Genomic DNA, 121,896 nt, shown 5'->3' on the forward strand with positions numbered 1-121,896 from the left:
TGAAGCAACTTAGCACGCACATACACATGACTGGTATATAGCCTTGTGAAACCGTCACCATAATCAGGAAGGTTAAGGCCTCTATCACCTGGAGTTTTCTTCTACTTCATTGCCATCCCTCCCACCGCACCCCCATCTCTCTCTCCCCAAACACCATGACTAGATGTTACTATAGATGAATCTGCCTTTTCTATGATTTTTTATGAAGGGAATCATCCCATATGCATACTTTCTCATACAGCTTTCTTCCCCCATCATGATGCATTTGAGGCTCGTTCATGGTATTGATTGTCCCTTTTTATTACTGAGCACTATTCATTCAGTTTGTTTCTTTTTCTTTTGGCCACACTGCGTGGCATGTGAGATCTTAGCTCCCCTATCAGGGAGCACACCCAAGCCCCCTGCATCAGAAGCATGGAGTCTTAACCACTGCACCACCAGGGAAGGCCCCAATCACCTTTTGATGGAAATTTGTTTGTTGTTTCCAGTTTGAGGTTATTATTTAAAAGCTGCTATGAACATTCATGTGCATGTCTTTGTGTGGACACATATTTTAATTTGTCTTGGACAAATACCTAAGAGTGGAATGTCTAGGTTATACAGTAATTTTTAAACAAACTGCCAAACTCTCTTAACTTTACTTTTTAAGAAACTGCCAAACTGTCTTCCAAAGTGGCTGCACCATTTTATATTCCCACCTGCCATGTATGAGAGTTCCAGCTACTCCGTGTTCTGGCTAACACTTAGTGTGGTCGGTCTCCTTAATTTTAGTCCTCTAGAGGGTGTGAAGTGGTATCTTTCCACCATTTACCTGATGGCCAAGGATGTTGAGCATCTTCCGATCTCTATGCCATCCTGTATATTCTTTACGGCGAAATGTCCACCCAAATCCTTTGCTCCTTTTTAAGTTGAGTGGTTTCCTTGTCAGTGAGGCTTAAGAATTCTTCATATATGCAGGATCCACTCCTGTTATCAGATGTGTGATTTTCAAAGATTTTTTCCTAGTCTGTGGCTTGACTTGCATTAACTGGGTTTTGCACAGACTCTTAGCTGCAAATCCCAACCATTAATCCCATTGATCATCCAGCCTATTTTGAAGAGTAGTGATAGCCATCATCCTTTCTCCCAAGCAGCAAACAGGCTTAGAGAAGGGGAAGCCCAATGACCTGCAAATGGCACAGTGAGGATTAAACCTAAGTCTACCTAATCCCTACAGACTTCACCCACTGCCTCCATCTCCCCCTGGTGACTAAGGGCTACCGTGAGCTTCATTCTCCTAGAAACTCCATGTGTCTCTAAGTTCACACACTCCCGTTGTGCCCTGAGGCCAAAAGAGCAAGAAGGAATCAGACAAGCCATCAGGATTCTTTCACAACAAATTTATTTGCTGACCCTTCACACTGAGCCTTGATAGACATGCAAGGGGAGGAATTTGGGGGCCCTACAGCCTCAGGACCCACCAAGCTCCCGGGCGTCACCAGATCAAGGCACTTTCCCAATAATTGGGCGAAACCTGGGACCCCAACAACCCAAGGCCTATGTGACACAGCCATAGGCTGATGCCCTGAGCATGCCCTGAGCACCCACATGCAAAGAACAGTCCCAAGCTGGCCAATTCTGGGCCCAAATCCCACCTGAGACTGGCCATGCCCAACCTACCTACCCCTCTCAAATACCCTGGTGACCTAGGCTGAGGTGAGGGTGGCCAGGAGGGGCGCTCAGCTCCCATCCTCCTTGCTCACCTGAATCAAGTTCCCAGCCCGTCCAGTAGCAGCACAAGGTTTGGCACATAGTAGGCAAGTGTTTGTTGAATGACTGAGCGAGCGGCAATGAAGGATGCCAGCACTGAGGGAGGTCTCATGGAGCTTCTGGAGTCTGACACTGAGGGCTTGAAGCCCCTGGAGTGGAGCCAGATCTTGGCACCCCCACCCGGCCAGCTGCATTTCTTTGGTTTAGGGGGCAACCTGAAGCCAAGGATCAGAACAAGCCTCCCCCACCCCTCCAGGCTCTCCAGTCTGGCCTAGACACATCTACTGAAGGCCTCCTTTGTTCCAGGTAACTTGTGGGGTTCTCCAAGCCACAAACACAAAAGATCTAAACCGCAAAACTGTTTTTTAAGCATGATGAACACCCATCAAGGCCTCACCTCCTGACTGTGTTGTGCTTCTGAGCTTACAAAGCTGGTTTGTCAGGTCCAGCCTCACAGCAGCCCTTGTATACAGAATGGGGTGAGGGGCCGTTATACTGATGGGCATGCAGGGCTCAGAGCAGGTGGCAGCTTGCCCAGGGATGCCCAGGAGAAGTTGACAGGAAGAGACGTGGAAATCACAGCAGCTACCTCACAGCAGACAGTAAACATCCATCAGATGGATGAGCGTCAACATGGCTTGAAATTCTTTCGGAGTCAAGGTGTCATTTTAGAGAGGGAGCAACAAGACCAAGAACATAACTGCCAAGGTTTCTGGTTGGAGCGATTGCTGGGATTCTGTGGACCGCTCCCCCAAAGCTGTAACTCTATGGGGACCTGGCAGAAGGAGAAAGGGACCCCTCCATTCCTACAAATGCCCTTCACCCCCCATATCTCATTTAACCCCCCACATCAGCCCTGGAGGGTGGGCTGATGGCCCATTTGCAGACAGGGAAGCAGAGGCCTGGAGAGGGGAGAACGGAGCCCAGGTCCTGGGCCTGGGTCCTCTCCCTGGTGCCCTGAAGACCCCCTGGGCTGCCCCCTAATCTGCCTTCTTGGTCTTCTTCTTCCTGGAGCCCTCACTCAGCTCCTCCTTGGACTTGGTGGGCAGGGGTGAGTGTGGGGAGCCAGGCCCGCTGCCACCCTGGGATCCACCATGGTTGTTATGGTGATGGTCGCCCCCGGAGGCCGACCCAAACAGCACAGGACAGACGTAGGCTTCCAGGACATCAAAAGGGGAACTGTGGGAGTGGGTGGCCGTCAGGAACACCTGAGGTGGGATGAAAGAGGTACAGGAGACAGCAAGAGAGCCAGCGGGAGGATGAGGCAGAAGCAGATTGGGGCGGGGGGAGGGGAGATAGAGAGAGAAGGTCAAAAGGTCAAGGGCAGAGGGAGCCTAGACTTAGATTTCTGGCGGCATGCACCCCCAAGAAGGTGATCAACTATCCTGCCTTTTCCAGGATGCAAAGATTTTGGTGCTTAAAATCCCAGCCACACCGAATCAGTTGGTTGCCTTTTCCCCAGGAATATCCCCACCCACCACACGCACACCTGGGATCAGAGGAGCTATGCTTGGTCTGGGGTCACTCACTCCCTTCCTCTGTTCAGTGTGGTCCCCTCCTAGGGAGCCAGCAATGAAGTTCCCCAGCTCCACGGGGCAGGGAAGGGTGTGTGGCCCTGAAAGACCTTTCCTGAGTAGGAAGTGACTCCAACTCACACCATTCCTGGTCCAGCCCACTCTCCATGCCCAAGGCACAGGCCCCCATACTCCAAACAGACTCCATACTCTCCTGCTCCCATCTTGGCCTTATGGGACCCTCTGCCTGGGAGACCTTGTTCTGCTCACTCTCACCCCCACCTCCTGGACCCTGATCTTCTCATACCCTGCTCTCAGGCATGAACCTGCTGACAATTCCTCCCCCCCAACACCTCGAAAGGACCTGGGCTGTCCTTTCCCCAGACCCCCCAAGGCTATCAGCCTAAGTTTTCCATCCTCAGCCCAGGAAGCATGGGTCAGCTTTAGCCAGGACAGGAGGACTTACCTTACACGATACCATGAACATGGTGAAGATGAAGATGAGGCTGGCTTTGGACACTGGGAGCCAGCGGGTCTGCTGGAGGGTGAAGAGGATGGCTCCATACAGGCTGGCCTTGGTGGGGCTGCACGGGGTGGCTCTGGTTATCCGGAGGGTCTACATGGCTCAGGGCTTTGTTCCTCTGGCCCAGAGCCCCTTCTCCACCCGCCCCTGGTGTGCCCAGCTCCCACCCCAGCTTCTCCGGGGTACACGGTGGGAAGATGCCCATGTGACACGGACGAGACGGCGCCTCCCTGGGCAGTAAAGAGGTAACTTGGTGCAAAGAAAGCTCTCTCCTCTGGCCTGCTCCTGAGAGGTACCCACTAAGTTCTGCCTGATCAGAATGTCTTTGTTCACCTGGGGACTCTGGGTCACACCAGATGATAACGATGTGATTTAGGGTGGGGTCTAGGGCCACATGGTATCAGCTGAATCTCTGGAGGGACTGGAGACTGAGGCTGGCCATCCAGGGTCAGTTAGGTCCATGTGACCAAGCTCCAGGAAAACCCCTGAACACCAGGGCTTGAGGGAACACTACTGGTGGGCAATCTTAAATACACACAGTCACACATGGATACTGGGAGCAGCAGGTGCTATCCACACAGCTCCTCGGAGAGGGGACAATTGGAAGCTTGCACCTGGTCTCTCCTTGGATGCTATCCCTCGTGCCTTTTGCCTTTGCCAGTTTTAATCTCTTCCCTTTTACTCTAATAAACTATAACCCTAAGTATAACAGCTTGGCCAAGTTCTATGCCTCTTCCTAGCAAATCATCACACCTGAGAGTGGTCTTGGGGACTCCTGAACAATGCACTCCCCTGGAATGTGGGATTATAACACACAATTTTTATTGATTTTCCTTTTCTTCTTTGAAGAATAGGCTTCCGATATTTTGACTTGCCCATGAGCTGAGTGTGTGAACACATCTCTCATGAGGATAAAATGAGATCATGTCATGTTCTGCAACATACGACATGGGAGGTAGTTTTCACTGGCATATGTTGTTGATGTTCAGTTGCTAAATTGTGTCCAATTCTTTGCAATCCCATGGACTGCCGCAGCATGTCAGGCTCCTCTGTGCTTCACTATCTCCCGGAGTTTGCTCAAACTCATGTCCATTGAGTCAGTGATGCCATCCAACCATCTCGTCCTCTGTCATCCCCTTCTCCTCCTGCCTTCAATCTTTCCCAGCATCAAGGTCTTTCCAATGAGTCAGCTCTTCACATTAGGTGGCCAAAGTATGGAGCTTCAGCTTCAGCATCAGTCCTTCCAGTGAATATTCAGGGTTGATTTCCTTTCTGATTTAGGACTGGTTTGATCTCCCTGAAGTCCAAGGGATTCTCAAGAGTGTTCTCCAGCACCACAGTTCAAAAGCATCATTGGCATATGGGTGAGTCTTTTAATGTTGTCATATTTTAATGGCAACAGCTTTATGGAAGAAAATTTAACTGCCTGATCCTTTCAGGTCTAATGTATTAGACTTAATGCCTCATGGGGTCCTGGGTTGAGTCCTGTATATGACCATCTGGTCTTACCCTTTGTTTTCCACCTAACCCCAGCCACACTCCCCACCACACCCTCACTTCCCACCCAAAATCTGTACCCTGGCCCTGAAAAACCAGGTATAATCTTTTCTGACTTGATAGTTGGCAAAAGCACTGGCCTCTGTCCAGAGTCTCCTTCTTTGCCAGAAAACTCCTACTCAATCTTCAAAACCCATTTCATGGGAGATAAAGGAGTGTCTTATCTCCCTGAAGCTCTGCCTACCCCCTGAGTAGTATCAAGGCTCTGCCTCTGAGGTTCCCCAGCCATGGCCTCTGGAAGCTTCTGGAAGGAGAATTAGGGGACCAAGGCTCCTAAGTTACCAAAGTATCCAACCCAGGGTCAGGCCCAGGGGGTGGGGAGGATGGGATACTCACAAGGACATGTGCAGAATCTCGTTGGTCTCTGGCTTCCAGACCCCTCGGAGCAGCTGCTCAAGGTTGGACATGAGGGTGACCCCAGAGCCTATGGGACAGGGTACTTCTGAACAAGCCTGCCACCCCCAGCTTCCCATTCTTCTTGGCTGAATTCCCAAGCAAGAAGTTTCTGGAGTCTTCTCCAGAGGAATATTGAGCCTAAAGTGTTGCAGGTGGGGAAACTGAGGCCAAGAAGGGACAGTCTTCCCAAGGATCACAAGGCATATTCAGAGCAAAACCAGCATGAAGTAAGGGGGGTCATATCCCACCTGCAAGATATGTCTTGATCAAATCTGGATTGTCTGCCCTGATGTTTTCAATCCAGGACCTTGAACTGTGCAAGAGGCTTCCAGAGGGCTCCCCACCCCCAGCCTCTCTCCCACCTTGGGTTCTGAGCTTTCAACCTTTCTTGAGCCACTTGCCCTCTGGAAGGCATGTTATACCCCTGGGGACCTTTCTCTTTAGTACAGGCTTCCTAGAGAGACAATAAGGAGACCCATATCAAGATTTTTGGTTGAATTTCTAGAAGAATCTTCCCATTTACTCCAAATGTATTGGCTAAAGAGGCTTAGACACTCACTGAAGGAGTGGTTGTGCCAACTGGGGTGCCCAATATGTACCACTGGCCCAGGAGTTTGCTTCTGGGGTGTCTTTGCCCCAAAGAGACATTTGGCAATATTTGTAGACATTTTTTATTTCACCACTGGGGAGGGAGCTGCTACTGGCAACCAGTGGGTTGGAGCCAGAGATGCTGCTCAACATCCTGTAACACACAGGACAGCCCCCACCAGAGCGTGATCCAGCCCTAAGCATCAAAGGTGCCTCAGGACACTGGCTCCCTGGAGGGTACTCCCAGGCATTTGGGAGTACCCACTTTGGTTGGCAGGAAACAGGAATACAGAGCTTAGTGGTATTCAGCACCTGCTCAAGCCTTCTCTTCCTGCCTTCTCGTCACTCCCTGGTTCACCTCTGCAACTAACACTGTTGAATTGTCTGTTTCTCCTTTAACTTCTCTCGGTTTTTGCTTTACGTGTTTTGGTGCTCTGTTTTTAGGTGCATATATGTTTTAAATGGTTATATCGTCCTAGTGGACTGACCCACCATTATAAACTGTCCCTATGTAATTTTAGTTACTTTTTGTTTTGGTCGTAATGTCTATCTTGGTCTGCCTATTAGCACAGATAGAGGAGGGGGAAAAGCAGGGCTTCAAACTAGTTACAAATGTGAATGTTGCATTCAGAGGACATGGCCTCAAACCCCATCTGTGCCCCCACAGCCACATGACCTTGGGGAAGTCATTTCATTCCCCTCCTCAGTAGAAAGGGGTGATGTTAACTTTCTGCTAAAGAAGGTCAAGTAAGAGGCACAATGAGCTCAACTCAAAACTTACCCTGGTTTAGGGATCTTAACCTAGAGTCTAGGAACCCAGAGAGGAAACAGAATTACATTTTCATTTTCACATCCTTCACTGAAACACAGCCTTTCCTTTTATCATGAAGGGAGGCAATTACCTCGGCAGGATTTGCAAGTCTATGACTGTCATCAACAGAACTCATGGATTTTTTTATTTTCACATTCTCATTGTTGTAGATGATTTCAAATACCATTTGTGCTCAACACTGCTCCAAGAGCATGAGACTTATTAGAAGTCAGTTGAAAGTCTGCTATTTAATCAATAGTAAATATGCATAAAGGGCTTCCCACGTGGCTCAGTGGTAAAGAATCCACCAGCCAATGCAGGAGACACAAGTTTGATCCCTAGATTGGGAGGATCCCCTGGAGAATGAAACGGCAACCTACTCCAGTACTCTTGCCTGGGGAATCCCATGGACAGAGGAGCCTGGTGGGTTATGGTCTGTGGGATCAAAAAAGGGTCGGACACGACTGAGCGACTAAACAACAAACAGCAATAACAAATAGGCATAAAACTACTCAAGCCTATTTTAAAGCACTTTATAACTACTTTAAAAGAATAGGTTTCCTTTATTCTCCTATATATGTTATGCATGTAAGAAAACATAAAAAGGTCTGTAGGCTTTAGTGGGCTGACAAAAGGGCCATAGTCCACAAAGCTTAACAGGGGTGTGATTTCCTCTCTGTGAGGCACTTGACAACATCTGGAGACATTTCCGGTTGTTGCACTGGTGGTAGGTGCTACAGGCATCGAGTGGGTGGAGGCCAGGGGTGTGCTCAACACCCCACAACGCAAGGACGGCCTCCACACACAGAAGGGTCCAGCCCCACGTGTGAGTAGGGCGCAGCTGAGAAAGCTTTCTCCAGAGGCATTAGCTATCAATGTTTCATTGTCCTACTTACTTAAAAAAAAAAATCTCCTCTGAATTTGTTACAATACTGCTTCTGCTGTTTAAGTTCTGGTTTTTGGTCCCAAGGCATATGGGGTCTTAGCTCCCACATGGGATCGGATAAGATGGCTGAGAGAAGGGGTTCTCAGTGGGGTGGCTTCCCTTTGCTCTGGTCATGGTCCTGTTTACCTTTGACCCACCCAGTGGCGATCATGACGAACCACCCGTGGTGGTAGTGGTGATGGGCGTGATGGATGCCCACGGCGATCTTGCGAACTCTCACCACCTCCTTCATAGCCACAAAGATGAGTTTCACTGGCAGGAAGCAGACACACTTGTAAAAGAGGTCCAGGGGGCAGAAGAAAATCAAGTACCTTTGGGGAGAGAATGCCAAGCATCAGGGGGGAGCTAGACCCTGGGGACCCCTGGAGACGAGGTTGTGTCCAGACTCAGGACAGCTGGGCGGAGAGGGTGGTGAGTCAGGGCTAACTGTGGAGGTTTGGCTGGCGGGTCCTAGTTCCTCCCACCTCCCGGGTGGTGGGATTGCCCTGCCCACCTGCTCTGCTCTCCCACATCCCGCCAGACCCGTGACGCTCACCAGACCGCTGAGGCCAGCAGGATGCTGGAGTTGTTGCTGAAGTAGTCGATCACAGGCTCCCCAAGGAGCAGATCAGCCAGGATGTAACTCCCAAAGCAATGCAGCATGGCACACAGCCAGGATGCCATGGGGTGGTGCCGGGACAGCTCAACTGCTCCTGAGAGGTACGGGGGTGTCCCCACCATCACCAGGGCGCTGAGGGCATGCTTCACCATCATGCCCTCTGACCAGCCCATCCTAATTCAGCCGCCTTTTCAGAGTGTCCACCCAAAGCCTTGCAGTTTGTCTATTTACAGTGGAAGAACCAAGGCTCAGAGAGACTGTACATGTGTCTGAGATCACACAGAGAGAAGGCAGAACCAGGTTGGGGCTCTTTCCTCTGAGCTCAGAGAGGATGATAATTAAAACAAATCATATTTAGCAGGTCTTCCCTGATAGCTCAGTTGGTAAAGAATCCACCTACAATGCGGGTTTGATCCCTGGGTTAGGAAGATCCCCTGGAGAAGGGAAAGGCTACCCACTCCAATATTCTGGCCTGGAGAATTCCATAGACTGTAAAGTCCATAGGGTTGCAAAGAGTCGGACACGACTGAGAGACCTTCACTTTCACTTTCATATTTAGCAAGCATTCCTGGGTCAGAGGTGGTGATGGTGGTGGTTTACTCATTAAGTTGTGTCCGACTCTTGTGATCCCACAGACTGTAGCCCATCAGGCTCCTCTGTCCATGGGATTTTTCCAGTCAAGAATACTAGAGTGGGCTGCCATTTTCTTCAACAAGGGATGTTTCTAACCCAGGGATCAAACCCAGGTCTCCTGCATCACAGGCAGATTCTTTACCACTGAGCTATCAGGGGAGCCCTCTCAGACACTGGGTTTTAGTGTTTATAGGAAGGACTCATTAAATCCTCATTGATGACTGCAGCCAAGCGATCACTGTTATTATCCTGCCCAAGGAGACTGAAACTTGTTTTGTTTCACTTGGCCATGCCTCTCAGCTCATGAGATCTTAGTTCCCTGACCAGGGATTGAACCCGTGCCCCCTACAGTGGAAGCGTGGAGTCTTAACCACTGGACCACCAAGGAATTATGAGGAGACTAAAGCTTGAAGAGGGCAACATGCAGCTGAGAACGTCTGATGCAGCCTTGGGCGGATACACCTGTACCTTTGGTCTTTCCTTATTTAAAAGAAAAAAAAAGTGGGTGTGGTAAAATATACATAAAATGTGTCACTTTAACCATTTTAAGGGTATGGTTCAATAGCATTAAGCACACCTATGTTATTGCACAACCATCCCCATCATTCATATTGATAGCTTTTTCACCTCGCAAAACTGAAACTCTGGCCCATCAAACATTAACTCTCCATTCCCCCTTCATTCCAGCCCCTGACGCCCACCACTCTTCTTTCCATCTCTGTGAACTTGACTATTCTAGAGACCTCAAGTAAGTGGAATCATACAGCATTTTTGTGACTGGATCCTTTCATTTTGCATAAAATCCTCAAGGGTCATCCACGTCATAGGATGTGTCCGAGTTTTCTTCCTTTTTAAGAATGAGTAATATTTCCTCGAGTGCGTCTACCACATTCTGCATATCCATTCATCTGTCAGTGGACATTTGGGTTGCTTACATCCTTTAGCTATTATGAATATGGCAGCTAAGAACAAGAGCATACGAATATCTGTGAGTTCCTGTTTTCAATTCTTTGGGGTATAATTCCAGATGTGGATTTGCCAGATCAAAGGTTAATTCCATTTTTAACTTTTTGAGAAACTTTCCCACTGTTTTCCACATCAACCACCCCATTTTACATTCCCACCAGCAACGCACAAGGGTTCCAACTTCACCTCCTGGGTCACACTGTTTTGTTTTTTAGGAATAGCTAACTTGATGGGTGGGAGGTGGTATCTCATTGTGGTTTTGATTTGCATTTCCCTAATGACTGGTGATACTGAGTTCTTTTTTCAAATGCTTATTGGTCTTTTTTTATTTTTCTCTGCACCACCATTGTTTTAAATATTTTAACTTATTTATTTGGCTGTACTGCATCTTAGTTGCGGCGTGTGGCTCTAGCTCCCTTACCAGGGATTGAATCCAGACCCCTTGCATTGGGAGCATGGAGTCTTAGCCACTGGACCACCAGGGAAGGTCCTTATTGGTCATTACAATATCTTCTTTGCAGAAATGTCTATTCAAGTCTTTTGTGCATTTTTGAAAAAACTGGGTTGTCCCTCTGTTGTTGAGTTGTGCTCTTATGGAGAATGTTTACTTGCTTTGACTGGCCCCAGATAGGAAGGTACAGAAGAAATTTGAAAGGAGAATCTGAAGTCCTGCTTCCAAGTCTTGTCTTATTGGGAGAGTGCCATCAGGGCAGAGGGAAGTCACCAGATACTGGTACCAAGACGGACAGTGCAGACAGTCCCATGTGTGTGGAAGGGTGCAGAAAGAGCATTGAGCAAAGCTGGATAAGGGAGTCCTTGAATATACAATTATACCGACAGAGTGGGGAGGGAGAGAGAGCAACCCTATTAGCAGCATAGGAGGGACAAAGACACAAAGCAAAACAGGCCAAGCACAAATGCCACTTCCTCCAGGAAGGCTTCCTGGCTCTATGGAGCCAGTCACTCCTGAGGACTTCCACTCCCCTGTGGACTCCACGCTATTGGTACTTTATGCAATTTTTTCACATCGAATAAGAGAAAGTAGCTTAGTGGTTGCTTAGGGATGGAGGGGACGGGAGGTGGGAAGGTAAGAACTCAAGGATCTGGATTTCTTTGAGAGGTGACGGTTGCACAATTCTGTGAATATGCTCAAAACCAGTGAATGGGATGGTTTAAATGGGTGGTACAAGAATTATACCTCCATAAAGCTGTTAAAAAAATAAAAGGCCAGCAAAGAAAAGATGCACTATATTTCACAGTTTCTGCAACTGAAGATTGTTGCTTTGTTGTTTGGTCGCTCAGTCGCCTCCAGTTCTTTTTGTGATCCCAGGGACCGTAAGCCCACCAGGCTCCTCTGTCCATGGGATTTCCCAGGCAAGAATACTGGAGTGGGTTGCCATTTCCTTCTCCGAGGGATCTTCCTGACTTAGGGATCAAACCCGCGTCTCCTGCATTGCAGGTGGATTCTTTACCACTGAGCCACTAGGGAAGCCCACAGCTGAAGATACATACACACACAAATGATACTAATTGAGTCTTCTTATTCAACCCAAGAAAGAAAATGTGAAACAATGGACTTACTTAGCAAATAGAAATAGGGACCCCATCCTTAAGGAAGATGGCTCAGTGTGTTAGTTTCCACCTTGACTATACATCAGGATTACCTGGGGACTTTACAAACACCTGATCCCTCTGCCCCAGCCAAGTGTCTTGGTTGGTGATTCTGGGGTGTGGCTGGGCTTGTGGATTTTTTAACGCTCTTGAGTGATTACTCTGTGCAACATAGTCGAGCACACAGAGATAGGGGAATGAGCTGGTCCATGTCCTGACATCCTGCAGCCCTGATAACCCAAAACCTTCCATCCATGGCTGAGAAGTTGGGCTCCCAAGAGCAATGCTTTTCAAACTGTGTTCCTGGGAACCCTGAGGGTTTGCAGGAGCAAAAGAGAAATCAGGTGGGTATGCTGGAGTTAAAATGGAGCACAATTCCATTTACTGCTTCATCTCAGACTCTGGCATAAGATTTTGTTTGAAAAGGAGAATCTGGTATTCACATAGTCATGCATACAAATGTTCATGCAGTTTTTATTTGTAAACAACTTAAATGGCTTTAATGGGTGAATGGATAAACAAACCCTGGTATATCTGTACCATGGAATACTATTCAATAATGAAACAGGAATGAGCCAGGGACGCAAAAACTATCTGAACAGATCTCAAGAGTATAATGCTGCCTTCCTGCCTGCCTGCCTGCCGCGCCCGCACGCTTCGAGGCATGGGGCAGAGCCTCCGGCCCGCCCTCGCCACCTGAGGATCCCGGAAGCCGCCCCCGCCATGGAAGAGGACCAGGAGCTGGAGAAAAAAAATGTCTGGAGTGAAGACCTCACTGGCTGAAGGCAAGAGGAAGACAGCCCTGGAGATGGTCCAGGCAGCTGGGACAGATAGACACTGTGTGACATTTGTGTTGCACGAGGAGGACCATACCCTAGGAAATTCTCTTCGGTACATGATCATGAAGAACCCGGAAGTGGAATTCCGTGGTTACACTGCAACCCATCCTTCAGAGAGCAAAATTAACTTGCGCATACAGACCCGAGGTGCCCTCCCCGCGGTCGAGCCCTTTCAGAGAGGCCTGACTGACCTCATGAATGTCTGCCAGCATGTGCTTGACAAGTTCGAGGCCAGCATAAAGGAATATAAAGATCAAAAGGCCAGCAGAAACGAAGCCACATTCTAGTCCCTTACGCACCATACAGGGAGAACTGACCTCTAGGATATTCTGTATGTGCTCTTGGCAAAAGAAGTAAAAGATTTTGGTGACAGCAGGAAGTGACCTGCAGAAAGGCCTGCTTCTAGTTCATAACTCATCTTAGCTGTTGGAGTCCCTGCGAGAAACTGTATTCTTCTAATAAATTCCCTCTTGTACTCAAAAAAAAAAAAAAAAAAGAGTATAATGCTCAGTGAAAACCGCCAATCTCAGGTTACTGTATGATTCCATTTATATAACATTCTCCATGGGATAAAACCATAGTGATGAGTGGCAGAGAGCAGATCAGTGGTTACCTGGGGTTAAGCTTCTAAAGAAGATCTAACTATAGACGGCTTCCCTGATAGCTCAGTTGGTAAACTGAGTCCTGGAGTGCTGGAGACCCTGGTTTGATTCCTGGGTCGGGAAGATCTGCTGCAGAAGGGATAGGCTACCCACTGCAGTCTTCTTGGTCTTCCCTTGTGGCCCAGCTGATAAAGAATCTACCCATGATGCGGCAGACCTGAGTTTGATCCCTGGGTTGGGAAGATCCCTTGGAGAAGGGAAAGGCTACCCAATCCAGTATTCTAGCCTTGAGACACAACTGAGCGACTTTCACTTTCTTTTCACAAGGGAGTTTCCCTGGGGTGTCAGAACCATTCTATATCCTGACCGTGGTGGTGGTTACTCAAATCCACACATGTGATAAAATTTCAAAGGACTATATATTTTTTAAGTGCAAGGAAAAACAGCTGAATAAAGTCTATAGTAGGTGTTAATAGTATAATACTGGTGTCAATCTCCAGTTTTTTTATTTTTTAATATGTATTTGGTTGTGTCTGATCATAGTTGTGTACACAGGATCTTTCATTGTGGTTAGCCAGTGGGGTTAGCTGTGGGGCACAGCCTTAATTGCCCTGTGGCATGTAGGACCTTAGTTCCCTGACCCAGGATTGAACCTGCATGCTCTGCATAGGAAGACAGATTCTTAACCACTGGACCATCAGGGAAGTCCCAATTTTCAGGTTTTTTTTTTTTTTTTTTTTTTCCATAATGAGCTATCATTAGGTAAGATGTTGTCATTGGATGAAGCTGGGGAAGCTGGAAACTCTTTGCTTCATTTTTGCAACTTCTGGAAATTCCCTGGTGGTACAGCAGTTAGGGGGGCTTCCCAGGTGGCGCTAGTGGTAAAGAACCCACCTACTGGTGCAGGAGACCTGGGTTTGATCCTTGGGTCGGGGAGATCCCCTGGAGGAGGGCACAGCAACCCACTCCAGTATTCTTGCCTGGAGAATCCCATGGTCAGAGGAGCCTGGTGGGCTATGGTCCATAGGGTCGTAAAGAGTCAGACACAGCTGAAGCGACTCAGCACAGAACAGCATAGAGGTTGGACTTGGTTGGTGCTTTCACTATGGAGAGTTCAATCCCTGGTAGGGGAACTAAGATCCTGCAAGCTGTGTGGCATAGGCACAATAAATAAATTACTTATGAGTCTTGAGCATTTTCAAGATAAAAGCTATTTTAAGATCCCAAATTAAAATGAAGGTGTGTGTGTGGGGGGGTTCTAGTTCTTTAAAAACATGTTTACAAAACCACTAGAGGTACAAGACTGATGTCTGTTAGTCAAAAGTCTCGCAAATCTTTTGAAATAGTTCAGTTCTATCTTTATACTGTTATTTTCATAATCTTCCAGTTACCACCCCCCCCAACTTGGAACTCGGGTGTCTTCTGGTATGACAACTTAGTTCATCATCTTGATTCCTTCCCTCCCCCACTAGCTTCATCTTCCAGAGAATGAATTTAGAATGAAGTTGTAAGACACAGTTACTTAGCTCTCATAGCCAGAGGTGGTACCAATGACTGTCTTTATTATTTATTTTGTAAATTCTATTTTTAAATTTATCAAAGTATAGTTGATTTATAAGGTGGTGTTAATTTCTGCTGTACAGCAAAGTGATTCAGTTATGCATACACATACAGTCCTTTTCATATCTGTTCCCATTATGGTTTGTCATAGGATACTGAATAGAGCTGCCTGTGCTGTATGGTAGGACCTTGTTGTTTATCCATCGTGTATATGTATATATACATACACACACACATTCATCCTCCTATGGTTTGCATCTGTTTATCCCAAATTCCCATTCCTTCCCTCCCCCACCACCCCAGCAACCACAAGTCTGTTCTCTATGGGTGTCTTTTTCTGTTTTGTAGCTAAGTTTATCTGTGTCATATTTTAGATTCCATGTATAAGTGATATCATATGGTATTTGTTTTTTTCATTCTGACTTACTTCACTTAGTATGATAATCTCTAGGTCCATCAATATTGCTGAAAATGGCATGATTTCGTTCTTTTTTATGGCTGAGTAGTATTCCCCCAGTAGCTCTCTTTAAATAGTTTACTTAAATCCAATGAAAACTCCATTCAATGTGGATGTGAGATAACAAGGTTACAATATATGATCTGTTAATCAGGAGACTAATCAAAAGATATAATCAGTCCAGCTCTGGGGATTTTGAAGGGAAAGTTTCTCTTTATATCTAGAGATTAGATGACTTTTGTCTCTAAATTGTCAAATCTAGGACTTCCCTGGTGGTCCAGTGGTTAAGAATCTGTCTTCCAGTACAGGGGATGAGGGTTCAATCCCCGGTCAGGGAACTAAGGTCCCACATGCCTTGAAGCAACTAAGCCTGTGTGTTGCGACTGCTGAGCCTGCGGGTCACAACTAGAGAGAAGCCCATGTGCTGCCACTAGAGAGGCCTGCATGCTACAATGAAGACCAGTGCAGCCAAAGAAACAAAAATAAATAAAAATTTTAAACTGTCAAATCTGAAGGCCTGACCTCTTTAGGCCATGTACTAAGTGTGAAGCTATTGATATAAATAACTATATACTGTTGATACACTCAACAAGTTGCATGCATGCATGCTAAGTTACTCAGTCATGTCCAACTTTGTGTAACTCTACGGACTGTAGCCCACCAGGCTTCTCTGTCCATAGAATTCTCCAGGCAAGAATACCGGAATGGGTTGCCATGCCCTCCTCCAGGGATTCTTCCCAACCCAGGGATTGAACTCATATCTCTTATATCTCCTGCATTGGCAGGCAGGTTCTTTACCACTAGCGCCACCTGGGAAGCACCCCCATCAAGTTGACTTGATCTTAATCCTTCGGTGAGTACAAGGACCTTATCCATCTTATCTGCTGCGAAACCCTCCATCCCAGCCTCCTCCCTTCCTCCATGCTGGGCACTGTCCTGATACATGGTAGCTAATAATAATTGTTACATTCTAGCAAATGTGGACTGAACACTCTTAAGCATTGCAGTTATGTTGGGCACTTTTAGTTACATTATAACAACAACCTCCCCTGCTCTCTTTACTTACTGAGTTCCTTGTTTTAATTTAGTTACTATTGTATCCTGCTGTTGCTAAGTGGCTCCAGTCCTGTCCAACTCTGTGCAACCCCATAGAGGGCAGCCCACCAGGCTCCCCTGTCCCTACTATTGTATCCTAGGCAACTACATACCTTCATAGCATCCTCAAGGCTTCAGCCTCACACCCCAGGCTTTCCACCCCAAGTAACATAGGGATTGATATCCCTACCTACAGTGAGTTACAGGAGGGACCAGTACTCCCCTCCCCCCTCAAGTTCATGTCCATCAGAACCTCAGAAAGTGACCTCATTTGAAATAGGGTCTTTGCAGATGTGATTAAGGTAAGGGTCTCAAGATGAGATCATACTGGAGCATCTGGGTTTGTCCTGAATCCAATGAGTGTTCTTGTAAAAGGCAGAAAAGGAGACGTAGACACAGATAAGAAGGTGTTAGGAGTTAAACTCACAAAGAGATATGTTTAAGTCCTAATGCCTGGTATCTGTGAATGGGGCCTTATTTGGAAATACGGTCTTTGCAGATGTAATTAATTTAAGATGAAATCATTATGTGGGCCTTAATACAGTGTCTGGTGTTCCTGATAAGAGGAGATGGATCACAGAGGAGAAGGCTGTATAAACAAGGAGGCAGAGACTGCAGTGATGGAGCTGTAAGTCATGGAACTTCAAGGATGCTACCATCTCCGGAAGCTTTTCCTAAGCTTCCTTCCTAGAACCATCAGAGAGAGGATGACCCTGCTGACACCCTGATTTTGGATTTCCAGCTTCCAGAATTGTGAGACAATACATTTCTGTTGTAAGCCACCCAGTTTGTGGTACTTTGGCAGCCAAAGGAAATTTATACAAAAAGCCAGATGAGGGGGATTCCCTGATGGTCTAGTGGTTAAAACTCCATGCTTCCAATGCACGGGGTGCAGGTTTGATCCTTGGTCAGGAAACCAAGATCCTATATGCCACATGACCAAAAACTAAATAAAATAAGAATAATAAAATAATTTTTTAAAAAGCCATATGAGGTCAGAGGCAAAGATTGGAGTGATTTGTGTATAAGCCAATGAATGCCAAGGATGGCTGGAAGACACCAGAAACCAGGAGAGAAGCATGAATGGTTCCTCTCCTGAAGTGTCTAGAAGGACCCAGACACCTTGACTTTGGACTCTAGCCTTCAGAACACGGAAAGAATAGATGTCTGTTGTTTCAAGCCCTCTGGTTTGTGGTCATTCATTATGGCAGCCCTAGGAGACTAACATAGCACTGGACAGAAGAGGCAACAGATCTTGAGTGGCTTTCTCTAGATCGCCGAGGCTTCAGTGAGGATTTATGAGTTCTGACCATGTGCCAGGCTCTTGCTGGGCACCAGAGAAGCAGCTATAGCAAGAGCTGGTTCAGGGGTTACCTTTGTGGGGTCCGTAGTCTGGTAGGGAGGCAAAATGGTTAAATAATTCCACAAATGGAGGTTAAAAGTCATAAAGGAGAGGCACATGGTGCTTTGAAGGGTTTAATTCAGCAACTGTCTTAACTGAGGAGGTCAGACTTAGCAGCAGCAGCAGCAGCTTAACCTGAGATCTGAACAATGAGCAAGGATTTCCTAGAGGATGAGGGGTGGAAGAGAGAACATGATCCAGGCAAAGAGAGTGCATGGGAGAAGGTCAGAAGGGGAGAAAGAGCTAAGGGACACTCAGCACAAGATACAGTGTTCAGGGAACTTCCCTGGGGGTCCAGTGGGTAAGACTTCTCCTTCCAATGCAGGGGGTGGGGGTTCGATCTCTGGTCAGAATCTAAGATCCCACATGCCTCTCAGCCAAAAACCAAAGCATAAAAAACAGAAGCAATATTGTCACAAGTTCAATAAAGACTTAAAAATTGGTCCACATCAAAAACATCTTAGAAACAAAGAAACACACACACCCACACACACAAAACCAGAACAATACACTGTCAGCATCCAAGCCTCTTTCCCGGGTCCTGTGTCCAGTGTTCTAAGCTCGTGTTGGGGAAAGAAACACGGAATTCACTTTACTCTATAGAAGGAGCTGCCTTCTTTTCAGATCAGTCAACCTCAGAGAGAAGGTTGGGGAGGGGAATATTGGCCCCTCCTCCAGAGGAAAAAAGCCCGTTTCCCTTGCAGGTACACAGTTGGGAGGATCAATAGGCAGAACCAGCTGAGGGGCAATTTGGCAACACTGAGGAAATGAGTCACCTGTGAGTCACTTGGCCCCAGCAATTCCATTCCTCACTATTTGCCCAAGAGAGAAACTCATGCAGGTGAACAAAGAGACATGGGGGTGGGGGCGCATTTCACTGCCGCACTGTGGCAGCAGGAGAAAAGCAGAGTCTACTGATTCTTGGTAAGGGCTGCGTCACACAAAGGGCATCCCAGGCGGTGCTAGTGGTAAAGAATCCACCTGCCAATGCAGGAGGCACAAGAGATGTGGGCTTGATCCCTGGGTCAGGAAGATCCCCCTCTCCCCAGAGTAGGAAATGGCAACCCATTCCAGTATTCTTGCCTGGCAGATCCCAAGGACAGAGGAGCCCGGTGGGCTACAGTCCATGGGGCAGCAAAGAGTCAGACACGACTGAGTGAGTGAACACAGAGTCATACAAAATGGAGTACCACAGAGTAGTTATTTTTAAGTGAACTAGGAGCTTCCCTGGTGGTCCAGTTGTTAAGAATTCGCCTGCCAATGCAGGGGCAAGGGTTCGATCCCTGGTCTGAGAAGCTTCCACATGCCACAGGGGGACTAAGCCTGTGTGCCCCAGCTACGGAGCCTGCACACCTCGAGCCTGGGTCCTGCAACAAGAGAAGCCCCACAGTGAGAAGCCCAACACCTCAATGAAGGGTAGCCTCCCTGCTCACTGCAACTAGAGAAAGCTCGCCTGCAGCAACAAAGAGTCAGTGCAGCCAAAAATAGACAAATAAATAAACCTTAAGAACAAAAATGAACCAGAGTTAGGGAATTCCCTGGTGGTTCAGTAGGTTAGGACTCCAATCCCAAGCTGGGAAACTAAGATCCTGCAAGCCATGTGACGTGGCCAAAACAAACACTAGCAACACACTAGATCCAGATCTGCGCTCCTCAGCCTCAGCGTTGCTGATGTGTGAGGTTGGATCACTCTCTGCTGTGGTGGGGCCCCTCCACAGGATGTAGGATGGCCCGGGATGCTCCTTGTAGGATGTCAAGGAGCATCCTGGGCCTTGTCTCGTTGGATGCTAATAGCCCACCCCCAGTCTGAAGAAGGAGATGGCAACCCACTCCAGTATCCTTGCCTGGGAAATCCCATGGACAGAGGAGCCTGGCGGGCTATAATCTATAGGGTCACAAAGAGTCAAGACACTTGTAGTGTGGTGGGCATAAACCACCACCTCACCCTGGTTGTGACAACCAAAAATGTTTCCAGATATTGCCAAACATCCCCAGAGGACAGATCTTCTGGCTGAGAACCCCTACTCCAGAGGCATCAACACTGATAAATCCCATAAGGCTGCTGCTGAATAAAAAAGTTCAGTTGCAAAATGATATGTTTATGTATATTCTATGTATAATACATATGTAAAACAACACAAACTGCTCCATGCAGTTCATAGACATATGTACATTGGTGAAGGTATGCACACAGGCATGGGAATAATATAGGCTGATTTTAGGGCAGTGATCATATCTAGAAGACTCCTGAGAGTCCCTTGGACAGCAAGATCAAACCACTGAATCCTAAAGGAAATCAACCCTGAATATTGATTGGAAGGACTGATGCTGAAGTTGAAGCTCCAATCCTTTGGCCACCTGATGTGAACAGCTGACTCACTGGAAAAGACCCTGATGCTGGAAAAGATGGAAGGCAAGAGGAGAAGCGAGTGGATCAGAGGATGAGATGGTTGGATAGCATCACTGACTGAATGGACAAGAATTTGAGCAAATTCCAGGAGATGGTGAAGGACGGGGAAGCCTGGCTTGCTGCAATCCATGGGGTCACAAAGAATCAGACACGACTTGGAGACTGAACAACAACAACATATCTAGAGAGGGAAAGAGGGGAAGGGAGGGACTGGCTTTGTCACTATTTCTTAAAAAAAAAAGAAAGATCTGAAGCAAATCTATGTTTACATCTGGTAAGTGTGTAGCGAACACAGAGGTATCTGTGTCATGCATATTCTGTATGTTTGAAATATTTCATCACTGCCTGCCCCTCCCCAATGTTTATGAACGGGGATCCGTGCTCTTCTGCCTTATCACACCAAGCCCCCTGGGGGGCCCCCACTGCCTGACCCTCCCCAATGGTTGTGAATGGGGATCGATGCTCTCCTGCCTTATCACACCAAGCCCCCTGGGGGGCCCCCACTACCTGCCCCCTCCCCAGTGGTTGTGAACAGGGACCCAGGAACAGGAGGTCTCACAGCCTAGGGTGGGGCAGCATACGGTTTTATGCACAACAACCCACCAATAGGTTCTAGAAGACTCTTAAAAGGTCATGTTCACAGAAGCACCATTCACAATTGTCAAAAGGTGAAAGCCACCCAAATGTTCATCAGCAGATGAACGAACAAACTAAATGTGGTCCATCCACATAACGGAGTACTATTCAGCCCTGAAAAGAAATGAAGCACTGACAGGTGCTACAACAGGGGTGAATTCTGAAAACACGCCACGTGAAAGAAGCCAGGCACAGCACGATGCACATTGTGTGACCCTGCTAACGTGGAATATCCAGGAAAGGAAAAGCCATGGAGACAGAACGCAGGGACTGAGGAGGGGGGTGGGGAGCGACTGCTAATGGGGACCGGAGTTTCCTTTTCAAGTGATGAAGGTGGTTCTTGAACTTATACATCCCATATGCGTGCATGCTCCGTCACTTCAGTCGTGTCCAACTCTTTGCAGCCCCATGGACTGTAGCCCGCCAGACTCCTTGTCCATGGGATTCTCCAGACAAGAATACTAGAGTGGATTGTCATTCCCTTCTCCTGGGGATTTTCCCAACCCAGGTATCGAACTCAAGTCTCCTGCACTGCAGGTGGATTCTTTACCACCGAGCCACCAGGGAAGGCCCACATTCCATACAGATGGGCTCATATAATACGGCCCTTTGCATCTGGCTTCTTTCACTGAGCTCAGTATTTTCAAGGGGACTATTCATTTCCACTGCTGTACTATATGCCATCATAGGAACAGATCACAAGTTATTTATCCATTTTCTGGCATATACTAATACATACTATAATCAGAAACCTGCCTTATAAAAGTCGTTTCAGATTAAATCAGCAACACTCTTCCCTTTCTCTTTACACCCTCATTGACTAACCACATGTTCTTGGACAAACCATCTTTTTTTCCCCCATCTCTTTCCTTCTGTCAGGTGGGAACCCTAATCCCTTCTTTGCCTAACTCCTATCAGGGGTTGGAATCAAATTTTCCCTCCTCCATCTCACCCTGAAGTCAGAAGCCCAAAGTATATCCTCTCTGCATCTACTAAGCTCCTCCATTATGAAGCCCAGTGCCCTCTTCTCTCCTCCGGGCATCTATTTAAAACGCTGCCAGCTGAGAGTTAATCCTTGAGAGCAGCTGGTGGGTCCTATAGGGGCCGGGTCAGGTGAGGCCCCCATGTTTTGCAGAAATGGATACCTCTGCAACTAAAAATAACCCCCAGAGGTTGAATTCTTTCCAGGATCTTTCCTTTGCCTGCTAGGACGAAAAGGTGGAGTGGGGGTGTGGGGAGCTTGGGTTTTGCAGGAACTCCGTAGGCTCCTCACTATGGGGGAAGCCTGGTAGAAAAGCCACACGTCTGGTGTTTGGCTCTGCGGCTCACTCTGCAGTGGCTTTGGGCAGATGACCACCACCACCCCCTCTCACCTCCAGCCTGTTTCCTCTTTTGTCAAAGGGAGAATGAGAGCATTCCCTTAACTGAGTTATCCTGATGATTCAATGCTGTTTATTACCATAAAGGGCATTCCCTTGGCAGTCCAGTGGTTAGGATCCTGTGCTTTTGCTACCAAGGGCCTAGATCAGGGAACTAAGATCTTATGAGCCATGTAGTGTGGCCAAAAAAATAATAAATAAAATTGAACTGTAGGATCTTGATTTACAATATATGTTAATTTCAGATATATAGCAAAGTGATTCAGCTATACATATATAAATACATACTTTTTCAGATTCTTTTCCATTATAGATTATTATTAGATATTGAATATAGTTCCCTGTGCTATACAGCAAAGCTTTGTTGTTTATCTATTTTATATATAGCAATATGTATCTGTGGCTTCCCTGGTGACTCAGTAGTAAAGAATCTGCCTGCCAATGCAGGAGATGCAAGAGACAAGGGTTCGATCTCTGGGTGGGGAAGATCACCTCGAGAAGGAAATGGCAACCCATTCCAGTATTCTTGCCTAAGAACTCTCATGGACAGAGGAGCATGGAGGCCTACAGTCCACAGGGTCGCCAAAGAGTCAGACGTGACTTAGTGACTAAACCACCACAACAATGTGTATCCTTGCTCCCATACCCGTATTTTATACTTCCCCTTTCTGCTTGGGCAATCACAATTTTGTTTTCTATGTCTGTGAGCTTTTTAATCATTATCACTACTCTCCCAGCAACCCTAGAAAGACAGGATGAGTCTCCCCATCACCACATGAGAAGACTGGGGCTGGCGGGGACAGTCTGCCCTGAGGATCCACAGCAAGGCAGTGGTGGAGAAACTGTCCCCCTGGCTCTTTCCCTTTGCCATGCTTCATTCTGATTTCTTTTGCTGGGTCTTAGAGCAGCGCCAGGAAGCAGAAGAATGCGGGTTTCAATTCCAGGTTTGCCACCAAAGCACTCCCCTCTCAATGGGTGAGCTCTGGTGGCTCACTCCCCATCTGGGCCTCGACTTAGTCATCTGTAGAATGGGGATGCTGTCTAGAGCAACCAACTGTCGCTGTTTGCTTGGGCTGAGTGGTTTCTGGGGCTTTGGATGTCTGTCTAGGGCAAACCTGGGTGAGGTGGTCACCCAGGGCTTTTACTCATTTCAAAGGGCTATTATTCATTTCGTCTGTGAAAGATGAAAAGAAATGAAGCTTAGTGCTTAGCAATTATGTGAGGGTTATTTCTGGAACTGGGCTGAAATGGAAAGTACCTGTGGGTGGAGATTTTAGCGGATGGACTGATAATAAAAATCGGATCTGCCTAAGGAAGAAGCACTGATGCTGACCCTATTTCTGATCTGTGATGGGCTCCACACATTCCCTCTCTGGGGGTTAGTGTCCTGTCTGTGGATGGCTGGGGAGTGCTAGAAGATCCCCCGGTGTACTTTTTTTTTTTTGCTGTACCAGGTCTTAGCATGCAGGATCTAGTTCCTGGACCAGGGACTGAATCCAGGCCACCTGCATTGGTAGTGAGGAGTCTTAACCACTGGATCACCAAGGGAGTCCCCACAGGGCACTCTGAGCACTGCCGCCTTTCTGTGCTGTTTAGTGTGAGGTCCGAACATGGGAGGTGTGCTCAGAGTTTCTCTAAGTCTCCCTCCCCCAAGCCTTTGTGCTCAGCTTTCTTCCTCACTTGTGGTTCTCTTGAGCTCCCCCAGTAAATGCTCAAACTGCAACGAAGATGTCCTTCAATAGGTGAATAATTAAACCATGGAACGGTCATGCCATGGAGTATTATTCAGCACTAAAAAGAAATGGGCTATCAAGCCACAGAAAGACACAGAGGAGCTTTAAATGCATATTGCTAAGTGAAAGAAGCCAGTCTGAAAAGGCTACATAGGGTACAACTGCAACACTGTGACATTCTGGGAAAGGCAGCAGTATAGAGACAGTAAAAAGATGAGAGGCTGTCAGGGACTTGGGGAGAAGAGGCAGGAGAGATGAATAGGCAGAGGTGTGGGAGTTCCAGGTTAGTGAGGCATTTCTGTGCAATACTACAATGATGCATGTTGTTGTTGTTTTAGTCGCAGAAAGTATTGTTTGACTCTTTCCAACGCCATGAACTGTGGCCTGCCAGGCTCCTCTGTCCATGGGATTTTACAGGCAAGAATACTGGAGTGGGTGGCTATTTCCTTCCCAGGGGATCTTCCTGACCCAGGCATCGAACCCACTTCTCCTGCATTGGCAGGCAGATTCTTTACCACTGAGCCAGCAGGGAGGCCCCATAATGATGCATACATGTCACTTTATAAAAAATCCATAAAATGTACAACACAAAGGAACCCTTATGTCAACTACAGACCAGTTGATAATGATGTTGATAATGCAACACAATAATGCTAATGGGACAATAATGATGTTGACAATAATGTTTGTTCATCAACTATAACAAACGCTCCCCTCTGGTGAACAACCTTAATGGTAGGGGTGGATGTATGTAGAGGAGGTAGTCAGCCTATATGGAAAACTACTTTCATTTTCATTTCTTTGCTCTGGATCTAAAACTGCTCTAAAAAAAATTGTCTATGAATTAAAAAAAAAAAAGAATGAAGATATTCAAACAGCCAACATATAAACATAGGAAGCTGCAAATCACATTTCTAGCTTCCCTTGAAAAATTAGTTCTGCTAGTTCCAGCCCCAATCACGTGGCGATGCACGTGGCTGGATCTCACCTGGGGACTGTCCTCACCTGGCTGTCTTACTGCTTTCTATATGTGACCTGCCAGGCCCTTGGAAGCATGAGAGTTTAAGACTCAGTCTAGATTTACGATTCTTAACTGGAGGTAGCTGTGCCCCCCTGAAGGGACACTGGCAATGTCTAGGGACATTTTTGGTTGTCACAATTGGGGTGTGCTGCTGGCTTCCAGTGGGTCAGGCTAGGGATGCTGTGAAACGTCCTGAAACTCACAGGATGGCCCCACCACAGAAGATGATCTGGCTCTGTCACTAGTGTTGAGGTTGGGAAACACTGGTGCAGAAAGCTGGATCTCATCTGGGGAACTTACAATATTGATGCTGGTACCATCCCCTGCAATTCTGATTTTCATGATGAAGGGGTACTCCCTGGACAACAAGAATCTTCAAAGCTCTCCAGGTGACTCTAATGTGTAGTCATACTTGAGAACCACTAGTCTGGAAGGCTCTTTGCATGGATCAGGTCTTAAGGTAGCCATTGATTGTCGTTCAATCATTCATCCACTCATTCCTTCAATCACGCAGCCAGCATCCACAACTTCTTCCTCTCTTCTTGCATAGAGCTAGGGGTCTTAGAGGTGAGTCAGATTTGGCCCTCCCTGCCCTATTGAAGAGCTCCAGCTTCTTTTAGTCCATCATTTCTCAAATGTTAGTACGCTTGCAGGGATCCTGTTCAAATGCAGAGCCTGTTTCAGTAGGTCTGAGTGGGGAGTCTGGCATTCTGCATTTCTTAAACCAGGGGTCACAGATGCTGTTCACCTGAGGACCACACGTTGTGCTTCATCCTCATTCAGGATTCTCATGAAAGCCTGACCCAGAAAATGCCTGCAGCCCAGGAAACACATTGCCCCATGCCTTACAAATCATTCTACTACCTCTCACAAGTGCCTTAGACCTGACTACTGACCAAATTCTCTACAGATCTTCACAAGAGAAAGGTAAGGGAACCCAGATTATTGTACCAATGAGCCCATTTCACAGATGAGCAAACTGATGCTCATGTAAGCAAAACAATCTGCCTGGTGTTTACTCACTGCTAAAGGCAGAACTGACTTTCAGTTTGAAGATTATTCCTTAAGCCAGATTGGCTCTCAGGTTCACGAAATTCCTAGGGGCCCATGCATTCTCTAGCTGTCCCTGCAAACAGCACACAGACTCTGAGAAGAAACCTTTACAGAGGCTTAGCAGGAACACCAAACTGGGGGGCTAACAGCTAAGCCCAATGCCTCCCTTTTCTAAGGGTAGGCAAGTCCTCCAGAACAACTGTAGTCATTCTTGGGGTCCAGCAGACCTGGGTTGGAATCCCAAGGCTGTCATCTACCAGTTATGGGACCACAGGTTCATTGCGTATGTAAATTAGCTTAGCCTCTATTTCCTCAGCATCCCTAGGGGAGGAGAGCTTGAAAGAGGAGCATGCCAGGTCACTATCCCAGACTTTCTGATTCAACTGGCCTGGAGAATCCCAGGGACAGAGGAGCCTAGTGGGCTGCCGGTTTTGGGGTCGCACAGAGTCGGACACGACTGAAGCGACTTAGCAGCAGCAGCAGCAGCAGAGATGAGATAGGGGAAGGAGGGCCCCTGGGAGCCTCTAAGGACCCTCTCAACCTCCAAGAACCTTCAGGCTCCAGCACTTGAAGTCCAGAAGATTTACTCTGTGACTCCAGCAGGAATGTCTCAACCTCTACTGCATGCTCCCAGCCAGCCCAGAGACCGCTTTCCTTCCAGACACTTGTGTCCTACATCACTACCAGGCTCCTGCCCTCCACAATTTTAGATTCCCCAATGTGTGCTAGGCTCTGTACTTGCCCAAGAGACCTGGTATGAGCCACCAGCAATTCATTTGTAGACAGGAAGTACAGCCCTGTGTTCGGGCTAAGACAACACAAAGCTTATTTTGCTTTGCAAAGTAACTGCTTTCCAAAAGCCCTTATAAAGAAATAGGCTCTGGCATGTGGACGAGCTAAAATAAAACAGAACAGAAACACTCCGCAGGCAGAGTATGATCCTATTTGCATAAGACTGCGCATTTACATCCATAACTACAGGGGTAAAAATGCAGAAAAGTGAGGTCTGGAAGGCGGCCACAGCATCGACTGTAATTATCTCTTTTTTCCTTTAGGCTTTTCAATTTGATTTTTCTCTTTAATGTACACTAGCACCTATCTTTATCATCTTAAAAAAAAAAAAGAAAGAAAAGCTATTTCTGAGAGGATACAGGAGTAATTTACATCTAAGTGGGAGAAAAGATCACAAAGTTTCAGGTGATTGGTCTTTTTTCTAAAGCTAAAATTCTATTGTCCCTTTAGTTTGCTGTTGTGCTAGAGTTATTAAAATAGGAGGAGATGAATAAGAAACACTCCCTAAGCCTTGTATAAAAATAGGCTGCATTCTAAGGAGGCCATTTACCGTTACTGGAAAAAAAAAAAAAAAAATCCAAGACTCTGGGTCTTCCCCCAGCGATTCTCCAAAAGGGTTTGGAGCTGGTGGGAGGCGGCTGACCCCAAATTACCATGCCCTAGGGCCGGTCCTGCTCAATAAGTGGAAAGGATCCTGGCCAGAGCTGGAAGAATTCCCGCTGGGCTCCGAGATCCAGCACAGCCTCGACCCAGGCAAAGGGAGAAGAGGTTGCCCCAGAGCCACAGCAGGGAAGAGACATCGGTGTCACTTTCTCTGAACCTGATCACAGCCCCCAGCACTGTCGGCCCTTATATAGACACTCAGCTGCGGCTTTGGCTCCCGGCGCCAAGGGCAAGGAGAGAGGTCAGGGCTGCAGGCAGCCAGGACTTGTGACCTGGCCAGCAGAGCCGACCCCCGCCTGCGCCCTCACCACGACCTAGCCCCTCGCCCAAGTTCATGCGACCCTCTCCTGCCAGGATCCCTGACCTTCTCTCTCCCCGCATCCTCCCCAGCACCTATTCCCCACTCCTCTGAACAATCACGTTCCTCTCCTGCATCTGCTTCCCCTCCCCCAGCCCCAGAATCCCAGGGGCTTCTCTCCTTGCCCTCGCTCACATCTGTCCCTTCTGCCCGCCCCCACGATACCAGAACCTGCCGGCGTCCCCGAACCGACCCCTGGGACTGTTTCCCCACGATCCAGGCCTTTCCCCTCCTCCAGACCTCTGGGTTTCCTCCCGTCTCCCGCCCCGTAATGCCAGCCCTCTTCAGCACCCCGGCCCTGGCTCACCTGGCTCATACTTGAGGTAGAGGATGGAGACGATGAAGTAGCTAAGGTCGAAAACAGGGAAGAGGGGCACCCGCGAGAAGCTGAGCGCAAGCTCGCCCAGGCTTAGCGCCGAGAGCAGCTCCATGGCGCCCACCGGGTCCCACCCCAGCCCCCGGCCCGGTGCGTCCAGTCGCTGGCAACTGCGCCCCCGCCGCTGGACCCGCCCCCGCCCTCCAGGCGCCGCCCCAACCCGGCCCCCGCGGGAGAGGAGGAGCGACCGGTGGCCTCCCGGTGGGTCGTGGGACCGTCCTGTCCCATGGAGCTCGGTCGGTCCAGCATCCCACACTCTGTCTCTCGAGCCATCATGACCCGATACAGCCCAGCCCGGGGGAGTGGGGTGGGTGGATGATGCCGGGTGCGGGGTCGCTGTGGAGTGTAAGTTGGACACGGAATCTATCCTTGGAGGGGGGCGATATCCGTTCCTCAAGGAGCCCACTCAGGCAGGACGGATCATTCAGGACCCCACTCCTGCGGGGCTCGGTTAGGACCCACGTCCTCTGTGGAGCCCTTGGATCGAGACCTCCATCCCCCCGTGGGACCGGATCACTTGTGAACCCCATACTCCCGTGCCCCATAGGGTCTTTTCGGTCAGATTCCTCGTCCTCTATCGATCTGTCATGATTCCAGCTCTCTCTAAGTCATAACTTATGTCCCCCGCGAGGAATCACGTCCTCCGAGGGAACCGCTCAGTGGGAACCCCCGCCCCCGACAGCGCCCCCGGCTAGTGGGGATCTTGCCTTCCGTGGGGCCCAAGAGGAGGCCCTTTTGGAACCCAAAGTCGGGATGTACATGTTAGGGAGAGCCCACTGCGTCGGGATCATTCCCTTATGCAGTTTAATGATAAAAAAATCCCGTTTTTCCAAAGGCCGCATCCTTTGAGATCCTAGCTCAGCAGAAGGAAAAGCTGCTGCGCTAGTGGTGTGGAGCGCTGGTCACTCACACATGGGCGATAGGCTTCCAATCCGTGACCCAATCCTGCCCTCATATGGTTCCTTCCCGTTGGATGACGTCTGGTTCTCGCCCCGCCCTTTCTTGGTTACGTTCAAGGCCTGGGGGCTCAGATGGTGAAGAATATGCCTGCAATGCGGGAGATGTGGGTTCGAGCCCTGGGTTGGAAAGATTCCCGCAAGAAGGGAATGGCAACCCACTCCAGTATTCTTGCCTGGAGAAGTCCATGGACAGAGAAGCCTGAGGGGTTACAGTCCATGGGGTCGCAAAGAGTGGGACACGACTGAGCGACTAACACTTTAACTAACACTTTTCAAGCAAGGAGCGGCGCTGGCTCTTCCTTTAAGGGGCTTGGCCTGTAGAAGGCGGGACCCTGCCCGCCTTGGTCTTTGATTGGCTCAGCTCTCGCCAGAGCTGCTTCTAGATTGGTTGGCTCATGTGTCTCTCCCCTCCCTCCCCGAGGTTTCCGCTTCCTGTTCTCACAGACGCTCCGGCCGTAACGATGATCGGGGACATCCTGCTGTTTGGGTAATTAGGGGGACCAGAAGCTGGGACATGACGGCCCTGTACGGTGGGGGGCGGTCTAAGTAACCGTATTCTTCCTCTGCAGGACGCTGCTGATGAACGCCGGGGCGGTGCTCAACTTTAAGCTGTGAGTAGGCCGCGTTGGACCGTGGCTCCATCCGGGGGAACTGTAGCCCCGCCCCTGCGGGCGTGAGCCTGCCCTAGAACCCCGGCCCCGCCCCCAAGTCCCGGCCTCTAGTTCCGCCTCCATTCCGGTCCGTCCTTCTACGATCCTCTGCGCCAGCGCAACTTGATATCCGGACTCTTAGTTCCCCCAGTATCCCTCAGCTCGCACCCATGAGAGCCTCAGGCCCATCCCCCGAGCATCTCTTAGCTCTAACGTGTATCCTTAGCCCCACATCTGGCACCCTCGGACCACCGCCTCCACCCCGTCGATGGCTGTAGTCATAGCTATGATTGGCGGGGCAAGTGGTGGTCCAGGGAGGATCACTGAACTGCTCGAAGTCACAGCAAACTAGCGGTAGGGCTAGAACTCTCTTCTGAGCTGGGGATCAGGGCCTGGGGACCAAGTGATGTGTTTGTCCTATTGAAAGTGGACGCTGTCTGCTTCTCTTTGTAGGAAAAAGAAGGACACGCAGGGCTTTGGGGAGGAGTCGAGGGAGCCCAGCACAGGTAAGGCCTCCTATCAGGACTCTGAAATTGGTACATTTCAGAGAGGACAGTTTTTTTTCATCAGTTTTAAGTGTGTGTGGTGGGGGGTGGCCTGAGTTTGTGTTGTTCCTTCTACCCACCTTTGTCATCCACTTGTTTCTCTTACCAGGCCTCCTTGCGTAGGTCAGCACTCATATCACTTTTTACAATTATAATTTTCTTCTGTCTGCGCTATCATCTGGCTAATATCTGCTTCTCACACTTGATCTTAAGCTCCAGAAAAGAGGCTCCAGCTTGTTTTGGCTTCCTTGTGTCCTTGAAGTTCCAACATTCCAGTGTGAATGAGTGAATAGCCTCACAAATAGGTATTACCTTCAGAATGCTGTTGTTATTGTTCAGTTGTTCAGCTGTGTTCAGCTCTTTGCAACCTCATGAACCAGAGCCCCAACAGGGCCCCCACAGGCTTCTCTTTTCGTGGGATTCTCCAGGCAAGAATATTGGAGTGGGTTCAGAATGCTGTAGACCTGTTTAATTTTCAATTAGATTAATTTAATTTTCAATTAGATTAGCTTTCAAATAAGCCAGGAGATATCATATAAAAATTCAAATGTAAATCAGAACATTCTACAATTTGGAGATCAAGAGACCTTTTGGCATCTGTTGAATGGGAGTTGAGAAGCAGGACCCCATCGAAGTGGGGCCTGTGGACTCTAGCTTATCCCAGCCTCCGCCCCTTATCTTTATAGCATTTTACCCTCCTGGCCCCTGCTGGCCCTTAAATGTATACTTGCAGCTAAATTGACTCATATAACTATTTGGAGTCTAATGGGACCTGTACCTGACTATTATATCCATTCATCCATTCATTCACCTAGCATTTATTGAGCTCCTGTTATATACTAGCTACTGTGCTGGATGGCAGAAAGTGAACTAAAAAGCCTCTTGATGAAAGTGAAAGTGGAGAATGAAAAAGTTGGCTTAAAGCTCAACATTCAGAAAACGAAGATCATGGCATCCGGTCCCATCACTTCATGGGAAATAGATGGGGAAACAGTGAAAACAGTGGCAGACTTTATTTTGGGGGGCTCCAAAATCACTACAGATGGTGACTGCAGCCATGAAATTAAAAGACGCTTACTCCTTGGAAGGAAAGTTATGACCAACCTAGATAGCATATTCAAAAGCAGAGACATTACTTTGCCAACAAAGGTTCATCTAGTCAAGGCTGTGGTTTTTCCTGTGGTCATGCATGGATGTGAGAGTTGGACTGTGAAGAAGGCTGAGCGCTGAAGAATTGATGCTTTTGAACTGTGGTGTTGGAGAAGACTCTTGAGAGTCCCTTGGACTGCAAGGAGATCCAACCAGTCCATTCTAAAGGAGATCAGCCCTGGGATTTCTTTGGAAGGAATGATGCTAAAGCTGAAACTCTAGTCCTTTGGCCCCCTCACGAGAAGAGTTGACTCATTGGAAAAGACTCTGATGCTGGGAGGGATTGGGAGCAGGAGGAGAAGGGGACGACAGAGGATGAGATGGCTGGATGGCATCACTGACTCGATGGACGTGAGTCTGAGTGAACTCCGGGAGTTGATGATGGACAGGGAGGCCTGGTGTGCTGCGATTCATGGGGTCGCAAAGAGTTGGACACGACTGAGCGACTGATCTGATCTGTGCTGGATGCTGGGAACACAGCAGGGAACAAGACAGAGGTAATTCCTGCCTTTGGGTTGTGGTCACACAGAGTGGGACAAACAGTTCCTCAACAAAGAACAGACAGTAAAGGAGAAGATGTCGGATAGCAATGGGGTTGCTGGTCCAGCTTCCTTGTGTGGAGGGAAGGCCCTCTGAGGAGGTGGCATTGCAGCCAAGGTTATGGGTGCTATGATGGAGCATTGCATGGGGACAACAGGAACCCTGAGGAGCTGTGAATCTGAACAGACAGTCTGACAGCTCTCCTTTATCGGGGGCTTGCCTGGTGGTGGCTGCCTTGTTCGGTTCTTCCTACAGGTATTTCATTCCACCTCTGTTTCTAAAAGGTAAGGAGCATTTCCTGTGTTACAGATGAGGAAACTGAGGCTCAGAAGTGTAGCTCAACTTTTTTGTGGCTACCCAGCAAATCAGTGACAGCATAAGGATTTGAGCCTGGGTTTTTCTGTCTCCAGACATTGTCCTCTCAGTCACTAGACCATCCATCTGTTCAGTCATTCATACATGCATGCATTCATTCAGCAGTTGTGTATGTTGCTCACCCACTATGTGGAAGGGACTATTCTAGCTTGGAGGTAGCAGGAGCATTGATGACAAGGATGGTCAGAACAGCGACTTTCCTCTGACTGGGGGCTTCTTGCAAGGCTCCTTCAAGCTAGGACTCTGTGTGGGCTGTTGCCCCCACAGAGAATGCTCCTCTCTCTCCATCGTCTGCTTGGTTGACCCCTGATATCATAGTGACTGCATTTATCAGGAGCATGCTATATAATGGGCACTGTGCAGCGGCCTTCCCAGTCCCCCATCACCCCTATTTACACCTGAAGAAACTGGGGCATACATAGGCCCAAGTCACCTGTGCGGAAGGGCAGTAAACTTCTGCCCATATTTAACATCCGAGCCTCTACACTTTCTCAGTGAGACTTGTGACCCCACCCCCATCCTGACGCATGCCAGGTTGGGTAGCCCATTATAGCTCCACAGCACTCATAGTGAATTATCAGTTATGTGGTTACTTGTTTAGTATTTGTCCTCCCTGTGAGCTCCTTGGGGCGGGGATACCCGTCTCATTCCTCCCTGTACCCCCTAGACTAGTGGCCTTTAATCAGCCTTTGTTGAGAGGGAGAGAGGCCATTTTTGTGATCCTGGGCTCAGAGAAGGGCCTCACCAAGCAGTGCCTTGCAGACATCCTGGGGATGGACCTGTCTCTGACATTTGCAGTCCGTGCTGGGACTCAACACTATGGAGGGTGTGTTACATGTCACTAACCCCGTGACTTGGACAACACTGTTGTTTAGTCACTCAGTTGGGTCCGACTCTTTGCAACCCCATGGACTGCAACCCACCAGGCTCCTCTGTTCATGGGATTTTCCAGGCAAGGATACTGGAATGAGTTGCCATGCCCTCCTCCAGGGGATCTTCCCCACCCAGGGATCAAACCTACGTCTCCTGCGGCTCCTGCATTGCAGGTAGGTCCTTTACCACTGAGCCACCAGGGAAGCCCCTTTGGACGGTGCTGGACTTGTCTAAACTATGTTGAGCAAGCCCTTGTGCTGCTTCTGTGCTTGGATGGTGCAGCAGCGCCAAGTGGCCATCATGTTGGGTTGCTCTGGAAGTTTCCGAGCTCCTGCCTGGTATTCCATACTTCCCAGACAGCCCTGATCTGTGGATGGCACTTGGGGTGCCACCCTTGTGGAACACCCAAACCCCAGAGGAAGGTTCTGGAATCCAGATCTCTGGAATCTTTTTTTCCCCTTAATATTTATGTTTTGTAGTTGTGTCAGATCTTAGCTGTGGCACGCAAGATCTTCACTGTGGCATGTGGGATCTTTCGTTGTGCGCAGGCTTCTCTCTAGTGTGCTGTATGGGCTCAGTAGTTGCAGCACGGCCTCTGTTGCCCTGAGGCATGTGGGATCTTCTTGCCCCAACCAGGGATCTAAGCTGCATCTCCTGTATTGGAAGGCAGATTCTTAATCCCTGGACTGCCAGGGAAGTCCCTCTGGAGTCTTCATGTACCAAATTCCCTCTCCTTGGAGTGGTTTCTATTCCTTGGCATCAGTGTGTACTAGAGTAAGTCGTCACAAAGCAGAACTGTCGTTTTACTTGCCGGAATTACTATGCTTTTTCAGTTGTAAGGGGTTTCCCTGGTGGCTCAGATAGTAAAGAATCCATCTACAATGCAGGAGACCAGGCTTCAGTCCCTGGGTCGGGAAGATCCCCTGGAGAAGGGACTGGCTACCCACTCCAGTATTCTTGCCTGGTGAATTCTATGGACAGAGGAGCCTGGCAGGCCACAGTCCATGGAGTCCCAAACAGTTGGACATGACTGAGCAACTAACACTATCACTTCAGTTGTAAATCCTGGAAACCAGCTCAAAATGTGTAAAGCGAATTGAAACATCCAAGGGTAGCGTGGTCTTCAGACACATGTGTATTCAGGGCTTAAACCAGACCGTAGCACGTGACCCTCCCCAGCTCTTCTTCCTCCTGGGTTGGTTTTACTCTCAGGCTGGCTTGTGCTGATAAAGATGACCCTTGACCCACATTTTTTCTGTGGAGGGCCAGATCATAAACAGTTGAGGCTTTGTGGGCCATCAGTCTCTGGTGGAACACTTCACCGCTGTGATTTGGAAGCTGCCATGGACAATATGTAAATGAATAGGCATGGCTGTGTTTTAATAAAGTTTTATTTACAGACATTAAAATTTGAATTTCATGTAATTTCTTGTGTCTCTCACTAAACGCTTTGTTGATTTTTTTTTTTTTAATCATTAAAAAAAAAATTTCTTCACTCATGGGCTATACAAAAGTAGGTAGCAGAGGCCTGTTTTGGCCTGTGGACCAGCCATGGTTTTCCAACCCTTGCCTTAGAGAACTGGGCTTCCATCTTCACAGCCCAGCAACCCTGGCAGAAAGCAGGTGCCTCTTTCCCAGTGGTTGGGGCCAAAGTCCCAGGGCCAGCTCTCACTGGACAGATTTGGGTCACGTGCTCTTCCTGAGCCACTCAGAGGCTGGGGGCTTGGTCCTCTTTGGGGGTTGGTCAGTGGCATCGATAGCCTGCGTGCTCAGGGTTGGGGAACAGAGGTGGCCCAAAGGAAAAGCCACGCTGCTGCTGGAATACGGGGGCAGTGGGTGCGGGGCGGGCAGGGACCCCAGAAGTACACTGCAGTGGTGAAAACAGAAGTGTTAGCAGTGCTTGTGAAAATGCTTTCTGACTTCCCAGGTGACAACATCCGGGAGTTCCTGCTGAGCCTCAGATACTTTCGAATCTTCATCGCCCTGTGGAATGTCTTCATGATGTTCTGCATGATCGTGTAAGTCCAGCCCGCCTGTCTCCTCTGTCATTATTGTTCTCAGTGTCATTCTCTAGAATGATCCCCCTGGTGGTCGTTCTCTGTCCTCCCAGTCTGCACTTCTGTGTCATGCTTTCTGCTTTCAAAGTAACTCTCTATGCTCGAGAGGGAACTGGGGTCTACACGAGTTAAATTATGTCCCTGCAGTCCAGGCTGAAGCTTTGATTAGAACATGGCGTTCTCCAAGTCCTGGCTGTGCCTGGGGCCTTGACAGGAGCTGCCAAGAGATGCCTTCCCTGGAGCCTGTGGCTCCGTCACCTCTTGCCAGCTCTGTTGTGCTTAGCCTATGCTTGGCGTTGGCCAAAGTGGAAAATATGGCTTGAGAGACCAGTGTGCTGCTGGGTTTTGCTCCCACCCTGCTGGAAGCCAGCAGAAGTGTATTCAGAATTTATTTCTGTTTTTTATGCCTATTTATATTTTTCTCATTAGGTGAAAAATATCCAGTTGGATTGGTTTTCCTTTCAGTGTCAGGGCCATAATTCCAATACTGCTGTTAATGAATTATGAGACTCAGGGGAAAAAAAAAACAAGAGAATCAGGGGTTCTGGGGCATGCTGGGCCCACCCCTGTGTCCTTTCTCTAAAGAGGAAGAGAATGAAAAGTTGGCTGTCTTGAGTCATTGAGATGCTGAATTTGCGGTTGCTGGGTGGTCCTTGTGTCAATCAAGTAGCTGTTTAAGAGGATGATTCTAGGGTGTCGGAGGTCAGGTGAGCAGGGGTTTTTGTGGCATTAGAAAGTATTTTAGAGGCCAGAAAGAGGACTGTAAAGTATGCCTGACAAGTATTAATTGCTTACTTGTGTCTTGACTCTCTGCAACTCCATGGACTGTAGCCTGCTAGGTTCTTCTGTCCATGGAATTCTCCAGATAAGAACACTGGAGTGAGTTGCAATGCCCTTTTCCAGGGGATCTTCCTGACCCAGGGATCAAATCCAGGTCTCTTGCATTGCAGGCATATTCTCTAGTGTCTGAGCTACCAGAGAAGCCCAAAAATATGCCTGGAAAAACCCCTTTGGGGAGTTTGGATGAGGCCTACCTAGGTACAAAGAGGGCTCATGAAGAGATCAAGGAATTTGCAGGAGTGTAGGAAGTATAACTAAGTCCTCACAGAAAGTAGAAGTGTTGGGGAGCTCCTCCTTCATTCATTTATTAGCATTTATTCACAAGTGTCTGTTGAGGGCTGTGCTCCAGGATTACAGTTGAGACCGAAACAGCCACAGTCCCTGCCTTCAGTGAACGCACTGTCGCTCAAACGGTTAAGAATCTGCCTGCAATGCAGGAGATCCAGGTTCAAACTGTGGATCAGAAAGATCCACTGGAGAAGGAAATGGCTACCCACTCCAGTATTCGTGCAGACTTTTTAAATTTTTAAAAAGTCCTAAAAAGCTTGAATCAACCCTGAATTTTCATTTTCACTGATGGAGGGCTACAGCCCATGGGGTCGCAAAGAGTGAGACACAACTGAGCAACTAACATTTTTATTTCAGCGAATGCACAGAATAAGAGGGGCATAGCAAGAAAATAGGAAGAAAAATCAATTACGAGGTGGAGAATTGAAGGGGGAGGCTCCCGGTTTAGGATGGTCAGGGAGAGGCTAAGAAGATGCCATTGAAATCAAGACCTAAAGAACGAGAGGAAATCTGCCATTTACAGAGCTGGAGAAAGGCATGGTAGTGCCAGAAGTAGCATGTGAAGGTTCTGGGGCAGGAGAGAGCTCATTATGTTCTCATCATTTCCTCTGTCCATCGGCTTCATCGTCCTTTCCTACCTGACCAGCTTTCTTCACTACTTGCCTGCTGGCTTGTGACCATCAGGATGGTAGCCTCAGGCTTCGTAACCTCTCAGCTCAGCCCAAGGCTAGCTTAGCCAGTAGCCCAGGATCCTGATTTTGATTGTGACTTTTTATAGATCCCTGACCTAGGCCAACTCTTTTCAGCCTGTGCTCTAAGTGAGGGAAGCTTCTCCAGAAAGGGCTCTGTCAGGGAGGTAGCGACCAGCTTTTCCAGGATGTTAAAAAGTGGAAATCACCTAAATCTCCAAGAATAGGAGAAGAGTCAGGTAGCTCAAAAGATACTCATATGACCGATGGTGATGACACCATCATTGATAACATGTCTACATAGAATTTTCTTCTTTTTTTCTTTTTGGTCATGCTCCATGGTTTGTGGGATCTTAGTTCCCCAACCAAGAATAGAACCTGGGCCCTCGGCAGTGCGAGTGTAGAGTCCTAACCACTGGACTGTCAGGGAATTCTGCCTCCCCACTGCCACCCACACGCACACCCAGGAAAATGTTTAGAAAGTAAAAAAGGTGGGATATCACCTGTAGGTACACTGTAGCGTCACACTCTGGCGTTGTGACTTGCACACAGTAACGCTGAATAAATGCTGAATGAGTGAGTGGGGGAAGCAACTGCCAGTGAGGAATCGGAAGGATCTAGTCCAGCCTGTCCACTGAGGTAACCGTGCTGTGACTGCTGAGGAAGTCAGCGGGTCCAAGGGGATGGTTCACTATTCTGTACACTCACTTTTATAATTGTTGGAGCTGAGCTCAGTTGGAAATTTTTAAAAAGTCCTAAAAAGCTTGAATCAACCCTGAATTTTCATTGGAAGGACTGATGCTGAAGCTGAAGCTCCAATACTTTGGCCACCTGATGCGCAAAGCTGACTCATTGGAAAAGACCCTGATGTTGGGAAAGACTGAGAGCAGGAGGAGAAGGGGGCGACAGAGGATGAGATGGTTGGATGGCATCATCGACTCAATAGACATGCTGGTGCTGCTGCTGCTGCGTCGCTTCAGTCGTGTCCGACTCTGCGACCCCAGAGACGGCAGCCCACCAGGCTCCCCCGTCCCTGGGATTCTCCAGGCAAGAACACTGGAGCGGGTTGCCATTTCCTTCTCCAGTGCATGAAAGTGAAAAGTGAAAGTGAAGTCGCTCAGTCATGTCCGACTCTTAGCGACCCCATGGACTGCAGCCCACCAGGCTCCTCCACCCATGGGATTTTCCAGGCAAGAGTACTGGAGTGGGGTGCCATCACCTTTTCCCAATGGACATGAGTTTGCTCTAACTCCAGGAGATAGTGAAGGTCAGGGAAACCTGACGTGCTGCAGTCCATGGGGTCACAAAGAGTCAGACATGACATAGTGACTGAACAACAACAACAAAAAGCTTGAAATATAGGGAGAAGTGGAGAAGGAAATGGCACCCCACTCCAGTACTCTTGCCTGGAAAAGCCGGTGGATGGAGGAGTTCTGGTAGGCTACAGTCCATGGGGTCACAAAGAGTCAGACACTACTGAGTCACTTCACTTCACTTCACTTCACTTCACTTCACAGGGAGAAAGGTGTCTGAATGTTTAGAGACCAAGGGCACTGATATCTGCAACTTTGAAACATATCTAAAATTATGTAGATGGATAATTGGGTAGATAAACGGATAGATACATGGTAAAGTGAAGTGTAATTGCAGAATGTAGGTCCTGTAGAATGTAGGTTTGTGGGTGTTTGCTGAACTGTCCTTTTAACTCTTCTTTATGTTGAAATATTCATAAAAAAAATTATGGGCAGGGGAAGATAGGGAGAAAAGGAAAGTGTCAAACCATGGAAAAAGATTTTAAGTAAAAAGTGGAAGTCAGTCTTCACAATTCAGTATCTTGTAGTACTCTCATATGGTTGTGCAACCATAACCTCTAATTCTAGAATGTTTTCACCCGCCGCAAGGGAAACCCACTGCCCATTAAGCAGTTCCTTCCCGTTCCTCCCTTTCCCACCCTTAGGCAGCCACTGATCTCCTTTCTGTCTCTACGGGATTTGCCTGTCGTGCATATTTCACACTGGTGGGGTCATTATGGCTGCCTGTGTCTGGCTGCCTTCATTCAGCATAACATCTCCGTTCTCCATGTTGTAGCGTGTGTCACTATTTCATTTACTTCTGTGACTGAATAATAGTCCATTGTATTGAGATGCCGCAGTTTGCGCATCGGTTGGTGGATATTTGAGATGTTCCCACTTTTTGGCTATTTTGAATAATGCTGATACAAACATTTGTGTACAAGTGTTTATACAGATTTAAGTTTTCAAATCTCTGGTATATACCCAGGAGTGGAATTGCTGGGTCATATGGTAACTATATTTATCCTTTTGAGGAACCGCCAGACTCTTTTTCAAAGTGGCTCAGCAATTTACATTCCCACTAGCAGTGTCTGACGGTTCCAATTTCTGCATGACCTTGCTAATGCTTGCTATTGTCAATCTTTGTGATTATAGCCTTCCTGATGGATGTGAAGGTTGATTTACATTTCCCTGACAGTTAATGACATTGAACCATTGGCCATTTGTATATCTCCTTTGGTGAAATGTCTGTTTAGATCTTTTACCAGTTTTTAGTTGGATTTTTACTAAAGTTATAATTGTAGGGGTTCTTTTTACATTCTAGATACCAGTCCCTTATCAGGTAAATGATTTGAAAGTATTTCCTCCCATTTGGTGGATTGTCTTTTCAGTTTCTTGATGGTGTCATCTGAAGTGCAAAATTCTACAAATTTGATGAAGTCCAGTGTGTCTGTTCGGAGAAGGCAATGGCACCCCACTGCAGTACTCTTGCCTGGAAAATCCCATGGGTGGAGGAGCCTGGTGGGCTGCAGTCCATGGGGTCGCTAAGAGTCAGACACGACTGAGCGACTTCACTTTCACTTTTTACTTTCATGCATTGGAGAAGGAAATGGCAACCCACTCCAGTGTTCTTGCCTGGAGAATCCCAGGGACGGGGGAGCCTGGTGGGCTGCCGTCTGTGGGGTCGCACAGAGTCGGACATGACTGAAGCGACTTAGCAGCAGCAGCAGTGTGTCTGTTTCTTTTGTCGCTTGTACTTTTTGTGTTATAGCCTCAAAGTCATTGCCTCATCCAAGGCCTCCTGGTGGCTCAGACAATAAAGAGTCCACCTTCAATGTGGGGTACCTGGTTCGATCCCTGTGTTGGGAAGATTCCCCTGGAGAAGGGAATGGCAACCTACTCCAGTATTCTTGCCAGGAGAATTCCATGGACAGAGGCGGGTCAGAGGAGCCTACAGTCCGTGAGTCGAAAAGAGTCAGATACGACTTTCACGTCACTTTTCAACCCAAGGTCACAAGGACTTCCACCTAAAAGTTTCTTGTAAACGTTTATAGTTTTAATAATTAGTCTGTGATCCATTTTGAGTGAACTTTTGTGTATGGTGTGGAGTGGGGATCCAGCTGCTCTCGTTTGTATGTGGTGTGACTCAATTGTTCCTGCCCCATCTGTTGTTAGTTTTTCAAATAACCGTTTTATCTTGGAAGGAGTTAGGTTTATAGAAATGTTGCAAAGATAATACAGAGAATTCCCTTATTCTATTAATTGACAGCACAAGGGTTAGTGGAGTCGACCGTCCTTGAAGTTGAAGATCCAAGTGTAACTTGACAGTTGGCCGTCCATATCGGCAGTCCTGCATCCACAGGTTCAGCCAACCTTGGATCGTGTAGTACTGCAGTCCTTACTGTTGAAAACAATCCAGTCAACCAGCTTTGGGTCATGTAGCAGTGCAGTATTTCCTGTTGAAAAATCCAGTCAACCAAACCTTAGATCCTGGAGTACTGCGGAATTTACTATTGAAAAAAAAAACAAAATCCACGTAGAAGTGGTCTGGTACATGTTCAAACCTGTGTTGTTCAAGAGTCAACTGTGTAGTTTTCCCCTGTAGGCCTGTATCATAACCTATATACCCATTCCCAAACTTCATGAACATTTATACAGTTTCTAGGCCTCTCTTGTTCCAGATTTTTTCGGTTAACAGTTCTCTAATACTTGTTTACTCAAAGGTCTTTTTCATTTATGAAAGTCACCACTGACTTGCAGTGATAGAGCATGGGCTAAAATAAAATGTACGTACTTTTTAGAAGAGTTACTTTTTTTAAAGTGTACAGTTGAGTGTTAAGTGTGTTTACATTGTTGTGTAATAGAGCTACTTGTAAAATCAGAAAATGGTGTAAAATAATCTTAGTATGTTTCTGACTCTTTGTGGTCCCATGGACTGTAGCCCATAAGGCTCCTCTGTCCATGGAATTTCCCAGGCAAGAATACTGAAGTGGGTTGCTTTTCCTACTCCAGGGGATCTTCCTAACCCAGGGATTGAACCTGCCTCTCTGAGTCTCCTCCATTGGCAGGTGGGTTCTTTACTACTGGTGCCACCTGGGAAGCCCATAGTAATGGTAACCAGAAATTATTTCCTGACAGCGTTTTCAAGCCTACGGCTTCCCATCCTCATGGAGGTTTGTCCTCTAATTTTTCCAGGCTGTTTGGTTCCTGAGCTCCAGATGCAGAACTGAGAACACACCTTCTGAGTCTCTCTTCTTCCGTTCCTGACGACTTCAAGAATGTTTCTGACCAGAAACCGACTGACCTTCCCAGAAAGTCCAAGCTTGTGGTGGGTGGAAAAGATGTTCGCCAAGATGCACATGGTTTCCCAGCCACATCGCTGTTTTCTTTTCAAAGATGTTTTCTTTGATCGCTGCCTTGGAATGCTGTCTACTTAAGGAGTCTGAGGAGAGTGTATGTAAAGGGCTGGGATAATATTGCATTCCCCAAAGATAAAAGAACCTATTTAATCAGAGCAGAATCTCTCTTCTACCAGGCTTTCCCTGGAAACCCGTTTCTGTGTCTTTCTTGGTTTATTTTCAATAACCATCCTTTTTTGGTTCGAGTTATACGGATTTGTAAAAATCTTTCTTACCAGGGATCTGAAGCAGAAAGGTTGGCTTTTTGGTTTGATGCAGCCTCTTATTGGACTGTGTTTGTGATGACTGAGCAAGTTCATTGTTGCTGGGTCAGTGTCCAGATTCCTTCCCCATCACAATGGTTTGTGCTCGGCCACATGGTACCACTAAGGTTGCCCCAGGACTTCGAGGGTGAAGTATTACTGGTTCCCATGGAAGAGAGGTACAGAACAGTTGGCAGGGTGGATGGGGGTTTTATGAGAAACTTTGCCTTGCCTGGAAGCCCTCTATTAAAGTAACTTTTGGGGACCATTAATTGTAGAGTTTTTAGAATGAGAGTGATTTATGTGGTGGTACTGGGATCCAGTTCTGAAAGCTTGGTTTTGGGGGGTCTGCCTTTTAAGTGGATGATTTCAAGATTGACAAACTATAAGCCTCATTTGAGGAAATACAGCATTTTGCACAGAAGCTTCTTTGAATCCGAGTCTGAATTTTATCACCAACATGGCTGTCTGGTGGTCAGCACCTGGATCCTGCAGGTGTTTGATTTATTTGTTGTGATGTGTGAAATCCAAGCTTGTAGGTAACCTGGTGGGAGGAAAAAATAAATATGCAGGCTTTTAGAACTAAGTAGGATTGAAAATAAAGCTCATTTCTAAAGAGGGCCTTTTGTTTATACATTTTTTTAGCCAAGAAGTTGACTTTCGTATTTTCCTCATTATTTTTTTGTCACTGTCACTGGGTTGTTTAAAAATTATTTTATTGAAGTAGAGTTGATTTAAAATGTTGTGTTAATTTCTACTATAGAGGTTGACTTTCAGTTTGAGTTGTTGCAGATTACACTGTGGGAAACACCTTGGGTTTGTTTTATTATGGATGCTTTCAAAAAGTTAGAGAAACATCGTTAGATATTCCTTTTCAGGTTTTGTTCAGTATGTGTTGGGCAAGAATTGGGCGATTAAGATTTTGATGGGCTGCACCTGGAAGAGTAGAATGAGTGAGAGATGATGGAGGGGTTTTGCTAGGCCAGGTCGCAATCACTTATTCTGTTGCTCAGCTAATTCATTCTGTTGGGTTGGCCAAACGTTTCTTTCAGGTTTCTCCATAACATCTTACAGAAAAACCCAAACAAACTTTTTGGCCATCCCAAGACTTCATTTTTGGCCCTCCCAAGACTTCATTTGGAAAAGGAGATGGCAACCCACTCCAGTACTCTTGCCTGGAGAATCCCATGGAGGGAGGAGCCTGGTAGGCTACAGTCCATGGCATCGCAAAGAGTTGGACACGACTGAGCGACTTCACTTTCACTTTCAATACTTCATTGCTTCTGTCATTTATTCCCTGATCAAATCCAGGCTGAGCATCATCCCATGGTTTGTAAGTTGCGGGGAATGGGGCTGCTGAATTGAGCTTCACCCAGGCTGGTATTCTCTTCAGCAGGAACAGACGTGCCAAGATCTTGGCTGGTCAGTCCTCAAGCCATATGAATGGTGCAAGGAAACCTCTTTGCCTTATTCAGACCCGATGCTGAGGTTTCAATGAAGCGAGGCATTTGTGCATCATGGAGATGAATCGAACTCAGAGAAGAGAATGCTGTCATTGAGATTTTGCTTCAATAGTTGTATTTTTCTCTGGCGAACTATTATCTCATTGTTCAGTTCTTACGAGCAATGGAGCTTTGGGGGATGCACATCAAAGGCTGTTATACATTTTTAAAGTAGCAACTCGTGGATCTGTATCTTCAGGAAGCTTTTCAGGAACCCACGTTAGCACCAAAGGTTACCTGAGTTTGAGTTTAGGGTGCATAGGACCCTACAGCATGCAAGTGCTGGTGTTCTGAGTCTGAAGATGTGGGTTCAAATCCAATCTCTGTGTCTTGCTAATGGGACCTTGACTGATTGCTTCTTCCCTGAAAGCTTCCCTATAAGCTCCTTCTTCCTTGACTGATTACTTCTTTCCTGTAAGCCTTCCCTTAAGCCATTTTAAAGAGTTTTCACATCTTGAAAATGGGCTTGGGGGAGGAAAAAAGGGGGAGAAGTTTCTTGGCGGTCTAGTGGTTAAGATTTCACCACTTTGACCACTTTCAGCACTTTGACCACTGTGCCCCCAGGTTCAATCCCTAGTTGGGGAACGCGGGTCCCCCAGGCCGTGCGGTGTGCTCTCGGGTTAGCTGTCAGGTGCGGTCGACCTGAAGGCGGGCCAAGTGCTGGGCTGGCGGCCTGGTCGGCACTCAGCGCGAATGTGCCCTCACCATCTGAGTTTCCCCCTTCTTGCCTCGTTCATTCAGACAGTCCCCGCACAGACTGTGAAAAGAGCACCCACGTGATTTCAAACAATTGGAAACAACGTCCAGCATGGAAGACCTTTTATGTCTTCCCATTCCTTTTCTAGCATTTTCCTTATATATATTGGTAGTTTCTACAGTGGATAAGGCAGTTTGGGTTCTGCTGTTTTAAGTATAGTTGATTTGTAATGTTACAGGTAGATAGCAAGGTGATTCAGTTGTATACGTATCTATACATTCTTTTTCTGATTCTTTTCCATTATGTTGTTCTCTGCGCTATACAGTAGGGCCTTGTTATTTATCTCTTTTGTATATAGTAGTATGTATCTGTTAATCTCAAACTCCTAATTAATTCCTTTCCCCCTTGGTAACCATAATTCTGTTTTCTGTATCTCTGAGCCTCTGCTGTTTTCATTTCAGCATCATTTCCTTCATATTTTCTGGGCTGCCAGAGAGGTCTCATCATTCTCGTTTTTAATTCCCGTGGAGCTTCAATAAATCTCTCTAACCTTGGCCCTCTCATGTGTACTTTGAACTTGTGCTGTGCCCGCCGTTATAAAGGCCACCGTGGGCACCATTGTGGCTCTGCCGGCTTCTCTCACTGCTGATTCCCAGAGCACCCAGGAGGGCTCCCTTGTCAGGTGCCACCACCGTGGCTTCTGTTTGTTTTATTTTCTTTTAAAGTTTCTTACTCCCAATGCCCGTTCATTGTAGAAAAATTATGAAGTACAGCTTTGCTTATTATAAGGGGAAAAATCACCCATAATCACTTTCCCCCAGGGAGTATCTCTCTGGGTACGCATTCTTCTGGCTCCTTTTCCACACATGTGCATTGGATATGGTGGATACATTTTACTCTACACAAATGGTTATTTGTGTATCTTCTGGCCTGCTTTCCTCACCTAATAATATGACCACATTTCTGCATTTTTTTTCCCCATGATACCATTCTTATTAATTGCAAGTAAGCCATTGTGTGGATATACCATAATTAATTTAACTGGTCCCCAGCTGATGGAGACTTGAGTTGTCTTTAGTTTTTGAGTATTATAAATAACACAGCAGTGGACATCTCAGTGTATCATCCCTAGTGGTTTTTTGGAGTCACTTTAAAAAAGAATTTCCACTCCCTATCTTGTAATAACTTATAATGGAAAAGAATCTGAAAAAGAATACACATACAAAACCACACAAATATATATATAATGGAATCACTTTGCTGTACACTGGAAACTAACACAACATTGTAAATTCACTATACTTCAATTAAAAAAAAAACCTAGATATCAAAAAAAGATAGGATGGTAAAATGACTAAGCTTACAGCTACTGCTGCAACTTACATATAAAAAACACAAACATTTTGACAGCTTTAGGTTAAGAACCGCCCCCACCCCTGGAAATGCATCTTAGGCACCTTACTTCTTGTTTTTGTTAATATTCATTTGCTCCTATGGTATGTATTGTTTATGCATACATACATAATACTTAACATACATACCAAAGAACTTGGTTCTAAGTCCCTGTCATCTGTGACTGGGAGCAGTATCTGGCACTTAAGCGGATTAAATTTGCTTAATCTGTGAGCAAGGATGAGGTTTTCAGCTCCACCCAGATAACTGTCTTAGGCAACAGCAGCTGACCTCATACCAGCTGGCTTTTCACCTTTGCTTGATAGTTAACCATCCTCGGTTCAGTTCAGTTCAGTTCAGTCACTCAGTCGTGTCTGACTCTTTGCAACCCCATGGACTGCAGCATACCAGGCCTCCCTGTCCATCACCAACTCTCGGAGTTTACTCAAACTCATGTCCATTGAGTTGGTGATGATCCAACCATCTCATCCTCTGTCGTCTCCTTCTCCTTCTGCCTTCAATCTTTCCCAGCATCAGGGTCTTTTCCAGTGAGTCAGTTCCTCACATCAGGTGGCCAAAGTATTGGAGTTTCAGCTTCAGCATCAGTCCTTCCAATGAATATTGAGGACTGATTTCCTTAGGATGGACTGGTTGGATCTCCTAGCAGTCCAAGGGACTCTCAAGAGTCTTCTCCAACACCACAGCTCAAAAGCATCAATTCTTCGGCGCTCAGCTTTCTTTATAGTCCAACTCTCACATCCATACATGGCTACTGGAAAAACCATAGCCTTGACCAGACGGACCTTTGTTGGCAAAGTAATGTCTCTGCTTTTTAATAAGCTATCTAGGTTGGTCATAACTTTTCTTCCAAGGAGCAAGTGTCTTTTAATTTCATGGCTGCAGTCACCATCTGCAGTGATTTTGGAGCCCTAAAAAATAAAGTCTGTCACTGTTTCCACTTTCCCCATCTATTTCCCATGATGGGACCACATGCCATGATCTTAGTTTTCTGAATGTTGAGTTTTAAGCCATCTTTTTCACTCTCCTCTTTCACTTTCATCAAGAGGCTCTTTAGTTCTTCTTCACTTTCTGCCGTAAGGATGGTGTCATCTGCATATCTGAGGTTATTGATATTTCTCCTGGCAATCTTCATTCCAGCTTGTGCTTCATCCAGCCCAGCATTTCTCATGATGTACTCTGCATATGAGTTAAATAAGCAGGGTGACAATATACAGCCTGGACGTACTCCTTTTCCTATTTGGAAGCAGTCTGTTGTTCCATGTCCAGTTCTAACTGTTGCTTCCTGACCTGCATATAGGTTTCTCAAGAGGCAGGTCAGGTGGTTTGATATTCCCATCTCTTTCAGAATTTTCCATAGTTTATTGTGATCCATGCAGTCAAAGGCTTTGGCATAGTCAATAAAGCAGAAATAGATGTTTTTCTGGAACTCTTCCTTTTTCCGTGATCCAGCAGGTGTTGGCAATTTGATCTCTGGTTCCTCTGCCTTTTCTAAAACTAGCTTGAACATCTGGAAGTTCACAGTTCACGTATTGCTGAAGCCCGGCTTGGAAAATTTTGAGCATTACTTTACTAGCATGTGAGATGAGTGCAATTGTGTGGTAGTTTGAGCATTCTTTGGCATTGCCTTTCTTTGGATTGGAATGAAAACTGACCTTTTCTAGTCCTGTGGCCACTGCTGAGTTTTCCAAATTTGCTGGCATATTGAGTGCAACACTTTCACAGCATCATCTTTCAGGATTCGAAATAGCTCAACTGGAACTCCGTCACCTCCACTAGCTTTGTTTGTAGTGATGCTTTCTAAGGCCCACTTGACTTCACATTCCAGGATGTCTGGCTCTAGGTGAGTGATCACACCATCGTGATTATTTGGGTCGTGAAGATCTTTTTTGTACAGTTCTTCTGTGTATTCTTGCCACCTCTTCTTAGTATCTTCTGCTTCTGTTAGGTCCATACCATTTCTGTCCTTTATGGAGCCCATCTTTGCATGAAATGTTCCCTTGGTAGTTCACAGAGCAGACCCAATTTTAGTTCCCTGGATAGTTAGGGGGGAAATCGTTGCCGGGCTCCCTGGGATTCCTCTTAAGCAGCTGCAGGAGATGTGATAATGAGATTGGCCCTCCTCTGAAGTGGTTAGATTTGAAAAGCCAGGGAGGCATTTCCTGTTCATGTCAAGCATTTTCATTAGCTCCTTCTTAACCAAATCTGAGTTCATGAAAGATTTGACAAACTACCTGATGTTTTCCTATGTTGATGCAAGACATGTGCTGTTTGTGTATTAAGCAAAAAGCAAGCTATTTAAAAAAAGGGGTGGGGGAGGGGGACTTCCCTGGTGGTCCAGTGGTTAAGACTCCATGGTCCCAGCACAGGGGGCCTGGGTTTGATCCCCGGCCCAGGAACTAGATTCCACATGTTTCAGCTAAAGCCCAGCATAGCCATATAAATAAAAATAAAACATAAATATTTTAAAGAAAAGATATAAATTCTACCTGGGGGTTTGTTTTCACCATTCCCTTGATTTTCATTATGCAGAGGAAGGCACTTTATCCCCTTCAAGCCCGTTTTTGGCACTTGAGAGTTCCTGGAAAGGAGTCTGGTTAATAGCAAGTGTTCCTGGATGAGAAATTGGGCAAAAGGATCTGTAGCAAACTGGAAATTCAAAGTCTACATTTTTCAGTAAAAAACAGCAAGAGCTCATCAGTGTCTGCCCCCTGGCTTTCTTTCTGATTGGTTGGTTGGTTTGTGGCTGGGCCAGGGCTTGGCAAGCCGCTTCCCACACCTGGCTTCCCTCCTGTCCTCTTGCTGCCCGCCACCTGGCTCGTCGTGGTCTAGGAGGTGCAATCGTCTGTTTTTAAGTGGTTGAAAAGCAAATCAAGTCGGAAATGGAAAGGAAATTCATGTTTTTTCATCCATAAAGTTTTATGGGAACTTTGTTTCACACCCATTTGTTTGTGTATCACCAGTGGATGCTTTCAGACCGCAAGGACAGAATTGAGTCCTTGAGACAGAGGCCATTTAACCCACAAAACTGAACATGTTGACTGGCTGACCATTTACAGAAGGGTTGCCTGCCCGTCCTGGGACTGGACAATTAAAAACAAAAAGGATGTATTATGGGTGGGTCTTACTCGTTTGTGTCTAGCCTGCATTAGTGTCAGTGGCTGTTCGTGGTATAGACGGGTTTCCCCGTGGTGCCAGAGGTAAAGAGCCCACCTGCCAATACAGGAGGTGTGAGGGACTTGGGTTCAGTCCCTGGGTCTGGAAGATTCCCTGGAGGAGGAAATGGCAACCCACTCCAGTATTCTTGCCTGGAGAATCCCCATGGACAGAGGAGCCTGGCGGGCTACAGTCCACGGGGGCCACGAAGAGCTGGATGTGACAGAAGTGACTTTGCACACATGGGCCGCAAGAGTGAGTGTGCTGGAAAGGTTGTAGAGGTTATTTGAGGGGGAGTAGAGCATGGTGCGTTTAGTTAGAGTTTATTGTGTGAGTCAGAAAAAAGATGGTAACGAAGGTTGCAGTGGAAAGCACGGTGGAGATCTGGCTGAGCCCCTGGCTCTGGCACTGACAGACCGTGACTCGGGGCTGCATCTTGGCTTCTCTGTGCCCCCACGTCCATGTCTGTGATATGGAGACAGCAAAGGAGAGAGCTTAGACACGTGTCTGTGACCTGCCTGATGTGGGGCAGGCACTCAGTGAAATGATGTCATTTCATTAGGGCCAGCACATTTTAAGTAAATATTTTAATATTTATGTATTAATTGGTTTTTGTTACTACAAGCGGTCTTTTCTCTAGCTGAGGGGAGTGGGCTTCTCACTGTGGTAACTTCTCTTACTGGCTCTAGACACGTGACCTTCAGTAGCTGTGGCACAAAGGCTTGCCCCACGGCATGTAGAAGCTTCCCAGACCAAAGATCAAACCATTGTCCCCAAAACTAGCAGGCAGATTCTTAACCACCAGGGAAGTCCAGTACATTTATTAAAAGACATCCTCAACAGGGTTTTGTGAGGCTTAATTGAGATGAGGTCTTTGTCTTCTCTCCCTGCCATAACGAAATATCACAGACTGAGTGGCGTCAACAACAGACATTTCTTATCTCATAGCTTTTGGAGACTGCAGGTCCAAGAGCAAGATGTCAGCAGTGTTATTCCCAGTGAGGCCTCTTTGCTCAGCTTGCAGATTGCCACATTCTTGCTGTGTCCTGACGTAGCCTTTTACAGCTTTAACATGAATTTGGACAGGGGCACAATTCAGTCCATAGTAGATGGTCAAGGGTCTAGGCTGTAGTAGATACTCAACAGCTATTAGTTCATCTATTTGGCTAAAATAGTATGCTTTGAGGCATTAAAAAAAGTAATTTTTTTTTTAAATAATTTTTTTGGGTTTGTTTTTCTGGTGTGTTGACCAACAACCCAATCCAAAAAATGGGTAGAAGATGTACTTAACAGACTTTGCTCCAAAGGAGACATCCAGATGGCTAATAAATACATGGAAAAAAAATGCTCAATATTGCTTATTATTAGAGAAATGCAAGTCAAAACTACAGTGAGGTTATCACCTCATACTTATGAGAACAGGCCTCAGAACTTGTGGTGCAGAGGCTCAGCTGCTCTACAGTGTGTGGGATCCTCCTGGATCGGGGATCAAACCCATGTCTCCTGCATTGGCAGACAGACTGTACCCCTGAACCACCAGGGAAGCCCTAACACAGCACATTTATTATCTCACAGTTCTGGAGGTTCAATTCAGTTCAGTTCAGTTGCTCAGTTGTGGCCGACTCTTTGCGACCCCAAGAACCGCAACACACCAGGCCTCCCTGTCCATCACCAACTCGTGGAGTTTACTCAAACTCATGTCCATCGACTCGGTGATGCCATCCAAGCATCTCATCCTCTGTTGTCCCCTTCTCCTCCTGCCTTCAATCTTTCCCAGCATCAGGGTTTTTCAAATGAGTCATCTCTTCGTATCAGGTGGCCAAAGTATTGGAGTTTCAGCTTCAACATCAGTCCTTCTGATGAATATTCAGGACTGATTTCCTTTAGGATGGACTGGTTGGATCTCCTTACAGTCCAAGGGACTCTCAAGAGCCTTCTCCAACACCACAGCTCAAAAGCATCAATTCTTCGGCGCTCAGCTTTCTTTATAGTCCAACTGTCACATCCATACATGACCACAGGAAAAACCATAGCCTTGACTAGATGGACCTTTGTTGGCAAAGTGATGTCTCTGCTTTTTAATATGCTGTCTAGGTTGGTCATAACTATTCTGCCAAGGAGTATGAGTCTTTTAATTTCATGGCTGCAGTCACCATCTGCAGTGATTTTGGAGCCCCCCAAAATAAAGTCTGCCACTGTTTCCACTGTTTCCCCATCTATTTGCCATGAAGTGATGGGACCGGATGCCATGATCTTCGTTTTCTGAATGTTGTTAGAAGTCCAAAATGAATCTCGCTGGGCTAAAATCAAGGTGTTGGCAGAGCTGGTTCTTTCTGGAGGCTGTAAGGGAGAATCTGTTTCCCTTCCTTTCCGGCTTCTATAGTCTCTCTGCATCCTTGTTTATGGCCCCTTCCTCTGTCATCCCAGCCAGCAGGGGCTGGTCTGATCTTTCTCATGATGCCTTCTCTCTCATTCTGACTCTCCTCCTCCCCTCTTCCCCATTTAAGACGGCTGTGGCTACACCAGGAACATCTTTCCATCTTAAGGTCAGCAGAGTCGCAACCTTCCTTTTAGGCATGTGTGCAAAGTCCCTTCAGTCATGTCCAATTCTTTGCAACCCCGTGGACTGTAGCCCACCAGGCTCCTCTGTCCATGAGATTCTCCAGGCAAGAATACTGGAGTGGGTTGCCATTCCCTCCTCATCTTCCCAGCCCCAGGGACTGAACCTGTATCTCTCATGTCTCCTGCATCGGCAGGCAGGTTCTTTACCACTAGGGCCACCTGGGAAGCCCCGTTCCTTCCATCTGCAATCTTAATTCTCCCTGGACATCAAACACTATTTACAAGTTCCAGGGATTAGGACAGGGCTATCTTGGGGGCTGGCTTCCCAGGTGGCTCAGCGGTAAAGAATCTGCCTGCCAGTGCAAGAGACACAGGTTCAGTCCCTGCGTCGGGAATATCCTCTGGAGAAGGAAATGGCAACCCACTCCAGTATTCTTGCCTGGGAAATTCCATGGACAGAGGCGCTACCATCCATGGGTTTTGTAAAGGATTCAGACAGGACACATCACATCAAATCAATGGGGGCCTGAGGCATGGGGTATTACTCTGTCTGACAGTAAAATTTGGTTTTGCAGACAACACCATCTCTTAACTATAGAACTTGCATTTGCTACACACAAAACCACACAAACACATGGGCCTGGGTGAGTGGTTTCTTTTTTCCCTTTTTTTGTCTTAAACTCATGGAAAATTTCAAATGCACACAGAAGTATACCAATGCAGAGATTCCATGTACCCATCAGGGGATGATTTTTAAGTCGTTCTCATATTTTGCTGTACTTGACTAATTGTCTATACTGCAAATATCTATTACTCGTGTAATCAGGAAAGAAAAGAAAAACCACAAAGAAGTAAACATCTGAGCATCCAGGAAACATGAGGAAAACCAACACTGCGTTTTGAGGTTAAAAAGGAAAAAGATGCAAATAGAGCTTATTAGAACCTCCATCCTTTTCTGCAATCATCACCCGTGAGCCTGAGTGGTAGGCAGAGATCAGGACATTCTCAGGGCAAGCGAGATCTCAAATCATATAGGCTTGGGTAGGTCAGACCCTTCCAATAGAACCTGCTTGCGCTTGTCTCCTGACCTTTCCCCCTTAAAGTTGCTTTGAGATAAGAGAGTCTTGTCTGGGCCATCTGATGCAATAATCCAGTTCTGCTTTAAGGCAAGTAGACTATAGTTGCCTGGATGGTGGGTGGGGGTGGGGGATGGGTGATCCCAGGTTTGACCACTTTGCATCAAAATTGTACTTTCACTTGGGAGTTTGTGATTCAGCGACCCTGAAAAGCTGAAAAGTGCATGGAAGGTTCAGGAAAGGCCAGAAGAAATTTTGATAAATGACCTGGTCCTGTGCATGTGTTTTTGTGTGTATATTTCTGAGAAGTTACATTGGGAATCTTTTCCTCCTGGCTTCCATGTGCTTCCATTTGCCGCCCCACCCCCAGAGGTCAGTCTCCTCCACATCAACCCCTTGACTGTCATCTGCTCTTTAGGGAAATGGCTTATACCTGATTAGGTTCCTGTGTTTCCCCATGAGTCTGGGAACCCTGAGCTCTGGACCACAGTCATCATCTTGCCCCTCTCAACTTAAAAAATAGTCACAACTTGAAAGTTGACAGTTATGTTTTATTCAGTGGGAAGTTTTAGGACTTCAAGCCCAGGAGACAGCCTCTCAAGTAACCCTGAGAGAGCAGCTGCAGGGAAGCAAGGGGAGGAGCCAGGTTATGAAGTTGTACAACAATGGACACGTAGCCTGAACATAAAGAGATTATTGTTAATTAAAGGAAACCTGCTATCTAAAGTGAAGGAATTTAGCGCTTTTCTATGAAGGGGAAGATGCAAGAGTCTGGGCTCACTGAAATCATGCCTTCTATAAGTATCTCAGGGAAGCCTGGCACGCTGCAGTCCATGGGGTCACAAAGAGTCAGACGTGACTGAGTGACTGAACTGAACTGAATATGTGTCTCAGCTGTCTGGGGCCAGTGTCCTATGTTTTTTTTACATTCCAAGTTCCCCAGTGCTGCCTCATGGCTGCAGGGTCACAGGTATTGTTTTCTTTCCTGGTTGCCCTTAGGGTTCATAAATTCACTGATTGTGACCGCCTTGTTTATTGATATGGCAGGACTACTCCATTTCTCACTCCCAATCCAGCCACATGACTCTGATCAGGTCTTCTGAGGAGCCAAGTCACCCAGTTGGAGAATTAGGTGACCAGCATGACAGACAGGAGTGGAGAAAACCCACTTAGCGATGGCGAGAAATAAGGCTGGCCAGGAACATGGGAAATGCACATGTATGGTGTGTACCAGTGTGTGACGTGTGGTGTGTGACAGGAGGACCTCAGTAGGCCAAGGACTTAGGCAAGATGAACTACGAGACCACTGCAGTTTTAGAGCAGGCAGAACAGTAAGATTCAAACCCTGTGTTACAGCTGCCTGGAGTAGAAAAGGCCAATCATGGATAAAAGCTACAATACCGTTATCCTTTATCCTGCAGTTCCTTCACTGAACTTATTTTACTTTTGTAGACACTAAAATAAAACAATTCACTGGAGAATTAGTGGAGTGACTGATTTTGTTTCTTTGCTCCTGAAAGTAATTGAGAGAACAGGAAACTATAGTAAACAAAAGAATAGCCTCTAATTCAATCTAACAGATGATTAGATCATCACAATCAAAAGATTAGGTTATTTGAGCATTTCAATAGATTATACAGTATTTTAATAAGATTAAAAAAATTATACAACTTTTAAAGGTTTCTTTTCTTTTACAAAATTACTAGCTATATTCCCTGTTGTACAATACATCCTTGTAGCCTATCTTATCCCCAGTAATTTGTACTGCCCACTCCCCTACCCCTATACTGCCCTCTTTCCACTTCTTTTTATGATTAAGTAATATTGCAGTGTATAGCCATCGACTTCATTTATCCAGTAATCAGTGGATGGGCATTTGGTATTTGCATGTTGAACCTATTAAGGATAGAACTATTACAGACATTCACCTGTACCCGTCCATGCCAATGTATATTTTCATTTTTCCTGTGGTGGTCGAAGGAGTGGAATTGCTGAGTTATGTAGTAACTCAGGCCTTCTTAAAGCTTTACTTTGGATCAGGCAGAGTGGCTTTGACTGCGTCCCCTAGACCAAAGTGAGTTGCAGACCTCCACACAGAGTCAAGAAGAGCCTTACAAGGGTCTTGACTGTCCAAAGGGCTTGATCAGGGCCCTCATGTCAAGCCCTCAGAGTGGAACCTGACACATAGGAGGTACTTGATAAATATTACATACTCCCTGTTGTCATTCTCCTGATTACTAAGAATCATACAAAACTGAGGCCCATAGGGAAAACATAAACTGTCAGGACTTAGGTTGACAACCATCAGGCAGCCTGGCAGCAGATCCGTCCTCAGGATTTTGGAGATTATTACAGATTAGCAGTATTTGAGTCAGAAAGTGAGAACTAGAGGCTACTAGAGGTCACAGTGACCACCAGCACTGAACAAGATCATCAGGAGGCATCCCATATTCGTTCCAGAAAATGTGGAACTTCAGGCAAAATCGTCAGAATAAAAAGCACCTGTAAGAGATAAGTGCTTTGGTTTCTTTCCTTCCAGTATTTTTTCATGAATTATGTGTGTAAGCATATATTGCATATCTTAATAAAACTAGATTGTAAGATATAGTTTATATGTTGCATTTCATCATTTAACATTAATTTAGGAGCATTTTCCCATATTATTCAGTATTGGTTTATAATGGCTACATGATCTAGCTAGCTCTATGTCCTTTTACTTAGTAATTTGGAAAGTTTATAATGACACAGCTTGGTGAATTTCTACATGTTGCACACATCCATAAGACAAGACCACCACCCAAATGGAATTTACAGGATTCTTTGATCTCTTCTAGTCTATAACCATCCCGTTTTCATGAAATGATTCCCAGTTTATCTATATACCACCTTATCACTGGACACATAGGTGGCTTCCAATCTTTTGCCCTTATAAAGATGCTGCTGCATTGATCTTCCTTGTACGGACACATTTGTATCTGACTGCTTTCTCTGGATACATTTCTAAAAGTTGCAAAATCCTGAGTCAGAGGGTGTGAATGTATAGCTCTCAGTTGACATGCTGCATCCATGTCAATCCTGTTACTTCAGAATTCTCCTCCCTGTGCTTCTGCTACACTTTGCCTGGACAGTGCAATTATGGTATTGTATTAATGAGCCCCTAACCCGTTTTTAGGACTTGGCTTCAAAACTAGCTCCACAGGGGACTTCCCTGGTGGTGCAGTGGTTAAGAATCTGCCTTCCAATGCAGGGCATGCAGGTTTGATTCCTGGTCGGGGAACTAAGATCCCACATGCTGCAGAGCACCTAAGCGCGCACCCCCATGCCACAAGAGAAGCCCGCTCATGGCAACAAAAGATCCTGAGTGCCACAACTAAGACCGGTTGCAGCCAAATAAATGTTTCAAATGGGTAACTACATATTCTCCATACGTCTTGTGTGTGCCCATGTTCATCCTCATGTGTATATTTAATGCAATACTTCATTTATTAAATATTTGATCCTCCACTGTGTGACAGATCTGCATAAATATGTCTGGGTGTGTGTATACAACTACCATGTATCTGGATGAGACATTCATTCACTTACTTCACATGTATTTAATAAGCACTCTTCTATCTACTGGGCTTTTCTGATAGCTCAATTGGTAAAGAATCTGCCTGCAATGCAGGAGACCCCAGTTCAATTCCTGGGTTGGGAAGATCTGCTGGAGAAAAGGATAGGCCACCCACTCCAGTATTCTTGGGCTTCCCTTGTGGCTCAGCTGGTAAAGAATCTGCCTGCAATGTGGGAGACCTGGGTTTGATCCCTGCGTTGGGAAGGGAAAGGCTACCCACTCCAGTATTCTGACCTGTAGAATTCCATAGACTGTATAGTCCATGGGGTCATAAAGAGTTGGACATGACTGAGCAACTTTCACTTCACTTCTATATACTGGGCTTCCCAGATGGTGTTAGTGGTAGAAGAACCCACCTGCCAATGCAGGAGACTTATATAAGAGACACAAGTTTAATCCCTGGGTTGGGAAGGTCCTCTGGAGGAGGACTGGCATGGCAACCCACTCCAGTATTCTTGCCTGGAGAATCCCTAGGACAGAGGAGCCTGGTGGGCTACAGTCCATAGGGTGGCAAAGAGTTGGACACAACTGAAGCAACTTAGCACATCCACATGCACTTTTATCTACTGGGGACACAGAATCAGTACCCTTAACAGAGCTCACAGTCATTTTAATGTTTCTTCTTAGTTTACTAAGAGCAGGTCAATGGAGTGCTTTCTAGATTTTTTCTTAAAACAATCTGAATCATGCTGGGGGGGGGGGGGGGGCGGGGAGCAGCTTTTTTCTAAGGACCCTTGATTTAAAAAGACAAGTCTGAAGTTAAAAATAATGGCAGAACCCGAATATACTCGGGGGAGGGCTTGTTTCTTTTGCTTATCTGTAGTGAGATAAAAAGTATCTCCAAATGGGCTGGTTTCCAACCTGGACACCGTGTACACAAAGCACCTCATTCTAGGAGGGAGAGTGAATAAAGGGAGGTAATTTGCCCATATTTATTTTCTCCTACAAGTGTGATGTAAAACTTTTCACACGTACAGGAGCAGGCAACCACAACCACGTGGGGAAGCAGCCGTTTTTTGCAAATAAAAATGCTTCCCAGAAGCATGACAAATGCAAGACTAACAGGTGTAGCGCAGAGCCGAGGCGCCCATGTGGTTCTCATCAGCTGCCTCTCTCCTGTTTTAAATGTAGGTCTTCCTGTAACAAGAAGAAAAGTTATTTCTCTCGAGGCTGCGGCTAATGATCCACTCAGCCTGCCTTTTTTACCCCTTTGCATAACCGTATATTTAACAAGAGCTTCCACGGAGAGAGCCGGCAATGCAAGAAGGCAATGAGGAGGCTAGGGGCGGGGAGAAGCCCTTAGACTTGACATTTAACAGTTCTGGGTTCGACCGATAACTCTGGGTGACCTTGGGCCTCAGTTTCCTCCTTTGTAAGGGCGTTTCAGTTTTCCAGCACCACCATTCAAAGCAGGGTGGGAGGGTCTTTTAAACCAGTGATTCTCAACAGGGGTCGAGTCTACCAGCCAGGGGACCTCTGGCAGTGACTAGGGACATTTCTGGTCCCCTGCAGGAAAAGGGTGTTACTGGCAGAGACCAGGGATGCTGCCGAACATCTTGCAACGCACAGGACAGAGTGATCCAGCCCCAAATGTTACTGGTGCCCAGGCTGAGAAACGCGTGGACACAGGATTGCAACGTTGGTGTCAACTCATGCGGCCTCGGGGCTTTCCTAGCTGCGGTAGCGGCTCCTCCGTGAGACACTTTGCTGTCTCATGTTTTGGGGATCGTAGCCCGAGGCGCTACAGACCCCCGACTCGCACCCACCCCCTCTGGAGCGTCCCACAGCGCTCCTCAGTTGACCCTTACGCTCACAGAATTACAGCGTGGACGTCTGCCTCCTGGCCTCCCCGAACGCAGAGGAGCTGGGAAGGACCCCGGGGCTCAGGAAACTTGGCAGCTTCTCCCGCCCACGATTCCCGTCATCTTCGTCAGAATGGGGAAAGCTTTTCTACCCTAGGAGTGGGGTCCTTCATCTGCCCTCTCCGCCTCGCTGCCCTGAGGGCGTCCGCCCAGAGCGCCAGGGTTCAAGGACTCGGCGCTCACCTAGCGTTTCCGTCGGAAACCTCTGGCCACCACCCCCTCAACCTCCCGGCTTGGGTGGGGGCGGGGCCTCCAGGCGGCGGCCGTTGCCCCTCCCAACCGCCTCCCAACGGCTCCCTGGGCCAAGCGGCTGGGCGGAACAGAGGTGGGGGTAACTGCGCCTGCGCACGCATGCGTGGAGTCTAGGGGCGTGGCCTGCAAGTGGCCCCGCCCAGACTCGGCGTCTCTGCCCGCCCTATCTCCCAACCTCCTCAGCGTGGCGCCGACGCTGCGTGCGGCGCGGGTTACCCAGAGTGCTTCGCGCAGGGGTAGCTCACTGGAGTTTGGTTCTCGAGGCGGCGGCAGCAGCGGCGACGGCTCCGGCGGCTCCTCCTCCTCCTCTGGTGGTGGCGGCGCCCCGGGCCTGAGCCCCGGCCCCCGCTCACCTCTCCGTCACCCCGCGCGCCCCCTCTTTCCCCGGCGCCGCGGGGAACATGAGGCTCCGCTCCCGGAGGCCGGCGAGTGAGTGACCCCGGTCCTCCGCCTCAGCCCGCCCGCCCGCTGGCCCGGCCGCTCCCCCCCCGCCTCGCCCAGGCAATGACAGCGGCTCCGCCGTCTCCGCAGCAGATCAGGGACCGGCTGCTGCAGGCCATCGACCCTCAGAGCAACGTAAGTGCTCCTCACACGGGTTGAGGTGGAGGCCGCGTGGGCCCAGGACCCTCCCCCTCCCTAGTGCTCCTCGTCCGCCGGGCTCCGAAGGATCCCCCGGACACCCAGCTGCCCCTGAGGGCCGCTGCCATCCCTGTCTCTCTTCCCCCGGGCCCGGGCCGGGGGCTGGTCGGGCAGCCCGGCAGCGCTCGGTACGTGAGGCCGAGGCTTTCGTGCGGCCTGGGCGAAGGGAGCAGATGGGAGCTGAGACTAGAGTTTTTCCCCCTCATCCACTCTAATTCTACGACCCTTGCTGTTCCTGACGGTGCTCCCCCGCCTCGCCCTTACCATAGGACCCGCGACCCCCGGGAAGCCCTCCCGGCGGGGGGGAGGGGAGGGGGAAAGGCTGTGAGCAACTGGTGTCCGGGGTAGGACTCGGGGAGCCCGTGCCGCCGGTGTCTCGGCCTTCTCGGTGATGAGGGAAGTCTTATTTACCTTTCCTCCCGGCTGGAAGAACCTTTCTGGCTTCGAAGGGAGCCCCCCCCCCCCGGCCTCCTTTACACCTAGCCGGGTGCCCAAGGCGCGTGGAGAGTCCCTTTCGGTTCTGAGAGTGGACTTGCCTTGCTGGGTCTCTCTTGGGGTCGCTGCCGACGGAAGATGATCTTGTGGAGAGTGGGATTCTTCCTATTACCTTTCTGGGCCTAAGTACTCCTTGCGTCTCAGACCAAGGCAGAGCCCCGCTTTTTGGCAGTGAATTAGAGGTGATTGTGTGCTCTCCCATTCCACCCAGAGCCCTTCTTCGTCTGCCCCCTACGTGGGGCCCTAGCCTGTTGGTTTGTGACCTAGACAGTCAGGGTTAACCCCAGGGTGTCGCTTTCTCAGGTGGTGCTCCACCGAGGCTGCTGTTTGTGGAGGGATCTCCCCTGCCCCCCACCGTGTGTGTTGGGAAAGAGTCATCATATTCTCATGTTTTCTCTGAGTGGTTGTCCGTGATAAGGGTCATTTTCCCTTGTGGCCAGAGTAGGTTCAGCAATGGCAAGATGTTGTAGCATCCAGGTATGAAGTGAGCCCCTGCATTTCCTGGGAGACCAGGAAGTGGCCATTGAAACCACTTTAATGTGCTGGGGATGGAAGAAATAAACCATCTTTGGCTTGGCCAGGTAACTTAGGTTTCTGTCACTGTGGGGACTTTTGCTTTTCCTTTACATGAGTTTTGCGGATTACTTTTAGCAGTAGGTTTTAGCCAGCACTCTGGGAATTATTCATGGTTGGATTGTACAAATTTGGTAGAAAGAGAGGAGTTGTGATCTTTGTGAGACTGATTTCTGTATCATAAGTAATTCTGTCATTCCTGGTCTTCAGGCCCCATGAAGATAGACTTGGTGGTACTTGTCTTTAACAAATGTTGTGTACATTTTTGTTATGACTTTGGGGGTGGAGTAGGCACAAGCTATATAAAACCTTGCAGAATGTTTGCAGTAACTGGTGCTGCAGCAATTCCCAAGACTGAAAAACTAGAGGATAAAACAAGTGAAATGAAAAATGTAGCCTTGGTGACTTTCACCTCAGAGTGTAATTTCTTGAATTCCATGTGCTTGTTTGCTTTCCAGAGATTCTGAATGGTTGCTGAGATATTAGCACTGATCCTAATACCACCTAGGAGAGCTTTGGGATCAGGAGGCGCTTTAACAGGCAGTCACCATGTTGTAGATTAGGTGGGGCGGTGACCTCAGGGGTTCCAGTGTTTTGTAAGACTCTAAAGGGTTCCTAGGAGAACAAGAGGAAGAGGGTCCAAGCCTGTGGTTGTGTTACGTATCATGGAGTGCACATTTCACGTGGGTTATCTGGGACGACTTAGAGTCATACTGATGTAAGTATAGTGGACAAAATCGGGGTATTGTCTCTGAATATGAGTGATGAGAAAGTGCCTCCTTTAAATGCTGCTGTTGTCAGTGATGTTCCTGAGTATTGTTACAAGCCATTTGACAGGAGTGTGGCTTGAAGCAAACTCCACAGAGAAACTCTGAGCCGTGGAGGAATAGGTTGCTGGTAGAGATGGTGTGACCATATTTCTGCAGTTTCTCTTGATTGAACTGGGCTCAGGTGAGAGCTAGGTGGCTTCATCAAGGCATTGCCATCACACAGCTGCTCTTCTCTGCCTTAACCATGTAGAAACTCCACTTCTGCATCGTTAGTTGACACATATTTAAGATGCTCCTGGAAAATAAAAATGGGGACACTGTTGAAGAGCCAACACTAAAATTAAACCTCTTCTGAGAGAAGCGATAGAGAATTGTGTCATTAATGCTTACCTTTATGGGCATGCAATTATGATAACAAACTTAACTTTTGCTTGAAAAGTCAATGTCAGGGAGCTGACCTAATATCCACAAGTATCTAAAAAGTTAGGGAAGTAACAAAGTAACATTTTCTGATCATCTCACTGACAAAGAGGGTTCTTAAGAATTGTGTCATTAATGCTTACCTTTATGGGCATGCAATTATGATAACAAACTTAACTTTTGCTTGAAAAGTCAATGTCAGGGAGCTGACCTAATATCCACAAGTATCTAAAAAGTTAGGGAAGTAACAAAGTAACATTTTCTGATCATCTCACTGACAAAGAGGGTTCTTAAGAGGAAACTTCTTTGCTCTAAATTCTAGCCTCTGGAGTACTTAAATATCTATAGCATCAGGCTTTGATTTAATAATTTTTGCCAACTCAGTAATAAATTCTGTACACTCCTTTTCAAGAAGCAACTAAAAGTTCTTTAGAACAGTGAAAGCCTTACTCTTACCGTTGTATGGCAGCCCAGGGTGTTGAAAATCTTTCTGAAGTGCAGTGTGTGCCTTTGTTAATCTTGTTTTGTCATGGATAAAGTTGAGGAGGACTGTCTTCTTCCTGCCCAGAAATCAGAGTCAGTCCACTCAAGCATAGTCTCATCAGCAAGTGATTAGGTTCCTCATCAGCAAGTGATTAGATTCCCTTTTGTATTGGACACTCCTTATTTTGCCAAAGTTCGGGCATTGTCTTCCAGAGGACAGCCTTCAGGAGGAGTTTGTTTCTCTGTCTGCTCTGTCTAGAGCAGAAGTGTTAGGCGTACTTTCTAAGTGCTGGTTAAACTACTGAACCCTAGACTCCTTCTTGGGTTCTCCAGCAGGAAATCTCAGGACTACATTTTTTCCTCAGTATTCTGCAGACTTCAGGTGCCAAGGGGAGATGACCAAGGGGCCTCTGCAGAGAGACACATGGAAAAGATCATTTTCCCACCTAGGAATTGGAAGGTGAGGATACCAGTGAGCTTCCTTGGGCTGTGGGTTCCTAATCCACAATCTGGGACTGGGGACTGGTGTGTTTGCCCCATAAAGCTCCTTCTAGATCCAGGTTCAGATTCTGGGCCTGGGCATCAGACGCTAACATGAATTGTTCGAGAAGTTTTGTCTTTTAATGCAGTATCTATTGTGTGAATTTTCTGAATAATAAATACTAACACACTTCTGCACAGAGATGTATGCTTTATCTGACTTTGTGCAACACTTCAACAAAATCTCCTGCTTTCTTCTAACAGCCTGTAAAGGGAGGTGGGGTGCGTGGCCAGTCTCCCCTTTCTGTGGGTGCAGAAGCCGACATCATGACAGTAGGTGCTGTTTAGTGTCTTCCATGGCCTGGAGAGGACAAAATGCCTTTGTTTCCTACTGACTTAATGTGAGGTGACTGCCCTAAAGTTAGGGACTTACCCAGAGTTATTAAGTGATAATGTTTCCAACTTTAAATGCACTGTAGTGATCTCAAATGTGGAGAGACGGCTTCAGAAGAGGCCATGAGGGCAGTGTTCTTGAGCTGGTAAGAAAAGATGTGGGCGCCTCTTCTCTCCCACACAAGTTTATAAGAGATTACAACTTTACCTGTGATAGATCCAACAGGATGATGACATTAGACAACCTGTCCCAGAAACATCTGAAGGTTTCTGTCCGGGGAACAGAATCCTGGGCCAGACCACACTGTGATGTGGTAACTGCCAACTGATGTGGAACTTGTCATGGGTCTGGTGTTTCAGCTTTCTTTTCTGCTTCAAGATTACAGCACTTCTGGTGTTGTTATAAAACACCATTGATCCTGCAGAAAAGAGGAATCTTGTAAGTTCTAAAATGGAAGGCTGTTAGTTCCAATTCTCATTAATATATTAGAACATATGAAATCAAAACATGTGGACTCTTCCTGATCACGCCGGTGGCCCAGATTCAGTAGCCTTCCTGTCTTTGCTCTTTCTGTTGTGGCCAGGATGTGTGAGGACAGCAGGATGGCATTTTGTGGCTTTGAGAAGTGGACAGGTGACAGTGTTGGTTGTCAGCAGGTGTAAGTCCTTGTTGTGACTTGCCTTCTTCCTCAGAAGAAGGTGGACTTTGCTTTCTGTCTTCACGGAGGTCCTCAGAGGTGGCTCTCATCAGGGGATGTTGTCCTGGCTGCAGGTCACAGAGGCCTGGAAGACAGTTCAGATCAGCTTAGGGGAGAGGCATTTGTCCTGATACAGATACAAACAGGCACTGTGGCCATGTGGGCTCACAACACCGCTTCAAGTGGTGGGCCATGCCCTCCAAGGGGCCAGGCTTGGCGTTCTGTGAGGGAGGAGCGCTCTGCTCACTTTGCCTCAATTTGTCCATGTGTCTGTCTTCGCAGATGGAGTTCTGGTTTATCCAGAACTGATTTTAACCCGTCATGACCTCTCTGTGACTGCCTCCAGTGGTCTCCTGCCACCCCACCACTGTCAGCTGCTTTCTGGAAGCTGGGGGCTCTGTCTCTCAGCAGAAGTCATGCTTTTTCTCTTTATTCCTGGTGGTGGCTGTCCTGAGTCTGCCTGGTGCCTGTGGGGCCCACTTAGCTGGCTGTCAGGTTGGGTGCCTGAGTTTGTGGCTCAGCGGCTGGCTGCATAGGCAGTGCATTTTCAGTCCAGCCTTGTGAGTGACCACGCTTAGAGCCCCCTTCTCCCACTGCTCCTTTTCATTCTCTGGACTGAGCAGGTGTTGACACAGGGATTCCATGAATTGGAGAGCATTTCCTGCATAAGGAGGTCCTACCAGTATTCCGCATGCTGGATTTAAAAGTACACTCCGAATGAATTTCAGTTCTTGGGAGGCAGTACATCTACATTTCAATCACCAACTCGACTCACGCTGTTTATGGAGATATATGATAAAACTGGAAAAGGTGGATGAGCTGTGGAGTAAACACTTCTAGTGAGTGTTTATGGTGCTGGCTGTGGCAGGTGCAGACCTGGGGATACCCAGCCACTACCCTGCAGGGACCTGGAGCAGGCGTAGTGTGCGCATGGATGGTCTGGGATTGGGGCAGCCTCACAGGGCTACAGCTCTTAGATCCAAATGGAACAATTCTTAATGTGTCTTATTCAGAGATGGTTCAGAATTCTCAAGAACGTAAAATGACTTTGTAGAATCATTTTTTCCTCCATCATTTGTGTTTTCAGAAGGAAAAGGAAGTCATTTCTTGGTTTGTCTCTGACCTGAGGGGAATGGAGTGTTTGGAGGAATCACTGACAAGTCACTGAACAGTTTACCCTCTCAGCAATGGGATAGGAAGAGGGCTGGTGAAGGGCCTGGAGGCTGGTTTACAGTATGAGTTTAGGTTGGCTCTGTGTGGCTTCTGGAGGCAAACTTAGGACTCGAAAGGCAGGAGTTCATGGGAGGTAGGTGCTGTTGGACTCGGGCGAGCTCTTCTGGATGATCATCAGAGCTGGCTCAAGGGTCCAGGGCCAGGGTGCTAGGAGGGTGTCGAACAGGACTGGGCCCTTGGTCAGGACTCAGACTCTTGACCTGTGAGTTTCTGGAGGTTCTGTGATTATATATGGATCCTGTTAAAATGAAGGGTCATGTCAGATGTGTCTCAGCCAGGTGGGTGGGGTTAAAAACCTTCAAATGCTCCTGGGACTGCAACAGAGTTTCCTGGAAATTCGTCTATTGGCGACTATAAAACGAAGAGCTGCCATTTACTAGCACTTACTGTGTGCCAGGGATGTGTAGTGTGCTTTGCATCCTGGGTGGTTCTCTGAACCACTCTTACACATGGATGCTCCATCTTCATTTTAGGGAAGAGCAGAGGTTGAGGGCGGAGAAGGCAATGGCACCCCACTCCAGTAGGCGGCAGTCCATGGGGTCGTACAGAGTCGGACACGACTGAGCGACTTCACTTTCACTTTTCATTTTCATACATTGGAGAAGGAAATAACCCACTCCAGTGTTCTTGCCTGGAGAATCCCAGGGACGGGGAAGCCTGGTGGGCTGCTGTCTGTGGGTTCGCACAGAGTTGGACACGACTGAAGTGACTTAGCAGCAGAGGTTGAGGGATCTTTCCAGTGTCACAGAGGTGGATATGGGAAAGCTCGGTGCCCAAACTCAGTGCTGGTTGGCTCCAAAGCCAGTGGGCCTAACAACCTGTTACATAAGCAGTGCCCAGAATGAAAGTTGAAGTCCAGTGCATCTTCTGAGGTTTACCTTAAATGTGAAGTGTTTTTAAACGTTAAGCTTTGCCTTTCCATTTTCTTCCCAGTTCCTACAACCTTTCCCCCCTAAAAATCTTCTGGCCTACTGGCTCCTAACCTTTTGGGGTATCAAGTTCCATTTTTATGATCAGAAACATTTAGGAACGTCCACCTGATGCCATCAGTACACTGATCAGGTGTACTGTTTTGTTTTGTTTTTAAAAAATTCAAGGACAGAAGCTGCTCCTAATCCAGTAATGTTTTGAAGTAAAGTTATAGCTTGTCATCAAGACAGCATCTACAGAAACCTACAAGCTGACTCCCTGTTTGTGTGTGGCACATTGGATCGGACCCTTTGCGCTGCCTCTGGCTGGGGCCTCCTGTCATCCCTACCTCTTCCCTTTTCCAGAAACCTTTCCCACTTTAATCCAAGACAGTCTCCTTCAGGCACCTAACAGAACTTAAAAATTCTACATTCCTGCTGAGACTAGATCTCTTCCCATGGGATGGCAAGTTCCTTGCTAACAGAGCAAGAGTTATTCCCCAAGTATCCATAAAGAACTTCTTCAGCGAGTGGGTGCTCAGATGCTTGATGATGTTCTTGTGAAAGGGCTGGTCTTCAGAGCCAGCTGTCAACATTTACTGAGTAGGTACAGGTTGCCAGCACTTTACACATTTAACCTGTACAGCAATACAGCAACCTGGTGAGGCAGGTACCAGTGTAGAAACTGGGGCTCAGTGGACACAGTGCTAGAAGGGATGGCTCGGGTTGGAACCTCCCCACTTGGTCCTCACCCGTCTGCTGCTGCCTCCCATGTCACTAGGGAGAGGGCAGTGGATACAGGGCAGGCATTCCACTCTCCTGCCTAGATTTGGATCCTTAGGCTGGATTCTTCTGTACAGCATTTTTATGCTTATTCAGCAGGAAAGTTGTACCTGAATTCTCTGCTTTCTCTTGAATCAGCTGAGAAAAAGGTGTTTTTCACTTTTTGTTTCTTGGCTGGCATTTTTCACCCTGATAGAGAAGGTGGCTCTCGATCTTAGATCCCTGTCTATATGTGATCTCTAGAGACACTGATCAAATGCCACCTAGAGACTCTTTGGCCTTTTTTGATCATTGACATTGACAAACCAAACCCTTTCTGGACACCCCCACCCCCTACCCTCACGGATTTCATTCTTCAGGGCCAGAAAGTGGGTGATGCTTTTTCCAGGCCACACTTCATGGTAGGCCAGCCTGGTGGCTGCTATGGAGACTCTAGTCACTTGTCCACTGTGTGCAAAGTGATTTTTTAGGTGGCTGGCCCTAGTTCTGTGCCCGGGGGTTCTGTGGTGGAGTCAGGAAAGTTACTGATAGAGAATTCGGCTGCACGTGACCATGGCTCACACTGAGAGGCCATTGGTGGCCTGGCTATCCTCTTCCAGGTGCCGGTGGCCCCACTCTCCTGCTTGTACCTTCAGCTGTGTCCCCTACCCACTCCCCGGTCACAGTTGGCTCTGCAGAGCACCTGGCCTGCTAAGCTGGCCTTGGCTCTCCTGGCACACACCTGCGGGCTGGGGTTCCCCTGTCCTTACGATGCCTTACTTGGATATCCCCCTTCCTCTATTCCAACTTAGCTCTCTGGACCCCTCTGCCATCAGGTCCCTGGTCCAGCTTGGGGTGAGTGGTGGGCTGGTGGCCACAGGGTGATCCCCAACATAGCTACCTGTGTCCTTAAGGCCAGTCCTTCTTGAAAGCCATTTCCAGTGAACACGTCCCAGCTTTTTTTTTTTACCCCCTTGGTGTGCCTTGGGATCTGTGCCAGGCAGATAGTTGGCAAGCCAGCTTTTTAGTGCTGTGGTGGGGAGGGGGGTGAGTGACACTCATGTGGAGGTATGTAAAATGGGAACAATGGTTTCATACCCTTTCTGCTAATTATTTCACATTGTTTCCTTCAAGCATTCAGTTAGATAGTTGCAGGCAAAGCATCTTTACTACTTCTGCATTGGCTTGTGTTGCACAGAGGCCCAGAAGTGGATCTCTTCTCAGGTGACACCCTGGCTTTACTCCATCTCTCTGTTTTGCTTTTTGTTGTGTTGCCTTTGCACAGAGGGTGTCATCTCCCCAGCCCCTGTAGCTTTGGGAATCACTCTTACCTACCATCATCCAGGGCAGAAGAGGAAGGTACCTCTTCCCCAGAATGCCGAGCAGACATTTTCTGGTCCTTTGATTGAATTTGTCTGGACTTTGATTGAATTAGCAGACTGTGTTGATTGGTTCACCCCTAAATCAGGGCATGGTGTTATTCCACCCAGACTGACCCAGAGTAGAGGAGGTGTCCCCAAGAAACATTAGGGCACTGTTCATGGGAGAATAGGGTGGGAGTTGCCTGGTAGTGACCCTGGGTGATGCCTTTGAGGTGCTGCTTTCGTCATCTCTTTAAATTAAAATTTTGATATGATCGCGCCTTCAAGTAGTTGAGTGTTCTGCTGGGTCCGGGATTGGGTCCAGGTAACAGAATGGACATAACTGAAAATATGAATTCTGGAGTAAGCAACGGGTGGTTTGCATGGTGTCAGATTGCAGCATGGGGTTCTAAGTACCCCTTTGTTCTGGCTGAACTGCAGACTCTGATTTGCCTGCAGTCACACTTGGGTGCCTTGTATTAGCGCAGGTGCCTGGTTGCAGCTTCTGGCCCCATCCTGGGCTAAGGAGCCCTCTGGGAGTCCAGGGGAGCCTCAGCACGGCCCTGCTTGTGCTCTGTCCTGCGCGCCGTCACCTCTCCTGCCTGCGTGGGGCTGGGTGGGAGGAAGTGGTTCCCATGGCCAAGCAGCAGCTGAGCTCTCCAGCCTTGTGTTCTCTCAGGCTCAGCATGGATGGCTCCTGGGAGGTCTGGTCACAGCTGATTGTTGTGCCCATTTCCTCTTAACTGTCCCCTTCCCCTGCTTAACAGAAGCTGGTACCTGCTTGCATTGCAGAGTTTGGTTTCTTTCACTTAGGTTAGCTGAGATAGAGCAGGGCAGGTGATCTTTCATGGCCCTTCATTTTCCCCTTCCTATGTGTCTGGGGAGCTCTGACAAGCACCCAAAGTTGCTGGTGTCTGCCCCCCCCTTGGCTGGATGCTGGCATCTGGGCAGTGGCAAACGTGGGCCACGTGTTACGATTGAGGCGTGTCTGGGGGCAGAGGGGTTTGTGAATGGACATTTCCCTTTTGCTTCTATTTTAAAGGAGCTTCTTATTCTTAAGCATTTAAAGTTCTCCCTTTGAAGGCTGGTCAGCAAGCCAAAGCTGCTGCTGCTGCATGCAGGAGCTTCACTTCTCACCAACACCCTCCTTAATGAGGTGAGCTCATCCTGCATTTGTTTGTAAGGTTTCTCCTTGCACCACTGAGTCAAAATATTGTTTGGGATTAAAATTGGAGTGGGAGCACTGAGAGGGAAACTGTTCTGTTTTTTTTTGTCCTCGACACCACGTGCATCTGTGTGTTTTGTGGATAGACTTGTTCCACGTGGTGGGAAACGTAGCAGCTCTGGGATTTGAACTGTTGAAGGCTTGGACAAGGATGGATTCACTTTCAGTTTGAGAACTCCTGGAGACCTGCTCTGGCTTGGCTTGGGGGTGGGGTGAAAATGGTAACGTCCACAGGAAGTCGGGGAGGAGCTTGCAGAAGCAGCAGCTCTGCTGTGCAGACAGAAGCCGCAGGTGTCCCTTGACTGCTGTAGCCCTCCCGTGCGGCAGGGCAGAGACAGTGAGACGCTGGTCTGGACCGGGAGGTAGCGGCTGTCTTTGGGTTACTGGTGGACCTGCTTGTCGGCCCCCCTCAGAGTTAGGGGAGTAAGCGTCTGCCTTTTGCCCTGGGGATGATGCTCCTTTGTCAGGAGTGTAGTTGGCTCGGTTTTCTGTCCTGTCAGTGGTGGGCGCCCCCAAGTCAGGAAATAGGAAGTGGCATCATCTGCTTTGTGAGATGAGCTGGCCTTGGGCATGAGGACGCATTACTGACACTTGTCACTTGAGGCCGTCTCCCTGGGTCGTTATGCTGTCCTTAGTGACCCACTGCAGGCTCAGTGCTGAATGCAGCTGCTTGGGAACTCAGGAAGCCTGAGGACTAATGCTGAGAAGTTGCTGTGGTTGGGCCCCTGAACTGTACTGCACTGGCCTTTCTGCTCTCTCCAGACCTCCTTGTACCTCCTTGCCTTTGAATATTTGACTTTGCTTTGAGGACCCCTGTCTGGCCTTTAAGACTTTCCGCAGATGTCTCACCATGGTTTCCGGTGAGCCCTGGGCGCTTGCAGGCCAGCCAGCTACTGCCCTCGGCATGCTGTGCTGTTAGTTGGTGGTGCCACAATCGACTGCTCTGCTGGCTGCCTCCCCTGGTCCCCATTCCTGTGAATGGGACCTTAGGGAGATGTAGCCTCTTCCCAGCCAGTCTTCTGCATCCAGATCTTGTGTGTGCCAGCCTGAGTGAGTGTTCAAAAACAGACTGGGATGTTTCACTCTCTCTGTTGGGGCCATGTGGCTGACTGGGTAGCGTGGGAGCTCTGTAGATGACATAGTGAAGAAGGCAGTCTTTCTCCAGGTGGAAAACTTGGGCTTTAGAGTTGGGCAGAACTGAGTTGGCAGTGTGACTCTGCTGTTCACCATGTAGTTTTGGATGAAGTTAGGTTTGCAGCCTTAGCTTTCCTTGGAGGATATGCTAGTGGGACATCCTCTACTGAGAGTGGGCTGTGGTCCCTGGCCTGAAGCATCCTGGGTCTTGATGTGTGGGTGGTAGCTGACAGTTCACAGACTTGTCGGCGGGCAGCTCACCCAGGTTCCATCCCTTGGTGGACGTTCTTAGGGTACTTGGTGATTGAGGTCTAGCCAGTCATGGGGCTGCATCTTTCCTGGCCAATGATTGGTTCAGGGACGGACCTGTGACCATTTGAAAGTTTTAATGCTTTGCTGGGATACTTGGGGCAGACTTAAATGGGAAGGATGTGAACAGGTTGCTGCTAGGGTCTGCCGCGTGAGGACAGCCTGCCCAGGAGTAAAACTGGCCCAGAGGGATGGGGAGGAATATGTTGCCGGGGCTCAGTTGGCCCTAGGTGAGTTGGTGGCGTCTTTTCTTGGTGAAGTCCATTTATTTGATCTGACCTTTCTGTCACTTGCAGCCAAGAGAGCCAGCTGAGCACAGTGTCTGGTCTCTGGCCTCCTCTCTCCTGCCCTGCTCCAGCCTCTCTCAGCTGCTCATCAGCTCCTGACCTGCTGTTGCACCCCCACCTGGATAGTCTGCCCTCCGTTCTCTTTCCTTCCTACCTGCTTCTCTGGGCTCAAGGTGCGGATTTCTTCCCACAGCAAGGCCCTTGCCAGCTGTCCAAGGAGCACTGTCTTCTCTTCCTGGCACCCTGGTCTGAGCTTGCCCACCTTTAACCTGTCTGGCGTGCCTGTGTCCCCTTCTGCTTTGGTCCCTTTCTTGCTGTTGCATATAGTTAATTCTGTTAGGGCCAATGACCAGCTTACTGTGGGTCCATCTCTGATTTCAAGCTGTGGGTGAGCACAAGCATTGCCTAATCTGGCAGCACCAAGCTGGGTTCAGGGTAGAAAGAGTTCAGGTTTGGTGGGGACTGGGCAGGGCAGCTGCTTAGCTCACAAGCATTGGGGTTGGGGTGGCTGGTTCCCCAAAGGACAGCCCTCTCCTGTGACTGTTTGGCCCTCTCCAGACCTCAGCCGTTTGGGGTCCTCCTGTGGTGCGTCAGTTCCCTTCTAGCCATAGTGGCATGGTCAGCACTCAGGCATTGAATGTGTCTTGTGTGTGCCGCTCAGTTTTAGGGAGTCTGGAGATTCTAGAGGCTGGAAACAGGACAGGCGAGAAGGTGGGCCGTTTTGGTCTGGCAGCACTTGCCTAGCCTCCTCTGTGGTGTGATGATCCCTCAGTCCCAGCACCAACCCCGCACCCAGGAGTGCGCATACCTCCTCTCTCCTTTGGGCCACCTGGACTCCCCCTGGAAGAGGGTTCTGAACCCTGAAGCCCTGCTGTGCTGTGAGAGCAGTGGCTCCAGGTCCTCCTCGGTTGCTTCTGCCGGAATGGCCTCAGGGTGAACCACCTAAAGCCTCTGGGCCTCAGTCTCTCTACCTGTGATGTGTGGCTGTTGTGCCATCACCTGGCGGTGTTGTCCTGAGGGGTTGAGTGTGTTAGGTGCCGGGTGCAATGTCTGACTTGGGCTTAGTCACCTAGAGGAGGGCGGGAGCTGCTGCTGTTTCTGTGGTAAAGATGAGGAAAAGAGTGAGGGAGCCTGTTCTTACCTGAGGCCTTGCAGCTGGAAGGAGCAGAGAGCAGATTTTTCATTCTGTTAGTGGGTAATAGACCTGCAGGTGGAGTCAGCCTGGAGGGACTGAATCTCAATCAGTCTAGTAAGCAACCCTGCTTAACAAATCCAAGTGTCCAGTGTCTTTTGATGTCATCTTTTAAGGGTTGTATGTTTGTAAGGACTTTATCTTTGGACCATAACAGAAGCAGGACAGTAGCAACTCATTGTACGCTCACTTTGTGATAGATAGTATCCCATTTAACAGATGAGACTCAGGCTTAGCCAGGGTAAGTAGCTGGCCACCGCACAACTGACCTCAGAGCCTCTGCGAGGAGGGGAGGCGACAGTGAGAATCCCTGCGGAGCTCTTTGCTTCCTGGCAGAGCCCTGGTGCTGATGGAGATGGTCTCTGCTCGCCCGTCCATGTGGCAACCCCAGCCACATGTGGCTCGGGAGCACCTGCCTGATGTGGGTTTAATTTTAATGCCTACCTCAGTTGGCCAGTGTGCTTCTGGGCCTCATCCCTTGTGCTTTGGGTAAGAACTGAGGCTGTGTTTTTCCACATGGGGCATGGGGTAGCTTAAGGGTGCAGAGCACAGCCCCCATTCCCTCCTAGCAACCTCCACCCCATCGCACCCCCTGGTTTTTCTGGTATCTCTGGGCCCTCTGAGCCGTGTCAGTGCCATTCATGAGGTCTTGTCTTTTGGAGAAAAAAGCCTTCTTCCCTTTTCTTAACTACAGGTTGATGGGTGCAAAATTGTCTGAGCCTCCCCCCAAATGAAAAAGACGAATGGATGGGGCAGATAGAAAGAAAAGTATTTCCTATGCAGGGGTTTTGGAGGTAGACCTGGGTTCAAATCTATATAGCTCTGTTTCTGCGGTGCTTGTCTCTGGGCAAATCACAGCAGATACTGCGGACAGTCTGTCAGACTTGCTGTCCTCTTGTAAAGTGAAGACAGGCCCTGCCCGCCAAAGGGTAAGTAACGCCCAAGGGAGTTGCTGGGCACATCGGAGACACTGAACACAGGCAAGTACACGCCCCCACCCCTGCTGTTCTTGAGGGGTGGGGCTGGAGCCAGTTTTCCTCCTGGATGAGTTTGTAGATATTTAACTTTGGTTTTCACAGATGGTATTTTTTCCCAAAGATAGTCTTCGTTTTAGTGTGAGCAGTTACCAGACAACATTGCATAATTTTGCACATTTCTGAAAGCTCCCTGGGGGGAAGTGGGAAGAAATTGGTTGTAGAACAAAATTGCAGGCTTGTAGACGGAAAGACACACTTCTTTAGAAGAAGTGCTAGGGTTGGAACTCCCAACCGGACTTATCACCTGCCTGAACTTCTCTGAATCCCTCTATATTGCAGTAGACCAGGGGAGGGAAGGGATCAAAATACAGATTTCTGTGTGTGTGAAATCGCCTAATTTACGAAGCAGTGTTCTTTAAATGTGGAGAACTTTCTCAGAGCTAACAGTCACAAACTCCCAGAGACATTAACAGATAGGGAAATACTGATGTGATGAATAACTGAAAAATATATACCTTATACTCAAATATGTAGGTGAAATGGCATTGGCAGGTAATCAAGACTGGGCGTTAAACTGTCCTGTTGCTATTTTACATCTCCTACTCTTCCCCCCTCATCCCACCCAGCCCCGCTGGCAGGACCCAGGAAAACTTCATACTTCTTCCTTTTGAGAAATACTTATTGGCAGGAGGTGTAGCTTTGGTCATGTCCTTTGATCTAGACATTTTTTAACTCTTGGAAATTTATTTACAGATACATGATCATTTTTAATAACAATGTTAGTGAATATATTTATCCAATAGTAATTGTTAGTATCATTAATTAAATGGCATGGGAGAGGCTTAGGAAACACGGTGCATCCACTGAGTCAGATAGCAGAGAGCTGTGGAGATTGACCCTGAAGATGGCAGGGAAGCGGACACGCTTTGTCGTGATGCAGAAAAGGGGCTTTTTTTTTTTTTTTTTTGGTCAGCATCACACAACTAGGAAAGGCACAAAAACTAGAACTTAGGGTAAAATGGGAGGCATTTGTATTGGGGCAATAGGAATGGTTTTGTTTTTGCTTTTCCTATTGTTTTTTTCAATTAAACAGTAAAAAAAAAAAAAAAAAGAAGAAGAAGAAAAAGTAGATTGATTTAGCCTGAAGAGCACTTGAACTATTGAGAGCAATCAAGATGTGGAGTGGATCATGGGGCCTCTGTGTACTGCAACCAGCGGCGAGAAGAGGGTTATTTTCTCTCTCGTGCCTTTTTGGAAGGTTCAGAACAGGAGTGTGCAGCTCCTTACCCCAGTCAAGCCCACCCATCATGCTTTTCATGCTCTCAGAGCACAGGAGTCCAGCCCACCAGGACAGGGAAGACGTGTGTGAAGTTTTCCTCATTGCAGGCAGTGCCGCAGTAGCTGTGGCTCTGTTCAAGCCCTGGGCTCATCTGTGCTCTGCGCTTTTCTCTACCTTAACGCGCCCAATCCACCTGCAAGTCCTACAGATGACTTTGGTAACTCTACTACCAAAATGTATATTCTCCTTTCATCATCTTTTCTCTGTCTTGCCCCTTCCAAACTGCTATCAGATCACACCATTGGCTTAAGATCCTCTGTGATTAGAACAGGCATCCCCTTTCCTATTGTCATGAAGAATTGATGCTTTCGAATTGTGGTGCTGGAGAACACTCTTGAAAGTCCCTTGGACAGCAGGGAGATCAAACCAGTCAATGCTGAATTTCAGTGGAAGGACTGATGCTGAAGCGCCAACACTTTGGCTACTTGATGCCAAGAGCTGACTCATTGAAAAAGACCCTGATGCTGGGAAAGATTGCGGGCTGGAGGAGAAGCGGGCGACAGAGGGTGAGATGGTTAGATAGCATCACCGACTCAATGGACATGAATCTAAGCAAACTCCGGGAGATAGTGAAGAACAGGGTAGCCTGGTGTGCTGCAGTCCAGGGAGTTGCAAAGGGTTGGAACACGACTTAGCGACTGAACAATAACAATGACAGGTGCTGTATGGCTTGGCCCCTTCTTTCCTTTCTTGTCTCATTTATACTTCCCTCTCCCTCATTCATGGCTGTGTAGGACACCTCCCTAGATCTGACCTTAGATTCCTTCAGGCTTCTCTTGGCCAGCCTTTGTAAAGAGCTCCCTCCCCTCCCCTCCCTGCTGTCACACTGCCTGTCTCCAGACTCTTGTCAGTTCACGGCACACATAGGAAATAGGGTGTCCAGGCAGGGCACTGGGAAACTGCAGCTGGGAATGAGGGGCGAGCAGTTCATTTCTTCAGTATAGTTTTGAGAAAAATAAAGTGTAAAGTGTTAGGGGATGTGCTGAATATTGAACTTTATTGAATCTCCCAGTAACATTATTGATGTTCCTAAAAGGGAGCACTGTGTCCTTGAACATAACTTTTATGTGTTAGCTGGGTTTTTTTGTTTTTCCTTGACATTGATAATCACCATGGAGAAGTTCAGTTTGCTTGCAGAGATGATAAAACTTAGAACCATTTTTTAAGTACACCATAATTTATAAGAGTTAGCATCTAAAGAATGCAGGTTCTTTCCTCTTTTCATTTATATGTAATGCTGAATTATAGTAATGCAAATGGATTTTAGTTTCATTCAGGCTTTATTTTAAGCACTTTGAAGTAATAGAGAACTCGAATTTACTCTTTGTGGTGTGCTTATAAATGTTTGACAACTGGCTTTCCAGGAAAAATGCCTTATATATACATACATGATTATACTCATAGAAAGGATAGGTAGCAGACAGTTTACAAGTAATCATGAAACACAGCACTTTATTTTCAGTTCGATGTAGCCAGTTGTTTCACTCAGACTGCTTTGCTTGTATTTTGTTGAAGTTTTGTATCCATAGTCAACTTATGAGTTTAATTTTGACATGAACATTGACTGATAATTGTTATGTTAGTGAGTGAAGTAATATCTTTGTAAAATCAGATAATAGTTTTCAAATACTGGAAGAATATTTCCTCAGTTGTTTGTGCTATTCCTACCGGTGGCACACTTTGAAGTTTAATCTGCATAATCAGTATTTTCTTAAGTCTAAATCCCAGGGGCTGGTGAGCTGTTTCTGGACCAGATAGTAAATATTTTCAATTCAGCATTGTAGCTCATACGGTCTCTGTCACAACTCCGCCTTTATGCATACCACAGAAGCAGCCACAGATAATTTGTAAACAAACGAATATGGCTGTATTCCAGTAAAACTTTATTTACACGGCTGATTTTATGTTATGTGAATTTCACCTCAATAAAAAATATATAAAATGAAACTTTTAAAACTCTTTACGAAAACAGGCATTGGTCTGGATGCAGCCCAGGACTCTACAGAGGCCACCAACTTGAGAATAAATCAAGCCCTGATTTGTAGTGTTTGCCGGTTTCCATGGTATAAATACTTTCACTGTGTCTGATTTCAAGCTACTAGCATGATGTCACCCAACGTGAAGTTGGGAAGACATGTTGCAGTAGTAGACATGGCCAAGATATGGTAGTCATGAACAAACTCGAAAACCCAAATAATAATGCTGTGCTCAGCCGTGTCCGACTCTTCACTGCCCTGTGGACTGTGGCCCGCCAGGCTCCTCTATGCATAGAATTTCCCAGGCAAGAATACTGGAGTGGGGTGCCATTACCTTCTCCAGGGGATCTTGCCAGCTCAAGGATCTAACCCGCATCTCCTGCATTAGCAAGTGGATTCCTTACCACTAGCGCCACCTCAGTTCAGTTCAGTTCAGTTCAGTCGCTCAGTCGTGTCTGACTCTGTGACCCCATGAATCGCAGCACGCCAGGCCTCCCTGTCCATCACCAGCTCCTGGAGTTCACTCAGACTCACATCCATCAAGTCAGTGATGCCATCCAGCCATCTCATCCTCTGTCGTCCCCTTCTCCTCCTGCCCCCAATCCCTCCCAGCATCAGAGTCTTTTCCAATGAGTCAACTCTTCACATGAGCGCCACCTAGGAAGCCCCAAATAATAGTAACTGTGGGGGAAAAATGAGTATTTCATCACCTTTGTTTTCAAATTTAAAAAATCATTACACTTAAAATTGAGGTATAGTTAATTTATAGTGTTGTTAATTTCAAGTGTACAGCAGAGTGATTTAGTTATATTCAATTTTACACACACACACGCATACACATTTATCCCTTTGCAGATTCTTTTCCACTATAGATCATTACAGAATATGAGTATAGTTTCCTATGCTATACAGTAGGTTCTTGTTGCTTACCTGTTTTATGTCATAGTATATATGAATCCCAGACTCCTAATTTATCCCTCCCCTTTTCCCCTTTGGCAACTGTAAGTTTGTTTTCTATGTCTGTGAATTGTTTTTATTCTGTAAATAAATTGATTGGCATCACTTTTTAGATTCCACATATAAATGATATGATATTTGTCTCTTTCAGCCTTTTTAACACTGAATCACTTTGCTGAATACCTGAAACTAACACAACATTATAGATCAACTAGACATCAATTAAAAACAAAAAAAGCTATCCAAATGAAGATATCCCGTAGAAGTGAAAGGGAGTGCTAAAGTAAATTACGTTACACATTTTTTTAACCATAAATTAAGAAGCAATAAAGATTCCACTTAAAAGCTAGTCTTAATGAAATTCTAAAACTTTGTTTAAAAAATGTTAAATCCAGGACATCTGCTATAAAACAGATAGGAACTCAAGTGATCTAGGATAGCAGTCACCCCAGACCCCAGGAATACAACAGCAGAAGTAACGCAGAGGTGACATCCATCCTTGCTGCTCAGAGGAACATCTCAAGTGATATCTATTTTCACCAGAGTGTTTGTCAGAGGAGCTCTGAACTCATTCCTACCTCCTCCCTTAGACACTGTCTCTGTTATGCATGTTGGTGCCTTTGTTTTTCAGGAACTAGAAACAAAGCTTACAAGCACCAACTTGAGCCACACTGCCTGGACTTGATCTGGCTCCGTGACTGTGTGGCCTTGGGCGAGTTACCTAACATCTTGGAGTTTCACTGTGCTTATGCGGAAGATGAGAGGTAGTAGTAATACCTATCTCCCGGGGTGGTTTTGAGGATTCACTGAGTTAATACATGTCGTGTCCACCCGACACACAGGCCTGCTTGTGCAGTTTTATCGCTCTTAGCGTCTGCGGTCTACCTGACACTGAGCATAAGTAGAGGTGATTTGTGAGCTGGGTAGAGCTCAAGGATTTGTGACATCTCCTAGTACAGTATTTTTAAAACTGTAATTAGCCACAAAAATACAAATGGAGGTTTCCTACAAAAATCCAGATATGTGACTTTTCTAGAAAATTTAGAATGCTACCAGGCAGGAGATAACTGCCTGCCCACAGCAGCCTTCAGCTGGCAGTCCCAACCACTTCCTTATCGTAGCATTTCTTTAAACATTTATTTATTTTCTTTTTGGTCTTCATTGTAGCAACAGGCTTCTCACTGCAGTGGCTTCTCTTGTTGCGGAGCACGGGCTCTAGACACGCAGGCTTCAGTAGTTGTGGCACATGGGCTTAGTTGTTCTAAGGCATGTGGAATCTTCCTGGACCGGGGATTGAACCCGTGTCCCCTGCGTTGGCAGATGGAGTCTCATCCACTGTACCAGAAGTGATTGATCATTGCATGTTTTAACAGTGGCTGTGTATAACAGCTGGCTCCCAAGGTTCCTGAGTGCTGGCTGGCGAGAGCTGAATGCAGCACACTTTGGGGTCATGACCCTACCCCTGTCCTGCTTGGATCTGGGCTGCGGGCTGCAGGCTTCTTGTCCAAGATGGCGTCAGTGCCTTTGCAGCTGACTCCTGGGATGGTTCTCTTGGTTGGAGTGTCTTGGAGGCCAACTATTCTGAAGATGGTTTTGGGCCAGCATTCTGCTCCAGACCCTTTGCTTCCCCGGGTTCTCTCAGGGACTCCAGGCTGAGGTGACCACCTCTCTTGGCCCAGGGCTTGGGAGGAGGCCTTCCTCTAGTGTGTCGTGTTGGTGATTTTCTTCATAGCTTTGCATACAGTCACTTTGTCCTGTTTCCTTGTCAGTCTCCTTTCTTCTCTGCCATGACTGTGAGTCCCTCCAGCTCCCCCTGCTCCCTGAGTTCCTCCTCAGCACAAACACATTTTGATTTTCCTGGTAAATGTTTAGCCACTGAATGAATTCTGGTGTCTTCTCTCTGTGAGCTGCAGCTGTTTCAGTATGCAGTCTGAATGGTTTTGGCTCCCACGTCCACGGTTTTCCTGATTTTGGAGACAGCCATTCCCTCTCTGTGTGCAGGGCACCTTTCTCCTTGGAAGTGGCAGCTCTGTCTTCTGGCTGTGTTCTCCTGGCAGATCTTAGTTACTCTTGATAATCTCACCACTGAGCTGTAAAAATTGCTCTAGGTTTCAGCAAGATTAATGCCATATTTGCTTCTATCCCAGCTGATCTCCCCAGGTAGAGTGACGGTCCCATTGATCCTCACCTGTCTTCTCAGCAGCCTCGGAGTTGGTGGGGGGGCGGGGGGAGGGGGCAGAGCAGCCTTAGTGCCGGCCCTGGAGGATTGTGTGCACTGGGTGCTCTCTCCCTTCCTGCTGGTGGAGTCATGGAATAGGTGACGAAGGCAGGAAAAGATAACAGCCCTGACATCTGAGTCCAGTCTGCCAGATAGCTGGGCCTGCCTCTTCAGGACCCCGTGCAGGGTACAGCAGATTTGGCTCTGCTTTCTTCCTCCTCTTTGTAGTGGGGTCATTGCATTGCCCAGGGTGAGAGTGAAAACCATTTGAGGCAGTACCAGTCGCCATAAAAGTATTTGGACCCCTAGGGCAGAGTTGAACACCTGAATTTATTTCTGAGGTAAAAATGAGATAAGGAAGTTGTGAAGATGATCATTACAACATTGGTTGCAGTAGGAGAGCCCAGAAGGAGATGGGATGCCCAGCAGTGGAGAAAGTCAAGGAAATTATGATGCATAAATGGGATGTTTAGCTGTTAAGATCATTATGAAGAGTATGCAGCAACAGGAAGAAGTGTTCAATGAAAAAAAGAAAAACCAGTATCTGTGATGCAGTTTCAACTACATAATTGTTGCAAACTCTGGATAAGAGCAGGAAAGTCACCCAGAGAAACATTGCCGTGGGTCAGGCTGGTTGCGGCTTGAGGGGCTAAGGCAGAACTTAGCCTCTGAGGTCAGACCTGAGCCATATTGTTGTTATCTGCCTCCTGGGGCTGTTGGGGTTCAAGAGTGATGAAGGTAGTGGCCTAGAAGATGTTCTCAGAGGAAAGGAAGACCAGAGTGGGTGGAGGAAAACTCCAGAACTGAGGGTGAGGAGCTTGGGCACCATCAAGCCTCAGGTCCTCATCACTGAGCCTGGTCAGTCTGTGTAAAAAGTTATGGGGCTGGATTTAGGCGTGCTCAGACAAAGCAACCGTCACAAGTTGGCTAGGCGGTGAGCTCAGGTCCACCATATCAGGGTTGAAATCAGGATCCAAAGAAGACATGCCTTAGATTATACAGTGGAGAAAAGACAGCCTCTTCAGTGAGTGGTGCTAGGAAAACTGGACAGCTCCATGTAAAAGAATGAAACTACAACACCTCCTCACACCATACACAAAAATAAACTCAAGATGGATTAAAGAGCTAAATGAAAGGCCAGAAACTATAAAGCTCTTAGAGGTAAACATAGGCAATACACTACTTGACATAAATCACAGCAAAATCCTCTATGACCCACCTCCTAGAATAATGGAAGTAAACACAAAAATAAACAAGTGGGACCTAATTAAACTTAAAAGCTTTTGCATAGCAAAGGAAACTATAAACAAGGTGAAAAGACAGCCCTGAGAATGGGGGGAAATAATGGCAAATGAAACAACTGACAGTTAATTTCCAAAATGCAGAAGTAGCTCATACAACTCAATACCAGAAAAACAAACAACCCAGTCAAAAAGTGGGCAGAAAACCTAAACGAACATTTCTCCAAGGAAGACGTACAGATGGCTAATAGACACATGAAAAGATGCTCAGTATCACTCATTATTAGAGAAATGCAAATCAAAACTACAGTGAGGTATCGCTTCGTACTAGTCAGAATGCCCATTGTCGAACAAATGCTGGAGAGGGTGTAGAGAAAAGAATACATTCTTGCATTGTTGATGGGAATGTAAATTGATACAGCCAGTATTGAGATTTCTTTAAAAACTAGGAGTAAAACTACCATGCTGCTGCTGCTAAGTCGCTTCAGTCATGTCCGACTCTGTGCGACCCCATAGACAGCAGCCCACCAGGCTCCCCCGTCCCTGGGATTCTCCAGGCAAGAATACTGGAGTGGGTTGCCATTTCCTTCTCCAAAACTACCATATGACCCAACAATCCCACTAACTGGGCATATATCCTGAGGAAACCATGTTTGAAAATGACACGTGTACTCCAGTATTTATCCCAGCACTATTTACAATAACTAGGACATGGAAGCAACCCAAGATGTCTATCAACATCTTGAATGGCTAAAGAAGTTGTGGCATGTACATTACTCAGCCATAAAAAGGAACACATTTGGGTCAATTCTAATGAGGTGGATGAACCTGGAGCCTATTATACAGAGTGGAGTAAGAAAGAAAGAAAGAAAAGTAATACTGTCTATTAATGCATAGGTAAGGAATCTAGAAAGATGCTACTGATGAACCTATTTGCAGGGCAGCAGTGGAGACTCAGACATAAAGAACAGACTGTGGACACGTGGCGGGAAGGAGAGGGTGGGGCAAATCGGGAGAGTAGCATTGAAACATACATTACAGTATGTAAAATAGACAGCCAGTGGGAATTTGCTGCATGACGCAGGGAGCTCAAACCCAGTGCTCTGTGACCACCTAGAGGGATGAGATGGAGAGGGAGGTGGGGGCAAGGTCAACAGGGAGGGGACAGATGTATACCTATGGCTGATTCATGTTGATGGATGGCGGAAACCAGCACGGTATTGTATAGCAGTTATCCTTCAATTAAAAGTAAATACATTTTTAAAAAAGAACACATGTCTAATGGGGCTAGTGTGAGTGGGTTTATTTGGAGGTGAGAGAAAGGGAGGCTTGCCTGCACCAAGGGTCCTAGCCCACTTCTGAGGGTGGGGAGCTGTGGAGTCAGCCGGTGGTACTTAGAAAGCCTCAGTACCTGTCAGATGCAGAAGTGCCTCTAAGTGCATCCAGAGGCGATGCCTGGGCCCCAGATGCAGCTGTGACGCCGCCTGAGGGTGGGACTACTCAGGCAGTGGAGAAGTGCGGTGAGAGAAGGAAAGGGTCTGAGATTGTGCCTTGAAGAGCTCCGAGAGGAGGATGTAGAGGTCTTGAATGCAGAGGGATGTCAGGATCTGCCCAGGGTCCAAGAGATGAGGCAAGGCAGGGCTGAAAGGTCCTTGACTTTGGTGAAAACTTACCTGGGCAGAGCAGTTTGGGTGCATTGACAGCCTGCATGCTCAATCATATCTGACTCTCTGCAACCCCATGGACTATAGCCCACCAGGCTCCTCTGTCCATGGGATTCTCCAGGCAAGAATACTGGAGTGGGTTGCCATGTCCTCCTCCGGGGGATCTTCCCAACCCGGGGATTGAACCTGCATCTCTTCAGTCACCTGCATTAGCAGGCAGGTTCTTTACCACTAACGCCACCTGGGAGGCCCAGTTAGACCTCTCTCTTAATTTCCGTTTCAGTGTTAATGTAAGTTTTAGTGAAAACTTGTGCTGTTTCTTCACCTAGTTGCCTTGTCAGTTCTGTTTGGTATCCACCTGTAATGGTGGCTACAGAAAAGGGAAGAAATAAACTTTTTTAAAAAGTTTTAAAAAATTGGTTTAAAGTAGTGAGAAAATAATAATAGAAAAATGATATACTGAGGGCAATACAGTAAAAAGCGAAGTCTTCTGTGTTCCCAGTTCTCCTCAGTGTTCTTTGCCTGGTACATTTAAAGCAAGGAAAAGCTTGTTGTGGTGCTTCTTCTGGAGCTGGGTCCCACCTTGCCTCAAATGTTTGATGACTGGGATGTCATGTCTCGCTGCAGGGCTGTCCTCTGACATTCAGCCATGGGGCAGGCGCTCATCCTTGGGATCAATTTTGCCACCCTTCCCCTGTGGGATGCAGGTGGTTTGGGGTGAGGCAGACGGTGCTGATGGGGTCCACACCAGCCCAGTGGGGATGACTGTTGAGTGGTCAGGCTTTCCCAAGGGTCCCCATCAGGGAAGGTTGGGAGGAAGCAGTTGATTTGGCTTTTGGTAGTAGATGGCTTTGGGAGCCGTCGAGGTCCTCCCCTGTGCCCTAATCTTCTGCCAGCAGCCTTCCGCTCAGCTGCATGTCAGGCAGGGCTGCCACCCCACAGATCGTGCCGTCCGTGCATTAGCACACTGGACTGTGGTGTTCGACGTCCCCATTGCTTTAATGTTGCCTTCGCAAAAACCTCACCTGGCTTTCCTTCCCCCTGCTTATGTAATCCTTTGGAATCATTTCATGGTGGCCAAGGTAATTTGGAAAAAATCTTTGTCATTGTGGTAACTTCTAGGACCACTGTGTTTAAAATAGAAGACTCTCCCCAAAGCCATTGGGTCCTACTGACCAAACGTGGCGACCCTGGTCATAGCCTTCTGCTGCTCTTGTCCCAGCCTTCCCTCTGCTGGCCACCCAGGCATGGTGCTTTTCCCCTTGTCTTCCATGGGGCTGTGTGTGAGCAGCACTGAGAGTCACCTCCCTGTTCCCTATGACCCTTGTGGGGCGGCTGGGGCAGGTGACAGCTGGCAACAGGAAAGGCCTGTTTGCTTTCCAGATGCTAACTTGGTGATTGCAGATCCCAGCTTGCTACAGAGGGAGACCCCTGAGAGGTTTATAACATTGGCTTAACACAGTGCCAGCAATTGAGGACAGTAAGGTGGGACTTCATTTATCTATCTGTCCTTCATTCACTCACGCTTGAGAGCAGTAAGGGTCTAGCTCAGCTGTCTAGGGGAGGGGGAGGGCAGGATTTCAGACATTTTCATGCCCAGGAGCTTAATACATTGGAGAAGACTGAAGAGTGAGGGGGAGAAAGAAGCTGTCAGATGCTCAGAGGCTGTTTTCTTGTCAGGAGGATGGAAATAGGTTATCACTCACACCACCTGTTGGAGAGGAGAACAGACTGCTGTTTACCTAAGACGTTCTGTAGATGTTTGTGGCCCTGGCCTTTCCCATGTGAGGACAGGAGTTTGGCTCCCTCTCCAGGGTCTCCAGTTGAAGGATGACAAAACCCCACAGGCAGGCTGAGGAGAGCACGTGTCCTGAAGCTCAGTCCCCGGGAGCTAGTGAGCCTGTCATTTCACAACCTGTAAGACACCGGCACCAGCTCCAGCCACGGCGCGTTTGCTACGCCTTTTCCCGGCCCACAGGCAGGCTGTGCAGTCCGCTGGTGCACAGGTGTTGCAGGGCAAGCAGAATGGGGGGGGTGGGGCGCGGCTCAAATGGATTGAGACGACGCCTCGACAGACTGGAGCACAGTCTGTTATGAGGAGTGCATCACACACATGTGCCTTTGTCACACAGTCCTTATGATACCCGTGGGAGGCCTGGGCATGACAGCCTTCTTCATTTTCCTGAAGGGAGAAGGGACTTCATGCTGCTCCCTCCACCCCAGGGGGAGCTAACCTCCAACAAAGAAGCCTTCCTTCTCTTGCCTCCCGCCCCCTCCTTTTTTCCAGGACCTGTTGCATCTGTCATCTGCCTCCATAGTCATTTCACAAATTTATTGAGGTATAATTGACATATAATAAACTCGGCACACTTAAAAGTACCCAATCGGATATATTTTGATCTGTGAATACACTTGAAAAATCATCGTCACAATCATGGTATTAAACATATTTCCAAAAGTTTTTTTCTTGTCCCATTGTAATCTTGCCTTCAGCCCACCCCCATCCCTAGGCAACTGCTAATCTATCGTCAGTGTAGATTAATCTGCCTTTTCTAGAATTTTGTAAAATCGTGTACTCTTTTTTTTTTTTTATCTAGGCTCTTCTTTCCTTCTTATTTTGAGATTCATGCATGTTGTGTATATCAATAGTTTGTTCTTTTTTGTTGCTAAGTAATGTTTCATTTTATGAGTATCCTACAATTTATCATAGATGTGTTGATGGACTTTTGGGTTGCTTAATAATCTGTCAGAATGTCTTCCGAGGTGATTATACCATTTTATACTGCCACCCCACCCACCAGCAGTGTATGAGAGTATCAGTTGTCCCACACTTTGGTGATCACTGGGTATGGTCAGTCTTTTTAGCTTTAGCTATTTTAATAGGTGTATAGTGATATCTCATGATGGTTTTAATTTGAATTTGTCAGGAAGATCTGCTGGAGGAGAGGTAGGCTGTTCTTGGGCTTCTCTTGTGGCTCAGCTGGCAAAGAATCCACCTGCAATGCGGGAGACCTGGGTTGGGAAGATCCCCTGTAGAAGGGAAGGCTACCCACTGCTGTATTCTGGCCTGAATTCGATGATGGACTGTATAGTCCATGGAGTCGCAGAGGCGGACACAACTGAGCGACTTTCACTATGACTAATAAGGTTGAGTATCTCTTGAAGTATTTGTGTTTGCCATGCATATCTCTTTGGTGAAAGATTTGAATATCTGTTCACATCATTTGCCCATTTCCTCCCTCCCTTGGGTTCTTTGTGTAATTATTGAAAGAGGTGTTTATATATTCTAGAGACAAGTCCTTTCTTAGATACATGATTTGTGTGTCTTTTCTCCCAGTCTGTGGCTTGCCTTTTCATTTTCATAGCAGTGTCATCTTTTGAAGAGCAAATTGTTTTCAATTTTGACGAAATTCAGTTTGTTTTCTCTGTAGTTTGTGCTTTTTGTGTATTATTACTAAAATCTTTGCCTTTTAAACCCAAGGTCACTAAGATTTTCCTGTTTTCTTCTGTAGAAAAGACGACATTCTGTAGTTTCACTCTTAGGTTTATGATCTATTTTGTGTTAATTTTTGTGTGTTTTGTGAGATAGAGGTCAAGGTTTGATATTTTCTTTCAGTGTTGTTTTTTGCCTATGGCTACCCAGTTATTCCAGCATTGTTTGTTGAAAGATTATTCATTCACTACTGAATTGCCTTTACCATCTTTGTTAAGAGTCGGCTAGCTGCCCATGTGTGGGTTTGTTAAAGGACTATTCTGTTCCATTGATCTGTTCAGTTTGTCTTTGCACCAATACCACACTTGTAATATGGGCTTCCGATTTTCTTTTTTTCCAAGTTTGTTACCTTTCTAGGAACTTTATGTTTCCATATAAATTTTAGAATCAAGTTGTCAATCTCTCCCAAAGACCCTGCTGGAATTCCATTTGGAATTGCATTGAATCTATAGATCAGTTTGGGGGAGAGCTGACATCTTAACAATATCAACTCTTCCAAGCTATTATCTTGGTATATCTTTCCATTGGGTTTCACTGGTGGCTCAGTGGTAAATAATTTGCCTGCTGATGCTGGAGACGCGTGTTGGATCCCTGGGTCAGGAAGATCCCCAGGAGTAGGAAATGGCAGCCCACCCCAGTATTCTTGCTTTGGAAATCCCATGGACAGAAGAGCCTGGCAGGCTGCAGTCCATGGAGGTCACAAGAGTCAGGCACGACTTAGCGACTAGACAGCAGCCATCTTTCCATTAACAGATGCCCCTCTTAATATCTCTCAGCCCTGTTTTGTAGTTTTCAGTGTTGAGGTCTTTTGTCAAATTTATCTGTAAGTTCTTCATACTTTTAATTGCTGTTGTAAATAGAATTGGTTTTAAATTTTTCAATTTCTGAATGTTTGTTGCTTGCGTATAGGAATATCATAGAATTTTATATTGAACTTATATCTTGCAGCCTTGTTAAACTCACTTTTTTTGTAGAATTTGTGGTAAGATTTTCTATATAGACTGTTCTGTTATTTATGAATAAAGACAGCTTTACTTCTCGTTTTCCAATCTAGATGGATTTTTCTCCCTCCCTCCCTCCCTCCCTCTTTTTCTTTCTTCCTTTTCTTTCCCTTGCCTTATTGAACTACGTGGAATCTCCTGACAAAAATGAGTGGAAGTGGTGAGCACACATCCTTGGTTTTGTGCCTGTTCCTGGGGGAAAGCATTCGACTCTTCGCCACCAGGTGTGATGTTTGCTGTGGGTGTTGCTGGCCCAAAGAAGTTCTCTTCTGTTCCTGACTTGCTGAGAGTTTTCATCAGGAATGGATGTTCAATTTTGTCAATTACTTTTTTCTACATCTGTTGAAATTATCATAGGCTTTTCCTTTTTGGAAAAGGATTACATTGATTTTTGAATGTTAATCTGCCTTCCCCACTTGAATTTTTAGTCTTTGTTTTCTGTCTTCATTCCTGGTGTAGGCATGTGGAATTTCCCTGATCTGATTTGTTGCACTGTCCTCCCTTGAGCCAGTTCTCTGTTCCTGGCATCAATACAACTTGCTGGTGGCCCATTGCGTGGAGGCAGACATTGGCTAACTGTACAGGATTAGAAGGCTAGGTTAGTATTGAAACTGTGGCCAGGTGTATAACGGGCACCCTGGCTTCCTCATTGGGGAAGTGGCATAACACCTCCTCTGGAGGTCTGTGTTCTTAGGAGAGAACCTAAGTGGTAGGAGCTAGAGGCCCACCCAACCGGGGTGCCAGCTGGTGATGCCCAGGTAGTGGTCACTGCCTGCCTGCCTCTCTTCAGTAACTTAAGAGCTTGCTCCTTCCTGGGAACACTGGCCTGCTCAGTGCTCCTGCTGTAGAGCCTTCAGAATGCCCTTGCTTTCCCCAGACTGGCCTCTGCCCAGGGTGGGAGTGGTGTGGATGCCTTTCTCTGTGAGCTGTGAAACATAGTACATGCTGGGTATCTCAGAGGCAGCCCGGGCTCCTGGTCCACGTTCTCAGACCTTGTTCTATGGGACCCTCAGAGGGTCTTTGCCCCCCATACGGGGGGCAAGGGGCTGGCTTGACAGTACCTCTCCTGCCTCTTCAACTCCAGTAGCTCTGGCATCTGTTTCTAGGATGGGATGGCTTCTCAGACCAGTTTTTCCTAAAAGTATAGCATATACCCAGAAAAATGCGTAAGTTCTAAGTTTACATCTCAGTGCGTGTTTGTGAAGTGAACATACCCCAGTAACTCCCACCCAGGTCATGGAATAGAGCTTCTCCCCAGAAGCCATTCTTCTTCCCTCTCCTAGCCTCTTCCCACCCCCAATTCCCCTGACTTCTGTCACCATGGACAAATTTTGCCAGCTTTTGAGCTTCCAGTCTTTCATTCGACTTGTTTTGAGGTTTTATCTTCGATGTTATGTATGGCAGTACTGTCTGCATTTGACATTGAACAGCTGGATCATGACTTCATCATCTGTTTAGTGTTGGTGGCCATGTGGATGGTTTTCAGATGGGACTGTTCTGAATACGGCCGCCCTGACCATTCTCGGCACGTGTGCGCTCAGGTTTCTGTTGGTCCCTACCCCAGAGTAGGATTTGCTGGGTCCTGGGGTGTGAATGTTCATCCTTACATGGTGTTTGATAACCATGCACAGACTTCCCTTCCTGCTCCACGTGATGATGTCCTTGGTTTTCTCCACAGCGGCTGTTGCAGGAATGCCTCCCCTGTTGCAGGAATGCCCACTGAGAAAGTCCCCACACCCACTGCTGGTCTTCTGGTTCCACACAAAGCTCAGGGCAGCAGGTCGGAGAAAGAGGTGGCCTTGAACCTGACCCCTCTCAAGTGTAGTCCCATGACGGCTCCGTGGTGATCCCCTTTCTTGAGTGCTTACTGTGAGCCAGTCAGGCTAGGTCCTGGGTGTTCGTGTGTGTCTCCTGTCCCCCTCCCAGGAGCCTGTAGGACACTTCTGTCATCCTCCCACTTCGTGGCTGAAGGAATGACTGAGTGGGCTAGGTGGGTGGGCTCGGAGCGCTCTGCTCACCTCCCGTGTGCAGTGTTTGCTCGTGCTTTCTGCCCTGGAGTGTGTGGTGCAGCCCATTAGGCCGTGTCCTGCCTGGTGGCTGTTGTATCACGTAGGACAGGCTCACCCAACCCTCAGTTACCTTTAGGGCCTGGTGAGTTTGCAGATCTCAGATCCTGTTCTGTGGAAGGAGACGAGGGCTCCTCTGTACCTAACCTGTGACTTGCCAAGTGATGTATCCGCTGTGGCACTGGCAGTTCCTGTTACTCTGCTCTCAGAACAGACATGCTGACCCCGTGTGGAGTACCCAGGAAGGTGAGGGCCAGCAGACCCTGCGTGTCTGTCGCATGTCCGTGACTCACCCTCAGTGCTTACCCCAGGCAGCCTGGTCGTCAGCGCTGCAGCCTCAGGTTCTGGGGCTAGTTTGGGCTTGAGGCCCTTTGAGAAGGGGTACGGCCTTGGCTTTCTCCTCCATAGTCCTTCGGATGTCATAAAGGAGCCTGCTGGCTGTTGCCACCTTGGTGTTCGTGGTGGCTCAGTTCAGCCTCAGTTGCGGTGCCTCACCTGTTGCTTCTGTCCTTGCCTTCGGCCATTTCTACCCATGCCTCAACACTGGGCCGTAACCAGCCCTTCCTGTTATCTCCCTGGCCTGTGTTTGGTGCCTTGTTGAGGGAAATTTTAGGCTCTCCCCTGTTCTCAGGACTCCCATAGCAGCCCAGGTGAGCAGACTGGCAGACTCTTGGCACGCCACATTGGGCACTGTGCTGTCTTGAAAGGATCTTAGAAACCACAGAATGGCCTGGTGGGCAGTGGACAGGGCCAGCTTGGCCTGACCCCCGTGGGCACAGTCTCCCCAGAGGGTAGTCAGCGTGCCTCAGTGTCTACAGATGATCTATGAATTTCCCAACATTCCGCGCAGGCTTCCTGACTCCTGGAAGGAGAGCCGGGCTCAGGTTGGTGGCTGGTCTTGCTTCAAGTCTTGGTTGGGCCGGCACTGGAAGCCAGGTCCGGCCCTGCTGCTTCTCTGCCCGGCCCGAGTGCCAGGAGGGTTCACCGCAGCGCGGGAGTGCCCTGCCGTCCCCTCGCGGCTTCACTCAGCCTTCTCTCGGAGGCTGGCCCCATCGCTTCCTGAAGAGCTGGCTGGTTCTCATTTGGGGTTGCCGGTATTCTGGGTGTATGTGGGCCGAGCACTGTGTGCCCCTCCCACGGGCATCGGACATTTCGTCTTACACAGCTGGTATTCTTACTGGCTGTTTCCACGAGAGCACGGCTGGGAGGGAGGAACCCACCTGGTGTGCTGTATGTTGTCACAGGCACTGACAACCGGACCCTTCTGCAAGCATGGATGCAGATAGAAAACACTCTGCTTGGCTTTCTGACTTTGCAACTGCAAACTGTAGGAATGAACCAACTCCCAAATATGACACATTGAGAGCTCTTACACTCTCTGAAAGGGCCAAGTTACAACAGGAATTGTGCGTTGACCTGATTCAGAGGTCAGGAGAGCTGAAGCTTGTGGTTTTGTTGGGAAGCGCTGCTGGGACAGATGAGAGAAGGGCTTGAGGGCCAGCACTGTGGAGAGAAGTGCTGGTCTCCCCCACTTCCCCCGCTTTGTCTGCAAGCCTCTCTCACCTCCGCAAGCCTCTCTCACCTCCGCAAGCCTCTCACAGAGGTCCCCTGGTTGGCCGCCGTTCATGGTAGCGGCCCTGGGCTCCCTCTTCCTGGGCTGCTCATGAGGTGCAGGCAGTGTTCTCTGCCGGCTGCCTGGGCCAAGTCGCAGCTGCAGTTGGCTGCTCTGGCCACGGGTGCTCTGCGGGCTGTGAGTGTACAGCAGGCAGGGCCACGCAGGCAGCGGCCACCCTCCAGCTGTGGACGCTCCCGGGGAGCAGATGGGCCCCACTGATGAGGAAGTGCTTTTGTGCTTTTGCAAGTGGTGAGCTTGGCGACTGCGGCTGAGACACAGCCCCTGCCCCAGTGTCGCTCTTCCTCTCAGCAGCCGTGAATGAGAGTGACTTAGCTCCTGTGGGTGTGAAGTTCCCATGGTGGGGTCCTGGCAGAAGGAGGCGCCTTTGAAAGCCAGGCAGGGCGCTGACAGGGCATCTGCCTGAGGAAAGTTCCCCTGGTGCCTGCCTGGCTGTGGGACAGAGCAAGGCAGAGCGGAGCCAGGAGGCTACACCTTGCAGAGCTGAGGGGTAGACTCAAGGCACATCAACTTGTTTTCCTCACTTGGGGAGGTGGGGTGGGACACACGCTGGTCACCACCAGGCTCACCTCTTGCACTGACTTGTGGTAGAGGCAGTTTGAGTCACAGAACGGCACCCATTTTGGGAACGTGTAAAGTTCATCAGAAGCGGGAAGACTTACTGTGGCTGAAGAGTGAGGCTGGGACCAAATCACAGACACACACTCGCCTGGCAAAGCCCCTTTCACCAGCGTGCACACCCTCAGCAGACACGACTGACACCTGCCATGGGGCTGGCAGGGCATGGTGACTCAGCCAAGGATGACCTTAGAATGCTCAGCACATCGAAAAGCTCGAGGTTTGCTTGCTTCTGGGTGCCATCTGTGTCGTGTTTTGGTTTGGAAGGACAGCTTGCTTGCTGATGAACAGTTCCAAAGCCTTTTGAGCTAATTGGTTTTTGTAAATTCTAGTCTAGACTATTCTGCTTTAAAAAAAAAAAAAGTGTTTCTTCCACATGGCTGGTTTTAAAGTGAACTAGCTTTTACCACTGACCTGGTGGGCTTTAAGCCCCTGAAGGAGTTGGTGTGGGCTGTGCTGCATAGGTGCAGGGCCACAGTGTGCTCACGGGCTGGCTAGACAGGCGGGGTGAGTCCCACCTTGGTGTGTGTCATTTCAGGCCCTGGCAGGGAGACTGCAGTGCCTTTGTCATTTACCAAGTGGTCTGCAGCTCAGGGCAAGCACTGGGGATGGGCTGAAGGCCCTGCTGTTGGAGACCTCTCAGCTCTAGAGCACCCTAGGTGGGAGACAGAGGCAGCCCAGAGACCATCATCCATTGGTGCTCTGGGCACGAAGCCAACCCTGTGTGGCTACCAGGAACTCTGTAACCTGTCCATTTTCCCACTGTGGCAGGTCGATGAGAGTATGTGGGTGGGAGGCTGTCACCAGCCTGGTGGTGTCTGGGAGCCCCCCCAGTAAAGCACCAGCTGGGCTGTGTATGGTGGGCAGGCCCCGTGCCAGGCTAGTGTAAAGCCACTGTCCTCCATCTTCAGCTGCATGGTGAGCACTAGGCTTCTGTTGCCTTTCTGGACCCTCAGATTTCTTATCTGTAAAGTGGAGTTTCGAGAAAGAGAAGCTAGAGACTTCGGTGCCTGCAGGAACCCAACAAGGAGTGGTCCTGTGAGAGGCTGAAATGACTTACTAGCTTACTCTAGTGCCTTTGGGTCTCACCAGTTCTTGAACTTGGGGAGTACAGGGTTTCCCCTTTGCCACCAGGGCTGCACACGTCTAGCTGCACTGCCAAGAGATTGGGGATTTCGAGTGGAGTGGGAACCGTTGATGCGTGGAGAAAACGGAGCAGTGAGCGGATAGACGCCAAAGAAGTCTCAGTTCCTTGTTTCACATCAGGGCTGGAAATCCCCCACAGGGCGGTAATTATTCAGGGCCTGAGGTTTACCTACCTCTGCCCTGAATTACTGCTAGCAGGAGGCTGAGCAGTGGTAGATCTGCCCCCTTGGGCTGGCCCCACCTCCGCACATGGATCCAGATGCAGAGCAGTGACCCAGCCGCAGAACAGCTCTCATACATGTGCCGAAGAGGTAGTGACATCCTGCACTAGATGGTCTGAACTCTGACCCAGCTGCTTGTGAGGGCCGCCGCCCTCCCCTGGTCCTGTCACTTGTGGGCAGCCAATGCCCCTTCCTTCTCCTCATTCACTGTGAGTCGCACAGCAAATGTTGTGGGTTAGACTGGCTGCAGTCATGACCTAGCACTCGATGCAGGGCTCTCCAGAGGGAGGCCTGGCTGCTTCCCCCGTGCTCTTGGTCCTCTCCCGATGGGAGGTCCGCATAAGAACCCTGGGGTCTGGCGGTGGTAAGGAGGGTCCCCTCCTCGCTTGCCAGCATGTGCCCCGGGGCGTCCCTCAGGTGTAAATGGGGACGTGTTTGGGAAGGGTTCTTTCTCTCCCTGCCTGAGCCCGGCTGGGAGGAGCCCAGTTTAGGGGGCTGCTTCCCCTCCTTTCTGCCTGGGATGGATATTGGTTCACTTTCCTGTCTGACCGTGGATACCCAGTTGTCCCTCGTGAATCACGAGTCTAGACTCTGCAAGCCCTTGGCGCGGTAGAGGAACAGTCAGCTCTACCCGTGGCCACCAAGTGACTGTGCTCACCTGCGCCTTGCCCGGGGCTGCCCGCCGACTCCCACGGACTCTGGCCCTGCCTCTGCTCCTCCGAGTGCTCCGCTGCTGCCGGCCCACCTTGCCTGCCCTGGGGACACTTAGGCATCCCCATGCACAGGGGCAGACCTCATCACCTGGAAGGATATTTACTTGCAATAAAGAGGCCAATCAAATAATGAAAATATGTGGGCTGGGACAGTGAACAACTTACAGGAAAAGTCGACATTAGTAGAAAGGGGAGGTGACACTTGGCTTCACTCATTATTAAGGAAATAAAGATGAATCTGTAGCTGTTGAAGGAGTCCTAATGAGAAGATGAGGCTGCAAGTGTTCAGACGTCCCTCGCATGTGAATTCTGTTCCTTTTGGGAAAGCTGTTTGGCAAGTGGTTTTGAGAGGTGGTTGTTTATTAGTTTTGTTTTGGTTTCATTCCATGGCAAAGAATTCCAGGGGAGATATCCAAAGGCCATGCATGTGCCAGGCTCTTCCTGAGAGCAGGAGGCTGTGAATGACCCTTGGGCTCTCTGGCCTGTAGAGCTGCCCCAAAGCCCCCCTTGGGGTCAGCGTCTGGGAGTGGCTCAGAGGCTTCCTCCCTGCGCAACAGTGGCATACTGTCTCTGCTGTGATGGTGGGTGAATGTATTTTTGGACAGACAGGTGCCAGGCAGGACCTAAAAACAGGGTGGTCTGTTAGGGTAGCAGGAGCAGTTTGGCTCCCACCGTGGCTAAGGTTAATGGAAGGCCGTTGTGTAGTCAGCCTGCTTTCCCCAGGTCTGCTCTTCCTGCTGGCATCCTGGCTCACGCCAAGGTCTTTGCTCCGGACTTCTCTCCCCTCTCCAGGGCTTTGATACCATCTCACCTTCTCTGGATGTGTTGAGGCTTCTGCTGTCCACCTCGGAGGCCCAGCTTAGATACTGCTCTCACCACAGGCACCCCTGGCCTGCCTTTTACCTGACGCCTACCTACCTCCCTGCCCCAGCAGTCCTGTACTGGGTTTTTTTCACAGGCCTGGAGCCTGGCTAGAAGCCTCCCCTTGGCTATATCTGAGCCTTGGCGTCTCTGCTGTGCATTGGGCCCTCTTGTTGAGGGTGGAGGCAAGGGCTGCAGGCTGCTGGGCTATTACTGTCTGCTGGATCTGAGGCTGGAGGCCCAACCTCGCACTGCATAGAGCCCAGGACGCCTGCCTGTTAGCTGTGGTGAGGGCAGAACTTGGCCTGCTCCCTGGTCCTTAGGGCTTGATTGCCTCCAGATGCCCAGATAATGCTCCCTACACAGGCTCAGTGCCCTTGCTAGCATGGCTGGAGCAGGGGAACCAGAGGGATGAGCCCTCGGGCGGCCCTGAACTTGAGGAAGGCAGCAGACAGTGCTCTCCGCAGCGCTGAGAGCCTGAGCACCTCCTCAAAGCCGAAAGCCTCTTTGGATACCGCCTGAGTGTAGGGGCTGCTCGGCTGTGACGGTGGGGTGACAGGCCTTTCCCCAGCCCCACCCTGTGCAGCTTCCAGGAGGGTCTCTGGCTGTGCGAGGGTCTACAGTGCCAGCTTGCTCCAACCCCCAGGGTTGCTCAGGTGTTCTGGCTCCCCCCTCCTATCTGGCAGCAGGACAGCGTCTGCCCAAGGACAAGGACACTCTGTGCCACTGGGCTCGCTCTGTGGGCACTGCTGGTTCAGGAGTGTGTAGGGACCCAGGGCTCTAAATATACCAGGGTGAGGCCACTGGGGTGGAGAGAGGCCATGTGGCAAGCCCAGGACCCTGTCAGGGCCAGAATCCCAGGGCTGGGGACAGGGAGCGGGTGGCCTTGTTCCTGTGGGACCAGCCTCCTCACTGCCTGGTTTGTCAGGATATTTTCTTAGACATCATTGCTTTGGGGCTCCAAAAAAATCTTTGTCTACCCCAGGGTTGCAGAGATAGTCTCCTGTTTATTCTAGAAGCCTTAGAGTTTTTGCTTTCACATTTAGATCTGGGGTTCATTTTAATTTTTGAGTATGCTGCGATGCTTAGTGTAATTGGAGTCAACGCAGTGTGTATCTCCTGTGACTTTTCATCCACCGTGGTTTGAAGTTCATCTTGATGTACTGAAGCTGCAGTGTGCTCATTTCTAGAGCTCTTGAATTTCTTAGTCTGTTCAGCTTTGGGACTACAGTGGTGTTGTTACAACATACGACCACATGACCCACTCCTTTACATCACATTCATAAAATGTGATGGTAATAATAGTTAACGCCTCCCACTTGAGGTTGTGATAATTCAGTGGAGGTGCTGTATGGAAACAGACCTTGGTAGAACAGGGCCTGGCTCATAGCACGTGTCATCCGAGGTATAGAATTGCTTGGTCACGAGACACACAAGTGTTTGATTTGACCAGACACAGCCCAGTGCTCCCCAGAGTTGGCCGCACCCCAGAACTACCTGGTGGTGTCAGATGCCATTTCCAGCAGTCTGGTGTGTATTCATTGCAGCCGCTTGTGGGTTCGGTCTGCGTCGCCTGATGGCCAGGAGAGTTGAGCACTGCTGCACGATCTCTTGTCATGCCCAGTCCCCATTCGTGTCTCCCCGCCCGTGTTCTCTGTGGGCTCAAACACAGACCCGGGGGGCCCTGTGGCATTGGTCTCCTCCCACTTTGTGACTTCTGCTCTCCTTGTGATGTCTTTAGATGAACTCTATAAAGATCTGGTTAATGCAACTAAGTTGATTAGATTATTCTGCACAGCTGTTTTAAACGTGGCGCATTTTATTCAATAAGTCCTTCAACCTCCTGTCAGATGGCAGACTTAAGTGCATTTCCCACATCAAGAGTGAATCTTGTTTCATAAATGTGAATTTCAGTTGTGCGGCAGCCACTTGGGCAGATGGGTGTGTCCGTGGACAGACTCAGTCACCTGTTCACCGTGCACCGGAGGAGGCAGATGGGAGGGTGCGCACTAGGGGCCGTGTTGGCCCCTGGGAGCAGGTATGAGGCTGCAGGAGGCGGGTCTCGGGTGATGCTGGCTCCACTGGCTCTTGGGAAAGGGAGAATTCTAGAGCAGGCCGGCACAGGGAGAAGTGCCTAGGGTCTGACAGTGGCTCTTGTTTTACAGATCCGGAACATGGTGGCGGTGCAGGAAGTCATCTCCAGCCTGGAGAAATACCCCATTACCAAAGAGGCACTGGAGGTGAGCGTTCCAGGTCTGAGCACTAGGGCGGGCAGTGAGGGCGGGGCCTGGGCTGCCCCAACCCTGGGCTTTCCTGACTTCTTAGAGCCTCAGAGACTTTGCTCACTGGCCCAGCAAGGCCTTAAAGGGAAAAGTGAGGGGGGCAATGCCCTCCTGGCCTGCACTGTGCCAGTCCACAGCACACAGGCACTGCAGGAAATACGAGGCTTTAGTTCAGAGCTGAGGCCCCTTTCTCTGCAGGAGGCCCTGCACACTCTGCAGTGCGCAGCAGGGCTTCCAGTGAGTGATGTTGGCTCGAGGTCCCGTGTGCTGCTGCCTTTGCCACAGTGTACTCTCACCTAGAAATCTCCCCTGGCAAAGTGTCCTCGCGGTGGCCGTGAATGGTCCGCGGCCTTCAGGAGTTGGGAGCCTGTGAGATGATGCTTCTGAGAATGCCCTGTCTGTCCCATGGACTGTAAGATCTGAGGACTTGGGTTTGAGAATTTAAATGTCACAAGGGACCCAAAATCTTCGTAGGTTTTGTGTCTGGGAGACCAGTGGTTTAGGGGGCCTGTGGGGTCATTACAAAGATACGGAGCCCTTCCCCCAGCTCCATGGGAAGCTCCATTTCTGCCCCAGCTCTCTTTTCATGGGGTGTCCCTGTCCTAAAAGCGTGTCATTGTGTCTCTCTGGCTGTAGGAAACCCGCCTTGGGAAGCTCATCAACGACGTCCGCAAGAAGACCAAGAACGAGGAGCTCGCCAAGCGGGCCAAGAAGCTGCTGCGGAGCTGGCAGAAGCTCATCGAGCCCGTGCACCAGAATGAGGCTGCGCTGCGGGGGCTGGCGGGTGCCCCCGGCTCGGCCAACGGCGGTGCCCATAACTGCCGGCCAGAGGCAGGGGCGGCCGGCCCGCCCAAGAGCGTCCACGACCTGAAGTACCGCAATGACATGCCAAGGCTGTGCGGGCAGCGGCTGGACAGGTTGGGCAGCCGCAAGCGCAGGGGAGACCAGCGTGACCTTGGTCACCCTGGGCCACCTCCCAAGGTCTCCAAGGCGAGCCACGACTCCCTGGTACCCAACTCATCCCCGCTCCCCACCAATGGGATCAGCGGGAGCCCCGAGAGCTTCCCCAGCCCCCTGGACAGCAGTGGGCACATGGGCCCTGAGGGCAACCGCTTGGAGCATGGCGAGAACGACAAGCACAGTGGCAAGATCCCCGTCAATGCCGTGAGGCCGCACACCAGCTCCCCGGGCCTGGGCAAGCCCCCCGGGCCCTGTTTGCAGACGAAGGCTGTGGTGCTGCAGCAGTTGGACAGGGTGGACGAGACTCCAGGGCCCCCCCACCCCAAGGGGCCACCTCGCTGCTCTCTTGGTTCCCGGAACTCACGGCACGAGGGCTCCTTTGCCCGGCAGCGCAGCCCGTACACGTACAAGGGCTCCCTGCCCAGCCCTTCACCTCGGCCCCAGTCGCTGGATGCCACGCAGGTGCCATCACCGCTTCCGTTGGCCCAGCCGTCCACGCCCCCTGTGCGGCGACTTGAGCTGCTGCCCAGCGCAGAGAGCCCCGTGCGCTGGCTGGAGCAGCCAGAGAGCCACCAGCGGCTTGCAGGGTTGGGCTGCAAGGCGGGGCTGCCGCCGACCGAGCCCCTCCTGCCCCGGGCAGGCTTCTCCCCAGACTCCTCCAAGGCGGACAGCGATGCTGCCTCCTCCGGTGGGTCAGACAGCAAAAAGAAGAAGAGGTACCGGCCTCGTGACTACACGGTTAACTTGGACGGGCAGGTGGCTGAGGCTGGTGTCAAGCCTGTCCGGTTAAAAGAGCGGAAGCTCACCTTTGACCCCATGACGAGACAGATCAAACCTCTGACCCAGAAAGAGCCAGTGCGGGCCGACAGCCCCGTGCACACAGAGCAGCCCAGGACAGAGCTGGACAAGCCCGAGGCCAAGGCCAGCCTCCAGAGCCCTTTTGAACAGACGAACTGGAAGGAACTGTCGCGCAACGAGATCATCCAGTCCTACCTGAGCCGGCAGAGCAGCCTGCTCTCGTCGTCGGGCGCACAGACCCCGGGCGCTCACCACTTCATGTCCGAGTACCTGAAGCAGGAGGAAAGCACTCGGCGCGGGGCCCGGAAGCCGCACGTGCTGGTGCCTCATGGCCCGCCCACGGACTTCCCCGGGCTGAGCCGCGAGGTCACCCGGGACGATCTGGACAAAATCCAGGCCCACCAGTGGCCAGGGGTGAACGGGTGTCAGGACACACAGGGTAACTGGTATGACTGGACGCAGTGCATATCGCTCGACCCGCACGGCGACGACGGGCGGTTGAACATTCTGCCTTATGTCTGCTTGGACTGACCGGCCCTTCGGGCTCTAAGTGCATTCCCACCTTGCAGTCAGCCAGGGAGGACGGGCGCCAGGGCCCGCCGCCTCCAGTGGTTGGGAATCCAGGGGGTCCGGCCCGGGGCGGGAGGGAGGGGGCGAGAGTCTCTAGGTCTCTCTGCACTCGTCCCTCTAAATTCTCCTTTTGTGAAATGCTGCTACCAGTTTACTAACAAAATTGCAAAGGAAGGACCGCGTGAAAGGAAGGCCAGCAAAGTGAGTTCAGAACTCTATAGCAAACCAGCTATAAAAAGTGTTAGTCTCCCACCCCAGAAGAGGTGCGGACGCTTCCCAGCCCTGGTGAGCTGGGACCTCAGTTGCAGGCAGGCACAGAAAACCTGTGGGAGAGGTTACCTTTAACACAGCGACAGAAGCACGCATCTCATCTTTGCATTTTCTGTTTTTAACATGGCCCTAAGCGTCTGAGGCAGTGGACAGTACTGCAGCCTCGGTTTGCACCCCACTGGCCAGCTTTCCCATCACGGTGCCTCAGCTGTAGCGAGCTGCTGGCATCAGGCAGGCCGGCTGGCCACCCAGTTCAACCCATGCTCCCTGGGCGTCCACACATTTGTATCTGGTTTCAGTTACAGCCCAGTTTTTAAAGAAATGCTGCAGAAATTTGTTTTCTAAAGTTTATTTTGCCCCCTCTTCCATCTGACCACCAGACGAGTAACTTGCCTTTTGTTCTTCCCTCTTCAGTTTCCCCTTCCCACACATATCTAGAAAAGTTCACCTTTCTAGAGTTCCCTTCCCCTCAAAACACAAAAGTAACCGCGGGTGCTACTGGTGTGTAAGCTGTACTGTTGGGCGAGAAGAGACCTGTCTGTATGCTGGAAACACTCATAACCATTCCTTTAGATTCGTTTGCCTTATGGTTATTTGTCATAAACGCGATTTGCAAAAACAAGGAGCCTTAGTGAATGTACAGTACCTAGACTTCTGTGTTCTCAGGACGCAGAAGGGAGCAACTTTGCTATTTGGTCCAGTAAGTGGACACCTTGTGATATAAATGTGGAAATAAAAAAAAAAAAAAAAACATTTGCACAAACCAGTCTGAGAATTGTTTTTTAATTTGGTCCTTTATAGCCACATTCATCCTTTCTGGATTCTGGATTAGCCAAGACAACCTGGACCCCATATCCAAGGTTCAGGCCCTATAGCTAGCCAGGCTGTGGGGAGGTGGGCAGGGCAGTCACCAAGTCCAGCCTATTAGCCTTCTGCATGGAGACTCACCTCTACCTTGCCTTTCATTCATTCAGGGTCACAATGCCTCTCCCACCTCCAGAGTCACCTGCTAACTCTGGGTGACAAAGTCGGAGAGGCCACATCTGTCTCCATTACAGACCTCACTTCCCCTAGAAACAGCTTTGCCCTCCCAAGCAGGCTCCACAACCCAGGTCTCAAGTGACCTTGTCTTACCCCTGAAATATTTGCAGTTCTTCATTAACTATAAAGTGATGATCTTTTAATTCTTCTCCCTCATCTCTGAAACCATAAGCTTTGGCTTTCTATTTTTTTCAGTCTGGAATAATAAGTCATCTTGACCATATTTACTTGATGTCAGATGAAGAATCAACTCCCCCTTTAGAGGAGCAACCGCACCAGGCAAATCAGGAGGTCCAGAAACATGCAATCAACCCAGAGCCACAGTTTCAGAGCCTTGGGGAATTCTGACATAGCCCTGGTGCAGGGCATACCCTCTCCTAGAAGAGGGTGAAGTAGCTTTGAGGGCAGTCTAAACTCTGCCCCTGCCATCTGCCACCTGTATGGAGCTGGGCTAATCACTTTTCTCCTATACACCTGTCCCCATTTGGGAGATATAAATGATACCCCAAAGCTGTGAGGATTAAATTATATGATCCAAATTTAGCCGGGGGGGGGGGGGGGGCGCCAAAAGCTTGTCATCAGGACCATTTGTGCTGGGGAATAACTAGTTTCCTCAGTCCACTGTGCCTGTTTTCTCACATGTATTGTGGCCAGCTGACATGTGGGTATCCTGAGGATGACATCCTCCCGACAAAGGATCAGAGGCACAGCTGGAAGCTATTAAGGTGCAGGATGGCGCCCCATGAGCATCTCCTTTGCTCAGACCTGGGCTCTGAGGGAGGTCAGTGCTCCTTAACCCCCTGCAGGCCCCACCTCCCCTGTGTCCGAGTATCTAGTAAGCCCTAGGGTACAGATACTGCCTGACTGAGAACACAAGGTTAAGCTGTGACTTCCCATCAACATTTTGCGGATCAAGTTGGGTTGCCACTTTTTAATTTGCCAAGTAAAGATACAGTAGAAGGAAATTTTTACACTCCCTATCGCCCCCAAAGTTGGAAGTACATGATTTTTGAAACAAAGTCCTGCAGTGTAAGATCATCTTGCTGAAAACACCGCTTTGTTTTCCGTTGCGGCTTTGGGCTGCTCTATCCCAACCGGTCCTTGAGCATCAGCAGTAGGGGTCAGCACCACGCCCCTCCCCCCCTGCAGATCCCTAGAGACAGGTGCCCGAGGGGGTTGCCATTACTGCGACTCCCAAACTTGCCAGAGGACCCATGCCACGTCGCTTCCCTTCCCTGGGCTTCGCTCCATCAGTCGGTGAAATGAAGACAGTAATACCGCACAGCGCATTCCCAGAACGTGCTCCAGGGCGCTCTGGGCTGGTCCCTCTGTTGGAGTGCGGCCACGGGAGTTCGCTCCCGGTTTGCAGAAAGAATTTAGCCCATGGAGAGGTTTTCACCATTCGGTTTCTCTTCCCGAAAGGTCTGGTCTTTTACCTTTGTCTTCCGACCATCAGGAATCTGGCTGGAGGGCGCCAATGAAGGGCGGATATCGAGGATTGACCCGCGAACTCGATCGCCCGCTCACAGACACCGACATAGCGGTCCTTCCCGCCCCTCCTGTCTGTGCTCCGGGACCCAGTTAGGTTCCCTCAGGCCAGCCCACTTGGAGAAGGAAATGGCAACCCACGCCAGTGTTCTTGCCTGGAGAATCCCAGGGACGGGGGAGCCTGGTGGGCTACTGTCTCTGGGGTCGCACAGAGTCAGACACAACAGAAGCGACTTAGCAGCAGCAACAGGCCTTCCCACTACTCTCAAAGCCCTTCGGGGCTCACGGTCCCCTTTCCTTCCGCTTCCGGGACAGACCCCGCCCTCCAGGAAGCCCATCGAAAGGAGGGCGGGGCCTACGTTCGCTACGTGGTGGCGGGCGCGTCGGCCGGCGCGTGGCGGTGACGGAAGCGCCGGTGGCTAATAGGCAGCCGCGTTGGCTGGCGCTCCCGCCCCCGTCCTGCCCCGCCCCCGCCCGGCGTCGGGCCGTCGGACAGGCGGGAAGGGGCGGCCGCTCGGGAAGGATGGCGGCGGCGGCGGCGGTGGGAGTGGGCGCGGGCGCCGGGGGTTCGGGAGCCGCCGGAGGCGGCGGCGGGGGGGCGCGCGAGGGCGCGCGGGTGGCAGCGCTGTGCCTGCTGTGGTACGCGCTGAGCGCGGGCGGCAATGTGGTCAACAAGGTGATCCTGAGCGCCTTCCCGTTCCCCGTGACCGTGTCACTGTGCCACATCCTGGCGCTGTGCGCGGGGCTCCCGCCTCTGCTCCGGGCCTGGCGCGTGCCCCCGGCGCCGCCCGTCTCGGGCCCTGGGCCGGGTCCGCATCAGTCGTCCGGCCCGCTGCTACCGCCGCGCTTCTACCCGCGCTACGTGCTGCCGCTCGCCTTCGGCAAGTACTTCGCATCAGTGTCCGCGCACGTCAGCATATGGAAGGTGCCCGTGTCCTACGCGCACACCGGTGGGTGCCCAGGCTGGCCTAGGGGGCGGCGGCTGGCGCACGCCACCTGGGGCTTTGACGCTTGGGTCGGAGTGCGCCGGCTGGGGTGCCCTCGACGGCCTGGAATGTCGGGCTGAGAAGTCCGTTTCAGTCCAGAAGGCGCTGGAGGCCGCCAAAGCTTTTAGCAAGAGAGGGACACGCACAGGGGTCTCCGGGAGGGAAGGGACTGAGAAGAAAGCTGGGAAGTGAGCAGGGCGGATCAGAAGTGTTGGGTTCGGGGAAGGCCCACAGAGAAGAGCTGAAGTGGCTTGAGGGGCAGCCAAGCCTTCCCACCCCTCCCCCCCAGTGGGGTTGGGACAGGTCCCAGAGTGGGTTCTGGGACTAGCGCAGCTCCCTGAATGCCCCTACCCTCTCTTTGCAGTCAAGGCCACCATGCCCATCTGGGTGGTCCTCCTGTCCCGGATCATCATGAAGGAGAAACAGAGCACCAAGGTAACCTAGGAGGGCTCTGGGCCGGTGGGGGCCCCAGAGGCTTCCCAGCTGTTGCTGAGCTGGTGACGTGGTCCAGGTTCCTGGTCTGCAGGCTGCCTGGCTTCCTGTCAAATAAGGAAGTCATCTTCTAGACCTCTGGTGGCTCTTTTGCTGCTAACGTTCTAGAATCACCCCCGGGGCAGTAGCGAGTGGGGTGTGTGTTCCTGAGTTGTTTCTGATGTGTGGCCTGAGGATGCTGCTGCCCATCTCAGATCCAGCCTTCCTCCCTGTTTGGATTCCCATCTTGGGGTTGCTGGTAGGCAACTTGGATAACTTCGTCCCATCTTGACCAGACCACCCCCTCCAGTGGAATGAGGGTTGGAACATCTGACTCCTTGCTGGAACGGAACTCTGACAGAGTTTTACATCTTTGTAAGAGATAGTGGTCAGGCTCAGGATTTCTGGGGTCAGAAGTGAGAAGCTAGTCAGAGGAATCTGATTTTGGCAAAGCCCAGCAAAGTCTTCGAAATAAAAACAGCCAGGAATTGTGAATGTCTGGAAATGGAAGTGACGGCAGCCCGCAGAGCCCAGGGCTGCGTGGGGAAGATGCTCTGGGCACAATCCAGGGTATGTTCGAGATGCCAAGCCAGGGTATTTCCTGGCTTGGAGTGAGAGAAGCTGTGGCTTCAGCCAGAGACAGCCTTGCCCTGTGTCCTTAAGTGGAAGTGGGATTCCTGTTGTCCCAGCTGGAATCCATTTCATGCTGGACAGAGCGCCTCTTCTCTATGTGGTTGGTTTCTGGCATCCTGTATTTTATGTAACTTAGAACGGCAGTGCCCTGGATCAGCTTATAGAAATGGGGCCACCCCTGGCTGGTGTCTGCTTTCGGTCAGTCTTGTCCCCTGCCAGATCTGATGTGCCCTGCAGCCCACCCCCAAGGTGCTGTCAGATGTGCCTGGTCTCCCCAGGTCGGAGTTGGCCAGGAGGTGTGTGTCTTGCCTCTCTCAGTATCACACTGTGTTTATCAGGTTTCCTGTGGTAAGGGTCATTGTACCCAGCTTGGGTAGGGAGCCAGAACCTTTCACAGGGAGGAGAGACAGGGGAATGGCTTAGGCAGGAGACTAATGATGATGATGACAGATTAAGTTGTGGCCCCACCCTTTCCAGGTAAGGCCGGTGATCATTTCATCTTGGGGAAAGCAATGAGCCTTCAAAAGGAAGAGCCTGAGGACCAGCCAGTAGCGAGGGGCAGGGATTCTGGACTTCAGAGCTCTCTTACCCTGTGTATGTGGGGATGGGGGTGGAGCTTCACCACCCCCTCCCAAATCTCTGAAGTATTTTTTTGTTTGTTTGTTTTTAATCTCTTTGTTTGTTTTGGCCATTCTGTGCCGAATGTGGGATCTTAGTTCCCTGAAGAGAGATCAAACCTCAGCCCCCTGCATTGGGAGCAGAGTCTCAATCAGTGAAGTCCCCAGAGTGCTTTATGAGTATCCTCTGTAGGGGAAGGATGAGCCAGGAGTAAGGAAAGCCAAATGTTGGGGATGGACCCCATTTCTCTGGAATTTGGGAGCCTATTTAGCCGTGAGAGTTCCAGGGACTTTCCAGGCCCAGAAATGCTTGAACCTTCTGGAAGACCCCGGTCACAGCACTCACTACTCGTTCTTGGAGCCAGCAGTTGTTGGGTGCCCGCTAAGTGCCAGGTGCCAGCACAGAGCAGTGAACAAAGAGCTGCCCTAAAGGAGTGCAGGGATGCAGACGATGTAAAGGGTGCTTCTAGTGGGTGGAGAGCGCTGTTCCCAAAACCACACAGCTGGGCAACCTGACCGTGTCTAGGGGGCACCGGGTCAGTGAAAGTTCTTGGCCTTTGTGAACTGTGACCCCTGAAGGGAAAGGAGATCTCCAGCTGAAGAAGGTGTAGGGGGAGTGTCCTCACCAGGGATAACTGCATGTTGGAAGAGTGCAAAATAAAAGGGACCCAGGAAGCCCATCAGAGGCTTACAGTTTCAGATCCTGGTGTTGGTGGCAGCAGCTGGGTAGATCCTGTTAGGACCAGCCCTGGCTTGTGGCTGTTAATGTAATGGGGGTGTTGGCATGGCTGGGGCGCCCACAGTGACACGGCCCTGCCCTCGGGTACTCTGAGAACCATCTGCCTCTGCCCGACTCCCCAGAATGTCACGGTCCCAGCTAACACCGGCATGCAGAGTGGCAGGTGGTGCCCCTCTGGGGAGGAGAGAGCAGTCGGGCCCCCCCCGGGCGTCAGCACTGGGCGGCCCAGCTCCGCCCGGCCTGGCGGCCACTGCTGCATCCTCTCACAGGTGTACCTGTCCCTCATCCCCATCATCAGCGGCGTCCTGCTGGCCACCGTCACCGAGCTGTCCTTCGACATGTGGGGGCTGGTCAGCGCCCTTGCGGCCACACTGTGCTTCTCGCTTCAGAACATTTTCTCCAAAAAGGTACTGGGACACCGTCCAGGGTGCACCTGCTGTTTCTGGGGTGGGCGGGTGGCGTCTAAGCAAGCAGCCAGGTAACAATTTCTTCAGTGTTGGGACAAAAACATCCTGTCGCCTTTCTGCTGCTTTTCTATTGTTTTGTTTTATAAATAGCTTTATTATCATCATATAGGAAGCTGACTTACATTCAATGTGAAAAAATAGAGAAAAGCGCAGTGAAAAGAAATCAGAAATTTTATTGAGCACCTACTGTGTGACAGGCGCCTTAGTAGGTGCTGGGGACCAAGACTCAACAGAGACCTGCCCCCTGGCTCAGGGTTTCCTCTTTCTTGAGGAAAGCCACAGTATTGTTCCCTACTGTTAATGCTAGGGGTTTTTTCCTGCATGGTTTTTAGAGTTGCAATATTACACATACTTTTAAAGTTTTGCTTTGTTCATTTATTATTTTAACATTGCATTTTCCCATATCATTAAAAATTATTGCTCCTAACTCATAATAATCACATTCTTCGCAGGTACCATAATTAACACAGTTGGTTTCCCTATTGCACATGCAGATTATTTCCAACTAATCCCTACAAATAATACAATTTATGAACATCTTTGTGCAAAACATTTTTCTGTTTCTCGGGTTATTTCCTTTTGATGAGTTTACCATTCTTGGGTCAGAGGGTATGAGATATTTACAGCTCTTGATATACTTTGCCTGCTTGTTTTCTGGAACTATATACCAATTTAGACATGAACCAGCACCATTTCAGAGTGCCTGTTTCACTGTAGCTTTACCAGCAATTGAGTGTTGCTGGGTTTTTTTGTTTTGTTTTTTCTTTCCTTGGTCCTTTGCATATGAAACACGGTGCTTGTTTTGGTCATGGGCAGCGTGTCTCGTCATGGGTGCACTTGCAGGTTTGGCAGTCAAGGTCAGATACCAGGGATAATGTGCAGCCACCATGTTTTGGGCCTGGGTAAGCGGAGCCCCTCTTGCCACTTACAGTTACAACCAGCCTTTAAAGAGGTTTTCTCTCTTCAGGTATTAAGAGATTCAAGAATCCACCATCTCCGGCTGCTGAACATCTTGGGCTGCCATGCCATCTTTTTTATGATCCCCACGTGGGTCCTGGTAGATCTCTCGGCTTTCCTGGTCAGCAGCGACCTGGTGAGTTGGCCTGTGCCAAGAACATGCCCTTTTCTTAGCTGGTTCCGAAGTAGGTACTTTGTCAGGGAATTACACCTCTGTGTTGACTGAGGCATCGGGCCTCTGACCGCCATCCCTTTTAGCTCTCAGCTCTTTGATGATTCAACATTGCGTGCAGTCAAGGAAGTCGGCTTCTTACGCGTTTTCTTCTCAGTTGTGCTAGATCCCAGCTGCTGATAACTGCTGCATTTGTGCCAGTGCATTCAAGGAAGAAAAAATGCCAGCACAGGCAACTTTCCCACCCTGACGGTCTGGTTCAGGTCTCACTTAGCCTTTTAGAAACTCTGCTTGCACTGCTCAAGTCCTTTCTTGGTGTCATCTCTGTCTGTACTGCCATTGACTCCAGATGTACCCACAGCTCTCTGAGCTGAGCCCAGGAGAGAGCATCTTCCCACCCACCGCCTACAGGACCAGCCTCCAGAGAAGGTACTGGAAACCAATGCAAGCAGTAGTGATAAGGAGGTGGGCATGGTTCTTCCTGGTCTGAGCTGGATGGAGTCAATGTAGGGCTTAATGAGGTCTGACTGGATTCTTTTGTTAAAGATCAGTGTATCAATTCTTATTTGTAAAATTTATTTTACTTTTTGCTTCGCTGGGTCTTCATTGCTGCTTGGGCTTTCTGTAGTTGGAGCAAGTGGGGACTGCTCGTGATTGCAGTGCCCAGACTTCTCATTGCAGTGGCTTCTCTTGCTGCAGAGCACAAGTTCTAGGTGTGTGGGCTCAGCAGTTGCCGCTCATGGGCTTAGTTGCTCCACAGCTATGGCCTTTTCCTGGACCAGGGATCAAACCTGTGTTCCCTGCATTGGCAGGTAGACTCTTAACCACTGGGCCACCAGGGAAGTCCCTGCACTACACCATCTTATCATACGAGAGACTTGAGCATCCTTAGATCTGGGGACTTCTGAAACCAGTCCCCCACAGGTACTGAGGGCCAAGTGTGTTCATTCCTCCACCCTCCTTATACAAATAGTAACTTTTTAGATATTTTAGATATTTAGAAAAGGTAGAAAAGGTTCTCACTCAGTAACGCATCCTGGGGGTCGTTCCGTACTGGCCCGTCAGGCCCTCCTTCCTCTGGCTGCTGCTTCGCACTGCCTGTCCGTCTGGCGTCAGCGCTGCTACGCTGCTCTAACGCACTGGTGTCTCTGTGCACACTCACACACAGGCATGTGTAGATTGTGTTCTGCTCTCTCCTTGCTCTCTGCTTTGCTTTCTCTTGCATTTAGGACATTTTTTGATTTTCTTTTAGTAATAAACTTACTTCCATTGCCATTGGTAATTAATCTCTTTTTCTCGTCGAGGTCTTTTTTTTTTTAATCTTTGACTGGGCTGGGTCGTTGTCACCAGACGCAGGCCTTCTCTGGGTGCAGTGAGCAGGGACTTCTCTACTTGTGCTGTGCAGGCTTCTCAGTGCAGTGGCTCCTCTCGCTGCGGGCCATGGCTCGGGGGTGTGCAGGCTGTAGCAGCTGCCAGCTCACAGGCCCTGCACGCGCGCTCCATACTTGCGCCATGTGGACTTGGCTGCCCCACGGCACGTGGGCTCTTCCCGAACCAGGGACTGAACCTGTGTCCCTTGCATTGGCAGGTGGATTCTTAACCATTGGCCCATCAGGGAAGCCCTGAAGCCATATATTGTTTGCCTTGATGGGACCCTTGTGCGTTTGAACAGCAGCCCTAGCAGCGCACAGTAGCCTACACTGCTGCCCCCTGAAAGTGGGCTTCCTAGCGGGGCTCCCCCGCCCTCCCGTGTCTTCCCACAGCAGCCAGGTGAGTGAGGTGTGTCCTGCTGCTGTGCTCCACAGTGGAAGGGAGAAAGCTCAGGTTGAAGACACATCATCTGGGCCTGCTACTCACCATGTTTCCAAGAATCAAAGGCTATAGCAGACAGTTCCCAGACATATCCAGACCTGCTGGCCAACAGCCCAACTGTAGCCAGGTATGGATTTCCAGACTCTGCAGCAGGTGGCCCAGTTTTAAAGCTTGAACAGGATGGGTGAAGCCAGTACTTGAGAACTGAAAAGTAAATGGGAACAGGCAGGCTGATGGGGAAACCAGATTACAAAGCACCACTGAGCCAGCTGTGGGTTTGCTTTCTTCTGCCTCCGGGGTCTTCAGCCTGGACCTAAAGCATCTGGAAACACAGAAGTGGGCACTGGGGGAGGAAGAGAGTGAAAAGCCCTCTTTACTGGCTTGCTGAGGGGAAAGGAGATTTGTGGTGCTCTGAGAGCACGGGGGGAATCCTGTTTCTGTTTCCTTTGTCCTCTCATGTCCCAGGCCCCCAGCAGTCCCGTTTGGTGGTGGCAGCAAGGTCCCATAGGCACCTGAGATGCTGAGGTGGGAACCTCCCTCTGCAGTCGCAGGACAGGATTAGCCCCTGTTGCACTTTTTTTCTTTTCTTCATCCTCCCACTGCTTGGCCCCGAATGGAGGTAGAGTTGTAGGAAGGAATCAGAGTGGGGTTATTAAGTCCAGCTTTCTAACTGGATAATTGAAAGAGGGAGACCTCAGAAACCAGAAAATACCAAGGAGACATGGAAAGAAGGAACCTGGGGGAAATGATCTCATAAAACACCATAAAAGAGACTTCCCTGGTGTTCCAGTGCTTAAGACTCTGCACTTCCACTGCAGGGGACACGGGTTCAATCCCTGGTTACGGAACTAAATCCTGCATGCCATGCAGTGCAACAACAACAACAACAACAACAAAAGACAAAAAAGGCAGAGCCAAAATGGAAAAGCAAGCAGAAATCTGAAATTCAGTTAAAGTTGGAAAGACAAAGTTACCATTTTAAAAATAAAACAACAAAATCCTGAGCTGCACATGTGAGGATCTGAGCCTAACAGCACACAAAGACGGAACAGTCTGCTGCCCGGGCCGTGGCCGACCGCTGCGTGGCACACTCGGGACGGGCTGCATGCCGCTGAGAGGCTTGGAAAACAGATCTGGTGCTGGAGCCACAGCCCACCGGAGGCTGGTCAGGCTTGTAGCCTGAACCTAGCTGAGTCTGCTAAAGCCAAGTATCAACATTATCCATGGAACCTACAGTCGTATGGAGAAGGCAATGGCACCCCACTCCAGTACTCTTGCCTGGAAAATCCCATGGGTGGAGGAGCCTGGTGGGCTGCAGTCCATGGCGTCGCTAAAAGTCGGACACGACTGAGCGGCTTCACTTTCTCTTTTCACTTTCATGCATTGGAGAAGGAAATGGCAACCCACTCCAGTGTTCTTGCCTGGAGAATCCCAGGGACGGGGGAGCCTGGTGGGCTGCTGTCTATGGGGTTGCACAGAGTCGGACATGACTGAAGTGACTTAGCAGCACAGTCGTATAATATTCTATATGTCCAGGATATAATCCAGAATTACTGGGAATACAAAGAAACAGAAAAATTTCAAGTCTTATGAGAAAAGACAATCAACAGATGCCAGTACTGGGATGACCCAGATATTGAAATTATTGGACAAAGCCTTTAAAGCAATTATTTATAATCATGCTCCAAGAATGTTCTTGACACAAATGGGAAGAATAGAAGACAGAACCAAGTGGAAATTTCAGGATGGAAGAAACAACTTAAACTCACTGGATGGTATTGGCTGAACTCAGTAGCAGAATAGAGATGACAGAGGGAAGTCCGTAACTTGAAGATAAGGCAGCTGAAGGTATCTAGTTTGAGCCACAGAAAGAAAATGATTCAAAGACAAAAAAAGCTTGAAAACAGAAAAAGGATGCATTATTTATAGGAGAACAGCAATTTGGACAATTGTGGGTTTCTCATCAGAAACCATGAAGTAGAATAACATTCGTAAAGTACTAAAACTAAAGAATTGTTAACACGTAATTTTATATCCAGCAAATATAGAATTTCCAAAATCACTGGGTCTATAGAAGATCAGGAATAAAGAATTGAACACCACTATCAACCAACTGGAAATCTCATTGACATTTATAGAATATGTTACCCAGCAGCGGCAGCATAGACATCTTTTCAAGTGTACATGTGGAAATTCACCAAAATAGATCATATTGTATGTCAAAAAAACCTTAAGAGAACAATTAAATTAAAAGTCAATAACAAAGAAGTAACAGGAAAATTTCCAAACACTTGGAAACTAAACAGCACATTTCTAAATAATCCATGGACCAAAGAGGAAGTCTCAAGGGAAAAGAAAAAAAAATTTTAACTGAAGCAAAACTGACCCTTCCAAAAAAGAGAGAGGGATAAGACAGTACAAATAATCAGGAATGAAAAAGGGAGCAGTACTGCAAAACTCACAGAACTTACAACCATAAAAATACTACTGACAACTCTACACACATAAAATCAATGACAGCTGAAAGAGACCAGTTCCTAATAAACCACACAGTATCAGAATGTACCCACTCCAGATGAACAAGATAACCTGAATCTTATAACTATTAAAGAAATTGAAGTCATAGTTTAAAGCCTTCTAGAAAGAAGTCATCAGGCCCAGATGGTTTTATGGGTAATTTCTACCAAACATTTAAGGAAAAATAAACACCAGTTCTGCACAATCTCCTCTGGAAAACAAGAGGAAAAGAAGACTTTTGGTTCATATTAACAAACCACAAAAAGGACAGATATCCCTTGTGAGAATAGAGGCAAAAGTCCTTAATAAAATATTCAGTTCAGTTCAGCCGCTCAGTCGTGTCCAACTCTTTGCGACCCCATGAATCGCAGCACGCCAGGCCTCCCTGTCCATCACCAACTCCCGGAGTTCACTGAGACTCACTTCCATCAAGTCAGTGATGCCATCCAGCCATCTCATCCGCTGTCATCCCCTTCTCCTCCTGCCCGCAATCCCTCCCAGCATCCGAGTCTTTTCCAGTGAGTCAACTCTTCGCATGAGGTGGCCAAAGGACTGGAGTTTCAGCTTTAGCATCATTCCTTCCAAAGAAATCCCAGGGCTGATCTCCTTCAGAATGGACTGGTTGGATCTCCTTGCAGTCCAAGGGACTCTCAAGAGTCTTCTCCAACACCACAGTTTAAAAGCATCAATTCTTCAGTGCTCAGCCTTCTTCACAGTCCAACTCTCACGTCCATACATGACCACAGGAAAAACCATAGCCTTGACTAGACGAACCTTAGTTGGCAAAGTAATGTCTCTTCTTTTGAATAGGCTATCTAGGTTGGACATAACTTTCCTTCCAAGGAGTAAGCATCTTTTAATTTCATGGCTGCAGTCACCATCTGTAGTGATTTTGGAGCCCCCAAAAATAAAGTCTTGACACTGTTTCCCCGGTTTCCCCATCGATTTCCCATGAAGTGATGGGACCGGATGCCATGATCTTCGTTTTCTGAATGTTAAGCTTTAAGCCAACTTTTTCACTCTCCACTTTCACTTTCATCAAGAGGCTTTTTAGTTCCTCTTCATTTTCTGCCATAAGGGTGGTGTCATCTACATATCTGAGGTGATTGATATTTCTCCCAGCAATCTTGATTCCAGCTTGTGTTTCTTCCAGTCCAGCGTTTCTCATGATGTACTCTGCATAGAAGTTAAATAAGCAGGGTGACAATATACAGCCTTGACGTACTCCTTTTCCTATTTGGAACCAGTCTGTTGTTCCATGTCCAGTTCTAACTTGCTTCCTGACCTGCATACAGATTTCTCAAGAGGCAGGTCAGGTGGTCTGGTATTCCCATCTCTTTCAGAATTTCCCACAGTTCATTGTGATAAAATATTAGAATCAAGTAAATAATAAAATATTAGAATAAATCAAATGCAGGGATATGTTAAGAAACATACACTATGAAAAGGTGAGATTTAAATCAAGAATGCAAGGCTAATTCAGTACTTTGAAATCAATCAATGTAATCTACTGTAATAGCCTAATAAAAAACACATAGTCATACCAACTCATGCAGATAAGGCATTTGACAAAATCCAACATCCAGTCATGAGTTTTAAAAAGTCAACACACTAGAAATAGAGGAAACTACCTCAACTTGACCAAAGCCATATATAGCTAACATAATGATGAGAAATTGAAAGTTTTTTCCCCTAAATTCAGGAATAAGGTAAAGATGTTCACTCTCAACAGGCCCATTCCCCATGATACTTAACATCGTAGCCAGAGCAATAAAACAAGGTAAAGAAATAGATTTGAAAGGAAGAAATAAAATTCTTTTTACTCAACAAAATCTTATACTTCTTACATTCAGCTATAAATCACTACTTAAATTTTAACTTTAACTTTTCTGCTGGGCAAAGGCATTAATGAAAAAAAGTTGAGAAACTGTCTCCCTGTGTGTATATATTTGGAGATAGACAGATACTTATAGATATTAAAATTTGTTTAATAAAGAAAAGCTGATTGGAAATTTTACATTGACTGGCAAGAGAACTGAAATAGCTAAATAAGTTTGAGAAAGAAGAACAGAGTTGGAGGAATCACATAATTTTAAGACTTAGTATAAAGCTATGGATATTGGTGGAAAAAGACGTCCGTCAGTGAGCAGATAGCTTGAAAGTATACTCACAGATACGGGTGACTGATTTTTTGCAAAGGTTCAAAGGCAACTCCATGGAGAAAGGATAGTTTCTTTAACAAATGGTGTGGGAGCGAATGAACATCCATATGCAAGATCTGAGCCTTGACTTCAGCCTCACACATTACACAAAATTTAACTCATAACGTATTCTAGGCCTAAATATTAGAGCAAAAATGGTAACCTTTAGAAGAAAACATAGAGGAAACATCTTCATGACTTGGAAATAGTTTGTAGACATTACACCAAAAGCACAGTCCATTAAAAAAAAAAAAAAATTGCTAAATGGGGGCTTCATCAAAGTTAAAGGCTTTTGCTTCCCAAAATACTACTAAAGAAAGACAGGCTACAGACTGGGAAAAAAATACTTGCCACTGAGATAGTAACAGAGGACTTGTGTTCAGGATATATAAAGAACTCTTAAAACTCAATAGTAGTTTAAAAATAGGCCAAAGACTTGAATTTCACCACTGAGATTGTACAGATGTGAAATATGTTCAACATCATTAGTCATTAGGGAAAAGCCAATTAAAACCATGAGGAGATTGCGCTTTGTATCTGATAGAATAGCTCCAATGGAAAGTACTGACTGTACCGTGTTTGTCAAGGATGGGGCACAGCTGGCATTTTCCTGTTGTTGGAGCAACTGCAAAATGGCACAGCCACTCTGGAAAACATTTGGAGTTTCTTCTGAAGTTAAACATACACTGACCACACATCCCAGCAGTCTCACTCCTGGGTGTCTAGAGAAATGGAACTCAGGTTCACATAGAAGCCTGTACACAAATGTTTAGCAACTCTGTTTATGATCACAGAGTATTGGAAACAACCCAGATGTCCTTCAACAGGTGAATGGAGAAAGAAACTTCAATGCGTTTGTACAGCAGAACATTTCTCAGCAATAACAAAGGTACCACCTGTCATCCCTTACAAGCTGGGTGGATGTCACAGCCATTATGCTGAATCAAAGAAACCTGTCTGAGAAGGTTCCATGCTGCATCTTTCCAGTTAGAGGACAGTTTCCAAAAGACAAACCTATCGTGGAGAACACCTCAGTGGTTGCCTGGGGAGGGGAGGGAGGGTGCACAGAGAAGCCCTGGAGAGTGCCATGGGGTGATGGAGCTGTTCTGAACTCCGACTGTGGTGTTGGCTACACAAATCAATATATGTGTGTTAATACACATGGAACTATCCACCAGAAGGAAGAAACACTCAACTTTTTTGTATGTCAGTTCTTTTAAAAAGCTGGATTGGCTTGGTTGCTTTGCAAGCAGGCTGCCTTGTAAAAATAGCTTGTAAGTCCCTGTGGGTCACCTCAGGGAAGAATTCCTGGGGGAACAGGCCAGCTCACCCTGAAGGTAATTCTGAGCAGGTCCCTACTTGGATCTCCCTCACTTTTAAGAGGACTGTGTGATCCTTCCCTATCAGAAGGTGCTGGAGATATAACCAGGCCACTGCCCGAGGATTGCTGCAGCTCTCTTCCTGGCAAGGCCACTAGACCCCACTGTCTGAGAGATCCAGCTGTGTCCTCCTGTGTGAGAGGCCAGAGCAGTCTGGGAATTGGCCTGAGATCAGCCCAGGCTCTTTGAAGAGTCTGTGGTCCTAATGTTTGCTAGTTGGTGTTTCTTCTGTTGTTCAGCCAGTCAGTTTTGTCCAGTTCTTTTGTGACTCTATGGACTGCAGCACACCAGGCTTCCCTGTCCTTCACCATCTCCTGGAGTTTGCTCAAACTCATGTCCATTGAGTTGGTGATGCCATCCAACCATCTCATCCTCTGTTGCCCTGTTCTCCTTCTGCCTTCCGTCTTTCCCAGCATCAGAGTGTTTTCTGATGAATTGAGTCTTCACATCAGGTGACTAAAGTATTAGAGCTTCAGCTTCAACATCAGTCTTTCTAATGAATATTCAGGATTGATTTCCTTTAGGATGGACTGGTTTGATCTCCTTGCTGTCCATGGGACTCTCAAGAGTCTTCTCCAGCACCACAGTTTGAAAGCATCAGTTCCTCAGTGCTCAGCTTGCTTTGTGGTCCAATTCTTACATCAATACATGACCACTGGAAAAAATAGAGCTTTATGTCTCTGCTTTTACTGTGCTGTGTAGGTTTGTCATAGCTTTTCTTCCAAGGAGCAAATGTCTTTTAACTTCATGGCTCTGGTCACCATCTGCAGTGATTTTGGAGCCCCAAGAAAATAAAGTCTGTTACTATTTCCCTTTTTTCCCCATCTATTTGCCATGAAGTGATGGGACTGGGTGTTGTGATCTTAGTTTTTACTTCTAGGCCCCCTTTATTATGGTGGCTTCATTCTGGCGAGGGTTGGATGGTAAAATTTTGTTTTTTAAAATTTTCACTTCCTTTTTTAAAAATTTTATTTATTTTATTTTTGACTGTGCTGGGTCTTTGTTGCTGCGTGCAGGCTTTCTCTAGTTGTGGCATGCCGAGCTTCTCGCCACGATGGGTGCTCTCATTGCACAGCACTGGCTGTAGAGCATGCAGGCTTCAGTTGCTCTGCAGCATGTGGAATCTTCCTGGACCAGAGATTGAATTCGTGTCCCCTGCACTTGCATTCTTAACCACTGGACAACCAGGGAAGTCAGCAACTAAAGTTTTGATGATAACATCATTTTCTGTTCGTTTGGCTTGGGATTGTTTTAAAGCACTTTCAAAACCATGATTGCATTTGGTCCTCACAGCAGCAGTGTTGTACAGACTCATCAGGATCCATCTTCCCCATTGCAGAGATGAAGCCAGAGAGGTTGTGCAGCTTGCCTGGGGACTCCCAGTGATGGGGCAGACTAGAGCCTTGGGCTCTCAGCCTTGTGGGGGGACTTCTTCACACACCCAGAGGCTGCCACCCCAGGACCTCCCCATTTGCTACAATGCAAAATGTCTCCATGGTTTGAATGTCTGTGTCCCCCTAAAATTCATAGATTGAAACCTAAACCTTACAACATGATGGTGTTTGGAAACAGGGCTTTTTGGATGTGATTAGGACATGAGGGTGGGGCCCATCATGAATGGGATTCATGCCCTTCTAAGAGACCCCAGAGCTTCCCTGGTGGCTCAGCATCAAGAATCCACCCACCAGTGAAGGAAATGGGAGTCTGACCCCGATCTAGGAAGATCATATGCCATGGAGCAACTAAGACCGTGCACCACAGCTCTTGAGCCTGCACTGTAGGGCTCACAAGCCCTAGAGCCTGCACGCCACGACAAGAGAAGCCACCACAATGAGAAGCCCACATCCTGGAACTAGAAAGTAGCCCTTTCTCCCTGCAAGTAGAGGAAAGCCCATGCAGCAATGCAGACCTAGCACAGCCAATAAATATATAGATAAAATTATTTTTAAAAAGAGAGAAACCCCAAAGAGTTCCCTTGCCAATTCTGCCCTGTGAGGACGCAGTGAGACCCACTGAACCAGGAGGGCACTCACCAGATATGGAGTCTGCCAGCGCCTTTATCTTGGACTTCAGCCCACAGAACTGTGAGAAATCAACATGTTTTTGGTAACCCCTTTGGCCTGTGGTACTTTGTCATAGCAGCTCAGACAGGTGATGTCCAGTATGTAGACCCTGCTCTGCCAACCCAGAGCCCCAACCCTCCCTGCCCAGGGACAGGGGAAAGCTCTGGTTCATGTCTTCTGCACCCCTTAAGTACCTGATGTCCCCCCCGAACCTCCACTTCCCTGGCAGGAACGGTGGTGATTATTATTACTGTTGTGCCGTGCAGAGCATCGTGAAGGACGGAGGCTGTACGTATAAGCGCCTGGTATCACAGCATGGCCTGCCTGGGCCTGCTCCCCCACCGGGAGTGTGGCCCCCGAGAAACCACTGTGTGTCACCCCCCAGGGCGGGCGTGCTGTTCTGACCGCAGTGTTGCTCTCGCTCCCCCGTCTCTGCAGACCTATGTGTCCCAGTGGCCTTGGACGCTCCTGCTCCTGGCCGTCAGCGGCTTCTGTAACTTTGCCCAGAACGTCATCGCCTTCAGCATCCTCAACCTCATCAGCCCTCTGAGCTACTCAGTCGCCAACGCCACCAAGCGGATCATGGTCATCACAGTGTCCCTGATCATGCTGCGGAACCCCGTCACCAGCACCAATGTCCTGGGCATGCTGACGGCCATCCTTGGAGTCTTTCTGTACAACAAGGTTAGTCTGGGCTGGGGGAGGCTGTCCCCTTGACACCCAAGGAGGCAGCAAGCGTTGGTGGAGAGGATGGAGCTTCACCAGGAACTGAGAGGCAGGGGTTCCAGCTCCCAGCTTTGCCACTGCCTGGTTTACGGTCTTGGCTCTGCTCCCTCCACCCTGGGCTTCCGTTTTCCCTCACAGATGTCCCAGGCTCACGCCTCACTCTGTTTTGGCTCAGTTCTACCGCAGCTCTATTGGGAATTTCACTCCTTCTTGCGAAGGTTCTGTGTATTCCCATGAAGCTGTGGGCGGCTGACAGGGAGGGCCGTCCCATTAACCGTTCAGTGAGCGGCCCCGCCCCACTCGGGTGCGCTTGTGTCACCCTGAAGGCCTCTTGGCCATGAACCTCGAGCCCCCGCTGTGTCCTCTGAGTGCGTCCCAGGCATGAAGCTGATGGCGTCACTGCTCTTTTGACTTTGCAGACCAAGTATGACGCGAACCAGCAAGCCCGGAAGCACCTCCTCCCCGTCACGACAGGGGACCTGAGCAGTAAGGAGCACCACCGGAGCCCCCTGGAGAAGCCCCACAACGGCACGCTCTTCCCCCCACACAGTGACTACCAGTACGGCCGCAACAACATCTTGACAGATCACTTCCAGTACAGCCGGCCGAGCTACCCAAACTCATATACTTTGAACCGATACGACGTGTAGAGCCTAGCGAGCTGGGCAGGACGTTCTGCCAGTCCTCCCCTCCATCCCCGCCCCCAGCAGCATCAGAAACTCCTGACCACCAGTGAATGTACAACCCAGCCACGGGGGGATGGTGCGGAACCAGCAGAAGACCCTGGGGTCCCTGGCCCCCACTCCCGCCCAGGGGCAGCAGGAAGCAGACCCTGCCGGGGGGACCACCCCTGAGCTCCGGTGTTTCACGCCTTTCTTCCTGGAGCCTTGTCTTCTGAGGGCAGCGTCACTCTGGAAACCTTGGCTAGGTTTTTATCTTTCCATGTAGACTTACTTCCCCAAGTCTGTTCTTCAGAGTTCTTTTTCTGCTTTCCAGCCAGGACCCTCTCTGGAAAGGACACAGACCTCAGAGCGGGCGAGGTGTGCTTTGCAGGGAGGGTGGCAAGGAAAAGACCCTAGGGTGGTGCTTTGTGACTGGTCACTTTCTCAGGCAGGCGCAGGACTGAAGCAGGTGTGGAACAGAGGAGTGCAAGGGTTACGAAAACCTCTCCAGCCACAAAGGTGGACTCAGCTTTGGGTCAGCCCCATGACGGTTTGCAATTCTGGCCAACGTCCCTCAGTGCAGAGCAATTGCAATTAGCATTGAATCCTTACAGCCTAATTCTCTGACCCGCAAGTCAGAGTTGGTGTGCCGACCAAAAGGGAAGGGCGGCTGCTGACTCCTGACTCTCTTCCTTTGCTGGAGTGGAGCAACCCTCCTCTCGGAGCAGCGAGAAGGATCATTCAAAATCATGTTCAGCGTTTCAAGCTCAACCACAATACTCATTTTGTTCTCATGAGCCTTCAACACTCTGTGCTTAACAGGGTATCTGGTGAGATGTTGGTTTTATGAGGATCTTGCATTTTTCTAGGGCATATTTTGTAGTCGTCTGTGTTTTTCGCCTCGGTCCCCCACCCCTCATCCCCCTCTTAGGGGATGCAGGATGCATGCAGATTGGCTTATGGTTGGAAACGCCTTTGGTTTTTAAACGTTTAAAAACAAGAAAGGTTGCTGGCGATGCCTGTCTCAGCACATGTCTGCATTTAGTAGGAAGGAATGAAGTGTTCTGAAGCGCTTTTCTAATGACCACAACCTCTGAAAGTGAGATTAATCAAGAAGGTCATCTCCATACTTTTGTGTCAGAGCTTGGCGCTCTGATTCCGTTAGCTGCTCTAGCGGTGTTTCCGTCAGGATCTGAATCATGTCCCAGGGAAGGGGCAAGCACCAGGCTAAGATTTGGTTTGCCAAATCAGTCTTTGGTCAAGAAGTTTGGGTTTTAGCAGAATCACATCACCAGGAAGATTATGTGAGCTCCGAGGGTAACCCGTGTGCTGAGGTCCAGGTTGGGACACTGGCATAAGAGATTGTGGCCTCAGAGAGGACCCTCCCTTGACTGCTGGCTGCCTTCTTCCTTCTGCCCTGCACCTAGCCTCTTCAACAGGCACTTGGCTTGATCAGCAGATGGGACCTCGGGTCACCTTTTACCTTCTGGCATGTGAGATGGTTCTCTGCTCCGAGAGGAAGTGCCAACCGTAGCTTATGCTTGACTCCTGTTTGTTTTTGATAATTGGAACTTTGTACCTAGAGGTTACATTTTGTCGCTCCTGGATGGGCCGCTTCTGGAGAGGTCATGAGGTCGCCTTCTGGCTTGTATAGTACCACTGGCCTCAGGAGAATCCATTTGGCGTTGGCTTGCTTTTTCCTTACTTTGGCCTCAAGTTCTGAGACTACGTTGTGCGAAACAGGAAGGGGCCGTCCTCAAGGATGTTTTCATGAACATGCTGAGTGCCTTCACCAGAGGCAGGAGTTGGACCTGCAGTTGGTCCACAATAAACGGAGATAATTTTGCATGGCAAAGAGCTTACAGTAACTGTCTTTATGATAGGAACTGATTCCTTGAACATAAAATTGAACTCCAAAATGAATTACGCTTCTCTGCAGGTTTAATGAAATTTCTGAGGTTGCTGAAATTTGTGTATTTGTTTTTCTAAAGCAAGATCTGCTGGTGAGGGGAAATACCTGACTGGTTTCTTTACGGTTTATAAATGAATAAACGAATATTTAGTTCTGTACATAAATCTACAGTGAGTACATACACTGGAATGAGACAATCATATTCGATCAGATCAGAAGACAGACATACTTTTGAGACTTGAAAGTTCAGAGTGGACGTTGGACTCCTGAAGGTTGGTTTTCCAGCCACTTGCTGCCCTGGCTCAGCCCCCACTACTCCTCCTCTCACATCCACATTTGCAGTTGGGTGGCTTCACCCTCCTCCCTGCTGGGGTTTGTAACAGCAAATTTAGTTCACCCATCCATGGTGTGGTCTGCAAAACTAACTCGAACCCAACCCCTTCATTTTACAGAAGGGGAAACTGAGGCTCAGAGGGCATTTTTAAATAGTGTTTGTTCACTATCTTGAGACTCAGTGTGGAATTTTTAAGCACCTTATTTTAAGTCATTCATTATTTGGGAAAATCAAACCCCTGTTACAAAGGAGAGAAGTCAAACAGGTTCAAATGAAGAAGCACCTGGAATTTCTGAACTCTGCTGTGCATTTAGCACGCATCGTACAGCAGGTCCTGTGTTATCACTGGGACATAACCAGACCTGGATCCCTTAAGGTCTAACAGCCTTAAGGCAGAGAACATTAAATTATTGAAGAATCTGAAAATCGTGAACTCTTTATGTCACTGTGTTTTCAGGACTTTTCATGCTATAGACTGTTCTGCGGGAATGATACTGTGTATATTCTTGGATGGCATTTACCAAAAATAAATGATGGTCTCCAGGGAATTAAGATTGGCCCCAGTTTGTCGGTGAAGGGCCCCTTCTGAGTCAGTCAGTCATCAGCGTGTCCAGCCACAAAATGTGTAAGAGGCAGAAAGAACACACCAACTTGGTTCCCACATCCAGGTATATTGCAACCTTTTTATTTTTTCTGAGCCCAAATTTAGATGTGTGATTTATGGATTTGTGAGACAGTAGGATAAAACTAGAAATTACAGCATCACAGTTAATGATGTGTCTTTATTGAACAAAGTAACATGGAAAATCCAAGAATGTTGCAACAGCTGTGCTTATCCAGCATCTGTGTGAAGGAATAATAGTGAGTACCTGATACATGTGGGCTTTTCATACACAATCCACAAACAGTTACCCTTTGCCTTGCTACAGATGAAAATGGGGCCCAGAGGGGTTAAGTAATTTGTCCAGGATGACACAGGTACTGCAGTCTGCCTCCAATCCCATTTCCCCCCATATCACTCAGAAACCACTGGCAACAGAGAATTTCCTTTCATCGCAATGGATAGGTAAGTTTCTTCTAAAACAATTGCCTACATCCTTCTGTTCAGTGATTTACTGAGTGCTTAGGTGGTGCCCAAAACAGGAAACAAATAAGCCTCCTGCCCTCTGAGCACTCAGCTCAATTTCTAGATGTGTGACTAAGGAGCACACAGGTGCTGTGTTGGAGGTGGGGGAGAAAATGCTAAAGTGCAGGGTTATTTGAGGGGCACATGGGGATGTGCTGACATGCATTTTCAATTCATAGAATATTTTATCCACACATTTTTTATTACATATGTCTCATTTAACTATCAGAACCCAAAAGGCAGATATTAGCTCCCTTCTACAGAGGGAAATGGCAACAGAGAAAGTCAGGCTGGGCCCACTGAACAGGGCTGGAACCCGAGTGTCAGACTCCAAGCCCAGGGCCCTTTGCCCTGCAAAACAGCCTCAGTAAGTGAGCAGTTTTGCTTTTTGTCACCTTTGCCTCACACAGTCAAAGATATATCCTTTCATTTCACTCGCCCGGGCCCCCTGTGACAGGAAGACCCGGAGGAGCCCTGACGGCCAGGTGACCACGCAGCTCGGCAGCTGTCTGCCGCAGTTCCACGCGTTGCGCCGCGTCTCATGAGTCAGGCAGAGCCAGGTTCAGGGATGGCCTCCTTGCTCGGACCCCAGAGCTGGAACCCCTCTTCAGAGATGTCCTCTCCCGGACACTGGAATCTTCCTTTGTCACCCCAGGGCAGCTCCTTTGTGACCAGAGGTTGTTTTGGTGACAGGCAATCAGGCCCAAGGAATGCTCATTGTCTAGGACTTGAAAGGATCTTAGTTCCCACAAGACTTTCTTCCTGCTATGCCTTCAGCTTGTTGACCACACAGCGTTCGGTTATTGCAGAAGATGAGGCTATAGCCACACAAAGCTTTGGCTTTATTGAAACCATGGATCTAGATGGGCCTAGATTTCCTCAGTCAGCCACTACTTTTTTAAATAACTTAT

The 121,896-nt window shown here is 48.5% G+C and overlaps 5 protein-coding genes and 1 long non-coding RNA gene across 17 annotated transcripts; 4 read left to right on the top strand and 2 right to left on the bottom strand.

Annotated features, from left to right (window-relative positions):
• Positions 1-1,349: 1,349 nt before the first annotated feature.
• Positions 1,350-28,397, bottom strand: TMEM38A (transmembrane protein 38A). The gene is made up of 6 exons (XM_055541926.1): positions 28,200-28,397; positions 8,620-8,776; positions 8,211-8,395; positions 5,680-5,767; positions 3,730-3,847; positions 1,350-2,957 (listed from the first exon to the last, which is right to left on the bottom strand). The coding sequence occupies exons 1-6, from the start codon at positions 28,321-28,323 to the stop codon at positions 2,730-2,732; spliced, it is 900 nt and encodes a 299-aa protein (XP_055397901.1). The 5' UTR covers positions 28,324-28,397; the 3' UTR covers positions 1,350-2,729.
• On the top strand, positions 12,616-13,227 carry LOC129624270 (DNA-directed RNA polymerases I and III subunit RPAC2-like). Its single transcript, XM_055541936.1, is given in 2 exon segments — positions 12,616-12,639; positions 12,641-13,227. Coding segments are annotated over 2 exon segments (402 nt in total). The 3' UTR covers positions 13,019-13,227.
• Positions 28,398-29,296: 899 nt separating the features above from the next.
• SMIM7 (small integral membrane protein 7) lies at positions 29,297-56,088 on the top strand. Of its 10 annotated transcripts, none has more exons than XM_055541887.1 (6): positions 29,297-29,714; positions 29,797-29,838; positions 30,331-30,383; positions 33,439-33,532; positions 35,287-35,377; positions 41,721-55,830. In XM_055541887.1, the coding sequence occupies exon 6, from the start codon at positions 50,270-50,272 to the stop codon at positions 51,215-51,217; it is 948 nt and encodes a 315-aa protein (XP_055397862.1). In that variant the 5' UTR covers positions 29,297-29,714; positions 29,797-29,838; positions 30,331-30,383; positions 33,439-33,532; positions 35,287-35,377; positions 41,721-50,269; the 3' UTR covers positions 51,218-55,830. The 10 variants fall into 10 exon arrangements, 7 of the variants coding, with proteins under 7 accessions (XP_055397862.1, XP_055397889.1, XP_055397881.1 ...); XR_008700837.1 differs by lacking the exon at positions 41,721-55,830 and adding an exon at positions 41,538-41,580 and having other exon boundaries at positions 29,314-29,714; XR_008700836.1 differs by having other exon boundaries at positions 29,315-29,714; positions 41,721-42,806.
• Positions 56,089-57,078: 990 nt separating this feature from the next.
• LOC129624277 (uncharacterized) lies at positions 57,079-58,148 on the bottom strand. The gene is made up of 2 exons (XR_008700854.1): positions 58,011-58,148; positions 57,079-57,339 (listed from the first exon to the last, which is right to left on the bottom strand). It is a non-coding gene; the product is annotated as an uncharacterized LOC129624277 (long non-coding RNA).
• A 395-nt stretch (positions 58,149-58,543) lies between these two features.
• Positions 58,544-99,448, top strand: MED26 (mediator complex subunit 26). 2 transcript variants are annotated; one of them, XM_055541880.1, is made up of 4 exons: positions 58,544-58,892; positions 62,062-62,156; positions 95,968-96,042; positions 96,721-99,448. In XM_055541880.1, exons 2-4 carry the CDS (start codon positions 62,121-62,123, stop codon positions 98,371-98,373), a joined length of 1,764 nt encoding a protein of 587 aa, XP_055397855.1. In that variant the 5' UTR covers positions 58,544-58,892; positions 62,062-62,120; the 3' UTR covers positions 98,374-99,448. The 2 variants fall into 2 exon arrangements, with proteins under 2 accessions (XP_055397855.1, XP_055397854.1); XM_055541879.1 differs by lacking the exon at positions 62,062-62,156 and having other exon boundaries at positions 58,545-58,892.
• A 2,230-nt stretch (positions 99,449-101,678) lies between these two features.
• On the top strand, positions 101,679-120,407 carry SLC35E1 (solute carrier family 35 member E1). Of its 2 annotated transcripts, XM_055541957.1 has the most exons (6): positions 101,682-102,161; positions 102,562-102,632; positions 104,927-105,064; positions 106,092-106,217; positions 116,664-116,909; positions 117,371-120,407. In XM_055541957.1, exons 1-6 carry the CDS (start codon positions 101,735-101,737, stop codon positions 117,599-117,601), a joined length of 1,239 nt encoding a protein of 412 aa, XP_055397932.1. In that variant the 5' UTR covers positions 101,682-101,734; the 3' UTR covers positions 117,602-120,407. The 2 variants fall into 2 exon arrangements, with proteins under 2 accessions (XP_055397938.1, XP_055397932.1); XM_055541963.1 differs by lacking the exon at positions 106,092-106,217 and having other exon boundaries at positions 101,679-102,161.
• Positions 120,408-121,896: the final 1,489 nt, after the last annotated feature.

The sequence above is a fragment of the Bubalus kerabau genome, chromosome 1 (assembly GCF_029407905.1).
Source record: "Bubalus kerabau isolate K-KA32 ecotype Philippines breed swamp buffalo chromosome 1, PCC_UOA_SB_1v2, whole genome shotgun sequence".
Lineage (NCBI taxonomy): Eukaryota > Metazoa > Chordata > Mammalia > Artiodactyla > Bovidae > Bubalus > Bubalus kerabau.

Excerpts from the sequence above, each read along its gene's own strand:
- TMEM38A (XM_055541926.1), bottom strand. The coding sequence starts at position 28,323 with ATGGAGCTGCTCTCGGCGCTAAGCCTGGGCGAGCTTGCGCTCAGCTTC. Across the intron at positions 8,777-28,199 it reads CTACCTCAAGTATGAGCCAG|GAGCAGTTGAGCTGTCCCGG; the intron begins GTGAGCCAGGGC and ends CGTACCTCTCAG. Across the intron at positions 2,958-3,729 it reads TGTTCATGGTATCGTGTAAG|GTGTTCCTGACGGCCACCCA; the intron begins GTAAGTCCTCCT and ends ATCCCACCTCAG.
- SMIM7 (XM_055541887.1), top strand. The coding sequence starts at position 50,270 with ATGGCTAATAAATACATGGAAAAAAAATGCTCAATATTGCTTATTATT.
- MED26 (XM_055541879.1), top strand. The coding sequence starts at position 58,821 with ATGACAGCGGCTCCGCCGTCTCCGCAGCAGATCAGGGACCGGCTGCTG. Across the intron at positions 58,893-95,967 it reads CCATCGACCCTCAGAGCAAC|ATCCGGAACATGGTGGCGGT; the intron begins GTAAGTGCTCCT and ends CTTGTTTTACAG. Across the intron at positions 96,043-96,720 it reads TTACCAAAGAGGCACTGGAG|GAAACCCGCCTTGGGAAGCT; the intron begins GTGAGCGTTCCA and ends CTCTGGCTGTAG.
- SLC35E1 (XM_055541957.1), top strand. The coding sequence starts at position 101,735 with ATGGCGGCGGCGGCGGCGGTGGGAGTGGGCGCGGGCGCCGGGGGTTCG. Across the intron at positions 102,633-104,926 it reads AGGAGAAACAGAGCACCAAG|GTGTACCTGTCCCTCATCCC; the intron begins GTAACCTAGGAG and ends ATCCTCTCACAG. Across the intron at positions 105,065-106,091 it reads AGAACATTTTCTCCAAAAAG|GTATTAAGAGATTCAAGAAT; the intron begins GTACTGGGACAC and ends TTCTCTCTTCAG.